Consider the following 119092-nt stretch of genomic DNA (forward strand, 5'->3'; position numbering starts at 1 on the left):
GGACGGAGAGGAAGGACGGACAAATTCGTTAAACGAAAAGGCGGAAAAGGAAAGGGAGGAGGCTTGGTTGTGTCTTTGTTGGGAGTTGCTCCTCAGACAGAAGATCGATGTGCAGCCAGTTTATTGTGAGAGTGCGTGTCTGTCCATCAAGGGATGTATTAAGCTGTGTTTATTTACAGAATGGCTAAGGAAACAGCCAGCAGCAGCTTCCCGGGGAAAACGGAGAGGGCCGATCCCCTCTCTTGTTCTATGGGAGGAAATGGGTCATGTGGGCGTGGGCCTGAGGTGGGGCCTCCCACAGGAAATATGACATTTTATATTGATATTACATGTACATTGAGGTATTTAACTTATCAAGAATGCCTGAGTGTATTAAAACCCCATGTCAGAGATTGAACAAGATTACAAGCAAGGAATGGCAGGACGTGGATGGTTGACACTTCATGTAACCCCAAAATGGTATTTAAACTAGATTAGAAAAATCTGTCAAGAATGGTTACATTTTACATATGTATTAGAGTATATTAATGTAGAATGTAAACAAGTATATATCTGGGAAGGAGGTATTGAGGGACTGCAAGGGTTGCATGACTGAAACCATGAAGCAACATGCTTCTTATTGGTAGTCTTGGTAGCTTGTACTGTTGGAGGGTGATCACAAAAATAAACTCACAACATTGTGCTTAAAAATATAAACTCTGCAGAAAGGCCTGTAAAAATGTGGTAAGCTTGTTCAGTTTTGCCAAAGCAGTAGCCTACCTTGATTGTGAGTGAAAACAAGCTAAATGAAGACTGCTGAACAGTCAGCCTCCTCATGAAAATTCAAGCTAAGATAACTTACAGTTAATTAGATTTGGGAAAAATCCAAGAACATCAATTTAAGTCACATTCTAATTTTGTCTTTGTGATGATAATATATTATCAAAGAGGCATCCCTCAATGACCTTTACCACTCTTCTGGAGAAATATCAGATTACAGGGGTGGAATCAGCTGAATATTTTCCATCACTGACAGAATTTTTTCCATTATGGAATATTTTAATGAATCTGTATTAGCTAAAACAAAGATCTAATTCCTTGTTTCCACATCAGTTTGCAAAGCTCCTGCAGGTGTGGGTGAAAATTAGAGGTGATTCGCAAAAAACACAAAGCAAATAGTTTTTTGTTTTTTTGTTGTTGTTTTTTTCGTTATTTTGTTTGTTTGTTTTTCATTTTCATTGGAGTGATTAATTTCGAAAAAATGCCCTCCATTAGCCGGCTGATGTGCTCTTGCCCACTTAACCCCCCCAATATGCTCCCCAGGTGCTTGATGCTGCCCACTGCTCCTGTGTGTGTTTCACTGCATGTAATTTGCTGGGTGTTGCATGTGTGTGTTCACCTAAGGATGGGTCAAATGCAGCAGACGAATTCAGTGTGTGTATGTAAAAATATATATACTGTCAATAAAGCTGATTCTTCTTCTTCTTCTTCTTCTTCTTCTTCTGTGAGTAACTTGATGGCAGGCCCAGTGTTCATTTCAGCAGCAGTTTTAGATTTAATGTAATTTTTTCCCTATATAATTTTTTTTTTGTCGAGTTTTTTGTCAAGCTCAAAATGTTTTAGCATGGTTTTGGTAGATGAAAAGTCAGTATATTTTAGTCAACCTTTATTCACATTTTCTCTCTCTCTCTCTCTCTCTCAGAGGCTCTGCAGGTCTGCATCTGAAAAGACCAGCAGTCTCTGCAGCATCAGCAGCTCCATGTTTGCACATTTTTTAAAAACATGATCAGACTGTTGTCTAAGTTGCACTTAAAAATACTGCAGATGCTAACTGCAAAGCACACCATGTTCAATACTTGCCATTAGACTTTTTATGGTAAGGGCCAATATGTGAAAATTCAGTAACTGAGTTGCTTTTCCACATATATAAATAAATAAACTCGCTGGCTATTAATGCTACTGCAGCATGATGTGATGCACATTTAGATACATTGGGCCACAGGTGTGAAAGGTCACCACGGTTTTTCCCTACATTTCATTCTCACTCACACAAGTTATGAATTAACTGTCAGCCCTGCGTCTTTCACTCGCAAACTCTAAAGTTAAGACATTAACCCAGCCAACGTTAGTCTAGAAGCCAGGCTCATTCATCCATTCCAACTGCAAACTAAAAACTTTCTTGTGAGAAAAATTAGCTTCCTGCTTATATGCTTGTTGACATAGCTGACTACCAAATAACATTGACTAAGGACGCAGTGCAACTTGTTATTCAATTTCATAAGCTTAGTTGACCTTAGGACTTACAGTTAGCTAATTTACCAATATATTATATATAATATTATATATTAATATATATTAATAGCAGTGCAATTAGGTTTATCTTAAGGTTGCTTGTATTCTTCTCACTTGATTTGTAATTTGCATCTCATTTCTGTAGATATAGAGTGTAGTGAAAGACAAAAAGTACCATTCGTTTTTTAAATGTCGATAGACCACCACTAATGTTTTGGTCCCATTCCGTCTCATCATTGAAAACAAAACATAAAGAGATTGGCTGTAGGTAAAAGAGACATTACTGTGACATCACTGTGCAATTTCCCGTGGACTGAATGTTTTTGCAGTTACACCAACTGAGTGATGCCAGTTGATTTCATCACATTAGTACCAATAGTCACATTCTGTAAACCTAATCCAATATGGACTCTGTTCAAGATGCCTCTGGAAATTAATCAGCATCACAAAGTTTTGTTTCACTTCTGCTTTCTATTGGTAAATGTTAACATGTTAACATGCTGAAATAAGGTGATAAATGTTTTGGGAACACAAAAGTCTCAAAAAAGTCTCACACACACACACACATGCATTAAAAGTGTTTTGTGATCTTTCATTAGATCTCTAATCATATATAATCATGTAAGTAAATAAAAAGGATGCGGTTTGGCAGGAATATGTGAGGAGTGAAGCACTGTGTCTGAGCCTGCACGATTGCATTAAAGATTGACAGAATGTTTCAGGTCAAAGAAAATATTACCAAGATAAACAGGTTCAGCTAGGAATTGTAGGAGGGCGTACCTCTTGCTCTCATTATAAGCACCGCAACCTCACAAGCTGTATCCTTTCTTGAAACAATGCGTTGCGTGTCTGTGTGTGTCCGAGGCGAGTGGTTCAGGGTGCCCTGTGGTGGCCCCTCTGCCTCCGTCCAGTCACTGGCATCTGAGGCCCTGCGGCGTTACCATCAGGCGAAGGAGCATGAGGATGGAGACAGGGACATGGAGTTCACCATCCGGAGGTGTTGGCATGGAGAGCTCCTCCAGCCTGACGACAAGGCAGACGAAGTTCTGGAGGACAATGACTTCGTGCGATTGGGTATGGGCCTCCAAGTCATGTATTTCCATATGCAGATCACTAAGAGCTAAAGCTTTTCTAGAGATTATCATTTGTCTTTGCAGTCTTTGCGGGAGAAAGTGACAGACATGATTCTTCTCCACTGGCAATGGAAATGTATCCTTCCTCTTATTTTTAAAGCAATTTAAAAAGACGACTTCAGTTTTTTATTTTATTTTTTTTTAAAAAAGGTAGCAGAAATGCTGCAGTATGTACAATACTGGTCAATAGTTACAGGAACCTGGAGCAGCTGATGACTGTTCTATACACCGTCACACTTAGACTGAACTAGTCTGCTTGAGAAATAACTTCCAGACTGTCCCTGTATTCTGTACTACACTAATAACCATAAACTACTGGTTGCTAGGACAACCACACTGAAGAGCTGAGTTGACTGATACACAAGAGTGTACAAATGTAAACAAATCTTGCTGGAGAGTGCAAAAATATCAGTAAAGATTGTAATCACCACTGAGTGTGATAAACCACCGAGCCTAATAAAATAACTATATTAGGTCTTTCACAGAACTAGGCTCTCGACAGTGTCTGCACATCTGGTAACATCCAACAAATAACAGCACATTAGTGTACAACATTTTATGATTTGTAATCATCCATTGCTCCCTTGTGGGTGCTCACAAGGTAGTCCAGAATGATTGGGGGCCTGTGGTGTTGTAGCCCCAAAATGTAACTTTTATGGGGTAAAAAAAAAAATTCAGGGTTTAATACAGAGTGACCCAACATTCCTAAATGAGCAAGTACTTGGTGACACTGGTGAGGAAAAAACTATATGCACTGCAGCATTTATTGTTGACATCTGAGTTAAATAACAATTTATTTGTTCACAAACAACAACAAAAAACTGCTCCATTTGAAAAACAACCAGCATTCTGAAATTTTGTTTCACTTCTGCTTTCTATTTGGAAATGTTAACTTGCTAACATGTGGAAACATGGTGATGAATGTACTTACTGTATTTACTCAATACTTATCCTTTTGTGCATGTAGAAGCAGCCTCAGGCCATGTTGGTAAGACACAGAAAGGCACACACACACACACACACACACACATACACAAAGTAAACACCTTTTGTAATATTACACTGAATATATAATTATATATAGTCATTTATACGTTTTAAGTTCTGGGTCTACTCTTAGTCTTAGGTCAGATATAAGGGTACTTTGAGCTCTTATAGATATGATAGCGTCTGACCATTGAGGTCTTTATAGGTCCGGACTTGACGACTGTAACGCCCTTTACTCAGGCATCAGTAAACATAACATTCACAGACTACAGTCAATCCAGAACGCCGCCGCCTTTAACTCATACCAGGAGAAGTGACCACATAACACCAGTACTAGCTGCCCTTCACTGGCTTCCTGTGAGCTTTAGTATTGATTTTAAGATTTCACTTTTGGTTTTTAAAGCTGTTAATTGTCTGGCTCCCTCTTACATACAGGATCTTTTAATTCCATATGAGCCTGAACACATCCTGAGATCCTCTGGCGAGGCCCTCCTGTCAGTCCCCAAATCCCAGCCAGTAACTAAGTACTTTGTAACTGTGAGTTCCGAAAGGTGCTGTATAAATAAAGTTAAGATTATTATTGTTAGATTATTAGATTAGCCAGATTTGTTGAGTTTGGTGGAATGTCACTTTCTTTCAATTCAATTCTTGTTTCTTTTTAGTTCAGTTTTGTTTCATATTTGAGAAACACGCCGTTCTTGTCTCAACGTGCTGTTCTCTATTGCGTTTTCTTTTCAAGGGAGGTAATTGAGTTGAATTCCTTCCTCAGTGAGCTTGCACAATTATGAATAAAACAATCAATTTGGACAGGACTGCAGTCGGCATGAGACTCTGCCTTAGCATTGGAGTTGTTCTGTTACAGCTACTAAACATTTCCTTAATCTGCTGCAAACAGGCAAAAGTCTTATCAAGAACCTGAGGAGGTGGGTGTGTTGCTGTTACGTTTCTAAATATTGTAGATTTAAAAAAAAAATAATAATTGACCACATATGTTCACCTGCCTCTTCATGTTGGTTTTTGCTACTAGTACATTGTCCTGGATGGCAACAGTCTGACCACAGCTGACCTGGTCAACTTGGGTCGAGGCTTGTTCAAAATAAAGGTGAGAAAGTTCACTCATGCTTCTGAAAGCGAGACACAAAGTGGAGACAAACTGACGTCTGCTGTTCCGTTTCTCCTCAGTTAACGCCTGAGGCAGAGGAGGGAGTAGTCAAGGGCAGAGAGCTGATTGATAGCTTTATCAGAGAAAACAGAGGTATGTTGTTGTTGCTGCTCTTCGGTCCAACAATCTTACATGACTCATTTCAGATGCTTGAACAGTGTGTGTTGTGTTTTCACCGCAGTTGTTTACGGAGTCAACACTGGCTTTGGAAAGTTTGCACGCACACTTATTAAAAAAGAACAACTTGTGTAAGTAAGCTGTACATTTACTACAGGTATCAACAGGGTGCCAGAATACACCTTCCAAACACCGTACGCTTCAGTTTGTCTTTGAGTGTGGGTGGACCCAGGAGCAGGGCCACAGGGGCCGCTGCCCCCATAGCAAGACCTGTTATTTTATGGAGGATCTTGCTATGTAAAGTAGCTACTGCACATTTGGAGCCATTGCTTTAGAGACCGTAGAGTCGCCAGTCCGTGAGATGTTTCTGCATTTCATAGTGATCATCTGGTGCTTGTGCTAAAGCCTGCATTATCCCCCCCCCCCTACAGGCAGCTGCAGGAAAATGTGGTTCGATCACATTGTGCTGGTAAGTTCTAACTAAACACAACACCTGTTTAACAGTCACTTAAAGGAAAACATCTCAAGACTTTCAGTAATTAACTTGAATCTGTACAGATACATGTGATAAATTTACAGTCGACTTTGATCCAGATTTATCACCAGGTAGTCAACAGCCATTGTGTGTGTGTGTGTGTGTGAAGGGGTGGGCAACCCACTGAGTGTGGAGAGGACACGCATGCTGCTGGTTCTGCGAATCAACGTCCTGGCAAAAGGCTACAGCGGCGTTTCCAAGGAAACCCTGCTTGCTATGATTGCAGCCTTCAATGGTACAGTAGTTTTCTCTTCCGTTCTATTGTACTGTACACTATTCTATTCATCTTTAAGCGGCACTTTACCTTAACCCTCCTCTGACACCATTTTTAAGCATATTGGCTTTTTAAACATATTAAAGCAGTCATTCTCAAACTTTTTCTACAGAATATTTTCGAGCTCCTTGTTGTATGACAGTTTTATGAGGTTTTTTTATTTGTTGTTGTTATCTTCAGAAGAAATCTACTGGCTTGTCTTTGCGCTCCAGATGTGTTGTCACCACTGTCAGAAGCTAGTATTTTCAGATGCACAGCACACTGTGGTCTCTCCTCAGGACCCAGCGTTGCACTGGTTGAAGCCGAGGGCAGTATAGACTTTGTCATATTTTCTTCTCTTTGCCCTGGAAGTTTTGCTTTGAGTCGATGAAGATTCATCCTCTGTTGTAAGTTTAGCTGGAAGCCCTCTCTCAAACTTGTCCACGTTATGCCAGCAGTACTCAAGCATTCCTCATTCATATGTCTTGCAGTGCCCTGCCTGCAACAGCTTCATGCCCCCCCTAGAGGGCGCACCCTCTCCCAGTTTAGGAACCAATGGATTAAAGAGAAGAGAACAAGCAGAGACTTTAATTCATATTTGAAAGTGGTCAAAGTAAGCTGAAACTCATTAGGAACTTGGTTTCCAGATCTAGTGAGTTTACTTTGAGATTAGAAATGTATTTTGGCCCAGAGTTGATAGTGGATCATAAACTGTTGAGCTTCAAGGCTAATTGGGATTGTGAAAATATTAGATAGATTTTTTTTTTTTTTTTTTTTGTGCAGCTTTGAAATGGAGAGTGAAGTTGTATTTATGAATAATTAGATAGTGCTCATATTCAATGAATATGACAAGAAATATACTTTAAAAAATGTTATGTTTATCTCAAATGTAAACACATATTTTATGTGATTACAGCTGTGCTATATAATTTATGTGCGGTATATAGTTTACATATGTTTATTACATGTGTGTGTGTGTGTGTGTGTTGCAGCATCCTGTTTGTCCTGGGTACCAGAGAAGGGTACAGTGGGGGCGAGTGGAGACTTGGCCCCCTTGGCCCATCTCACCCTGGGCCTGATGGGGGAGGGCAAAATGTGGTCACCACAGAGCGGCTGGGCTGATGCCAAGGCTGTGAGTTTCTTTATGTTTCCTTGACTTGACTATGACTTAGAAGTCATTTTTTGTACCATTATGTCATAAAATACACTTTATAAAATGTACATAGAGGCTCTATCAAGTAATTCATAGATCTGTGGCAATTCATTAAGACCCCTTCAATATTGAATCTGACTTACTCAGTGAAGAGTTTTAATAAGTGTCATTGACAAAGCCACAAGACCAGGTTTTAACAAAAGTTTCTCCCAATACAAGAATTAAGCAATTTAGAAACGAGTTATGTTAATGTTTTTGATTGACAGATTTTGCTCTGGATACTCTGCAGCTTTTTTCCAGCAGCTGCCAAACTGTCAAGTCATGGAGGAAGATACACACGATTTTTCTCAATTTGGCACCCCAGACATTGTATTAAAATTAAGGCATTAATTACTTATAGACCATATATAAGTAAGTGTTTAAGACTCTGTGATGGGTGTTATTTCCGCAGGTATTGGAGGGCCATGGACTCAAACCTCTCAAGCTGAAACCAAAGGAGGTACTAAGATTTATTCTTAAAGGAATCTGAGGAGATAGGAGATGTGTTTGCATACAAATAATCTCTATATTCTTTTCTGTCTAGTAGAAATGTCTGCTGTTACTCAGAGATGATAGTAAACAGTGCAGGTGCAAAAAACCCTAAAAGTACACAGAAATGATATGAACATTTATTCCTGTTGCCTCAATAATGGAAGTACAGTTAATTAATTTTTGAACTGAAGACACTTGGCTGTTTTTACCTAGTTTGGATTTAATTTTTTTTTCTTTTTCAGTTTTAGATAATCTGGCCAAACTGTAAACTGTAAAACGGTGGTTTTAACAAACAGTGATTCTCTGTAATGCAACCTTAAACATGGATGTACATTTAGATTTTATTTGATCAGTATGGATTATTCTGATGACTCTGGTTGCTGAACAGGGAATCGCTCTGATCAATGGGACTCAGATGATATCCTCTCTGGGTGCTGAGGCTGTGGAGAGAGCCCTGAGTGTGGCCAGACAAGCTGACATCATTGCAGCCTTGACTTTGGAAGCCCTGAAAGGCACCACAAAGGCCTTCCACAGTGGTACCTATAGAACATTTATTATTCCCTGAGTGTTGACTGGAAGACAGCACATTTGAAGAGTTTTCCCTTTCCTCAGATAGCTAATCATGCGGCATGTAGCACTGTTGGAAGCTGTTGGCAAGTTGAAGAATAACATACATGAACATGATGAGTGTCACAGCACAGCGGTACAACAGCTTATGTGCATGTAGCATAGAATATGTCCAGAAAGCATGACATTTCAAAAAACAAACTGTGCAAGTTTAGACAAATGTTTTAAAAGAATTTCATAATTTTACATTGCAGTATTTTTATATGAACCAAAGGTGAAATAACTGGTTGGAAGGAGTCTCTCCTTGACAAGCCACACAGGATTCTAATGTAATGTTTATATTACCTCAGCTTTATGGAATGTTTAGTGGCTTTCAGCTTTGTTTTTTTTTTGTTTTTTGTTTGTTTTGTTTTAGTCTCCAATTTTACTGATTGTGTTAAGTCTCACTCCCCAACCAATTGGCACACAGAAAGTCAATTAGCTGGTAAACACAGTGGATCGTTTGCCAGCCACAAACCAGAGTTTGATAGGACAGAGCAATGAAGAGTATCTAACTTGCATTAATCAGGTGGCCAGAAACATGATCAATTAATGATCGGATGTGTAAATAGTTTGCTATTATATTTTCCATATGGACTTTATAAGGCAGTAATATAAAAATACTGACCTCTGTCTTTTCCCTGATCCAAAACACATTGCAAATGTCATTAGTAGTGTCTATTCTATTTAAAGGGAAAATAAGTTAGCAAGATGGGTTCACAATGCAAGTAGGCTCTGCTTGGTATACCCTTGTGATGCACGGATCAGTGGATCTGACATCATCCAAATCTGCATGTACACCTTCATCCACAATCCACTTTCAACCCTTTTTTGCCTCATTTTATGCTCAGATGCACGTTTCAACTAGTAAAGGGAGGTGGACACACCGCAAATGCACTTTTGCTATGCACTTTAGACCATGTGCTATGTTTAAATATGACCCACAGGGGAAAAAAGTGCTTTAATGTGTGAGGGCTGTCCTACTAGTTGACATTCAGGAAACACAATTCATAACACTACATTCATAGGATGAGCCAGCTCATCAGTGTGACAATACTGTATGTCAGGATATTTTGTCTTTCTTTTACATTTGAATGACATCAGTGAGGGTCACTTATGTATTTTTCTATTTTTGTCAATTGCTACAGATAAGTACTCTATTGTCCTGGCAGAATTCACTACTCATAAGAGCATGACCACATATTAGACCATTTAAGTACAGTAATGAACATAATTGTGTTGTAGCTATCCATGCAGTGAGGCCTCACCGTGGTCAGATGGAGGTGGCTGAGAGGCTTCGCTCTCTGTTAGACTCTGATGTCTTCCCTTCTCAGATCTCTGGTAGGACCTGCGATCACTAGCACAAATACTGCTGTTTAGGAATTCAGTGCTGATAATACCCATACACACTGACACAAAGTGTGACAGACAGACAACTTTATTTGTATATCCTATTTTTACAAGCAGTTTTTCTCAAAGGGCTTTGGAACTCAGTGGCGGGCCGTCAGGGCCAGCAAGGCCTTCTCTGCTGGCCTAAACACCATCAGAAGCACTGACCTACATTTACAACCTAAATTCTAATATTTGTTCCATGGAATTTTATTAATTTATTTCCAACAGTTTCTTCTCTTCATTTCGTATCATTTCTCTCGGCCGCACCGCTTCCAGTACGTGTATGCGGATGTTCGATTTTTGTCCAATCAGATTTCAGGCTCTATGTGTTGCCATGTCGGTCTAATCTGCCCAGGCCCTTCCAAATCAGTAATACTGGCCCACGCAATTTAGACTATATTAGCCATTGACTGTCTCTTTAACCAATCAGATTTTAGAATCCTCGCTGTGACGCTGTGAAGCGTCATCATTCTTCCGTCCTCTGATTGGTCGGTCAGAGCAAAAGTCACAGCCAGGTGCGACTAGCAGTTCTGAACTGCTCCGGATGATGTACGGTACATGGCATTGTTGCGGTTGTAGCGTAGAGGTATGGAGTTGTCTTAACTGTGTTTGTTGTTGTATTAATAATGGTAATTATCCTCAACACGCGAAATTAATCTCTCGCTACCGCGACGCCTTGTCATATTGCGTTTTTGGATAGTATCGATGTTTTTTTATATAGTTGCGACGTGATAGTGGTTGTATTAAGAGGTGGACTTTAGGTGGACTAAGTCAGGTACGTCCCCACTGAAGGCCCAGGTACCAAATGCACGGCCCGCCACTGTTGGAGCTACTGTGTTATTTCGTTGGTGTATTTTCAATGACTTGTATAATGGTGCTATTTGGTAGTGTTGTGTCTCTGTTCTTCCCGTAGAGAGTCAGAAAACATTCGAGCGTGTTCAGGATGCCTACACCCTCCGCTGTATCCCACAGGTACACTTTGTGTATGTGAATAACAGCATACACTGTCGCAGTTTCACAGTGTTGTTTCATTTCAGCTCTTCAGAGACAATGTTTAATTGAAAAATGTGATGCTGTCCAAGTGGAATCAAAACTATTTATTCTAATCCCTGTAAAATTGTCGTTTTGAACTAACTTAGTATTTCCGCCACTAATAACAAACGTCATGGAGTGAAGAAGGCTTTTATTTGCTTGTGTCTCTGGATGTTGCAGGTTCATGGAGTGGTGAATGACACGATTGCTTTTGTCCAGAATGTGATTTGCACTGAGCTGAACAGTGCCACAGACAACCCAGTATCCTACAGAAACGGCTTCCAACAGCCAAAATCCTAAACATTTGATGGGTGAAGCTTTTGAAATGTGATGATATGCTGCTTTTCTTTATCATATCTGATTGTAAACTAAAGGTTGAGGGGTTTTGTGCTGTTGGTCTTACAAAAGAAGAAATGAATTACAACATCTTGTGATTTGGGAAATTATAGCAAGACCTCTCATTATTTTCTGACATTTTATAAACAAACTGGCATTTAAATTGGAAAATAATTTGCAGATTGAGTGAAAAAGAAAAATTGTTAATGCTATGTGGTTTTATATTCAGTTTCATTAAAACATTTATAGTGATCAGTTTTTCTTCAGCTATCATCTTTTGAGATATTTTGTTAGATTTGTCAGGATAAAACTATAATGATTTACGTTTATTAGTGAGCTTTAGAGTTTCTGACAGCCCTTTAGTCTTTCAGTCTTTATGCTAAGCTAAGCTAAGCATCTAGCAGCTCCAGTTGTCTTTTCAGGGGACAGATATAAGAGAACCATCAGTCTCATATTCTTAACTCTTGACAAGAGATCAAACAAATATTTCTCAAACTGTTGCATTATCTTGAGCTTTCATGATGTTTAAACCTCCATCTTTATTTAAATTCCTTACTATAAATTTCCAAAAGTGTAAAGGCAATTTGGACATTGGACAGCAAGTGGAAGAATCAAAAGTAGACAAACCAGAGGAGAATGAAACACTGCAAATAGCATGTAGACAATAGTTTACACTTGGATTGTCATATTTTTAGAGACAAAAATTTATACATCATCAGAATAATTTGAAGAGCTTTTTTAATCACACAAGAAAAATTATATATATATAATATATATAATTATATATAATTCCAATTTACTGTATTATAATATTATAAATATACTGTATTATATATGACTTGATTTATTTTGTAAACATAGCTGACAGTCAGAAGTTAGTAAGTAAAATGTTCTTCTCATCTTTAAAGCTACTTATTCCCTAAAAAACTAATTTAAAGGTACTAAAGACATGTAACTTAGGCCATATTCCCTCTAGAGAATGTGATTTTACCTCAAGGTGATAGAGTTTTGCAAAGTACAAAAACTGACAGGTGCTTTATGTATCCTTAACTGATCTCCAGCTGGTATTTGCAGAGAGTGGGGAGACAATTTCTGGTGGGAATTTCCATGGAGAGTATCCAGCAAAGGTAACGTCACACTGAACTCACTGAGACCTATGTCATTATTGTTAGTATTATTTTTGCACCTTTATCCTCTTTAAGTGTTTCCCCTATAATTGTACTGGCCAAAAGTGAAGCCAAGTGGGCCAAACTAATAACTCAAATTAAACGTCGGTTCAGTTTTTCCCAGAGATGGTAGGTGGTGGTGGTGGTGGTTTAGGTAGTTCTTATCACACTTATATATGTTCAAATGTTCATTTTTCTGATTTCACAACTGCCAGCTGAGTGCTGCTTCTGAATGGGTCACACACACGTAAAGTTTAAATAACATTAGTCAAATTAACAGCAACTCTTTACTGTCAGTGCAATAAAGCTCCCAAATACATGTAAAATATGAATATGATCTGCTGCCAGATCAAAGCAGTCCACCTAGCTAAATGGTCATAAACTATATCTTTGTTTCATGCCCTGCTGGCAATTTTGGCAGAACACCAAATGTAATCTCACCAAGCCACAGAGTGAAAAAGGATGATAATTCGGCATTAGGTGGCTACCACCCAGTTCCACTTTGGATTGTGTTGTCTTTAGTAAATGTTTTGGATTTAACGCTGGGTATGACTTTGCTGTTTCAGGTCTTGGACTACCTGGCCATAGGTGTGCATGAACTGGCCAGTATAAGTGAGAGGAGGATTGAGAGGCTGGTGAACCCGTCCCTCAGTGAACTGCCTGCCTTTCTCGTGAAGGAAGGAGGGTTGAACTCTGGCTTTATGATTGCACACTGCACTGCTGCTGCCTTAGGTGTGTCATCATAAAATGTAAAAAACTGATCCCATGTCAGCTGTATTGGTTGCGATTTTTCTGTGTTTGTTTGGGGGTTGCATTCTTGACAAAATGGCTCACGTCTTTTAGTGCACCACCCAAAAACAAAACAATTCCTAATTACAAACAAAAGTGGAAGTCAATAACAAGCCCCTCTGTGTAAATTAGGCACAGCATTGCTATGAGCCAAATGCTAATTTCAACATGTTCACACTGACAATATTGACATTTAATGAATTTAAAGTTTAACACGATTACTATTTTACTTAAATGTGTTAGCATGCTAACTTTTGCTAATTAGCACTTCACTAGCAATGACCACACCACAACAGTTTGTAATTTAAAAGTTTAATGGAAATTAGAAGGTTATTTAATGTCGAGGATAGCTGAGTGGATGCAGGTGGGAGGAGTGAAGGTGGAAGAAATGTGCCATTTGTTAGTCTGGTATGGGAGGATGTGCTGAAGGCTGGGTGGAGAGGGGTATGCACCAGATGATTCAGCAGAAAGGAATGAGGGAAGATAGGATGAGAGCATGTGGATAGGAATGAGCGGAGATCGAAAAGGAGTAGATATGAGGCAGGAAGATGAATGGATAAAGGGAGGGCAGGGTGGGTCCATAGATGGGTAATGAAACTGTACATGGACGTGATGTCCACAGAAGGGAATGGCAGCTGGTATGTGTCGTGGTATGCTTTGAAACAGTTCCAGCCAGATAAGCAGGCTGAGAGAGTGCTCAGGACGTTTGATGACGGCTCCGTATGATGTGTCGGTGAGGTTTCTATGCTGTAAAGCAGGTTGAATGTTGTGGCTGGAAACGGTGGGACTGGCACGAGATAAGGATTTGATTCAGGGGCCAAGCATCTGAACTTCTGGAATGAAAAATTGAACAATGAATTACAAATGCTGTTGTGGTAACCTGGAATGTGGGCTGGTGTTGAACCAAGATAAATGTGAGTGTGGACAAATCTTATGAGAGCAACATAATGAGACTAATCTTAGTTTAGGTACAACTGTCTTGTTATCAGAGTGGATTAGAAGGAACTCATGAATGTCTGAACAACATTTCATGCCAATCCATGCAACATGTTTCAAAATTCAGATCACTGAAGTCAGTAGGATTTGTCCTCTGGAGACCATGACTATATCATAACAATACGTCCAATACTCTTTCAGTGGTGGACCAAAATGTACTGGATGTCGGACTCAATATGATAACGGTTTACTGTAATAGATAAGCTTACACCATCCATGGGTATTAACAATAAAATGCTCCCTTCAATCTTTGAGCTCTGAATCATAAACTCGCTGTCCCATCTAACCATTTCTACAGTGTCAGAGAATAAGGTTCTGTGCCACCCATCCTCCGTTGACTCTCTGTCCACCAGTGCAGCAACAGAGGACCATGTGTCTATGGGCGGCTGGGCTGCCCGCAAAGCCCTGAGAGTGGTGGAGCATGTGGAACAAGGTGATGCACCACCTGCACTGAACAGATAAACAGTTCTTTGTTCTTCTGCTAGCCTAGCTAACCTGTGTCTCTGTAATGCAGTGCTGGCCATAGAGCTGCTGGCTGCCTGCCAGGCCTTGGAGTTCCTGCGCCCTCTTCAGACCACCACTCCTCTGGAGAAGGTCCATGAGTTGCTGCGCTCTGTGGTCAGGTGAGACACACCTCAGAAATTGGCAAGCTAAGTGCTGGGTGCTAATCAGATTTACATAAGGTGGCCAAGCAAATTACTTCCTGCAGTTTGACCTTTTCTTTTTCACATATAACTATATCATCACCTTCAGGACACGCCTGTCAAATATATTTCCGTACAGAAGCACCAAACAGACAGATGTTCAGAATGCAGTTATGTAGTTAGTGTATCTTGCTCATTCTTCCGCTGTTGATGGTAATTTTTACATTTTAAATTTTAAAAATATCAAAGACGTGTGACGAAGAAGTGGGGGACGCGAAAGCACCCGTTTAGGGGCTGACGGACAGAATGACACATTGTGCTCGTCACCCTCCTGTCTGTGTTGGTGTGGGCATGCTGCTAAAGGCTCAAAGGGGAAAGCAAGATATGAACCACGAAGCCCAGTTTGGGTAACAAACCTGAGTTTGAATGCTTATCAAACATTAAAACACTTTGAAATTAAATTTCTCAGAGACAGAATTTTGGAATCTTAAAAGCTATCATTCAGAAATGATTTTGTCTTGTGTCTCACCAATTTTGAAGTGGACAGTGGATTTGGTATAATGCTGCACGGCATTAACGTTCTACTGTGCTACTATGTGTGTGTGTTTCATTTCATTCGCCAGCAGCAGTGTGTGGTGCACGTCCACAGCCCGCTGAATACAGCAATTAGTTTAATTACATTTCTTTAATAGAAATAGGAAACTTCATAGTTCCCTCTTATGAGAAATAAAAGCATGAAGCCATATTTTGTACATCCAGAGTACTGTGATGATGTCCTCACTAATCCCCGTCTCTCCAGGCCTTGGGACAAAGACCGTGTCATGAGTCCTGACATCGAAGCCGCTCATTCACTCGTCAGGGAGCAAAAGGCAAGTCTAACACAGCAGGGGTGTTATAATGGCATATTATAATGACTTCATGGTTTGGGTTTTGTTTTCTGCTTTCAGGTCTGGAACACAGTGCAGCCTTACATGGAGGAATACAGGAAGAAGCTGCAGACATGAATGTCTACAGATGCCACAGGCTACTGTTTTTTCAAGGTTTATACCAATTATTGGTGATTAAGGAGACCAATAACCAATATATATTTGCGGTAAAAATCAAAATCTAAAATTTTGAAAAATCATTTGTGGAATATAACTAAGTATATTTACTCAAGTATGGTATTTAGGTTATTGTGTTTATACTCATTTACATTTTGAAGTTAAATCCTATACTCTGAGGGCTGTATAATCTATCTAAATCTAGATTTATGAGGCTGAAGTGACATTTTATTCCCTTTACTGCAAGCAAGGTAATATCTGCTGCCTTACCTTTGAAACACAACTCTGCTTGCTTAGATAGCCAAGAATCAATGAGCTGACACCAGCCAGGAACGCTATATCTTAATCTTATAAAAACGAAATCATGCATATTCTGATTGTTTTGTGGTGAATAAAAGGGGTGAAACGTCTCTTTTGAATTTTTATTCAAAGGATTTACATAACATTATAGCACATGGTAAACTGTGTGAACTTACAAAAGAGCTGCATGATCTGACATGACCGTATTAACGGGGCTTGTCTTGGTTCAAACAGAGAAGGTGTTCAAAAATAAGCATCCAATACAGCACTTCCCCCTATTCCCCCAGCCCCCAAAAGGAAGAAGAGGCATAAAAGCAAACACATTACAACACACATACACAAAAAGAAAAGAGTCACTAAATAACATAACACTAGCCTTAAAAATAAAGCCTCAATTTCCCAGCTGGTTTGGATGCACTCCAAAACATTTGGTACCTCACAACTAGAAACTACACTTTCTACTGATCAGGTAGTGATTTCTCTGTACATGAGGGTTTCTGCAGACGCCCCCCCCTCCCCCTCTGTCTGATAACCTTTACCCTGTGGTGAGGTCACAGGTCATCTGGCGAACGTGGGCCTGGTAAGGAGCCGCTGTGAGTTCAGGCTCAGGTTAAGGCCTCGTCAAGAAAACTGGATCTGTTGTACAGTTGGAATCTGCAACACACATACAGAGTTTAGTTGGAGACGATGAGCTTTATCATCTAACTAACTTATCACCCCGTCCAGTTCAGTATTGGATCTTTGGGCTTGTTTTCAACTAGCCACCTGCTGCTGCCTCAGAGTGTAGTTTACCTGTTGATATGAGGTGGTGTACACCATGACGTTCTGCTGCTGACCATCTGCTGTGATAATCCCAGCCGGCAGCGGATTTGCTAATGAAGGGAGAAAATGTATGTTTGTGAGATGTTAAAGGGCAGACTGAGAACACAGGGGGAAACAGACATACATGAGGACAAATATGCAAATGTTCACCCTAAATCTGAAGCATTTTGACTTACTGAAGCTATCATCTGTGAGATCCTCTCCCAGGCTTTCTCCCACTGCCACCCCTGGGATCCCTTTCTCCCCCTTCATGGCCTGGAAAAAAACACCACAGAAGAGGACATCACACAAGTGAGCAAAGCAACATCTGGAACTGAACAACAACGTGGTATAAACTGGAAATGAGTCATTATAAAAAAATTGCTACACTGACTGAAATATATATTAAAAACCAGCTTTGGTGTCATAATGTTTTCTTGTGGTTTTAACCTGAGTAATGCCACAACCTGAGTTAGGGAAATCAAGCTGCTTTTGAACTGATTAAATTGAAGGAATTTACACAGCTCCACACAATCTATGACTCAACACATCTGGCAACCCAGCTGCTTCGTGCTCTGTCTGTTGCCAGCTTTCCTGCCCAGTTTGGCTGCTTTAAATCACAAGAGGCAGAGACAAAATGCTAAGAGGGCAGACAGGCTAATTGGTCTAGTTAAGATTATTGTTTATTTGTTCAAATCTCTGTATTGAATTATGTAATCATACAGTTTTTAATATTTAGAAATTTGGACGAGAATCTAACAAAACTGGGCTACTTTTGAGCAATAATTAATACTAGAATACAGCAGGCAACATTACATCTAAACCCATCCAGATAAAAGAGTGTTTCTGTCAAACCTACAAACAGATAACCAAGCAGTAAACCATTATCCTACAAGTGCAATATTAAGGACTACTTTCTGGACTACCTCATACTTGCACACACTTGCACATGCATACTTAGGCTTCTATATGTTAAAACCGGTTTCTTATTTAAGGTTTAGCTTATTTAAATGTGTAGTTTTATATTCTTTTACGTTCTATTTTCTGTTTAGCTTATATTCTATTCGTACTTTATATATATATAGTCACTTAATGCTCCCGGGACCTGAGTCCTAATTTCGTACCACAAACGTGAATGTGAGCTGGTATGACAATAAAGTTCCTTGAATCCTAATACAATTACGACGGGCTAAAGATATAACATAAAAGGAGTGTAACTTATGTTGTCACTTGGACCTTAGCTCGAGTCTCACCTCTCGGAACTTCTGCAGGTAAAGCTTCAGTGGTTCCACGTACATGTCGAAGCCCAGCGTGGACATGGCGAACAAAATGTCCTCCCCGTTGATGGTCTTCCTCTTCTCCTGGTGGCAACGTTCGCTCGCCTCTGATGTGATGAAGCTGATGAACTCGCTCACACACTCCTGTACACACTCTTTGGCATCTTTTGCAATCTGTGGAGAACAGAAATAAAAAATTGCAGAAAGGTGTCTTGAGATAAATGGCTATAAGCAATAAACTGGTATTTGTGTTTATACTAAAATTGCAGGAGAACTGAGAATATGATAAAAAAGATTCCATTTTTTAAAAGTGATTATTTTAAGTGCAATGTAAAATATTCTAGTGGGCTACCACAGAAGACTGATTGGTATTTTCACAAAGTTAATGAAAATATTTATCCCCTATTTTTGAAATGACAAGTATTTCAGCACTTCTGTTTTTCTCAGTGAGGCAGACAGAGCACATGCGATTTTAACATTTTCAAAAAAAAGTAATAAATTTCTCTGTGGAAAAACAAACATATTAGAGAATCGTCTTCTGTTACTTGGAGACAGACAAAAATGTTTACCTTAGAGGTGTAAACAGTAAAAATTTTGTTAAAAAAACAAACTGTTGCTGATTCTAAATAATACCAAAAAAGGAACTCTTAAATATTGTTAATGAAACACGGTTTCTTGCTGCATCCCTTCACTCTCTCGCTCACCTTTCCAGTCTGAGGAACAGCATTCTTCATGATGCGAGCCACATTAGCAATAGGAAGATAGATGTCCTGCTCCCTGAAGTTCTCTTTGATGCCGCTGTCATCGTGGTCATTCAGACTCTCCTCTGCGTCGTCTGCAGAGAGCAAACACACAATGAGTAAAGCTCTTTGTGACCAGAGCTGCTCGTTTCCTGACTATCCGCGCTGCATTTCTGCTGCTGCTCACCATCTTGAGACTGAAGAACGTAGTGACCGGATGCCATGTACTCTCCAGTGATGCCCAGCTGGGAGGCGTCGGTGGTTGAGCTGTCTCCGTCCATCTGCAACACACACCATGTCTTATTTAAACATCTGAAGCTATAGAAAAATACCTGCAAAGTCAACTATAATTGACTCTGTGGAATCACACTTGATATGTGACTTGACGGTTATTTACAAGACTTCCTACACTCCACACACACACACAAACAGGAAACGTTCTCCTTTGGAATTCAACGATTTGCTGTTTTCCTAAACTCTAAATACTGACTGAGATCATTTTAAGCAGGGAAAACTAAACTACGTACCCAGAGAAACTTGTTTACGGAACTTGGATTGCTTGTGGGCGGATGTCAAGCTACTCCAGATAAAATGCCAAAAATATTTTATGAATAAAAATGCAAATTTTCCTTAATTCCACAGTTGATCTCATGCCTCAATGCCTGAATTCGATCCAGGACAAACATTTAGTTTATAGCCTGGATGTTAACTAATACTAATTGAAGACGAACTGTTTGACTGATGTCACTGGTCTGGGTATGTCTCTGTGTCCTGTCCAACTGATTATGTAACAGTTACATTAAAATCATTCACGCATATGGATTTAGTTCACTTATCTCTGCTTTGAGCAACGAGTTTACTGATGGAGGTTATAAAAGAATTGGGGAACTGTTGCTTTCTTTGTTATTCATAATAGTAAAAATCTATACACTTAGCCTATGTAGGCTCTGAGAAAAGATCATTGCCCATACAAAGGCTCGATAATCGATAAACAAACACCGGAAGGACTTTTTGACGATTATTTCAATTCAGTTCAATTCCATGACCGAACTGATTAACAATTCTGACATGTCAACATACACACCTATTACACAGCCATCACTTCCTAAGAACGTCCATTTTCAAATTCAAATAAATAAGCTATGTTTGGTTTTGTTTTGCTCTGTCTGTATGTTACCGTTAGGGTCTGGTATTGTGCCAAATACTGCCATTAACGTTTAAGTTTTAATCCATTTTAAAGATACCAAATAAAAGCCAGAGGCGCTGCCTCATGTACATTTTGAAAAATGGACAATGAGGGCTGCCAAAATATTCCCTCCTTTTATATCTCACGCTGTTTTATATGGTGAAGTGTGTTTGCGGGCTGGAGGGGTGGGGATACACCGCGCCGGAAAATTCAGAATTTAGCACGACACGGAGATTTGCGAGCTATTTGTGTTAGTTAGCTAGCAATGTAACCTAAAAGGTAAAATGTGCTATCTAGACCGTTGTAAACACGCGGGGGGGTCAGTTGACGTTAGCCACACGCTAGATACTTTGATCCATGTTTAGCTACCGTATGCTAACTAGCAGATGTAACCCGCGGGTATATGCGATATTCAGCTAACGTTAGCTACTGTTAACCAACGAATGAAGCTAACTGGCCAGTTCGCCGGTCTTTTTAAAACTAATGAGTTCAGTGTAACGAATAGAGGCAGTCCAGCGGGCTGTTACCTTCTGCAGTTAACCTATTCAGGTATATTGTGTCCCTTGAATATATTTTCATTGTAAATCCACTGCAACTCGCGCCTGCTGAGACTGCGCCGGCCTGTTCTTTGTCGTACAGAGGAGAACGAGACATGGCCATGGCCGAAATGTTAAATAGTTATTTTTAAAGTTTCGCCCGCTGGATACTTCCTGATGAGCAGCCCTCACTCACTCAGACAACAAATAAAAAATCAGACAGAGACGGACATTTCCATTCGAGCTAACGAGAAATCGGTTAGCAATCATTGGCCGGAGCCAGGCACAAACCTGCAATGAAGCCCTGGTTGGTTACCTTCCTGAGACGGCTGTTTGGTTGGACAGAAAATGGCTGCGAAAGGACCAGTCCCAGCGCGGAGCCGCGGCTGCATTACCGTCTGTGACCGGTAGAGGGCCGTGCTACGTTCAGGGACTGCTCGCGAGCTCCTAACTCACAAGTTTAAACAACGTAGCAGTAACTGAAATTGTAACCGTGACTTGTGTAGTCATTTAGGTGTAACGATTTCAAGTGTTTCAGAATGTGTATATTATCAATTTCAGTTCAGTTATCAAGGCTAAGCACAGAGCCGCATTCCGAGGCGATGCAATGAGAAAATGCACACCAGTCATGTACTTTTAAAAGCGTCGTTCGGTCGTAATCACAATGAATTACATAATTCCTATATCTATGGTGGTCCGGAAGGCATCTCGTCCAGTTTGCATGTTTCCCCACAAATGTTTCACCCTCCCTGTTATCTTTATCTTTCAACAAGAAAGCACAGGTTGTTTTTCCCACACGTTTCAGTGGAAACAGAAAAACCTGGAAGTGCTGCACCGAAGGATCAAATACCTTCAGAAAGTCCAGCAAGGCCCGTTCAGGTCGCTGGTGCGAGCTGTGTATCGAAAACTTCAGAGAAGCGCTTACATTTCAGCACTATCATTTGTGACAAAAATAAGATAGGCTGTTACCCTGAACAGCTTTTCCTCCCTACAGAAGTCACAGTCCACTGGCTAATTGTATGATTGCAACCCAATCTCTGAGATATATTGTTTATGTTTATTTGCTGAAGTTTAAGTGGTGTTATGGTGAGAGTGTTCCCGAAACGTGTCCGTTTCCACATTAAAAGCACTTGATACTCAATATTTTTCCACAAGATGTCGCCATGTTAACGCGAAAATAATAAAGAGTGTTCTCTAAGTATAATGTTTGTTGCTCATTTACGAAATATATAATTTTCTGACACCCTGGCCGTTATACATTATAATGAAACATTTATTATTTGTCTAATTCATTCAGTACCATTCATCAGTATGGTGGATATAATGTAGCTTTTCCCCATTTTTAATATGCATGTTAAGATTATAAAAGGTCATAAAGCTGTGATTTATGGTATTTGATTGGATTTCACACCATAACACTGTCCTTATGTTTATGTTTTTACAGTCTGGGGCTCAAATTATAAATGCTGTTTACAAAACACCCACATCCAGCCTGTTGTTAGCCAGAGCTCAGGGGCCAAAGTCCCTCTTCGCTGAGGGTGCTTGTGCCATTTTCGGAGTGCGTCTTTGCTTCCAGAACCAAAAGCAGAGGAGTAGGTCCTCAGTGTCTGCACTTGTAGCAGTAAAACATGGACCCACCAACTGGGCCATCACTGGGGCCTGCTGGTTATTGGAGGAGAAGAAGAAGAAGAAGAAGTAGAATCAACTTTATTGGCAGTATATATATTTTTACATACACATACTGAGTTTGACTTCTGCATTTGACCCATCCTTAGTTGAACACACATGCAGCACCCGGCAAATTACATGCAGCGAAACACACACAGGAGCAGCATGTTGATCAGTCAGGTTTTGAACAGGCACAAGTCAACAATACCAAACAGCATATGTAAACATATCTCAGAACAACAGCAATCTGCAAAAAGTAAACAATGAAAAAGTCACTGCTTGAACTCAAGCTAAACCAGTATGTGTATTCAGCACAGCTGAAATAATCAGACAATTAATTTATTTGGCTTGACAGAAAATGAACTATTTTCAAGAAAAAGAATCCCCAAATTTCTGCCCCAAATTTCTACTTTGCTTTGTATTATATGGAAGTTGATACAACTGCTGATTTTAGACTATTAGTCAGACAAAACAAGAAATCTTAAGATGTCATTTTGGGTTTTCTTTATTAATCAAGGATAATTGCCAAATCCATGCATAGTTGCAGCCCTATTATTCAGAAAACAATGAAGTAATCATCCACAGCAACAGGCATGCAAAGGTGGCACTTCCTTTTTGGTGCTGAAGGCACCGAACATAAATAGAATAAAACAAAATAAATTGAAACAAAATAAAATAAAATACATTTGAAAAACTCAGCAGTGTTGTATTTTTCTAGAAGTCATGACTCTGTTACTAAAGATAATCCGAAGACTTAGTTGTGAGCAGTTTCATACAGGAACTATTTTCTTTCTACTAAACCACAGCGGTTCAGCGCCCAGAAGGAAACATGCATCTTCTCGTGGACGAGAGGCTCGTGCTCGTGACAGGGCGGGATGTAAATATTAATTACATCCTGCTCTGTTGAGCTGCAATCTTAGCTAGTTTAGTTAGCTTAGCTAGCTAGCCTCTCATCCATGTCAGAATTCCTTTATTATTATTATATTATTATTATTAATAATTAATTATTATTATTATTATGTGAGCCGATGCACACTTCTTTCTGCAGTGTTAATGTATAGCATTACATAAAGAGCGTGTAGATAAATAGCACTGCTGGTAAGAAGAAAAATATATTGTTTTTTTAAGCTGTTTTCCTGAATGTTTTTACTGAAACAGCAGCGGTTTGAGAAGACAGGAAGTGGAAAGGTTGTTTCTGAAGAGAGTTGCACATAGGGGGCAGTAGTCATACACAAAGCATAAACTCATATAGTAGGTATATGAGTTATATATAAGTATATGAAACTTCCTGATTATTAGTTGCATAATCCAGTATTTCAAAGTCTGGCTATTTGATGTCAGACTTCTCCATTTATTTCTGTAGTTCTGTTTCCTTAGTTTGAAGTGTCTCTGCATGCATCGAGCTGTAAACCGTGCTTCACTCTCAGTGGTCAGAAGACCTTCCACCACCTCAGCCTCATAATTACCGCTAATCTGGTCAATGTGCGCACACACAGCTCAGATAATTACCATATTAATAGACTTTATGGTAATGGGATGGTCTGTGAGCAGCTCTGAAGCAGAGTGGAAATTAGATGAAGGGGTAGGAGCTTGGATTGTTGAGAAGGACATATGTTTAACCCGTTTCAATATTTAATTTCCCTCTTTTTCTTTTGCTGTCTGACTCTGACACTCTCATTTATTCTGCTTTTACACTTCTCTTGCTCCTTTAGGAGGCTGCAGGGTTGAGGAAAAAGGTGCTGATCCTTGACCTTGTAGCTCCCTCTCCAAGAGGCTCCAAGAGGGGTGAGTGTTTAAACTGAATCTGAAGTCTGAAGAGTCGTGGTGATTATGAATCTCTTCTCTTCTCTTCTCTTCTCTTCTCTTCTCTTCTCTTCTCTTCTCTTCTCTTCTCTTCCCCTGTAGACGTGTTAGGTATCTTACATTGTGCTCATACTGATGTGTGTTGTTGCTTGAAATATGATGATCATATATTTTTTAATTAGAATCGGTTTGTCTTAACTGTCATATTCTTCCTTTGTCTTCTTTTTTCTTTCCTTTCCCTCTTTTTTTCCTCTTTTGTCCGCTTTCTCTTCTTTTCTTTCCATTCCTTTCCATTTTTTTCACTTATTTTCCTTTCGATGTCTTTGTTGTCTTTTGTTTTCCTATCCTTTTCAGGACTGGGAGGCTCCCTTATCAACATGGACAGCATCAGGAAATTTCTACAACAGGCATCTCTATTGGGAAAAGCTGCTGAAGACTCTCCAAAATATGGCTGGAGGATGAAAGAACATGGTAATTTTAATTCTGATCATTCTGAAGCTTTAAATGAGATTATGACTTTTTTCCATGTTTGCTTTGCTTTGCTCCTTCATCAGAGTCTCATAGCTGGAGTGAACTGGTGGAGGCTGAGCAGAAGCAGATGAAGACTCGTAGTTTGGAGTTGATACAGTTGTTACAGTCCAGGTCTGGAAGTAGAAAATGTAGTGTGGTTATATTGATGTACTACATTACATTTACCTTTATTATTACTTTTCATTATTATTTCAGACATTTTATTGTTTATTAGATGGTACCCAGTGGAAAATTAGCAGGAACTGAGGAGTGAGTGGGCTAGCAGGGTGACATGTAATAAAACTCTATGGTGATTTTGTGACTATATGGTCAGTGCTTTAGGCCACGAGGACACCAGGATGTAGCCAAATGTAGCCCTACTGTTGAATCTTTGTTAACAGTGAAGCCCTAATTCAGTGTTTCTCCTAACTTGATTGCATACGTCTGACAGTGGATGGATATTTCTATGTAGCATCTATGTTGTTTCTGCCTTATGACTTAAAAACTCAGAAGTTCCCAATGCAGGAAATGTGACCATCTGTGGACCATGTGAATGCACGGACATTTAATGGCCTGATTGTGTGCAAAAATGTCTGTGGATTGTTGCAGTACATCAACTGGTGAATTCTTGTGCTTAATTGCTGAATAAAAACCTTTGTCTCGGTATTGGAGGCAGCAGCGAGTGGCCTTTAATACAACTGCATTCACTCCCGCACAGTCTTCAGCACTCAGTGTAGCGGTTGGCCCAAGCTGTAAAGGCAAAACTTATCTCACTGGTTGAGTTAAACTTCAGAGGGCAAAGTGCTCATAGAAATAGAAATGGCAGGAACTATCTCTCTCCTAATATCCCATGGTGTGTTTAAGCTGTGTTTATTTTTTTTGTTTTTGTTCAATAGGTGACAGACTTGAATGGGAGGAAGAGGCCTCTGACAGCAGAGACCCTGATCATTGCGACAGGAGACAGACCTCAGTATCTGGGAATACCGAGAGCTTAAACTCAGACATTAGATTCTGTTTCCACATGCACCTCAGTTAAAAGAACGGCCTGGACAGAAATAGACAAAACCTCTGAACATCAAGTCCACTCCCTATCTCACATCCCAGTGAGGATCTCCTCTCCCTGCCTCCCTCCATGGGCCGGACCCTCATTGTTGGAGGGTCTGCAGAGGGGTCGGAGTGTGCCAGTTTCCCGTTTGGCCTTGGGCTTGCCTGTCACCGTCATGTCACAACCTGACCTGCTTCTGGGCTTCGATCAGAAAATGGCACAGAAGACAGAGAACCACATGATCGTTAGCAGGGTGGAGTTTCTTTATCACTTATCAAGGTACTGAGTAAGATAAAGACAGAGATATGTATGTATGACTTACATTACAAAACCAAAAATGTCACTTTGTAATGTCATCTTGCTTGTGTCTGTGCCTGCAGTAAAGATGCCGTTTCAGGTATAAAAGCTGTTAAAGTGAAAAAGTTGTGTGACACAGTCAGCACAATACTTTTTCACTTCTTGCAGAAGACTGAACTGCCAAAATCAAAATTGAAAAAACAAATGACTCAGTAAACAAATGAGTATGCCACTAAATGCATTAAGTTGTAAAACATGACATAAATGTATAATTTTTTTTACTAGTTTCTGTATTTATTTAGCTTCCTATTAATTCCATTATTTATTTATTTTCTTTCTGTTGCTAGGCCCGAGCAGAAGCCAAAACAGCCCCAACCCCACAGAAGAAGATCTTTTAAGTTGCAGTCCAGAGCCCAGTGTTTCCAAAGATACCAAATATATTGAAGAAGAAGATACAAAGTACCCTAGACTGTCTAATTCGATTGAATGGTGTAGCCGTAAAATAGGACACTGGACTGGAAAATGTAACTCAGTTTAAGTGTCACATCAGTAAAAAGAATCATTATTTGAGCTCCCAAAGGGCAGTATCCTTCTGCGTTAGTCTCGCTTTATTATTATTATGAGTCTGTAGCATCAGTCCAAATTGCCATGAGCTGGAATAAACTAGAAACATTGCCAAGGTGGTGGTGCTAATAATGGAGGCTAAAGAAAAGTTTCAAAGGCCATGACACCCACATTGTATGTGTTACTGAGCTGAAATTTGACACATGTGTCCAACTCGGTGTGGTCTGCAAAAAGGCCTGAAAGATCTTTTGCTAAATTAACATAAAAAAACTAAAACTAAAAAGAAAAAAACTTTGAAATGGCTCTTTCAATGTCAGACTGGGCGTAAACAGCAATGTAAGATGAAAAACTTGGCCACCATCATAAATCATGGTACATACTGTATCTCCAAGACATGTTTGGGAAGAAACCTACCAAAGCATTTTTAACTTGACCTATAGGGGGTGACAAAAGTACTAATAATATTGCATATGATACACATGAGCTATGATGCACATGCTCTGTTGCTTCCTCTTAAACATACCCACGAGTCATCAAAATATGACAAAATGGGAACAAGTGCTGGAACTTTTGAGTGAGCAGTAATTGAAATGCTGCGGGTTTTGTGATGATGAAGCAAGTGTGTGATTGTTCTCACTCCTTATTTAAACAGAAAAAAAATGACTGAAGTGAATATCCTTCTTTTTGAAGTCTAAAACCTCTTCATTGTTGCTTTCGGCTTTGATTTTGAGCATGAAAGGGCTTGAATTTTTTGTGTTATGTAGCACAAGAAACTACAGCTATAATTTCGCTGTACCGTCTTTTGTTGTATAATGATAAGTAAGGTGAATCTTGAATCTTTATGCTGGCAAGTAGTTAAAGCCACTTTAAGGATAACACTCGCAATACTCTACAATTTTCTTACTGTGTAAAAATCCCATGAAAACTAACTGTAGTGGCTGTACCCAAAGCCTAATGTATCTCATTCCTCTGTGCTATAGAGCTCCACTGTTGACCAGAAACTATGAGAAGACATTAGTGAGCCACAGTGTTGCACTGGGTGGCAGGTTCTTTCATTACCATAAACACACACAGGCATTGTAGTTTATTTTGATGCACACTGTCCTACTTGAGCTCAAATGAGAATTAATCCTCCACTGAAAATAGTCCCCTGCAAGTACACTGTCTGCCTTTGAGTAATACTTGTTGCAGAGTAATCGACCAATGAATTATTGCTTTGGTTTCTGTGTGATTTGTTCACTTAGAAATAGTTATACTGATTGTTTTTACATGATGATTGAGGTCAGTTTCTAAGTTTCTATGTTCTAAGTTTATGTTATTATGTATTATTTATTATATGAGTCTATATTGTGTTTTGTTGTATTTTTTTTAAAGCAAGATGGTCTTTTTGAGTGAGTGAGTGAGCCAGCTGTTGCACAGGAGACAGTAAAGTTGATTTGAGCTGATTTGAATAACGTTTTTTTTTCATTCAAAGTGTGCTGCCTGTGGACTGAGGCACTCTAACATTCGGAGAAACCAGTGTGAAGGTACACTTAAACACACACACACACACACACTCATTCACAACAGTGGTGCAGTGGTTAGCACTGTCGCCTCATAGCAAGAGGGTTCCAGGTTTGAATCCCGGTCTGGGCCCTTCTATGTGGAGTTTGCATGTTCTCCCTGTGCCTGCGTGGGTTTTCTCCGGGTACTCCGGCTTCCTCCCACAATACCAAAAACATGCACATTAGGTTAATTGGCTACTCTAAATTGCCCCTAGGTGTGAGTGTGAGAGTGTGTGGTTGTTTGTCTTTGTGTGTTGGCCCTGCGATTGACTGGCGACCAGTCCAGGGTGAACCCCGCCTCTCGCCCGTAGTCAGCTGGGATAGGCTCCAGCTCCCCTGACGGATAAGCGATATAGAAAATGAATGGATGCCCATAAAAGCCAGGTACATGTACATAACACAAGCACATAGAACAGTAAAAACAGGCCTGGCAAGGAAACATTTCTCCAATGCGCTTGCTCGGTTGCACGCAGACAGAGGTGGGGATTGGCTTTTGACGTCTCCCCCTTTGATGGGACACTTTCAGTGCTGACAGAGTGGATCACAAACATCTGTTTTTGAACTAGGCTCAGAATGGGAAGACAAAAAGAAAAGGCACGAGATTAGATGCTTCATTCCATTTGTTTTACACACAGCATAACAACCAGGGAAAGTTAGATATTATCACACAGTATTTTATAGCATCATATCAATATATAATATAATATAATATAATATAATATTCAGTACAGCAAATGATTAGGTATCCCTAACTAATCATATCCAATTTGATGCACCTAATGAGGTAGCTGTGTAGCTATTGAGCATGTCCAAACAAACTATAAAATAAAGAGATATTTTTTCTTTTCCTTTTTTGATATTTAATCACAATGTCTCAAGTTATTCAATCATTCATACTTCATTAGTTCACCTCCCCCTTGATATATTTTTAGATCTTTCTGCAATTGACTTGGCACCCGACAATATAAATGCATTCCAGAATGAAACTCTGCCAAGCTGGAGATATGTGTTCCTATCAATATTCTCTACTCATTTAGACTTGGTATCTGTGTTATACCGCCTTCCCTCAGGCATTTTAGTTGTGCTTTCTTTCCTGTCTGCGGATAGTGATCATGATTGAAATACGCTGCAGACATAATAAAACTAGACTTTTAATATTAATTTATCTTTATGGTTTTAGATTTGATCTAGTGTGGACAACTTCAATCAGTCTGGAGACTCAGATTCAGAACTGCACTCAAGGAACTTGAACTCAGCTTGACCCCTGACCCTCATGACTCAAATTCATAAGCTTGACAGCTCAGTGCATATGACTGTCATGGTGACTTGGACTCACAAGTAGTGGACAGGGACTCCATTTAGAAGTGACCTTGATTGGACTTACAAACTGAAGAACTTCGATGGTGGAGACCAGACAAAGACTGTGACTGCACTCAATTCAGACATGACTTCGACTGTAACTAGTCTCAGGCATGTTGTTAGGGCCTTGGAACCAGGACTTGGGACTGCATTTAGTGATGTTTTTTTAACCTATAGTGAGTAATTGGGACACCACTCCAACACAGCAGTGGTGATTCTGACTTAAGAATTGAGAAATTGTGACTTGGACATGAATGTGATTTACATTCAGGGTTAAGAACTCATGAAGACATGACCACCGTGGTGATGAGGATATCACTTATGGACCGTAAGACCATATGATTTAGATGCACACAAAGAGGAATTTGTCCTCCATTGAAAGGTCATGACTGTAATGTGGGGAATAGACTTGTTCTGGACATTAGGGGCTTGGAATTTGGTTCAGTCTTGAGAACTCGGGACTTGGGACTGTATTCAGACATTATTTTTCTAAGTGACAAACTCATTGAGGAGCTGGACCTTAATTTGGATATTACACTCAATGATGACTCAGTGAGAACTTGCTAGATATGTGGCTAGTACTTACACATGAAGGATTAGGAATTCGTGACCTCAGTGACACAGAAGAGCGACTATATAATATGAACAAGAGCGGACTGACTTTGACTCGCATGCTGAAGAGCTTGGACACTGCTGGCCTCGGGTTCAGATAGGAACTTGGGGATTTGGATTCAGGCTCAGACTTGATTAAGCCAAACTCTTGCACCGTAACTAGGACTCAGACAATACCATGGTGGCTCACATTTGGGTTTATACTCGATAACATAGGAACTGGGATTCGAGATGGATGTGATCTTTGCAACACAAACCAAGAGATTTGGAATCCATTTAGACTTGGACTCACGTTTAAAATTGGGGATTTTATACTGAGTTTAGAAATGACTCACAGGTGATGGAAGCAGGCTTGAGTCTTTGAGCCTAACGTGACATCAATAACCTATCGCTCTACCTTAGGTTGACATACTACAACGCTGCTTTGTCTCAATAGGAGCATGTGGTTGGTCTCCATGTCATGGGACCCAACGCTGGAGAGATTCTCCAAGGCTTCATCGCAGCAATGAAATGTGGTCTTGCTAAACGACAGCTGCAGCCACAGTGGGCATCCACCCAGGGTCAGCCCAGGTCAGCATCCCTTTTTCCACACTACTTCAGAAGAATATGACTTTGATGGCTATTAAGGTAGAAAATGGCTCCCTGCTGCTTTTGACACCTATTGATATTTTCCCTGGCAATCATATTAATTCGCTCTCACCTACTTGATGTGCTCTCACACTCTGTGCTGAGAGGCCAGTTTGAGATATTACCATGTTCAGTCCTTGGAAAAGCTCTGCTGTCTGGGGTCAATGCCAGACCAGCAAATTTAAATGAGTTTCCTGCACTGAGTGCTGCCTGCCTGAATTATTCATCGACAATATTTAATAAACCTCGTCACTCACAGTCTATCTCTGTGGAAACTGACCCCATGGTACAAGAGTGGGTTAACACTTGAAACTTAATTATTAAGGCATTCAATGGAGTGTTAAATAGAGGTCAGTGGTCCTACCAATGTCAGCTGATAAAGGGTTTGGAGATATTGTGTAATGGCTAACCATAGATCCTTCCCTGACTGACTGATGAGGTAAACTGATTACTTTGAGGGAAAGAGGATTTGTAATTATGACCCTTTTATTAAAGGCATATTTTACATGTTAGGGCTCAGAGATCTGGTCTCAGATTTCAAACTTGTAGCTCCTTCTAAAAAAGTAACTTTTCTTCACATTCTCAACTTTTGTGGGTTAGTACAGTTGCAGGTGTTAACATACAATGACTCTCTCTGCTGCTTAGGTCCTCAGCTCATTGACCCAAACCCAGCGTATGCCTGAGGCCTTGATGATGAGGGGAAACTGCTGAGGTTAGCCACCTGCTGTCAGTCACAGTTGCCTATAACATCAGGAAACGACAGCAGGGAAGGGCATGCAATAACCTCAAAGAGTGATAGCAGCAGGATGGCCAATTGACCATCCAATGACGTCTTCACCTGAAGCCGGACAGACAGGCAGGCGAGGACTGACGCTCTGCTGCTGACACACTTCTTGTTTTGTGTGTGTTTGCGTCTGTGCTGCTTTTTTAGGTTTGTTGAATTTTTTATGAACTGTTTGCTTCAAGCATAAAACGAAACAAACAGTACCACCGATGCATTTTTATGGCTTTAAGTAAGATGAGATGCTCCTTAAAGTTCTGCCTTTGAAAGTCCCATAAGCTTAAATATGACTGAGTTTTTAAAAGCTGCAGGAGAGTGATAAGTCTCAGGGATTTGATACATTTACACGGCATGAAAGCTCAGGCTTATATTCTGTGTTTTTATTGCTATGGCACAAGCCTCAGGGGTTTTACAGCCTCAATTTCATGTAATGAACTCGACGGGGATTATGGAGTTACCCAAATTAATTGTGTTTATCGGCAAATGCTCTTGCTTTAATTGATGCATATGGTGTCTTTATTGAGACATTAGGCCAGAGCTCCTGATGCACTGCCTTGCTCGCATTTCCTCTTTTATATTCACTATCTGATTCAGCGTCGCAAAGCATAGCAACTGTCTTAAAACAACTGTTGAATATTCATGCTGATCATTAAGTGAAGTACAAATAAACGCAGGGTCCGACGTGCAGATATTTCTTAAAAGCATGCAGCTGACCCTCCATGTTCTTCTAGCTACCTCTGCTCTACATTCTGCATTTAATTCAGAAACTGTACATCCGTGAGCGTACGACATGGCTCCATGCAAGGGCATCATTTTCATTCTGCTGGGATCTTGCAGCTTGTCACAAGTGCAGAGGTTTCCGTCCGTTCCATGTTAATGCCTGTATTGCCGTGCATTGTGTTGTTGCTTGCTGAGCGCTGAAACAATCGGATGCAAATTTTCCGAGGTTATCCTCTAGACCACCTTCTGACTCTCTCCCTGATAGACCTGCTTGTGTAAGTAAGACAGATATCCTAATTAGAAAAAGTGCACTGGAGTGTCTCTTTTGGCGTGTGCCTGAAAATACCATTAGAGCATAATTTGATCAGAGCAAAGCAGCTTCGATGACTTTGTGCAGGGCTCGCAGCAAGGTTAAGATGCAGCACAGAGGTCTATCTATCACTGCCTGCCTCTCTTGGACAGTGTTCAGGGCCTTCACCTGACCCCTGTGCAGTGGGTGCTGTAACGCCACTAGATGGCACTGTAGCTGTATGTGGATAGAGAAGCAACACTCCGTGCGTTTTGTCACCACCACAGCAAAATAAAAATTAAATAAAAGTGACATAAAGACAAGACATGTGGCAAAACATATTGCAATAACATAATGTCTGCAACTACTGCTACTGCGTCTATAAGTGCTATTGTTTTTACTTTTACTTGTGCTGTGTGCTATAACCCTAAAAGGACTAATACCACAGATATGTCAACCGTTATAAATACCTTACTTACTCATTAACAAACCCGTAATCACGATACAATAAAGTAACACAGACTCACAAATTTTAAAAACTAGCAATACTTTTGCTAAAAACTTTGACTAAACTCGTTTTTCACTGTAAATTAATAATAAGATACTTGTGAATACTTCTGCCACTGTACTCAAGTCAAAAGAAGCCTACCTCCAAACTGTATTTAGGTGCAGCAGTGCTTGAGTAAATGAACCACTGCTCTGTGCAAAAGCATGATTGTAAAACTACAGGGAGTTTTCTCCGAATGGATGGAAATGGTTCGACAACAGGCTTTAATGTGATGCTCTTGGATAGAACTGCACATCTGGACGCGCTCATTCCGTCCGAGCGGGGGTGCCATCACTCCGTCTCTGCCCCCCCTCCCCTCCCCTCCAACAGCCCAGCAGTGGTACGCTCCGTGTTGGATGTGTTCAGCTCATTGACCGGCAGACAATCCTCATCAGTACCACCAGAGCCCCGGAGCTTCCCACAGACCGGCCCTTCATTCCCTCTCAAAGCGAGCGGCAGCCTCCAGCTTCTCCGTCCCGTCATGAAACAGACTCTGAGCGAACTGATGAGGATGAGCAGGATATGCCGGATGGTATTTGCCACCTGTTTGGGATCCTTTATTCTGGTCATCTTTTATTTCCAAAGTATGTTCCAACCAGGTAGGATCTCCCTCCCCTCTTCTCTCTCGGACGCGTGTGTGTGTGTTTAGCTGTGCGTGTTTGCGTGTTGATGTATGTCTTCTTGTATGGCAGCCTGTTGGCATGTTGACCCGACGATTTATTCAGGATGTAGCCTACAGTAACACAGAAGATAAATAACTGATACTTGTGCCATGTAAACGCACAAATCATCCAGCGGGAGCACGCTGTCTTGAATCAGTCTTTTGTGTGGCACAGTTTCAGTGCTCCGGATTGATTGTCTTGCTGCGCTTTTGTCCGGCTTTTGTTGAGAGATCCTTTCTTGGTGGAAGTGGAGGCTTTGTGCGCTGGTGTGCAACCAGTCGCTGTTCGCTCGCTTCCGCTCCGCTGACAAGTGGCATGGAGATGGTATGGGAGGGTTTTTTTTGTCTCCGGAAACGTGGCTTGGCAATAGGAATCGGTGCACGGGCGGCAGTGGGGTTTGGCAAAGTGTCTTAGTTTGAACCACTTATAAAATCTTATCATCTGGGTCGAGAGCAAAGGGGAAATCAATTTGTATACCATATTTAAAAATGAAATAAAACCTTTAGGGAGCATTTAGGCTCGATGTACTCTCTAATCTGTGCGCCCCAGAGACCGGTTAAATAATTAATCGCATACAGTAAAGATAATCTTCTCCATGCCAGCGGTGGTTCTGGGGGCAGATTTTATATCTTGCTTTCCTAGACCTGTCTTTTAATTCATCAACGCCCCTGGAGGTGATATTAGCGCGATGTACAACAGTGCCTCTGTGCGTCAAAATCAACGAACCCTGCGTTCAGACGCGTAAAGGGGGAGCGCACCCACACGTATCGCTGCTGACCTACAGTACAACAGCTTTACTGTGCGGTGCAAAAGAAAAATAATTGGGCATTTGCTTTCGATGAACAGAAACTGAATCATTTAATCCCACGATGCTGCTGATGATGGATTTCTGCGAGGTTCAGTCTCCTGTTATACTTCAGGTTGCACTCTCTAAAATTTAGTGCAGGATCAATGCTCCAGTATCCAGTGCCGGGGTAAGTGGACCCGCGACAGAGGGCATACACGACTGTGTATCAGTCTAACGATGTGAAAGCAGTGGGTTAGGGTTAGGGTTATGATGGGGCTGCCGGTGTGAAGGAGTGATAAAACATGAGCCAGCAAGCAGAAGCATACAGAACCATCACCCACAGCAGCATGAAAGCAAAGCAGACATGCTGTCACATCTCTGAGCAGGAGGAGGCATTTTCCTCTAGATCCACCAGCTCCACAGGTGTGAGTCACCGGTGTTGCTGCAGGCAGCAGCATATTTCTAATCTCCACAAGGAAAATCACCATGATGCGCCACTTCAGTGAACCTATAGTGAGTTAAACTGCCATGGTATGACTCTACTGTAATACTCTTTGTGTAAGAATATAGCTGAATTACTGAATCGGCGTGTGGAAAGGATTTGATCAGAGGCAGCTGCTAAACAGATCATTTACTTCTTCTGTGTCCTTGACATTAGTTTTAATCCCAACGCTGTATGTGATAAATCCACCCTTCCCCTCATAACCTAGTTTCTTTTCTCCTGGCCTTAATTTAAAAAAAAAAATCAACATGTAGCAAAGTATTGTTATTATTTCCCACACCAAGACATTAGTTAAATTTAGGGCTAGTTAATCAAGATGCCAAAGAGTGTTACAGTTAGAGGGTCAGTTCAAATTTGCTGTGGGTTTTATCTGCTGAGGCTCCTGAGATTTCCCATTGCAGCCCACTAAAATCAAGACAAATTGCATTTAATTTGTGGTGCTCACAACATTCAAAAAATTACATTTAAATCCAGTTTTCCTTTGAACTTCCCTCTAACAAAGGAACAGGCCCCTTGACTGCTGCACAGTGATGATTTATCCCAGGTAACATGAAAAAGATGTTGAATTTCCATTACTGTAATCACTGAAAATTGACTTCCATTGCAATGAGACGGATGTAGAACTCTCACCACGTGACTATACGCCCCAAGACGTAATTTGGATGAAACACCCATCTGAGAGGGGCCTGTAGTCAGGAATTAATTTAGATAAGAATGACATAATTGTATTCTGCAGCAGGAACATTGAACAGAGTGAGACCTCTCCTGTACTGTACATCATTAAATGAGCTTTCGGAGAGAGAATTGATTGTAAAAATTGAACCAAGACTCCATTAAATCCTGGTCAAAGACCCCTGGATGTCACTCTCACAGTTGTGCCAATCCCCGCAGGCATTGCATCATCTTCTGCCTGACACACACACACACACACGCACACACAAAGGTCACAAAGTGGATGTTCTATTTTGTTGTGATGATGACAGAGCGCTGCGTTCAGGACGCTCTGATTGAAGAGGAGATGTGTAAAGCAGTATGTTTGTGCAGGAGTGGCGGTAGGTGTTTTAATGCTGCAGTGTGTGTTTATGCATAATTACACAGGTGAGGCAGATTCTAGTGAGTGTTTGTGTCAGTATTGTTGACTTCCTCTACAACCCGTCTTCTTATCTCTGTCTAAATCTGTTTACCTTCTTTCTGAAATGACTTCATCTCTCTTTTGTACATCGTTATCTTGTTTTTATTTCCATTTTCACTCCAGTTTCTTCCCACTCTCTTCCTCTCTCTCTGTCTCTCTCTCACACACACACACACATGCCAGCACCATTGTAGTCCATCAGATAAAGTTTCAGGCAAGCGTCTCCCTGCTTCAGGCATGTTTAGCAGGCCTGGGAATCCCATCTGGCCTCCCAATGTAAACTCTCACCTCTCTTCCAGGACCCGTGGGGTCGTGACCTCTTGTAAAAGAGACAGAAGGGGGGTGGGGGGTGGGCAACTGTGGTATCACACACTGTGGTCTTAAATAAGACGAGAGAGACACAGAGAGAAAGGCTTAAAGACTTGGATTTGATGTGTTCATACTTCAAAAAGTCAGATTTAGGACCAGAGAAAAACGCCACATTTGGCTCGAGTGAGAGTGTGAAAATACATTTTTAAATTCTAAGACTCCACTTCTCATCTTTGCTGCTCCCACAAGCTCCTCCATCTGGCGTGGACTCCAGAGAACGAACAGACCTGAAGTAGACTGGCAGCAGCCTGCAGTGCTGTATTCAGCAGCAGTTTGAGAGCACGCCAAATTAGATTTAGTTTGGACTGTACTGCCAGTCTTAGCCAGGGCAGACAGAAAGCATGTAAGTACTGATAACATTATTTAAGCCAGTTCTCATGCACAGTGTCCAGTTAGGCTATTCGTGCCTGTGTGTTAAAAGAATATGCCAACTCTGTTAAACATTGCTGTTTGTCCACTTATTCCTAGTGGTATTTAGCCAAGAAGAAAATTTTCAGTTTCTATCTCTGTCTATGAGATTTGTCATCCAAATATAATGCAGCTAAATTGAATTTCTTCTATGCTGGTCACACTATTTAACAAATAAAAATGTTGACACATTAAATGATGTTTTCAAGTAATTAGCCAACACTGTTTGTGTTGGGATGGAGGTAGAAGTCCCATAGTCAGGAATTTAACAAGTCAGAACTCGCTGCATTGATTGGCATTACAAGAGGGAAGTGATTTGGGTGAACAGATGTGTTAATACAAAGCTAATTGGCCAAAGTCCTCAAAAGTTGCCCGTGACCTTGTGTGGGGTTTTCAAAGCAAATCCCACTCCACAATAGAATTTCAGTACAGTATACAATGCTGCAGACACACACGGACACACAAACGGTCTGGTGAGTGAAACATACTGGTAGGTCATTTGTACCAAATGGGGGTTGTCATGCCTGTTGTTACATTTGAGCCAAAAGGGCTGGCTGGCTTAGTTTAGCCTCTGCTCGCTGACAGCCGTGAGCAGGGACCTGTGCCCTTCCACCTTGGTCCTGTCTCTCTGAATTCATTTTGAGCCTCAGGTTACTTTGTGCCTGTGACAGATCTAGTGTGCCTCATCCGTCTGAGTCTCTGCTGCTCCTTTAAAGGCATTGTAGCTGCCGAGATCAGCGTGGCTAATAAGGCAGTTTGTTCTGTTGGCTGCTTGTTTGGCTTCTTTGAGAAGGGGCTCTGAGGTAATTTTGGATTCTGTGTGTGTGTGTGTGTGTGTGTGTGTGTGTGCTGAGATGGCAGCTGTGTTCAGTTTTTTTTTCAGACTGTTAGGTGTAACCTGCTTGTGCATCCAAGCCTCAAAGTCACCTATTCACGTGTGACTATGTGTGTGAAGGAGATATTTCCTCGCGAAAATGGTTAAACAAAGGTAACAAAGCTAGCTGCTTTGAAGCAAGGAATGGGAAAGTCTTGGGAAAGAATGAAATATTCCTGCCAGGAATTTCTACAGGAAAGTCAAAATTCCTCACCTTCATTGGTTTGTGGTTGTAGAGTCAGCTGTAAATGATACTGTGGAGCAGAGACTGCTGAGTCGCCGGGGTCACTGTCCTCAAACGTGTGAGCCCATAATCTGAGAGGAGTGGGCTCTTGTCCTTGAACCTTCCTGCCCCAATATTTCCTTGGACATTTTCATTTCAACAAAATACACCATTTATTAATTAAACTGTACAATCACAGTAATAATGAAATTGGTGAACATACTTGGTAGTGTGTAACTGCAGACTAAAGCCCTTTTCACAGTCATTTGACCTTAGAATGAATGCCAGTTGTACTTTTCCCTGTTGAAGACAAAAGTCAGGTGTTAGTAGCTTTCTGGCCAGTGTGAAAGGGATCCGAGGCTGCCGTGAATCTGTAAAAGATAAAAAGAACAATCCCAATCATGTTCCTAGAGAGCAAGGTCATAAACCCCTGCTGACAAATTGGTGGATTTCATTTAACTGAAATCTTTTTTGCCCAGCATTTGCATTTATAAATGAACTGAACTTATGAGTCCTAAATCTGTACATAAAAAAATGCAGTTATCTTCTGAAGAACAAGGTTAAAATGAGGGCCCAGCGATGGGAGGTAGATATTACTGATAATTTTTCTGGTGAATTGCATATTTCAGCTCTGTTAGAAGATCTTTTTTTTTTTTTACTTCCTAAGACCATCACATTGCAGCTCAGATGAGCTCCATTTGCTACTCAGTCAGCTGTGAAAGCAGTTTTGTATTCAGTTAAAGGTGCAAATTCCCATCTCAGAATTCACAGTCCAACTCTACCTGAAAGTTCAACAGAGGCTTACTTTACCTCGATGAGCAAATCTATTGCTGTTGTAAATCCTGGTGTGATGGAACCAGGAAAGTTTCAAATTAAAGTAAGTGTAGATGACCTCTGCTCACAGTTAATCTGTTTTCCTAATTTTCTATTAAAGATTTTTTGGCTCTGTAAAACTGTTTGCTGTTCCTCATGTTTGTTTTGTATTAAAGGGCTGTTCTCCTCAGTTAGAATTTTGGTGTTTGGGCCACTAAGAGAAGAATGACCCAGAGAGATGAAACGAGATAGCTATACCTTGTGTTTGTGTCTGCGATTGCAGTCAGGCTAATGGGTGTGTTTGTGCTCACCCGTCTTCCAGTCCCAGTCATTGTCCTGTGACCCAGCACACTCCTCTGGCTCTGTGTGTGTGTGTGTGTGTGTGTATTGTGAGAGTGTATCCCGGACGTCCTGTTTGTGTGATCTTAGTGCTACTGCCGTTTTCCTGCCCAGCTCTAAATCCCAGATCAAACATCCCAACACTGAGGGGGAGGGGTCGATCGCCTACTGTATCCCATAGCATCCCAGATTAGCTGCCACACATACAGTAACCCATTCTGTTTCCCAGGATATCACTGGAGGGAACAACAAGTAGCACCAACAGACATGACAGCTTTAATTTGACCAGATTTGTATAGGTTTTCACCTTGTCCAGTCAGTCTGCCCAGACAATCATCATTTTAATGCTAGCCAACAATATCAAAATCAAATTTACATTTCTGTGATAAGATAAAACATGTTAGTTGGGGAACTTCAGATGTGCTAGTTCCGATCTCTGCACAGAGCCGGACTTGCTGTCTCTCATTGCTTCCTACTAGCTAGACTGACCCTCTTGAGGTTCTGGCTCCATACTTAATGCACACGGGCAGGAAAGATTTGGATGTGGTGGAGTGATGAATAATGCCCTCCTCCCATTAGCCAACTGATGTGAAGGCACTTAACCCCCAATTTGCTCCCCGGGTGCTTGATAGTTGCAGCCCACTGCTCCTGTGTGTTTCACTGAACGTTACATGTGTGTGTGTTTCAATCAGTGATGGGTTAAATTCAGAGAAGTAATTTCCCAGCTTGGGATTAATAAAGTAAATAAAGTAAGAAAGAAGAAAGAAATGAATTATTTGAACTCCTTTGCACAGACTACTGCAGTCGGTCTAAAATCTCAAAAAGCAGGACAGACTCTGGCGTCAGATCATGCAGCATCTTCTTCTGTTTAAATGCCCTCCTGGATGTCTCTCCCTGAGTAATTCAGAGCAGACCGACTGTACCATTCTGCCGTCTGGACTTTGGGACAGGCAGCAGCCGGAGGCCGATGCTAAGGACTCCTCATTTACTACACTGAGTTGATGACCATCTGCACGAGCGTCTGGGCTTCATTAGAGAGGCGATGAAAGGGCTGCCACAAAGGAAGACACATGAACTCCCACATACGCATGCCATGCACGCGCACACACACACACACACACACACACACAGACACACTTTTTAGGGACCTGGATTAAGACTTAAAGAAGTGAAAGATTCTAGCCTGGACCAAATGATTTCCATATTTTTCTAGCCTCCCGAGGACACTTTTGTCCTTGTAAATATAAAAATAGAACACACACCCATGCTAACACACACACACACAGCTCAAGTCATTAACAGAAACACTGAGACATTACCATAGCTCTGAACAACAAAGAGTCTTATTCTGCAATAATAGAAGCAATAGACAGACACTGTCTGCCCTTCAGAGTGGAAAAGGGTCAGTGCGTGGTGTGTGTGTCTGTGTGTGTGTGGTGTGTAGATCTGCATCTATCCGCCTTCAGCTCTGCATCCCTGACAACTTCATCTGCGTGTCATCAGCAAGGCTTCCCTGCCTGAAGGGATTAACACACATGCGCAAAACACACACACACACACACACACACACTCAGAGTTGTGATTCAGTCTCTTTTGGGGACATTATATAGACTTACATTCATTTCCCGGAGGCTTAACCACCACATGACCATAACGATAAACATGACTTGCCTAATCCTAAGTCTTACCTTAACCTAACCCTAACCTCAACCTAACCTTAAAGCAACTCTTCACCCTAATATTTAATGATTTACATTGTGGGGACTTGCATTTTGTTCCCATAAATAAGGTGGGTCATCACAACGTGACTGCGTGAACAGATTTCTGTCCCCTCAACTGCTGGGATACATGCACACACACACACACACACACACACACACTCAACCAATCCCTCATTGCAGACACATACCGGTAGCGTTGCACATGGGAAAACCGTCATCACCCCGCCCTCTTTCCCCTCTGAAATACCTCTGTGCGTCTGGAGAACAGCAGCCAGCCGTGTCTGTGATCCTCCTGATCGGATGTCAAGCTATAGGAGTCTGTGACTGCAACCAAACTATATCAGATAGGGTTGTTAGACTGTATGCATGATTTGTATGTCCTGAAACACAAATGGGTGAACGGTACGTCATGTTCCAGCTCAGATGTCTGTGTTTAACAAATGGCAGTCTCCCAGATGTTTTGGGGGTTTCTCTCAATCCCCGAGGATCATTTACTTCATCCTCCCATGAATCAGAGACGGGGACTTTAATGATAGGAAATGTCTGCGTCAGCAGGTTTGTCTGCGCCTCAACATCTGCCTGCCACACATCGTAAAATGTGTCTCAGGTTGATCGGGTTGTTAAATACATGTTTTGACAGGTATCCATTTGCTTCGTGTTCAGTTGGTTTGCCAAAGGCAAAGAGGGGATCCTGCTATAAAATTCTAATCTGTTTCATATAATAACGAAATGGCTGTTTTACATATTTAGAGTATTATTTTTTTTTATTGTGACTGGGCTGATCCTAAAACTGTGTGTGTGTGTGTGTGTGTGTGTAGCAGGTTTAAAGCTTGTACAGCAGTAAACTGAAACATGGTTACCATCTGTCAGACTTCCATGTTCCACACTGACATCTGTCCTGTCTGTGGTTGACTTTGTGTGTGTGTGCGTGCACATGCAGAGGAAAAGGGTTTCTGTTATTGGGAGGAAAAGGGTCAGTACTTAATGGAGTCTCCAATCTAAAGTGGATGCAGGGAAGAGCCAGTATCTTCAAAAGGCAACTACACAAGTGTGAGTTTTAACCAGAAGTCAAACAATGAGACTGCAAACTTTTAAGACATACTATTCTATTTAATGGAGGGTAGCAGTGCTTGCTATTTGCTACTGAGGAAACGGTCTAACATTCCACAGATTGGTATTGATTTATTACATCCTGTGAGCAGAGCAGATTTCCTACCAGACAGCCTGGTTGATGAAATGTACAGATAACAGCACAAATGAAAATTACTAATTTTCAGCAGAATCAGTGTCACCAAGGGATTCACTCATGGAGACCACACAAACCAACAATGTTAATGAGAAATGAGTCTCAGTTAGGTCACATGACACACAAGAAGCCACTACATTGCCAAAATGATATATTTTGATATGTTTTTTTTTTGTTTTTTTTTGATGGGACAGAAATTAATCGTTTTGAAAGGTGTAACATAAATGTATTGTTGCACCTAAAAAGGAACAAAATTCCTCTTAATGTTTGAAGCAGTGTACCACAACACCAGTATAAAATAAAGAAAATTACTCACTAATGTGAACTCAGACATTCATTATTATGAAAATATAAGATCATGAAACCATATCATCATGTGTAATATCAGATAACAGATGTGCTAAATGATGTGCATAAGTTTTGGGTGAGGGTTTTCCGGTATGATATCATGTCGGAGGATCTTGATGTACCGAGCTGCACCCCTGTGTGTGTATGTGTGTGTGAGCGCACTGAGTACTGGCATGTTGATAAGTGTATTGTGGGAGTGGAATGGTTCCCTATGGTCATTATGCATGGCTGCTCCTGCTAGTCTGCCGGCCCTAAACAACAGTAGCAGCAGCAGACACAAATAGGAATGTAATCACACCACTTCCACCGATAAATATTGATTTGGTTGTTAGGTTTTAGCCCCGAGCAATAAGTTGAGAGAGCAAGTGTCGCGCGTTAGCCACATTTGGGCATTAATAACAGCAGAACAGGAGGGAGTAGGGGGCATTTTTAGGTGGTGACAGAGCGGTTCTCAGACCAGTCAGTGTTTACCTCTGGAGTGCAAGGAGCCAGGGGAGAATGTGTGTGTTTGGAGAAGTGCAGGATGTCCAACAGGGCATGCAGTAAACCCAAAATGTGACAGATTTGCCACCAGAGGATAAGGCAACAAGTGTGTGTGTGAGTTTGTGTGTGTGTGACTGTAATCCTTGTCTTTGTGAATGTCAATGCATCGATTTAGGAATTAAGGAAAATAAGTGGGTATAGTGAGGCATTCAGCTCTTTGAAAGTCAACCCAAAACAGTGTATAGTGTGGGTGTTAAAAGAAAAAGGGTGACAGTGTGTGTTGGTGTCCTCAGCTGCCAGATGTACTGTAGACTGTATGGCGTAAGAGAAGTGAATCATGGCTTTAATTAAGTGGAGGAGGGCTGAGCCGTGTCTCATTTAACGGCTGGGAGAGGAACATTTAAACTTGACTGCTCTACACCAGCTACTGGGACACTTTACTGAACAACTAGGAGGGATTTTCCACTCCTCCTCCTCCACCACCACCTCCTCTTCTTCCCTCAGTCTCCCCCTGGATTGTGATTCATTCTTTTCACAAAAGAAAAGGAATAATCCACCCAAGGATACTCTTTAAACACTGCTACGTGTCATCGACCTTCGGTTTTCTGACCATTTTAGGAGAGATTTCGTGATAAAGGGCTGCAATGAACTATTTCAGTGGACCAACTTTATTTCAATCCGCCACATCTTGTTCTACTTCAGTTAGAGATTTCCTGTATCTATGAGAATAAAATCAGTTAAATCCAAATTGATTTGAGACGTATTTTTTTCCTTTAAGGGGATTGTCACCAGTATTACATTGAAAGGTTATTTTACTGGTTTCAGGGGTATTTCTCAGCCTGTGAAATCAGCCAGTGTCTGAGATTATATGAACTGCATCAGACTGTATCATTCTTTTTTATCTTTTAAAAAAGCAAAACATCTTGTCACTGCTTGCAATTCTGTCTAATTACTGCTACTGTGGTTGTAGAAAATCTACTTCTTTGTCTTTGTGTCCTTCTCCATGGATTTCTTCCTGTACGATTGTTGAACACTGGTTGCAGCACTACATAAAAGCCCCTTTGATTCTGAGAGACTCACCAAAATCCAACTACGGCACTATCTTCATTTTTTCCCCATTTTGCTGGCCACTCACAGGAATAGTCTGCCAATCATTTGATCCCAACTCAATGCATTTAGGCATGTAGACATGGTTTGAGACAATCTGCTGAAGTTCAGTCCAAGCGTTGGAATGGGGAAGGACGTTGATGTAAGTGACTTTGAACATGGCATGGTTGTTGGTGCTGGTTAGGGTATTTCAGCAACTCCTGTAATTTTGAATGTGGTAGAACAGAAGATTTGCATCATTTTTGTGAAGAAGACAAATCTGCAGCTGGATAACGCATGAAGAATGTTTCCAGCACCATGTGAGCCTTGTCAACAAAGAACTAAGGCAGTCTTGAAGGCAAAAGGAGGTGTACCAATTTTTGGATTGGAAGCTATTTTATAGTTGCTTTTCCTTCTTTCATCAATGTCTAGGTGGTTTTAATTTTCCACCAGTTTCTGTTGCAGAGAGCGAAATTATGCGTCTTCAAACTGCTGACATGACAATTCAAATCTGTGGAGATTAAACCATTATGTGCAGTTGTACCTGATTAACTGTGCAACCAAACTATTTTCCTCATCAATCACAATTCCTCAGGGTTTTCCCACATCGCTTCTCCTTCTCTTCATACATCTTTCTTTCCCATTATCCGTCCATCTGGGCTCAGTGTCAGGGGAATTTTTCCTGCCAGGGTTATTTTGCCAGCGTGGCCGGTTTGGCCCAGGCAGCTGGTGGATGCTGCCACCGGTATTTCTGCAGACTTCACGGTGCAGTGCGGCATGGCAGCGCAGAGCGGGCTCAGCTGGCCACTCCGACAGAGACTCAAAGACTCCTCTCAAGTCCCTCCAAAGAGGTCAGAGCGGACATGTTGGCAGAGCAGAGCAAACAAAACCCTTTTCGTCACTGACTCAGCAAGAAATGGGCATACATATGCACAGACACACAACAGCCTCAACAAACTTTGAAGATGGAGCTGTAGAGTGGTCTGACAAAGCAGTCTTGCTGCATGTATGAGCCTGTTCTTTCATAAAGTCTTCTCCTTTAGAGAATAAAGGGCTGGGCCCATGCCCGTGGGATTGTGTGAAAGTGGGGCTAGAAATAAACTCACAGAGTGACAAAAATGGAAAAGATTCATCCTCTGACAATCATGAATCTACAATAGTCTCATTAGATTCTGATATATACATATATATGATATACACAAATCTGGACCTGAAAAGAGAGGTTGTAGTAGAAATTCCAGGGATTCAAAGCAGTAAGATTCATCCTCAGCTACCTCTTCAAAATCATCTCTCTGCGCCATTCACCGTATGCCCAATCTCAAGTTGCATCCAATATCACTACCAAGACCGTTTAATGCTTTAGACTAATGTAGTCTGAAAGGTCCTAAAATTTAATGAAGTATCAGTGAAATTGAAAATGAGACTTAAAGATAGGGGTTAAGGGTTAATGAATATGCTCTTGGATTGTAAAAGATGTCAAAGTTGTGTTTGGCATTCTTGGCCAATTATGGCTCTTTAATAGAATCAACTTTGTGAACTGACACAAATTTGCATGACTAACTTCTTCAAACCAGTAATGACAACGCTGACCTCTGACAGAGTCAATAATGGAAGAAGCTCTTATATGAATTTGGTCACACAACCTGTCATTATCAACCTTTGGCACCAAAGGGTCATGCAAGGAAGCACCAATAAATTTTGTGCAAGTAATTTTGGAAGTGACTGGATTTAATACTCAACACCAATGTGTTACAGACCAACCAGCAATGCCAGTGGGAGGGTAAGAGATGAGCCCAACTTCAACCAAATTGCTAGAACTTCCAGTATGTTTGATCCACAAATAACTGACTTTCTGGCACATTTTCCCACAAGCTTCCTCCCTTCCTCTCTCTCGCTCTCTCTCTCTCTCTCTCTCTCCACTCACACAGACACGCACACACACACACACACACACACACACACACACACACACACACACACACAATCCCACCTCCCCTCCAAACCGCTGTGAACATTGCGGTGTCTGGCTGGGTCATGCAAGGACACATTGTGTCTGAGTAAGGCAGAGGGGTGAAAGAGCAGGAAGAGAGGGATAAGGGGGCAAAAAAGAAGATTAGAAAGAGAAGAAGAGGAGAAAGGCACGGGAAATTATAACTGTCGTGGAGGGAATGGAGATCATGCAGGAACATTACGGATGCAGAGTCCATAAGACATAATGAGCAGATGGGGAGGAAATATTGATCCCAGAACTAATGGACAGTATTAATTCAAAGCAGACATTCTATTTTTATTGTTGGAACTAGTAAACCTTAAATAAAATTAACTAATCTACTTGTATTTTATTAGTTCTTGATAGAGATGATTGGAGCTTCTGTCTTGATAGTTTGTATTGTGACCACATTTTCCCTAAACCCTTCTGCTTCCTGTCATAAAGAGGATGTTGACATTTGTCCCTCCTCAGTCTGTTTTTGTTTTATGGCTTTTCTGAGTGCAGCTAAATGTGGTGGAAGTGATTACTTGCTGGCTTTCACTCCTTCCTCAGCTATGTGGAGAAACTTTAATGGCCAGAAAAGATCAAAGATTCAAAGATTCAAATAAAAGGTGTTACCTCAAAGTACAGAGATACTCCTTTTCCGTGACAGCTCTAAACTATACTTATAAGTACCTTCTTGTTGATTTGCAGCAAAATTGTAGCCATGGCGAGAGAAATCGTCTCAAATGCTCATTTTTTTCTACTTGATAGGTTAAAGTAGTCGTTCGACATTTTGGAAAATATACTTGTTTGGTTTCATGATGAAAATACTGATACCACACTCATTTCGGTGTGTTAAGTTAGAGCTAAGCTAAAGTCAGGAGGCCATTAGCTTAGCTTAGTATAGACTCCAGAAGCAGAAGGAAACTAACTAGCCGGGCTCTCTCCTAAGTTCAAATATATGTCTAATGTCGCTATCTATTTCTCCCAGAACGTCATTTCTTCACCTTTATTTTTTCAGCATTTGTTCTTTCTGTTTTGTTCTTTGCCGACTGTTTAGATTAGATTCATTTCCAGCATACAGAGACGAAAGTGGCATGTTCTTCTAATCTACCTCTTGCCAAGATAGGCAGAGGCTGCTGCTGGTCGTCACTGTTCTCGTGATAACCTTTTCTTTACCGTAATTATGCCTCAAAATGATTGTACTTATGTCTTGTTGACATGAAAGCCTGCAGTTCACATAGCACCTTTAAAAGACAAGTTATTTGTGAGTCTGCTTATGGGATTGGAGAGTCAGAGCCGGGCTCCAGCCAAACCGCATCCAGACAAGCAGAGCAGAACGTCATAATACCAGTGGGTTAATGACAGCTGTCTGCTCCTCTGATCTCTACTGTAGTCTGCTTCACTGCCCTTCTTTTTCCGTCTCCCTCCTTTGTGTCTGTGACATTTAAAAAATATCCCATTACTTTCCTTTTTTCAAATGAATATATCAACAAAGGTTTTTTGACCTGAGGCCTGTACTATGAGGGCTAACTCAGTTTTTTTCAGTGTTACACAGGTGGTTCGCTTACTGGGATACTTTGTCATGGTATCTTAAACTGCTGTGGATTGTGAGAAAATGATCTTAAATGCTTTATTTAATCGGTGATCAGCAACTACATTTTGACATTACAGATATAACATCAGAGACTGAAGCAATGAAGCCTTGTACTGAAAGTTAGCAGTTAGTAGTTTTGCTTACTTACTGCTTTGAATTGCTTTTACATAATTATTTTTTATGAGTTACCAAGTCCATTGGACACTGCCACGGTGCAGCTGAAAAAATAAGGCTAAATTGTCCTAGCCTAGACGCCTTAAGAATAAGAATTGGCAACACATTAATTTAATGGAATACACAAATGCAATTATAATCAGATGCAGTCGTGCCTTAATGACGGGGCACTGACATAAAGAGCAGACAGAGATCTGCACATAAAAAAGCTCCTGCTGAGAGGACACACGACTCCCTTCAGACTGCTTCTGGGATGTGCGTCTTTCTTATTGTCTTTGCAGTGATATTATAAGCCCTCGAATGTGTCACTTTTAGTCTGGATTGAGTGTTTCACTTCTTTGTATTTGACTAATGTTATACACCAATCAGCCGCAACATTAAAACGGCAATGTGTCATCTGGACAATGTACCCTATCACATTTTGAAAACAGCTCAGGAATGTTTCAAGGACCACAACAATAGCCTGCAGACTCCCCTGATTCCAACCCGATGGAGAATCTGCGGGATTCACCAGAATAAGCCGAATCCGCCCTCCGACCAGGTGAGGCCTGTCAGTGAAGAACCTGGAGGCTCAGCCTGACCTGTCAGGCGAAGTGACACAGGACCTCATGGGGTATTTTGTGGTCACCAGCACTGGATTGTTGGATCCTTTGGGTCCTGTGCATTGAGGTTGGGTGCTCACACCTGGAGGGTAGGGAGAGGCTGCTGCTGACGGAAAGAGCTGTGCCATGGGGTCAGGTGTATTTGGTCTACAATGTTATTTGGGTGGTGGGTGTCAAAGAACATCCACATGATTGCCAGAACCCAAGGTTTTCGTGCAGAACACTGCATTGTAAAGATATGATTAACTTCATTGTGAGTGGCTGACTGGTGTAGTTAGCTCTGGGTTTGTAAAATATGCGGTGACCAGTCCATGTTTGTGACTGGTCATGCAAATTGGTCACACTTCTCTCTCACGTTAACATGCTCATTGAAATCCTTGAATGATTTATTGAGTTGATAGCCAGCGTTGTAGTTAATGCTACTGCAATTGTCAGGGTGAATGAACTCGGATAACAAAAAGATATTCTAGGTTTGTTGAACTTGCTTAGTAGTAAAGGCCTCAGCATACTGGCTGTCTCAATAAAACTAACACTGCAGCTGCTATTTTTCACTGTTGTTGAGGCAGAACTATCCAAATTTGAAGGAATAAGCTCCCTAAAATCTATCCCTTGAATTATTCAGCCCCAGCAGTTACATTGAATTTGAACAACGAGTCAGAGTGAGAGATAAATCACTGCTGAATCACAAAAAAAAGGAATAAAATGGCCATAGAACTCCATAAAACAACCTGGATGAAGCTCAGCTGGAAGTGACATATTTAATGATTTATTGGTTGAGCTGTCATGGAGGTGCATGTGAGGCAGCAGTGGAAGGAACCAAACACAGGCAGACAGGAAGAATTCCTGAGCTTACAGACAAATACGAGTTCCAGATTTTATGGTTAAAGGTTTGAGTTGCAGGTTCAGGTTCAGGTGGCTGGAAAGCACAGCATGAAACAACACAAACAATCTGGCCACTGAGGGGAAAAGAGGCTGTAACTTGAGGGCTGATGAGAGAAAGTGGAAACAGGTGGGCAGGTGGGTGGGGCGAGTCAGGTGATGGAAAAGGCGGGAAATGGGGTTACTGTAGGGCAGGAGGGAGTGGCTGAATCTGAAATGACAGGGGACAAGCAGGTGGGAAAGTCTGAGGGCATCTGGTGGATGGACGGAGCATGGCGATGCAGGGGGCTGAGGAAGTGACAGTGCAGGGACTATATATATATATCAAATGTCACTGCAGTTAGTCTTTAATTTGATAGGTCGGTTTTGAGATTGAGATTTTGAAATTGGTGGTGCTGTAGAGGACACTCTACCGACTTAGCTACCAGTAGTCCCCAGAATGGAATATTCGGTGAATTATTTTCAGGTACTGAAAATTTTTCAGAAACCACCATTCAGTTGGATGCTAGGAGAGAAAGATTTCTTTATGTCGTCAACACAGTGAAGTATCAAGAAAATAAGAAAATACATACAGAAGGCAGGGTACAGATATAGCAGATACAGAGCTCACCATGCACTTATTGTGGGCCATAAGTGATGAGAGAAAGAAATTATTGTTTTGTGTGAGTCAAAACTTTTTTTTTAAATTATTATTATTTTTGGAAGTAAACCTTTAACTGTGATGTATTTTAGAATTTTCTCCTCCCATCTTCGCTGTGCTCTCCTTTGGCTTTTCCTGTCTGTTTGTCTCTTCTGTGCATTGATCCAGATCTTTTTTTCCCCTGCCCTTTATTCTCTTCCTCGCCTCTCCTGTAATCCCTCATTTTGTAGCCCAGGTGCTTTCACCAGGCTGCCCAGGACTATCTCAAAGTAATTTGTCACCCTCCATCTGAGAGGGCCCATCTGTCCTCGGCTTGGGTGCGTGTGGGAGAATCGTATATGTACCCAAAGGTTACCCGTCTGTGTGCTTCATGAATCACTAGTGATGGTGATTAGGAAATATTTATGAGGGCTGGCTGGGCTTCTGTTACCTGCTGATAGAGGTAGTGAAAAAATTAAAGGAGTGTCAGTGAGAAAGAGGAACAAAGAATTATGAGATGGCAGAGTAGGGGGGGGGGGACAAATGCACAAAGATTTTACACTTTCCTCCTACTGTCAGCCTGCTTTGCAGGCAGGATGGGGTTGCCATGGTGATGAGGGCTGCAACGAGAGCAGAGCAAAGCGTCCCAGTTGGCAGGGGTACGCCCAACGTAGTAGCATAGCAGAAGTGTGACTTCTGACGGTGAGTGTGTCTGGAAGAGCTTTGCCGGAGTCTGTTTTCATCTTACAATTTTGTTGTGGCTTTTTGAACACATCTAAAATGTCAGGAGATGAGACAGATGGATAAATTGTGGCTGAAGTTAAAAGAATCTCTATTTACCATCACTGCCAGGTGAAAACCCTCATCACGTCAAATTTCAGGCGAATGCTACAGCCTTGTTTATTGTATGACCACGATGCATTTTCGAGTTTATCCAGGGGTTATGAAAGGGTTTCATCAGGCGAAGCATGTGTAATTTTCTCAACCCATATAACAGCAAGATCCTTTAATTGGGGTATAAATAGAAAAATGACCAAATTTGGAGTCATAAGGTTTCCATGTGGCATTGGTGATATAATAATTACAACAAGAACTAATTAAAGAGGATACATCTATCTGTGCACTGCACTGTGTGTGTGTGTGTGTGTGTGTGTGCTGTAAATTCTTATTTACCTCAAGCACAAAGGACTTTGTTGAACAGATGCCATAGTACAGAGTTTTTTTGCTTATATTTTAGTGAGATGTCTCATTGTTTTCTGATCTGCTCCTGTTTTAATTTGCTTTTGCAATTGTTCTTTCTTGTTTTCCCCAGATAAATTCGGCACAAGTTCCACAGCATTATTTCCATCAGTACATCTTTGGCCATGCCAGAATCGATACTGTGTCACTTTTATGAAGAGAAAGATTGTTTTCTCTCATTGAAATTGGTTCTACTGTGCCATTTTTCCTTTTAGAATTAAGCGACTGTCAATAAAACTGAACGCTGTCTTCATAAGCATTTCACATTAAAAGGTTTCCATCTGCTTAAAAGGTCATGATACTTCTATTTTCAGATTTTAATGTGAAACTTTGGCAGGGATTGGTTTAAGACCAATGGGGCGTTGGGAGGGGGGATCAGAAAATAGAAGAAAACAGAATTGATTGAATGGGAAAATCTTGTATCTTTCAAATTGGGTTTATGACACACCAACTTTATATTCATCACCTCAGATGAGTAAGCATCTAATTTGGTATTTGCTTTTAACATGTGGGATTAATGACGGACCATTTCAAAAAAGATCAAAAAAGATTCAGAAGATGCAGAGATATTGTCTTTTTTTTTTTTTATTCCACAATCTTTTTTCACCTGCATTACCCACAATGCAACTCAACCACAAAGAGTTCAGTAGAAGTTTTAAGTTTTGTACGCTCTTAGCTGCTATTGTAGCGTGGAGCCTACAGAGGTCTTCTTTCTAACTCCACACCCCCGCATTTTCTTGTAGTCTTTGAGCCTCAACTGCCGCCAACTCAAGTGACACTGAGGACTTCAAATATATGAGTTGCACAAGGCTCTGAACAGATTTTTTTTCACACGTGTCAGTCCTCGATAACACCTCTAAACATGCGGTATTTTGATGTGTAAAATCACGCTCCCTCTTTATCTCTCAGCCCTGTCGTCTCTTCTCTTCTTTTGTCTGAATTGTGATGACTGTCTCTTTGCCATCCTAAATCAATTTCCCACACGTCCCTCCTATCAAGTCATAGCTGTGCTCAGCTGTAGATCTGACAGAAGGAGCAGAGGAACCTAAAATGCTACTGCACATCCCTGCTTTGTTTCTCTCAGGGTCCGACGGCTCACTAAATCATGCTCAGTTACTCACACTCACACACACTCACACACACATACACACTAACATATGGGCACAAAGGGCCATAATTTCCCCTGCTGTCTATTTTAAGAGAACTCGTCGTCCTCAAAAAACCAAAAAAAAACACACACTATAATTTAGGGGTGCATAACTGCAGAGTTGCAGGAGTAGGCAGCTGAGTGCAATGAGATGGAAAGCCAGACAGACGAACATACACACGACATGCATCCACATGACTCAATGCTTCTGTCCTTCATTTATTTATCACTCAGTCTAATGTTATGTTCCAGAAAATTAGAAAATTAGTTGCATTTCCCGTAAGTTGCTCCATAAAAAAAAAAAAAAAAACCATTGTCAAAATAGCTGTAACGACTCAGTGCTCACATGGAGACAAACGCATTATCACATGTCTCGGCTTACGTGCTCTGTCAGTGTGTGTGTGTCCTCTGCTGAAGAAAACTACCAGCAATAAACAAAGCTGGAGTCAGCGGTGTGTCCGTTAATCTGGCTTCCTGTTTCTGTGTGGGCCTTGCCGGAAAACGAAAAACTAAACAAAAGAACAGAAACATGACCCTCATTCACACGTCTTCCTCCTGTTTCGTGTCTGTCTCTGTGTGAAAGTGCGGAGTGTTGGAGGCAACACAGAAAGAGATGTGAGAATTTTAGAAGGCAGCTGCTGTGTAAAAGTGCTGATGAATCAGGGTGCACACAACCTTCGGAGAAGTGTGATGTGGAAAGACGCTGAAAACAGTCTGACCATTTCTCCACTTTCATGTCTGTATGTTAAATATGAAGCCGGAGCCTGCAGACGTTCGGCGTCCATTTGGGTGCTTTTGGGTTGTGTTATGTGGGGTAAAATGTGTGGTATGATGTTTATTGCATGTATGTTTCTCTCTCTCTCTCTTTCATCCTCTCTGTCCTGTCTACCCCTCCTTCACCCAGCCGACTATCAGCAGGATGGTTCTCCCTTGCAAGCCAGGTCCTGCTCAAGGTTTCTTCCTGTTAAAAGGGAGTTTTTCCTTGCCACTGTCTGCATGCTCGGGGGTTCAGACTCTGGGTTTCTGTAAAGCCTCTAGAGACAATTTTGATTGTATAAGGTGCTATATATAAATAAATTGAAATTGAATTGAAATTAAAATGGGCTCGGGCGGGTATTCACTCGTTTTGCAAGCCAGTGGCATGATTTTTATTCATTCTGTTGAAAGGAGATATGACCATTTACCAACATTGCTACCCCCCACACAGATCACCGTATAAACACACTTGAGCTGTAGGGTTTTTGTAAATCTGTCTGCTGTAAATTAGCATATTTGCCAGGAGTGTGAGACTAAGCAAGGATAGAGATGTTTTAGAGAAACATTCTTGGTTTGATTACATTAAATAGCTTATCAGTGCCAGCGACAGAAAGGATCAAATATGATACTGTTTGATTTGATGATCTTGTTATTTATCATTTTAAAGACTACTGACAGACACGTTGAAAGTGCTCCCGTGTGCAGCATTTCAAAACAAAATGAAAAAAGTGCAGTATGAAAACAAATAACGGAGAAGGAGATTCAGAAATGATTGGTTCATAGGTGAGTTTTTTTTTGGATCAGTTGACTTGGTTAATTTCCACATGAACCTTTATGGTTCTTGGTCAGATTAAGTGAAAAATCTTGAGTGTTCTTCAAGTTTTCCTAAATAATGATGATCAATTTTTCCAACCAAACAGTCATTTTCAGTGGACACAAAAGCTGACGCAGCAGTTAGCCGTACCAGATAATGTTTCTCACATCAGTGGAAATATTTTAGAATTTCAGGGGTTTTTATGTTTGTATATCAAGCTGTGCTGTAGTGCCTTACTTATTCACATTTAACACCATCTACAAGGACTGTTTTGGCCTAACCAGTCAGTGGTGGCTGATGTATTTGTCCCAGCACAGTCATTTTCAGCTGATGCAGAAGCTGTGATAGCAGTTGCTAGTAACAGTTAACGTTTTTTCACAAAAGCAATTTTTGAGCTTTTACTTCTGCAGGTCATGTTATAGATGAATGTTTTGGGACCATTTTTCAATTACCGTTTCTCATGTACGTGGCTTTACAGCTACAGGAAGGTGGCATCCCCATTTTTAATCTTTAACCTACAAGATTTGGTTTGTTGGTGGTTTGTCTGACTGGCTGGGATAGCAGTCGATGCACAACAGCAACCGTATGAATCACTGAACAAATCAGAGATGTGGGCAGTGATTCAGGGGTCTGGAACCAGGCTACCAGTTCAATAGGTGTTTACAACTCTTCACATAATCCCATTGATGCGTCATGGCCATAAATTCCAAAAACTCTTTAACTTTTACACTCTTGCAAACGGAAGATCACACCAACCATCTCATCACTGCTGAGAGGGTATTTGTGTGTGTGTGTGTGTGTGCAGAGAGAACTTCAGCTATAATGACAGGGGGGAATGGAGAAGAAAGCCAAAAAGGTAATAGGTTCATTTCATTTGGAGGTGTAATGAGGAATTGATTTCCCTAAATGTAAACGGAGATGAAAGCAAAGTGGCAGCATGCTGCTGAGGAAGGGCCAGTCTCAGAAGAAACTAATGAAGAAGAAAATGACAACATGTACTCATGTGTGCGAGGGGGAACACTGTGGGATACACAACCTATTAAAGGAATTACGCACCCGATGTGTCCGTATTGCTCACACACACACACACACACACATGCAGGCACACATTACTGAGTACATCAGCCAACTTTTTTTTTGACCTGTCAGGCAAACAATTTAGAGGTAATGAAGAAGACTGTGGAAATGAAGTGACTCTTCTTATCTTTATAATGCGGTGTGCTTGCTAATATATACACATACTTTTAAATGCACGGACACACACCAGCATAAATGCACACTCATACAACTCCTACTGGCCGTGCACGCTCATAGCGTGATCAATATCTCATACCCATACACAGACGTGCACTTGAACGCATCTCAAGACATACACACTCGCTCTGAACATATTCTCCACAGTTAGTAACCCCTCCAATACCAAAGCACTGGAGCACACACGCACACACACACACACACACAGAGCTGTGTAGGTCTCAACAGACAGCAACAGTGTCTCAGTTAAAATGTATGGACACACACACTTCCCCTCTGCTCCCTGCTGATTAAGGCTTCTATAATTACAGTCCTCCGAGTACCCAACTTGTTCGCACTTCAAAGTCGCCCGGCGTGATTGGAGGATGACGAGGAGGCACAGCGCTACACCAGAAGCGTCCTATCATTTTTCTCCAATCAATCTGTCATTGTCTCTTCTTTTGTTTTCTTATTTTTCCTGTGTCTAATATGTATTTATGGTCCAATCCTCTCTGATATAAACTCAGAAAGTTTATATTGTGATGAAGGAATTAAACACACACACACAGATTAGGTTTTTGTAGGTAGTTTGCCTTTCAGTGCCATCTATCCTTTCCTTCATACTGGACATCATCGTCTTTTAGAGCAGAAGAGCAGGTTTCTCTACATGATGCAAAGCAGCGAAAGAAAAAATGAACAGCTGGTTTCATCGCTTCGTGTCATGGTGTCCATCTGTTGCAAATCCTCATGCATAATATCCAGTTTATTTTCTTCCTGAATAGGAACTTTTTCCTCAAGTTCAACGTGAGACATTTTTTTTGTCTCTTTCTAAATGGTAACATTTATAAGAGAGTGAGTTTGTTTGTTTTGCATTTATCTTTGAAATAGGAAAAAAGCATAGACCCATTAAATATAACATACAGTAAACAATAACAATAAGGCTGTCTCTGATGATAGACACATTCATATCATCATGTCATTTCAAATGAATACTTACTCAACCCAGTTTTTTTACATTTAAGTCAAAATTTTAGATACCAACTATAACATGTGTAAGAAGGATGTTCAGACCTCTAGAATGTTTCAGTTTGATGTAATGATGCAGCTATGAAAACACAGCCACTTCCTGAGTAATTCTCTCAGTAAAAGAACAGGCAGCTTTGATGAGGTTACGAGGTCACATTGATATAAAATATGCATGTGATATTGTTGTAAAATGGCAATATTTATTTCCAAGTGTTTTTCCTTCTGTTCTGGCCTCGATGTGAACCTTTTGTGGATGTGACTCCAGCGTAAATGATGGAGGACAAAATGCATTAGTGCGCAAACATGCATTCTGAAGTTTAGCTGAAGCTAATTTAAGGGTTCAGCAGTCTTGAGTTAGACAAATCAGGTGGTGATCTTTGTTCTGGTAGTCAGCTGTTTTCACAGTGCAAGTGCAGCATCTTCCAACACACTGTGATGTCAGATCAGACATGTGCAAGTGCACATTCCTGGTAGTTAACACATAATCCATAATTCTTACATGCGTCGTCATTTTGTCTCAGCAACAAACCCTGCGTGTGACAGTTTTCACCGCAGCTCAGCGAGGAAGCATAAAGAAGGAATTTTTCTCTCAAACTCAAAGAGAACTTTGAAAGACACACACTTGAATACAGACTGCAGAAGCTTCACATTAACCCAACTTCACTATGCATTTATTCCACTAAATGACAACCGGGGAGTTTTGTCTTCCTTTTCTTATTGTGTGGTTATGCTATGAAGGTGTTATGTCACCAACAGTATGGAGAGGGAGAATGACTACCGTGACCAGTAACTCGATTAGAGTATATGCATGCATGTATTGTATAAAAATGGAGTTTAAAAAAATTCAAATCTGCCTTTTAAAGCCATTTAAGGGGAAGTGTGAAAACATAATGAAGACACAAGCCTCTGAAAGGAAACTCTGCAGAGTCACATGTCCTGGAAGGGTGACTGTGGTTCATTAAGACTACAAAAACTCATTATGTCTGTAAAACTATTTTAACTCCAAACTCGAAATGTCTAGTAAAGGGTCAGTTCATAAAACTTTTGTTTATTTATTTTTTTCTAAAAAAAAAACCCTTTTCACCAAAAACAAAAAATGTAATTTTCACCTTTAAATGACCCTTTAAAGGTGATGGACCTGAGTCTAATTGGTTTCACCCCCCGCAGCTTTTCTGTATATATATAAGTAGGAGTAACAGCCCCACAGACACATTGCACACACACACATACATCCATTTGTGTTTTTGTTCAGTGTGGCAACTGATGTGTGCTTAACTTCAGTGAGAAACATTCCATTCATTTGTGCTGCAGGCCAAATCAAACTATATTGTGGCCCACAGGCAGTGGGGCGGCCAGTATGGGCGGCCATTCGATCACCATCAATAGTTTGTGTAGACGTTTGGTAGCCAGTTGTCAAGTCCCTCCTCCTCTTCAAGTGAGCCTGGCTGCTGAGCCAGTGTTAGGGTAAAATCAATCCTATTTCTCTTCCTGTCAGCACCATAGCCACATGGACTTTTTTTCTGCACATGTTCCATTGATGGAACCGGGCTGAGACTAGCCGCTTCCTTCTCCATTTAATGCTTCAGCAGCATTAGTCGCACTTGCGACAAAGCACAAATAGAGCTGACGCAGGAAGTTAGCTCCCACTGCTTCTGCCGAGGCTGTAATGCAATCTAAACTGAAGGTAGGTTTCACTCCATTTTCTGCTCTGATGTTTTTTGGCGTGAGAGAATTACATTGGTAAGGAGGAAGCAAGTTTACGCTGTCAGACTGAAATGATTGGCTTGATTTATCTTACTTCTGTATAACAGGGGGACTCCTTTTGGCAAACCTCAAAGCACTGGAGTTTTCAAAACTTTCATCAAAAGATATATGCTGCTTGATAATCAAAATTGCGGATCTGGTTTAAAACACACCCATGGAACATCGGCTAGTGTGTAAAAGTAAAATGTACAAATTCATTTTAAAAAAAACGAACTATTTTTTCAGACTTGTTCATGCCTCCAAATATATTTTCCTTATTATGGTCCAGGTGATTAGAGTTGGTACCAAACAAAATTTGGACAATCAGATCCTCTGTCAGTCTTGGATGCTCACAAAGTGGATCAGTGAAAACCTCCTCCCATTCAGTTGGTTTACCCCAACACATCCTCCTCCTCCTCCTCCTCCTCCTCCTTGCCTACTTCACTGCCACTGAACTGTAGCTCCAGTATGCAGTAAAGAGAAAGCCCCTGTTCCAAGACTTGTGCAGTCAAGTCTGCTCAGATGCCAGATAGCATTTTTAAAAGGATGACATAGTTTGGCCATTCTCTCTTTCAAAAAGGTTTGACGAAACAGGTAACACAAGGTCCACATACCAGCTTTGTGACTCTCCACCACATCTTCCAGTCTTCCAGACAGAGTGTGTTCGGTTATGTAAGTGGACCTTATGAAACCAAAAGTTCTTTTCTGGCAGCTTGAATGAAGAATCTTAGACATCAGTGTCCACCTACGCTTTAAATACAATGATACAACACAACACAAACACAACACAGTAATATTGTTAAAGGGAACTAGATGAATGACATCTCTCAAGCAAATTCTCTACAAGTTCATCTCCATAGCTCATTGAGATTCATTGAAAATAATAACCAGATGACAGAGCAAGACAACATTTATCAAACTAAACCTAAACAACTAGCATGCTTTTGTAATTACAATGCAATTAGATGTGTGCTTTGTGCCACGGAGGCTCTGTTGCTGTAGCTTCGTGCTGAGGTTATAAAGCGGGACTGACCGCAGTGCTGCTGCTGTGATCTACTGAGCCTTTTCTGCCTCAGGGCAGAGCGCAGATAGATGGCATAGCTGGAGCCATCCACAGCGGTGCGTCTTAAATCACCTCAATTCACTGTGGAGGTTAGGATTGTAAAACATGCTCTGTTATGCTCTCATGCTCTGCTCTTTTCACCATCTTTATTATATTTGTTTCTTCTCCCTCGCCATGCAACAAGCCTCTGGGGTTTTATCTAAATCGATCTTCCTTCCTTGTGTCTCAGTATCTGTCTCACCCTCTGTTTTCTCTCTCTCTCCGGATTGCCAAGCCCTCAGCTCTCTCCGTCTCTATATTTAGTCCCTGAGGCCAGCTGTGGCTCTGGAGGGGGCTGATCTGGCTCAGAGCAGCCCTCGCTGGGACTCAGCTCTCCCACAAAACCCTTAATCGCACAGGCCGCACCCCAGAGAGGAGCTAGATGAATGAGATGCTGGCAAGGGGAGAGAAAGAGAGAGAGAGAGAGAGAGAGAAAGACTGTATGTTGGGTAAAATGGGTAGAACGTGGACAAGCCAAAAAGCAGATTTGAAAGAACAAGAGTGTGAAGGGGGAAAATAAAGAGTGGGATAGAAAAGCAGAAAATGAGCCCATAAAAGCAGCTCATTAGCTTTGAGCAGGAATCTCATTTTCAGCCTCTGAATGGAACAGAGAGGAGAGAAGAGAAAGACAGCCGGCAGTTTAATCATGAGAAAAACACAAATACTCATTTTATCTTTGTGAGGACTTTTAGAGGCTCCATCCATTTCAGGTGCTTTCTTTAATTGGACTTTTTGTCACAATTGAGTGTGAATGTTATGATGTAATGACATGTTATTAACAGTTATTACCATTATTACAGTGACACTTTTGGACAAGTTATTGATATTTTGTCTGCAGCCATGTGAGGCTGTACTTAGGCATAGCCGTACTTTGAGCTAGATTCTAGCTTTCTTCTCAGGTTTGGCGTCAGATACGATCACAGATTAAGGGCTTTTATTCAGAGCCACCGTTTTGCACCGACAGTCAACAATCACACAGTTAGATATTCATCAGAACCTTTTCTGCAGCTACAGTTGTCATCACCACCACTCCCTCCTTCCACAGTGCACTCCTACGTGTCTTCCCGATGCTGGATGGAGCAGATTTCTGCATAAAAGGAACAAAATCTTCTCACATGCACAAGGGCAAGCCCGTTTTCAGATGCTGACACACCCATATGCAAACCTTGTTTGCACATAAACTGTATTTGTTTAGTCCTAACAGTCATCTGTAAATGTTATTATATAAATGCTATCCAATTTTAAATGTCACTGAAATATTATCACTGAATCGCTCAGGCATCACTTGGTGAAAAGGCTAAGTTGAGGGATGTTCACTGTTATGGCTTTATACCAGTTTCAATGTGGAAAGTTGTATATGTGTTACTTTTTTGCCATGCACATCCATACATTTGGCCTCAGGCCTGTACCCTGTGGGCAGAGGGAAGGCTTTCCGGGAAGTATAGGAAACCCTTAAATGAGGCAGAAACAAATGGGGAAGGTTTAGGGAACATGGGGACCTCAAAACAAGCAAATTACCAGATTCATGACAGAAACAATGAACATCACTGAATGATGATGTACAGTGCATTCGCAGTACTACAGCGTAAAGTGTTGAGTTTTTCCTTTAACCCTCATCACTGCAAAATGAACCTACTCCATAGCCCGGAAATGCAAATGCAAAAGCTCAGTTAGCAGCGTGGATGTAACCTCGTGTCTACACAGGAAGCATAGGACTTTCAGCTGTCACCCATCTCATGAACATCTGACACAGTCAATACACTTCTATTTTAAGCAGTCCAGCTGTCTACACAGGCTGCTTAACAGCAAGACATCTCCTCAGTGGCCAGATTTTCATGGAAGTCAAAAATTAAAAGCCATTTTGATTAATTAATTAATAATCTTGTGGCTTGTGGCAACTCAGGAAAAAAACATTAGGCCCAGGAATGTCAGGACTCTATGAAGAGCAAAATTGCTAGTATGTTCTTCACTAAGTCAACCTGTTTCACAGTGTGAACCGTATAGCCTGCACAAAGCATCATGGAGAACTTTGGACTTGTAGTCTCATTCTGCTACTGTTCCATGAGGTGTGTGTTCTCAGGGCACCCTGCAAATCATGTCTTCTTTCTCACATATTGTGAATGTCATTCCACAAACTAGAACATTTCCAATACAAAATAAAACTTATTTTCACTAATGCTAACTTATTCCATAGTCAAGTCCAAACTGCAATCCTGTTCTTCTAAGAAGCGATAATCAGCGAACATGATGTCACATGTCACACGCTCTGTCTCTGAAGTCTAAAGCTCAAACTGCTTCTTACAAGGATGAAAGAACAAAGTGAGAACACGCACAAACACACACTGGCTGACTATGTTTACCTCCTTCATCAGACAGATGAAGTACTCCAACACAAACACAGAAATGAGGCATAAATAAAACATAAAGAGAAGTGTGACACTCTTGAAAGAGGCCTTCAGGTGACGTATGGAGAAAGGAGCGCTGCAGCATGAGAGAATAACAATATGTCAGCACCTGTCAGCCATCCTTTCACCTGAAAGGCTGACATTGGAGTGCCATTGACTTCTGACAGGGAGAAATACTGTCAGCTTCGCAGCCTTGTACCATTCTGACACACACACACACACACACACACAGACTTGCTTTGTCATAATGTCATCAGTTATTTTACACCCAGCTTTTTCCTGCTGACTCTGGCTTTCCACTCCCTCTCACTCTTTTTCTCTCTATCTTTCACTTTCTCCAGTTGAAAGTATTGCACTCGGTGACATGCATCAAGGTGTTATGTCAACAGCACGCCAAGCAGGCCTTTCGCTCAGAACGTTTGGCGAGCAGGAAGCACCGAAAGCACAGAGCTCACGCCACGTGTAGTGTCTGTTGGTGCTTCTGCGTATGTGTCCAGTAGTTTTTCAGATATGGATTTCTTTTGGTGTTGCTTTGAGTGCCACAAGTGAAGTGCCTTCTCGTTCCAGTATGATCAAGAGAAAGCACTCTTCTCTATGGTCAATATCTCCAAAACTCTGCTACTCACACCAACAGTCCATGTCCATGAGGAGGCTCCACCCATCATCCGAGTGCACAGTCCACAATCCGGTCAGCTATAGCTGCACAGCTAACTTAGCTAACGGTATACAGCTACAGGAAAATGGAATTTGCAAAATGGTTCTGTGATGTGACGTGCTGCACACATGATTTACAGTAAATAGCCTTAAAGATACAAAAAAAATGGTGACAACTAGGAAATTCATGTACACTTTTTGGATATTCCAAATTTTGCCAAGGATTAGACCAGTGGTCTACTTTAGGCCTTTCAAGGTTTGAAACTTTGGCCTTTAATTAAAATCCTCAGTCAATTCGGTTTCATCAGTCATACCTCCACGTTCCAGCATGATGCCTGAAGGGCAGACTGAAACTGATCCTGAACTGACTGCACCGTGTAGGGCACAAGGAGAAATTTACCTCTTGAAATATGACAGCTGGCGCGAATATAAGACTTGCCATTAAATATGACTGAAGTTAATGGCTTTTTCAAGTCATTACTCATAATGTGATGGTATATTAGATGGCCCCCACTGAGCATTTTACAGGCTATCATCACATCAGGTGCTTGATGGATTGCGCAGGTGGCAGCAGAGTTTAACATCAGACCAAACAAACGTATTTTGATTTCATGCAGTTAAACCTCCTATAAGAGCAGCTCTTAGACAAGTGGCACCATACTGAAAAAGGTTTGCAGATCAGATTCAGCGTCTTGCTCAGGGACCCTTGCTCCCGGCAGCTGCAGGGCATTTGAACCCAGGCACCCTTCTAATCACACCCTCCTGCTGCCCCAAATTCAATGGCGCTCATCCTAAAGTGCTGCTGCAGCGATGCTGGAGACCTCCCGCATGGCAGATGGCTTTGACTCGCTCAAGGTCCCAGAGCACAATGGGAGGTCTGGATGAGACGATGCACTTCTCCACAGGGTGCAGGTCATAAACACAGCAGCTCTACGGTTTGATGTGAGGGGCATGTAAGTGTGTTTGTTCAGCCAGGATGGATGAAATGTGGGGAAATAACCATGAACTCATAAAATGCAAATAAGCTGCTCGGAGCACAAAAAGTAACAGAAAAGCATTTTCACACAACTTAAAGGATTTGGAGACATGTGGTATGCTGTGAATGACTGCTGAGAATACAAAGGGAGCACTGCTAGTGTAGCAGTTCTCACTTTCCAGTTTCAGTATGGGAAGTTCGGTTGCTCCACAACATCAATATCTTGATAAAACTTTCACATGTGTTGATCATATAAGTTACATCAAAATTATTATCAATTAATGTGATGGTTATGGTAGATAAAAGCATGCATGCATAAACAAATCGCTCAATTTAACATATACCAAAGTTGCTGCAGATGTCGGCAGGGAAGTTCCATTTGTTATCCCGAGTATCTGATGTCATCCAGAAGTGAAACAGATTAAAGCTGCAATAACTGATGTCATATATTAAAAATAGATAAAATGACGAATGAATACATGTCCCTGCTGCTCAGGGACTTGCTAAAATGTAGCTTTACTGTCACACGTGGTTAACTGTTACTGCTTCATCAACCGCCTTCTGCCACAAGCATCAAATTTAGCAGCTAGCTGGTGGACACAGTGGAGCATTTAGCAGTCAAAGAGCATGAAGAGCATAAAATGTTCACTTTGTGTTTACAGCTTGCTCCTCTGCCCATAAGTGGCCAAAGAGATAAGTTATTGCAGCTTTAACTGTTAATAAATAAACTAGTTCGAACTGTTTGAACTATCACATAAAAATTCCGCTTCGAGAGAATATAACCCTTCCATAATGAGTGTGATATCTTTGTTTCAGAGGTTTGATTGGTTTGTGTCCGGTGTCATGTGGGTGACACTTTAATTTGAAACAGCTCTCAGTACCACTAATCTATGTATTTGCCTCAGAGGTTGCCCCAGTGGGAATTGAATTCTTATCACAGTTTGTTGGGGTCATGCTCCTGAGCCATTAAGCTATTGAGAATCATTTTGACTGTGTAAAGGCATAGTGTGTGTGTGTGCGCGGATATGTATTAATGTAGTTGTGGGGACAGAAATCTGTTCACACAGTCAGATTGTGAACAGATTGTAAGGACCCACATTACTTATGGGTGCAAAATGCAAGTCCCCACAATGTAAATCATTAAATATTAGGGTGAAGAGTTGCTTTAAGGTTGAGGTTGGGGTTATGTTAAGGAAAGAGTTAGGATTAGGCAAGTCATGTTTATTGTTATGGTCAGGTGATGGTTAAGCCTCCAGGAAAATAATGTAAGTTTATGTAATGTCCCCAAAAGTGATGGAAACAAGAGTGCGTGTGTGTGTGTGTGTGTGTCTGTCTGTATTACAAAGCGCTTATCTGTGATTATCGGCGGCCTGGTGAAGCTGTTGTGTAGAGACGGATTCAGTCTTGGCATTAACCAGCATGATTTTTTAATTATCCTGTAATTAGTGTGTCAGTGTGTCTAATGAGCTACGTTAAGACAGAATGGAGGGTCGAAGGTCACTGCTCAGCTACACTTGAGTACACACAGTAGAGAGAAAGAGGAATGTGTTGAAATGTAGTTATTCTTGTTTTTCAAACTGGCTAATTTTGTTGTGTTGTTGCCTCTGAGTGCTTTTGACAGCAGCTCTGGATTTTGAATATGCTTATTATACTCTGGCTTGTATTTGTCAAACCACAGCCATGAATACAGATGTTGTGGGCTTTAATATTAACATCAAAATCTGTCTGGCACATTACAGTTGTGCTGAATGAATCACATCAATCTTTCATTACTTAATTCATGCATGTTTGTTTTTATTAGTATGTCTGTCAGCAGGATGTTTGCTAAAGTGATGAATGAATTTCCATGCACACTGGGGAGCAGTTAGGCTGTTGGCCAAGGAACAATTGATTAAATGCTGGTGGGGATCCAGATGTAGTGTTTCTTCAAAAGAACAAACGACTGTCTCGAAGGCTGAAAACAGTTTTAACAATCTCGTAGCAATTTAAAAACCTACTGTAGTTGAACAATAAAAACCAGTTTTCACTCCAGATGAATCAAACTGTACTTCAGTCTCTCTCTCTCTCTCCATCTGTATGTATCAGTGAGTTTTCAGCTTCCTTTTTATATATCTTTATCTCCAACAGGCCCCATATGAACTCAGTGTGTGTGTGCCTGTTACCGCCATGCATTGCCTTTCTATAGCTTGTTCTTCTAGAGCAGCATTCGTCAACAGGTGGCTCGCGGCCCACATCTGGCCTGGCAAAGCTTCTCATTTGTCCTGCAGGATATCAGTGAATTCTGAAAATGTGTGCTCCTTTGTGGGGAGAGTGGTTATCGAAATCCATCATTATGACTATCATCATGACTGGCTTGTCATTGCTCTTCAGGTCACAGCTGTTCTGGTTTCCAGTGCCAATAAATTCTGTTCAGGAGCGAGCCAGCCGGCTCCACGCCATATTTGTATTTTCATGCATTTAAATCAACAGCCTAAAGCCCCCAGCAGTATCACACTTCACTAGCTTGGCGCTATCCTTCTCTGTGCTGCAGCGTCTGATTCAAACAGCAGGCTTCCGCACAACAAATCCAACGTCTTTGCGTCGGGTCCAGCATCACTTCAAGTACCTCTCTCCCACTGGAGAGGATGGCAATGTTGGGAAAGTTACAGATTTCTGCTGTAATGGAGGGTTTTAGTTTCCCAAAGTCGTTTAAATGCTTTTTCAGACGCTTTTCCACAAGAGGAAACTTGATTCATGTTATGCCAAGAAAATGGTCCAAATTAAAAACATTGAATACTGGCACAAAACATGATTCCAAAAGCCAAATTGCTGGGACCAGAGCGTGTGTGGATGCTGTCCATGTAGAGGCACGTGTGTTCCCGTGTGTGTCCCGTGTGTGTCTGTGTGCACTTGCTTTTGAAAGCCCCTGCTTTGCCTTGGATGTGTTACAGCGCTACAGATTTGAAGTAATCTCTCTTGAACATCCAGCAGCATTTTACATCAAAACACACACAGACGGAGTCCGAGCACACACTCTGAACCGGACTGAAATACACAGCATGAGAACTGAAATGGTAACAGGAGCTGTGTGTGTGTGCGCGTGTGTGTGTCTGTCACAGTGGGGTGCATATTGCTGCGGGGGAAGCACATTCAAATGTGGACAGGCGGCTACATTCCAGCACTGTTAAATATTACATGCAGGCAGTTAAAGAACTCGATAGAGAGAAAAAAACATGAATAAAGACCTGAAGTCCCATTAGTGGCCTGTAGAGACTGGAATGTTCATTACACTGAAAATGTCGGTCCTGAGGGTGGCGCTACAGGGAAGACCACATTATTAATATTAAAATTCTGCCTTAAATTAGATTTCATTTTCCTTTACTCGGTAGATTTTGATATTGGAAATTGTGGTTGGGGTTGTCACCAGAAATATTAAGATATCCCTAACAAGTTTAATAGCAATTTGGCCAGTAGTTTTAAGGTACTTTGTCACACACCAACATGCTGGTCATGAGTGCATCCCTTACACACCTTCCTTAATGTAAAGGTAAAAAAATAAAAGAATTCATCATTTTTGATTATTGGTGGAGTCCAGAAGTTACACCAGGCGTCAGGACACTCATTTTGGTTGTGTGTCATGTTTTTGAAGATTTTCGTGCAGAAATGGATGAAGTCAGGTTATTTTCCTCATATTCTGGACTGTATTTATAAAGCGCTCTTCTAGTCCTACTGACCACTCAGAGCCCTTTACAACACGAGCCAGCATTCTCCCATTCACACAAACATACGTACACTGATGGCAGGAGCGATAACCGTACACACTTCATAACCATGTAGACCGCGGGGGCCAGGCATTGAACCACTGGCCTTCCGATTGGTGGACCACCACTCAACCTCCTGAGTCACAGCTGCGTGACCTTTGTTCTCACGTTAACAACAATTAGCACTTGGTTAACGCTGTGTTTAGGTTCAGTCACTGAAACTACTTTGTTAAGTCGAGGAAAAGACATGTTTTGGGTTTGCTAGTTAAATGCATTACATAATTTATGGATGTACGTTAAAATAAGTCAATGATTCATTCTGGATTTAACACAGGACACCTTCACAGGGCTCCTGGCTCAGAGTCCATGCTCGTTTTACCCATCAAATACCACAAGCTTCTCCGTGTGTGGACTTTCTTGCTCTTTATGCTGCGTCGCCTGACATTGTTTTCTATGTGACACGGCAAAAGCTCAATGTGGACAATGTTAACGGACGATGTAGCTCATAAAGCTCCCACTGTTGTCTGAGTCAGTGAATCAGAATGAGTGACTCGAAATATTGATCACTGGCCCACATTGTTAAGCAAGGCCACCCATATAAAAACTGTTTGTCTCCACCACCTGTTTTGAGTGTCACTTACCACTTAACAAAGTACTGTGATAAACTACTAACAAGCAAAGTATATATTAGTGCAAGTGTATACCACCCACTGCTTTTGCACCTGAAACAATAACCAGCAAGAACAATAGCACTGACACAGAATGGGGCTTGTTTGCACAGCAAGATGCACTCAGGCTTCTTATCACTCGTCATAACAATAAATAGTGATGTATCATGGACCTCACGCAGTCAAGGCCTGGTATCCCTGTTAAGCCAACTGCTGATGGCACAAACACACACTCCCCCTCTCTCCAAGGATGTTGAGATAATGCGAAGAATTGTGTAGTATGCGTGTTTTAGGGGGTTACTGAAGGGTGACGGCTTCCAGAGAAAGGTCAGTTGTATTCTTTCTCAGAGGGTAATCTTCTGTTTTGTGTGTGTGTGTGTGTGTGTGTGGTCTCAGTCACTTAAGATGATTCTGTGTTGCGTGTAGACTGTTTCAGCCTGTAGGCATCTTTGTTCACGACAAATCTACGCTGCTTATCTGTCCCTTTGGATTCTGTCTTTTTTTATCCCAGCTGTGTGTACATATGTGTGTGTGTGTGTGTGTGTGTGTGTGTGTGTGGTGTATCCCAGCGGCGGTGACCTCTCATCCCATTCTGTTCTTTAATCTGACACAGTGAACTGATTCAGCAGCAGCAGCAGCGCGTGGAGCGTTTAGCAATAATGTCCGACTGCTGGAAGGAGCGTCTGTTTCTGGTGTGTTGTGAAAGCAGCGCAGCCATACTTACTCCAGTCAGCTGTGTGTAATGACAGGACTCCCTGCTGGGTGGTGGTCAGGAGCTGCACGGGCGCGGTCGTGTTTCATATTGCAACAGTTTCAATTTTCAACAATAAATAGTATTGGTGTACTGCAAACATGTCATATGAGCTGCATTCACTGGACGCTTTTACCCAAAGCCTCTCAGTAACAGAGAATGTATTTTTAGCGTGGGGGTGGGGGTGGGGGGTGGAAATAACAAAAGCAATGCAGAGGAGCTTCAAACAGATGAAGAGGATTGTAAAATATCACATAGGTATTGATGTTCATAAACTCATCATCCATCCACAGGGAAAAGGAGTCTGTGCAGCAGCAGTTTAGGACATCCATTCTTATAAATGATATACTGAGAAGCTGAGCATCTACAAGAGGATTTGACAGTGATCCAAAAATACTTCAAAATACGGTTTAAACCCAACAGGCTATGAAAAAGGCTTAAATTCTTTCTACTCTCACTGTCATTTTACAAAGCTTCATGCTCAAACTGGTCAGTGTCCAGGCTCATTTTCACTCCCACTGATTGTCTGTGCTTTGAGCCACGCAGAAAGTAGAGACTTCAGAATACGTTTCTGCGAACATATTAAAAAGTTTTTACACTTCGGTTCGGAGGCACAAAATGGTTGCCTCTGAGATTGTTCCAGAAAGTTGCAAAGCGAAGGGTTGCACCTCCGTGTGAGATCCAGCAAACACAAAGCCTTAATCACCAGGAAGTCGTTTTTCAGACATGGATTGACTAAACCAAGCTAAAGAACTGAAAAATAAAGGCAGAGCGTGACTCAACAATCCAGTCGAGATATCTCCCATGTACGACCACTGGGGCCCTGTTGTCATCGCAGGCACGCTGTTAAGTGATTGCATTAATTTCATGTTAATATATTCAAATGACTTGGGAGTATAGCTTTCAGCATATTTAATCTCTTTCTCTTCCCGTCATGTGTTTCTGCTCTGCACCTGCTTTACATCAGTTACACTGAGATATGCTGCATGTTTTCAGTCAGGGGGAGCCTTCCCTCCAGCTGAAGTTGTGATGCACAAGAATCCCACTGCAGCAGGCTTCTAATTTAAATGGAACTAGTGAGGGTGTTAACATAAGTTACAAATAGCACAGTGAAAAAATGTGCTCCTTAAATCATCAAGACTAATTGTTGACGATTTATAATAGCTGTGATTTTAGTTGTGGTTTGTAGTTTTTATCCTGTGCATGCAAGCACTCCCTCTCTCTTCTCTCCCCCTCTTTTCTCTCTCTCATTGTGGCTGATGGGAAAAATCCACCCTTAAACACACCAACACTGTTAGAAAAAAATCTATTTTGAGCCCATTTTGCTGTTTGTGGAGGCTTATAAATAAATGTTGTCATTGTGAGATGTTTCCAGAGGCTACTGAGGTATTCAAAAGCAGAAAATCTTTCAGAAGCATAAAACATTAACAGTGAATATGAAATTTCGGCAAGTCAGACAGTAGGGACAACAGTCTGTTAAGAGTAAAGGAAATTACCCAGAATGCAATGCAGCCACATTGGGAGAAAAGGCAAAAAAAAAAACCCAGAAAATAACATATAAGCCAACATGGAGCTGACATTAAGGCCTATGGGCATTTCCTCAAAAAATCTATAAGAACCAATATATGTGCACAATGCATAATGTGCACTTTGAATTACATATACAGCAAATTGAGTTGCCATTAAGAGTATGCAAATATATGTTGTTAGTACATTATGATTTAATGATTTTGCATGTACTTTGTAATAACAAGGGAGTGAAGTTATTTAATTGCACATTCGCTTAACTCATTTAACATTTCATTTAACCCATTAAACTGATCACCTTTACATTTTCAGAGCCAAAGAGATTGAAGAAACAGCTAGCTGGCTGGCTTTTAGTTTTTACATTAGGAAAAAAAATATGAGGTGTTAATTAGCGAGCTTGATAGGTGCTGGTGGTTGGTGTCGTTTGAGTGTGAACACAGCCCCCCCTCGCCTGCAGCAGCCGGTACATGGCTCCACCTGGGTCTCATCCTTCTTCTCCTGAGCTTTTTTGCCACTGGCAGAGCTGCAGTCACTCCTTATGTTCAGCTTGACTTGATGACTTCATCTTTTTAAGAGTCTCTTCACGTCCACTTTTCCTTCATCTTCCCTCTTCTTCATCTTTTGTTTGGTGGAGCTGCGGCATGTGACTCATCTTTCTTCATGTGGCACTTCTCTGTCTCCCTAAATAAATTGAGGACACTGTAATATTCAGCTCTGTTTCTAATGTCTAATATTAGAGTCCTGTGGTTTTAATCTTTTGGCCACTTTATTGTGGGTTGGTGATTTTTAAAATGATTGCAGTAACTGTTAATCTCTCCACACACAGTCTAGGCTAGAAGCTAGAATATAATGTGAAAGCATTAGCAGCTGTATTTCTCACATTCCCCCCAGGCTTTATGCCTCCAGCTCCACAGCAAACTTCAGGAAAAAGAGTTTTTGTAACTGCTGGTGGAACAAAAAGAAAAATCGCACCCAGGAGTCTTAGAACTGAATTTATTCATTAATTTTCACAGTGTGAAGAACAGCTTTCTGAGCCGACTGAAAGTGACCTTCCGTTGAATATATATCAGAGTTAGAATATCTACAGAGCTTCGCTTCACAATTAAATATCTATTATTTGAGCAATGGGAACTTTGCTTTGTTGAAATGATTGCAGGATAAAAGAGGATTCTAAAGATTATAACAATATCATTAACTCTTTAATTCAATACATTCGTTCAGTTTTTTTGTGTTAATATTACGCAGCTAAAATCAAACACACCTGACCAGAGATTTTGAGATTAATGAACTGTAGCAGGTTCTGCGATTGACTGGCGACCAGTCCAGGGTGTACCCCGCCTCTCGCCCGTAGTCAGCTGGGATAGGCTCCAGCTCCCCCGCGACCCTGACGGATAAGCGGTATAGAAAATGGATGGATGGATGGATGAACTGTAGCAAATGGTAAATGGACTTGCATTTACATAGTGCTGTTCCAGTATACAGACTCCTTTATAACACTGGCCATCCGCTCACACACATTCATGCTTTCTTTGTGGTTTTGGGTGAAATGTCCCAGCGTCAAATAGATTGGTTTCCATGACATTTGGTGACTTATAGTAACTTTGATTCCACATAACACTGACATCAGATCAACATTTAAATGTATCCAACACTTTGGTTTATGAACAAATACCTGCAAAACTAATGACATTCCCATCAGCCTCAATGTATTTAGTGCTAATTAGTAAATGTGAACACGCTGAACATAATAAACACCATGCAGTAGCTGCTGACCATGAGCATGTTATCAATGTCATTGTGAACGCATTAGTATGCTGACATTAGCATTTGGCTTGTTGTGTGTGAGTGCAGCCTCACAGAGCTGCTACCAAGGCTGCCGACTCTTGGTTTATTACATTGATGCTGTAATTTTAATAGAAATACTTTGTACCACTTAACAACAAACTACTTACACTTAAGACTTTCTAAGCTGTCATTAAACAGACTGTGCTGGTAAAAGGATCTTTCTTTGATAAAACAAACATCCTGAAAACCCAACAGTTATTTTTTATTTATCTGCCGACTTCTTACTCATCTGTAAAGGGTAAATAAGCAATTCCTCGACATTAACGTAGTCATTTGTGACTTTGTCATCGTTACTGCTCAATATCTCCTCTACCTTGAAGGAATGTCACTGCTAAAACCCCCTCATGAATTTCTCACGACCTACTGTCGACTTGGAACATTTTTCCAACTTTAAATGTTTTATGGATAAGACCCTGGAGTGCAGGCAGAGAGGACCATTGAAGACAAAGATAATTTTACTCTGTGGTTGTTTTGAGAATTAAGTGACTTTGTTGCAGCCGTGCATCATCTGATTCTTCTCCCAGCATACCTCCTGTGTCCGCCTGACTGCCTGCCAGCCTGTGATGTTTTTGCGTATGACAGCTCGGTTTGTCAGCTTGCCGTCAAGCCTCGGGGATCAGATACCTTCGTCTGATCCCAGCACGTTTTTCCTTCCTCACTTAGTTCATGTTTGCTTCCATTCACACTCTTTATTGCAGGGTGGAGTGTGGGGAGTTGGAGGGCGTAAGGCATGAAGTGTGCGTTGGAGTGTGTGGGACTCCCACAGGGCGTGTGAGAAGAGGTTCAGTGAGTTCACACTGATCTCTCCGCTCTGCCCGTCTGTATCTAGGCAGAAGTCTTTCCTCTCTCCATCCTCGTGACTCGCCCCCCTGCAGTGTCTGCGTGGTCTTGTGGTTTTTGCCGCGTCTGCTCCCATGGCCCGGTCGGCCCTTCTCATGTGACTGGGTCTCTTCCACGCTTGGCCACCTTCCGAGGGAATCGGCCCATGGTTGACTACATTTGACTGCTGGTCTACTTCCACTCAGTCAGACTGTACATATCTCTGTGTGAGAGTGTGTTTCAGCGTGTGTCCCGAGGGAGGGGCGGACTATAAACAGTCATCACTTGTTAACTTCCTGCCATCCATCAAAGCCTTGAGCTCCATTAAGTCCACACTGCCTTCATCTCCCTTTGCCTACTGAAACCATTATTGAGTTGCAAACTTATGATATGATAGAAGTTCTTCATAAAACTTTATTTTGTTTGCATGTTTTCTTTTCTTACTTGCTTATTCAATAAAACATTTGGAGAACACCCTTTATTTAAAGTCAGTTAATGTATCACAGAGTTGCCCCGCCAATAAAATGTTCCTGAACAATTTCCAATTTTAGGATTAAACAGAGAGACTTTTACTGTCAATTGAGGTACTAGAGTCTGGTTAGCTAGACACTCTAAATATCTGTCTGTCTGCCAGAAAATTTGAAGCCATCTAGTGGCCTTTAGTTAGTACATATTTCCATTATCTGTCCGATTCATCCCTTTCACATTTTCCAGGCAGACGTGCTTGTGGCTTGGCAGCCAACCACATGTGTTTTGGTCATAGTGGAGACACTGTGGTTTTTGCTATCAATTCTTCTTCTGTTTTGCAAAGGGGATGCTGAGTCAAGCTGTGAGAAGGCAGCTATGACTCAGGGGTCCTGGGACATTGAGAAAATTTCAAAGGTCAAATTGCCCAAATAATTAAACATATTTCTCATACTTAGCTCAAGTGGAATCCAGTTCTACAGTTTTATCAGTCTCTGAGATCTCTACCTTCATTCCAATACAGTGGAGGAGAATGGAATTTAGTTTGTGATGCTCACATTGGTGACAAATGGCATGAGAGTAATTTAACAGAGACCTCAAGTTTCTGTCGGTACTATTGTCTACTAGAAAAATAGTCCTTATGAAAACTGCTGACAGACTGTGGATTATGGATTGTGTAAAATATAATGCAATGCTGTACTGAAAAATGACAGCAAGAAAATATCAGACAGGTATCTCAAAGCTGGAAATATAACATCGTCACTATCCGCAGGCCAAGATGCTACTAGGAAAAAGACAGAATAGTAAAAGTTTGTTGGGACTGAGTGAGCTGACCCTTCAATCACACATCAAAATTGCTGGTGGAATACCACACGCTGCTGTAGGATGTTCGTTCCCTCTTTGTTCAGTTTAATTTATTTGCATAACTCTTTCTAAACAGTGTCCTCTGACATTCAGATATTCTAAATCCAGATAAGAGAAGATAACATTGTCACAGCAATACAATTGTTGCCACTTGTATTCTCATAAAAACTAATATAAATCCCTCATAGACTGGCCAGAACAGGAAATTATGCCTTTTGGAAAATTCCAAACTTTCACTGACACCAAATACAAACTGGTGCTGAGAATAAATTACAGCCAAGCAGAAAAGACATAAAGACATGGTTGGATGAGTTTGGTGTGGAAGAACTTGACTGGCCCACACAGAGTCCTGACCTCAACCCCATCCAAAACCTTTGGGATGAACTGGAACAGAGATTGTGAGCCAGGCCTTTTCATCCATCATCAGTGCCTGACCTCACAAATGCTCTACTGCATGAATGGGCAAAAAATTTCCAACCGAACACTCCAAAATCTTGTGGAGTCTTCCCAGAGGAGTGGAAGCTGTTTTAGCTGCAAAGCTGTCTGTGTGTTTACAATGTGACGTCATTAATATCCCTGTTAGTGTAATGGTCAGGTGCCCCAATACTGTCTATATAGTGTGCTCACTATCATCCCCAAAAACTGAAGCCATGCTTGTTTGGAATCCCCTACTGCATCCATGATCTTACAGCATAATAATGTAATTAAATACAGAATGATTACTGCATTTTCTCTTGTCAGGCATTAATTGTTGAGCTAATTAACAAAAGAAGCCTTGAAGCTGCAAATGTATTATTTATTTCTCAGAAACAACATTTGTCCCAAAGACTCTAACATAATAATCACTGTGTTCATTAAACATGTTTTTCAGGATCCATAATTTATCTCACCAGCCGTGTAAAGTCATCCCACACATTCCTCCAGAGGCTGCATTGCATTCTGGTCTGCTGAGCCTCGAGCCAGTAGAGAAATGACAAGGATCCTGATCTTATGAATTCAAAAATAAGATATATGATGAAACACAAAACAGCAGACTGGGCTCAGTGAGCATTATCTATGTATATATACTTGGGTAGCCTACATCGAGTGCATGTTACTGCAGTGTATCTGCACAGGAATAATACATCAGTAATGGAATCCCTCATATTAAATGAATGAAAGCCCATGGCTGGGCGATGCAGAGGCTGACTGTGTGAAACTTTCACTGCCTGCTTAGAGAATGGGATGTGAGTTTTCCTTCTTTTTTCCTCCTGACCTGCTGTGTTGGCTGCTGTGCTTTCTGCTCCAGTGTGCTCAGTGATGGCTCTGATGTGTTGAAAGAGGCCCGAAAAGCCAGCTTCACTGCTCTTGGGTTATGATGTAGACGTTTCAGAAACCGTCAGGTGCTATCTTTGTCTTCTGTCTTCTGCCACTCCTTATCTACTATCACATAGTTGGGACTTAGAATCACTTCATTTGCCAGCTACACTGAATATGCTGGAATTTGTTGTGCAGGAACACACTGACAGTTAACATGGTGAAATGTGAAAATCATGCTGGGGTACACGGCACAGGAGTAGGCAATTCTGCACGTTCAGCAGCACGCTGTCACTGTGTGCAAAACAGGTAATTCTTCCACAATCTTCAGCCTGTACTGCAAAACCGATAGTAGGCATAGCAATCCTAACTTTAGATTTAAAATCTATGTGCATTTAAGGGAAGTCACTTCACTACACTTGATGATAGAGAATTCAAGATGATTTCAGGAATTCAAGTGTGCATGCAATGGAAGGTTTCCCAGGATATTAAGAAGTGTATTTGAGACACAGGGACAAAACAAGATGCACAGAGAGGCTCCACCTTCTGCTGGGCAAACTCTGGCTCCAAATGATGTCACTAGCGCAAGATGGCAGTGCTCTTATACAGGATATTTTGGCTTTACTTTTGTACCGTGGGAGAAAGTTAATATATGTCAATGAATAAGACACATTTTCCAAGTTACTTACTCCCCAATACAGTAAATGTAGGAATAAATGTAAAAAACAGCATTCAAGTGATTGAGTGTATGTGAAAAAAAGAGGAATAGCCAATCAGGCACAAGCATTTAAATTTATATCTGCCCAATTATTTATATTTATGAGTACATTTACTTTGTATGTACTCATTTATATATGAATATCCAGAACACATTAAATCAGAATAAAATTTATTTCATATATCTAGTATAATTTACCAGGAAAATGAACACCAGCCAGTCAGAAGGGCTTTTAACAGTGTCATTACTTAAGTCTGTTTTTCTAATTGACAGATTTTGTCTTTGCTCTTTTTCTCTTCTTCATTCTGTCTTTGGTGATACGATGGCCTGCACTAGATATTATATGTACATTTAAAAACAAAAAAACAAACAAACAAACAAAAAAAGCAATATTTTGTTATCAGTGAAACAGTTTCCAAACGCTCTCAATGTAAAGTTTATTATCTTGTCAAACTGTGTGTCTGTCTGTACTGTTTGGAACCGTCAGTCAATGCTTGAGGGATTATAATGATACAGAGTGGCGATAAAGCTCAGTCAGGTAAAGATGCCGTTAAGAGTAATATCTGATCTCCTGCCTCTGACTGACTCTGTCTGAGCCTGAGGTGAGGACTGTCAGTGCGGTAATTGCTTGTGTATTATCGTCATGTTGGTAAACATCATTAAGATGATTAGACCGAGCACTCTAACCAGGAAGAGACACACACAGCCAATCATCACTGAAGACTTGATTGGTTGTATACACAGATGCACCCACACACAAAATCACTTCTCCAAGTTCTAATTGAGCTTTGTTTAATGAAGTTGTGCCAACTCTGCTAATCACCTGTGAGATGATAACGATTGGTGTTTTATAGTGGCATTATGCCACACACACGCAGACATAAAGACATGGTGTACTGTGTGTGGGTGTATAAACCCAATCAACCCTGTGTGTGTGTGTGTGTGTGTTGGCTAATGTGTGCACAGCCCAGCATAAAGTGGATCTGCATCATCTCCTACTGTGAAGGTAAGATTAGTGACAAATAATTCCTCCTCCAGCGGCCCATAATCCTTTGCTGAGAGATGGAGGCAGATGTCGTGCATGATTGCAGGCCTGTACTGAGCATGTGCGAGAGTGGGCCTGCTGTTTATGTGATGCCTTGTGTGCAATCAAAGGCTGAGAAAATATAGTGCAGCATAATATTTAAGGCTGGACTATGAAGTTGAATCATCAACGGACAAAAACACACATTATGAGGTTTAACAAATGGTTATTTGCTGCACTGTGGGGTGTTTTATTTACTCTGTTCAACTTTTGTTTGTATAAATACTTATAATATACGTCAAATAAGATGAGGCTGAATTTATCTTAGCTGCTAAAAGTGACACTTTGACATTATGGCAAGTGAAATATAAAACCAAAAATTTGTTTTCTACTTTTTCAAACTTAAATGTCAGTCATTAATTTATTATTATTATCATTATTATTATTATTATTATTTTATTACCACTGCACAAAGTTGCTATGACCAATGTGTTAGCTAAGAGTTGCATATCCATCCAATACAAAACAACATTTGTATTCTTTGGGAATTGTGCTTGTGTTTGAAGGTTATTTACTTTGGCTCAAGTGTTCATTTTCAGAATAAAGGTCAGGTGGAGGAAGGCAGGTTCTGTAGTCAACACACAGGGTGGTCACAACCTTCTTTAAAAATAAAAGAAAGGAAACAGACACAGAGGCTGATAATAAGGAGAGATGGGTGATGTGCAGTATAGCTCTCTGATGTTTTTCACTGCCCATCATTTTCAGTGTCAGCTTCCAGTCTTGTTACTTGGCAGAGGCAGCTTTGGGTGGTGTTCTCATTGTGGTGTCACTGTTTTGTCCTTTCAAAGCCAACAAAGACATTTTGTCGGATGCTTTAAGTGGATTGTGAAATCTGTCTGCCTCTGACCTTCTCGGGCACAATGCAGCTTAATTCAAAGGAGCCGTGTTTTGGGAGTCAGGATGACAGCGTCAAGTTTTAGTAGGACTTTAAGTGTTTCCTTTCAGTGAATGACAGAGAGGTCTGATTGTTGCATTGAACTGGAGGCTTCCCGGTTTCCCTCCGCCCACTTTTAAAAGGACTAGTAAAGCTGAAATCGAAGCGTTTCGGAGCGTTTTCAGCGGCAGGTGATGGTGACAGGGAGGAGGAGGAGAGGAGGAGGGCTGTCAGCATGACAGTATCCCTGCTCAGTCTGATGAAAGTAGAGAATGAAAACTGAATAGTGTGTGTGCTGTGCTTCTGTGGTGTGTGTGTGTGTGTGTGTGTGGATGTTTGCAGAGCACACAGAGCGTCTCTTACCTTCAGGGTACATACTGACTGGGCTGCTGGTTTTTAGGCTGGCAGGGGCCCCTGTTTGCAGCATTATAGCCAGGGAAGGAGGAATGAGGCAGAGGGAGAGGACGCTAAATGGAGTTCTTTAAAGTTATGTCTCAATAACTCAGAGGGCAGTCAAGTGCTTCTAGCTAATTTAGCCCATGTAGAAAAGCCTAATTGAAATGTGAAGTGCGAACAGCAGCAGAGTCTACTAACAGCACCTAGCTTTGTGTGTTTTCAGGTGTTATAGTGTCTTCATGTCTTGATTTGTCCTTAATCAGTTGGACAATTCAAAATGTTAATGTGTAGTCTACTGACAATAACAAAATAACTACAAGGTATCTGGAAGTAAGATACTGTAGAGGTATTGTTCAAAATAATGTCTCATAATGCATAAACGCGTCACAGTTAGAAGAGGCCACACTTCAATGCTCTACTGACCCTTCGGTGCTGGCTCCACAAAATATGCAGGGTACAGTTCTGCACAGCACTTTCAGTTCACTGATCCATACTCATCTTGCCTGTTTGGCTGATGCATTTTTGGCCTTGTTGTATCCCATTGATTATAAAAACGAAAAGCATAAAGTATAAGAAAGTGAATTTTCTATAAACATTACAGATTCAGCAGTTTCAAGACTTGGTGCCTTGTGTGCTAGTTATTTGTCCAAACTTGAAAGTTTACTTTTTACTCTTAAATATTTTTTTTTTCTCTCATTATTTTTGCTGTGCCCAGGACATTTCTGGCCAGCAACAGTTCTGAAGAAAGATTGTTTATTGTTGAGGCTCCTTCTTGGCTTGCAATGAGACTCACCAAAACAACCATCCATCTGCATATTTCAATAAATTGTTTACAAACAGCAACCAAATTCTGTATTTATATGCATTTAAAGTAACATTATGTAAAATTGGTACACCCCTCAGGTCCTGAGCTCACCACCACTGTTGTAAATAGTAATCCCAGGTTTCTGAAACATTGTTATCTTGTGTAATTCAGGTGCTGATTACAAACAAGACTCTGCATCATCATAACATGTTATCCTAAAAACCAACCTATGTCTTGAAGTAAACATGATTTTGGGGGTTTTTTGGGTTTTTTTTTTTTTTTCCTGTCATGACAGTCAGAAGCTTGATTGCACTCAGAATAGAAGCATGCCAAGCTGACATAACCTGAACCAGAAACAATAATCTGCTAGTATCCGGATATAACATGCTAACCTCTGTCAAAATGGACTGACTTGGCTCCAACTTTGCTAACAGAGCCAAGTCAGAGCAAACAACACAAGGCATAGAAAGCCAGTTAATACTATTAATGGTCACTGTCTCTTTTTCTCTTCTTAGCCAGAACATCCTCTTTTTGCCTCCGTCATGATTTGTGGAGAGGCTGCAGACGAGCCCTGTTCTGTTGCCTGCTTGTCCGTCTCTGGTTCTGGTGCTCGTTCCGGCCCCGTTGCCTGCCAGCATTCTCTGCTGTGTCCCTCTCAGCCCTGGACATCAAAAGCTTCTGTGATAGTGGTGCAAACACCAACACTCCCTGCTCCAGGCAGTCACCTAGCTGCACAGCTAACAGACAGACTGACACTGACAAGTGATAAGAACTAATGCAGAATAAGGCAGTTAGTGACATATAGACACCATTCACCCTAAAACAAGTCAGTGTACCATCATGAAGGTAAAATAGTTATATAGTGTTGATTTAACTTTTCTCCCTTTGCCCAAATTTGGGATTTTGTGGTAGAGTTGTCTGGAAGTGAGAGGCCTGTTGAATTCCAACACAGCACGTTTCTCTTCTGAAGACACATTATTGAATGTGCTCTTCTGTTCGTAACATGCACATGTTCAAAAGAACGAGTCTGGGGTCAACCTTCAAAGCTGAGTCTGCAACACTGGGCTCATATGTACTGCAATGCTTAAGCCTATTAGCACATCATCAGGAGTGTGTTTGTGTGTGTACTTTGTCATCGTATACAGTCAATACCTGTCAGCACTGAGGAAATGAAAAGGCTCTGCTTTCCCATAACCTTTCCTGATTCCAGACCTGAGGAATCCAGCCAGTCGGCCCAAGAGAGAGGAAGGTGAAGGGTAGCGGTTTCCATGGTTACAGCTCAGTTCCCACCAACCACTGAACCAGGTGTTGGCGAGGTGCTATAGATGACTGTTGACTGGGTGGGTGTATCCTGGTGTACACTGGCTGTGTGTGTGTGTGTGTGTGTGTGTATGGGATGAACAGTCAGTCGAAAGCAGCAGACCAACTAGAGACAGGATTACTGACAGATTAAGTAGTTTAGCCTGTGTTTGATGTGTGTGTTTGTTCACATACCTGGAGGCATCAGAGCAGACCAGAGCACAGTGATAAGGCCTGTGTGGAAGGATTTAAATTACTCTTATGTCAGTGTAGGTTTGTGTGTATGTGTGTGTGAGTGCGTGTGTGTGTGTGGAGGGGAGTTGTGCTTGATGTGAGGATAAAGGGATTTAAAGCGAGACGAGTTTCTCTCTTTTGTCATCAACATAAACCAACACAAAAAAATGATTTTATTTTGATGTCGTTGGAGAACACCAAGAAGACTGAACAAAACGCTCGCTTCTAGTTGAAATGGTCAAATAGGCAGAGTTTCCCAGACACACAGTTTAAAACTTGTGTTTTTAATGTTTTTGAAATGAACTGAATGAACAAGGACCAAAAGGCATTTGAAAGGCTGAGATTCATAAACTGACAGTCTAACAATGAATTCAAATTGCAGGCTAAATTGTGTGCTTCTGGCGCTCCTTAACAATAAAAGCTTTTCAGTCGCTAGGAATCTTTGTAGACTGAAGCAAGGAGGCATTGCTAAACCTTCTTCATATCTTCTGTTGCTTCAATAAACAAATAAATTTGTAATTTCCCAGTTATGGGACTTATAAAGGATTATCTTATCCATCCATCCATTTTCTATACCGCTTATCCATCAGGGTTGCGGGGGAGCTGGAGCCTATCCCAGCTGACTGAATCATTAAACTTGTAATGAAATAATACAGTTCTTCAACACATAGAAATGTAAAGGTGGAATTTTGGCCTGGAATATATGTGTCTATGGTTTTAGATAGAAGCTGATGATTTGATGGAGATGACTTCTGATAAAGCTGAGGCTTGGGGGCTTTGCTTCCATGGTTTTATCAATTGCATGAGAAAAGAAATTGACATGTTCTTGCACACATTTTACAAATGAGGGGCCATTGCAGTAATGGCAGCCACAACCTGGTCCAGTCCATAGCAAACTGTCTTTTTTCACTGCACTGAGCCTAACTTGACCATTCTCAATAGAAGGACCAGATGACTGGAAGTACTGAACCTGCTGTCCTGCTGGTGACCACATTCAGCACAGACAAGCCTTCTACCTGATTTATTTTGGCATCCGTCATCATTAGCAACAGGCTTACTGGTGCTAGCACATAAATATCACCACAGCTCTGTGACCCATCAGTGCCACGCGGCACAATCACACACACACTGGGACTGAATCCTCATTACCTTGAGCTCCACCTCAAGCCTGTGCCCACAGCAATCAGTAATCACCACTGCTCTGCTGATTCAGCCTGCTGGGAATGGAAGTGTGTGTGCGCGGGCGTTGTGTTTGTGCTTCTATGCGAGTGAGTCTAAAAAGCAAATATTCCATGATTGCATTATTTCACTGAAAGCTCTCGTCCTCTGAGAAAGCAGTAATTGCCTGTTTACATCGTCCGCAGTAGGACGGAGTGTTGAACTGCATTATTAAGTAGCAGCTTTAGCAACAAGGTTATCAATCACGCTCTGTGTGTGTGTGTGTGTGCATGATTAATCATGCATGTGGGGGAGTGTATATGTGTGAGTGTTTTGAGAGCGTAAAGGCATCCCTCACCTCTCTCAATCCGCCCCTCTGTGTTTGAAGGTCATGGCTGTCTGTTGGGGCTCGTTACACTAACAAGCACTCAGCTCGCTCCCCAGGGCTCCGTCAACGGATCTGGTCTGGGCCAATAGAGGGATTACAGTTCACATACAGGGATACTGGGTAAATCTGTGGTCAGCGTCAACCTCAGCACACTCTATTCTTCAATTTTTAACCAGGATTTAAAAAAAATCAACATCCTGCTGAGAAATGTGAATCCTCTTTCTTTTGCTTTGATGTGTCTCTGACATGAGAGATGAGAGTTAGAGCACACAAACCCTTACTGATGTTTGACGGGGCCGCAGGGTGTAAAAGATGAGAATACTGACAGTCACAGACAACATCTTCATTATGCTGATACTCAGCGGGTTCTGGCTGGATAGCAGAGATGGATTTACATGTTTGTAGTCAACAGATTTGTGAATTTACAGTTGAGTGCATGAGCAGGTGTGTAGATGAGTAAATGTGGGTTTTGACATTATCAGCTTTACACAGCAGATGTGCAAATTTGCATCCTGCACTACTCACAGTTCTCATTGTAAACAGAGGCAAACATATATACAGAAATATGTCCAGTAGTGTAAATGTATCATCAGCTATTGATTAGGAGGCCCCATGGTACACATCTTATACAAAGATGCTCTGACTGAAAGAAAATAAAACACTTTTGCATCTTTAATGCTTGTTTTTAGGTTCATTCAGTGACTATATCAGATTAAAATTTCTAGTTTCTTCTATTTAACATAATTTCCCTTAAGCCCTAAAACCATCATGTGTTAAACGTCTCCAGTTTGACATAAACAGACAAGTCGTTTGTGAGTTATATTCTGTAAAGTTGATAACAATACTTTGGAGGAGGAAAAATCTTACAGCCAATTAATCAATCAATATCACCCCACATAAAGAAAAGGGGTGAATAATGTCAGAAAGGGAATAACAGTTAAATTAAACATCTAAGTGTTACAATGAATATCTAAATAAGTTTACACATTGAGGAAGTATGTAGTGGAGGCTGCACAGCCATCGGCTACTAAGTTTAGCTGATGCCAGTCGTTTATAAAACATCATACCAGCCTTGACTAATCTGGTTTGGCCTCTAAAAGTAGATGCTCATTTAAAAAATAAAATAAACCCAATAAATACATTCCATTATATCCAGAAATATTGCTGAAAGAAATATTCAACAAAAGATGGCCTTCTCTAACGGAAGCAAATGGATGATGTTAGAATTTCCGCTTTCAATAATTAGTAGAATTATATAGACTTGGCAAATTATTACAAAATTATGGGCACGTAAAATAAAGCATTACTGTTTTATTACCCATCATGAAGGTCTAAATGTAGGTTCAAAGCTCTCGCCGTGCTGCCAGAAATATATTTCTGATTCGTGGTGGAACACTGAAATTAATCTTAAAAAATATTTATCTGCACATTGTTCACTCCCACAGATAACCCAAATTCCCATAGTAATTGGTTCTGAAGTGCTCAAAAGAGTAAGGTTTAATTTAAATACATCACTGAATCCTCATGTATGCTGTTTGCCTTGGTAAATGTTCGGTGATGGAGACGTACTGTATAGAAATGTATCCAGCGTTTATGTGCATCATTTGATATTCTCATCTTCAGCTTTCCTGATGGGAGTAACACATGTTCATCCATGAACATGAGGCAGATGACGTGTGGAATAAACTGCCATTAAATCTGTGGCGTTCTAGTTAGAGCTTCATTTTCTTTCTGGGCGATCCTGTGCAGTCGTTCAGCACTTTTCCATCCAGAGTAATTGGAGAGAGTGGCGTGGGCGGAGTGTTGCGCTGGCTGCTCGCACTGTGCTGCTGCCAGCAGCTACTGCTCTATATCGAGTTGTGTAAAGAGCTAAGATCCAGCCAAACAAACGCTGAACTGTGGCTTCGCCCTTGGCATATAGTCACTGCTCTCATTATTTATCCCTGTAGCTTTCCGTCTCTTTCTCACAGCAGTTGGCCGTTTACAGCGATGGCTCCCGAAGTGGTGTCCTTGAGCAGAGGTCCAGGGGGACCACAGCAAAAGAAAGAGTGGGGAGATTTCACTCTTGCATCAGTAACAGGACTACAACCTGATCATCAGCTTTTACTATCCGCCATTAGCAAAGATGACAGAAACCTTTTTACGGTCTCTGGCGACAAACTCTTTTCAAACAGAAATTGCAGATGTGTAGTGTAGCTATATGAGGGCTTTTTTTATTTTCAGCTCAACACCTCATTTCCACGTAGCTCAGTGCACATGTCACTCAAGTCACTTAGAAATCTAGGGGCATGAAAGGGCACAGAAAAAAGCCGAAAGAAAACCAATGTCCAACACAGTGGGACTTCTGCAGCCTTAATTGGTCTGGTGTGTTAGTCACAGATGAACATTTTAATGGTTTTACTGAAAAAGTTTAATGAGATATGTTTGTGGTTTTGCTGCTGATAATGTTTACCAAACTCCAAAATGGCACCTCGTTCATGATGAAAATTGTGCACACGGATCCTTCACCGAAAGGTTTCAACAGATCTCTCTGAACTTGTTCTTCCTTGTTCCTTGTTTCAGTCAGGTTAGTTGGTTTGAAAGATCCTCAGTTCTTAGTGATGTCTTCTCTTTTTTCAGTCATGCGGAGGAATCACTTCGTGGTGGATGGCTGCTGTAGGAAAGGCTCCCGCAATGCCCTGCAGGAGCTTTACAACCCCACACAGGTAGGAGGCTAGCTGTTTTCTCTGTATGTATTTCTCTGTATGTCCCTCTTGACCCTCATTTGTTCACTTGTACACTCCTCCTCACTCAGCTGTCCGAGGTCAAACCCAACAAGGCCCTCTGAGGTACTGATCCCAGCTGGCTTTAGTGTAACTCTATTTGTGTATTCCTTGCTGCGTGAAGGTCTGTTTTCAGATTCTTAAGGTTCTTACCATCCCTACCCCTAAATTTCAGATTGTTGCTCACTTTCTACTAACCGTGACGTGGCTGTCAATGCCTGAATGTCAACATGGAAGTCAGCAACCCTCTACATTGATTGAGCCATGAAAACTCCAGGGGACAGCACTCACATAATAGCCGTCCATCTTCTGTCTGTTAGTTTTGCAGGCCCGAGGCGACAAAACCATCTTCAGTCAATTTGGGAATGAGGACAGACAAGGGGCAAAAAAGGACAAGGATGAAGTTTTTTTACTTGAGTCTAACGACTTACCTCTCTCAAGGGCAGAGAGGCAGTAACAAACTGCTAAAATAGTGTTTATCAGCAGGTAGTATTCTGCACTTTACTACTCTGTCAGAGCCTGTTCCAGCCAGTGAAGCCTACATTCATTTAGTATTCCGCCAATTTAGATATAAAGAGTTTCACAAGATGGTGTCTATCAGAGAACATGACACCAGCAATAACTACATGACTGTCAACATAAAATTAAAGCATATTATGGTTTGCAGTTTTAATGGTTTTTCTGCTTTATTGGGCAGTTTACAGCTAGGAGAGGCAGAGGGAGGATGTCAGAATGGGATGGAGACGGTGACAGAAGTCTCATCCTGTTGAGCAAGCAGGACACCCAGTATTATGGGTTACTATTAAAGCTGGGGGGAACATGGGGGATAGGTTTCGGATGTTGTGGCTGACTGATGTAGATTCATCGTATTTAACCAAAATACTTAGGGTACAAGGTCATCCTAAAGAATTGTTTTGGTGGTTTCACATAGCTAAGCCAGTTATCTACAAATCTTGTTTATTTTCTTTTCATTCATGCTGACCACTTTCCAAAGCATATGATATGTTTTAGAATGATTTCCTACCTTGCAGGCAGTCATTAGTCTTAAGGGGGGGAAAAAAAGCTTTTTGGCAGCCAAATGAGCTTCCATGTGGTAGCCAAAAAGCATTGCATTAAAAGCTGCAATGTACACTGGAAATCAAATTTGGAAGACAAAGAGCGAGTGTTGTTAAAAAGGATAATGCTTACTGAGTCATTGCTTACCTCAAAGTCTTTATGTGTAAAATTTCTATGCCTTGCTTTAAAGTTTTTTTGGATGGCATGAGTTTTTCTTTTCTAGATTTTTTTTTCCAGATGAATTCCTAATGACAGTTGTTGCAGTGTATGTGCAGTTTTAGCTTATTCATTCACAAGTTTGGTAGTTGTTTAACTGGGAAGTGAGTCTCTAAGGTCTTTACAATGGCCAGTTTACATGGCGAGTTTTATCATTTGCCTTCAATTACCCCTCCAAATAAGTGTCACTACCTCAGGCTATGTTTACCCACTTCAACCACGTGTTAGTGTTAGACCTATCTTTAAAGGTGTTACTGTATCTTAGCACTTACTTCGGTGAATACAATGCTGTTACAAGCAACAGAGCTAAGAAAAGCACAAACTCCAAGCTTTTAAGCTTTCAAGCTAAGAAAATAAAACCCAGCTTGCAATAAACTGTAATGTGAAAGGATGCTTTTGGCAGAAACCTCTAAGTGTCCTTGAACGCATCAATGAACGGAGTTTTCAAAACAGTCCCTGCTTGCAATGATAATGCAATTCTGACAAAAAGCAAGGCAACTTAATGCTCACTGTGATGGATTACCAATCTCAAGCAAGTGATCTGAAACCAATGGCTGCCTTAAAGGTAGGAAATCAACTGCACAACCTAAAAAGGCTTGGCAAGAATGAAAAGTATAAATGATGTGTAATTTATGGGCTACATCATCCAAAACCACGTTTCCCCTAAATGGACATTTTTGGAACATTGTGGAGGGAAGCATAAGTATACATTTTGCAAAAGCTGGAAAACAGTGCTTTCTTCATGGATGTGTGCCGTGTCTGGCCTATCAGTAGGGTGCTGCAGTAGCTGAGGGGGGAGAGCGAGAGGACACCGCTGGAGGTGATGCTATTCCGCTGACTGATTGGATAGTTTCTGCTCCTCTTCTGTTCTCCCATCACTGTCCTTCTCACTATCTATCACACTTCCTCCCAGCCTCTTTGTGCTGCAACTAACCCCGACCTGTCTCCTCACAGCTCCATCTGCCCTATACTCCTTCTGCTGTGCCTCTTCTGCCCTTTGCTGTCTTGAGCTAACCTCCCCGACATCCTCTCATCTCTTTTTCTCTATCGGCCATTTATCATCGTGCACCTTTTAAATGTGAGCTTTAAATACGGTGAGCTTTAAGTGGTTTTCTGGACAGCTAAGAATAGACAAGGTGCACGTGTACTCACTGTAGCTTGATTTTCAGGATTTTTCCACACGTTCTCACTCATGTGAAGTCCCATTGATACATTTCTGTGTGCACAGGGGGGGTGTTACTTCAGCTAAAGTAAACTTTAGCAGGGTGCTTGGGGTCAGTGGTCAAGACAGAGCTCTTGCTGTATGTGTGTGTGCGTGTGTGTGTGTGTGTGAGAGAGAGAGGAAGAGAGAGAGAGAGACTATGTGTTTCTGTAGCTGTGTCCTTGTCAGAAGCTGTTTGATTTGGACATTTGGATATTTTTGCCATATTTTAGTGAGGACATTTCTTCAGTGGCTGACTTAAGGTTTCTGACTGGGGTTAAGGACATACCCAGAGTATTTGAGAGAGAGGTCTGTTTGTTGGCACACCATAATGAGCATCCTATTTTTGGTACCATTGTATCTATATGGAGACCAAAACCAGAATTGCTTTTGATTTAGGGTCAGCTTTGTCTAAAAAATGTTAGTATGTCAAGAACTTGTCTAGGTGAAACTGGGACTCAAAGTCACGACTCGAATCGGTAGAGCAGAAAACAAGGTTTATTCCAGGCAGAGGTCGGTACACTGTGAAGCAGTCAAACCAGGCAAAGGTATCCAAATCGTGAGTCGCAAAGGCAAAACTAGCAGGGATCAAACACTATGAAGCTGCAACTATGACTGTGAATAAACGCTGGTATGTGAAGCTATGAACAATGACAAACTGGCAACGAGGTAAGACACAAGAGGGTATATATGCAGGACTAATGGGGAGTGATTAGAGACAGGTGAGGGAGAAACAATCAGGGATCAGGTGCACACAGAAGGGGGAGGAGCAGAACAGACAGAAACCAGGCAGAGAACATGACAGTATTTATTACTGCTTGAGCATAAATACAGTTTTTGTTGAACCAGTACATACAATAGACAAATAAAGTTTGGTATTAGCATAAATAACAACAGCCAGAGTAAATTATTTCAGTGTATTCATCTACAAACTTAAGTGAAGTTGTATTTTCTAAAGGAACAACTTCAATTACATTTATGACCGGACAGCTTGTATCTGGATGGCTTGCCAAGTGCACATGCACTCACAACAGAACGCTATCAGACCGGAGGGGAACTGGTTTTCTGTTCCATAAACATGCGTTGGTGAGCATTCTGGAGTATCATGCTCGCTTGATATGGTTTTTGCCATTTTTGAAAAAGAGTCGATCAGAGATAGGAACACCTTTTCTGAATAAATTCTGATGCAGCGAGCATTTAGCTGAGAGATGAAGAAACTGTGTTTGCTGTCAGTATCTCTTACATCTCAGTCCCAATAAGAATCCAAAACTCAGATTAATTTCCACATCTCCTTGTAGATGGCAAAGACAAGTGGTTTTGTTTTCTCTTCTTCTTCTTTAAGGTTTACTAGCAGATGGAAAACAACTGGTTTTGTTTGTGACCTCTACTTTTTCCACCGTGTTTATTACAGTCATCTTTGAATGAAACCACACTCTGTCTACTCTGTTTATTCCCTAAGAAACTAGTTGATGGAAATGCAGCGAATTCCCATTTTTCAAAAGTTCACTTCAGATTCTCCTGACTGCTAGATGGAAACAAAGCCAAGGACTCTGAGCCAGGTGTAAAGATAATTCATACGGTTTGGCCACATTCATAGGATGAGAAGCTAGCCATTAAGTGGAAAGGTCACCTAATTCTGCAAGGCCTTTCTTGGCAAAGAAAAACTAAGCAGAACTCAGTCTTCCTAATTTGCATGTGGAGATTTATTTATAGGAAGGCAAACATCTGTTTTTGCTCCTTCACTGCTCTCCTGTCTCTCCACTTCCCCCCTAAGTTTTTTTCTTCATGTTAATAATGTTTTACATGTTATGTGATTTCCCTACAAATACAAACCTCACACTGAATAAGACTTCAATTCAAAGCTTAATTTCACACTTGCGGAGGGGCCTGGAGGCACAGTAGGTCATGGTGCAACAAAGTGTCTTTGAGGCCTCCAAAAGCTCACAGAGAGTTTTTTAAAATAATTATTTATTTATTTTTGTGCTGGTTTACCTGTGGTTACAGATCTCTGTGTCCTTGGGGCTTACTCTGGTTTCATTAATCAGAGTAAGAATCAGAATGAGCTGATTTGCTCCAGAGGGAATCATTTGATGTGGCCACACACATGGTCAGATATCATCTAAATACTAGTTTCCTTGCACAGTAATAATTGTCCCTCCTCATGGAAATGTTTCTTTCTTCCTACCAGTAATCACAGGCTGGCTCAGAGGCATGTAGACACCATTATTACCAAGCCGGAGCCTGGCTCGCACTTGAATGCTGATTCAGAGATCAGAAGTGAGGCTGGTGAAAAGGATGTGCACAGTCCTGCACTGGGTTTGGATCTGGGACGAATGACTCAAAGCATGAGCACTAACAGAGTGTTACTGTAATGGAAGTATGTGTTCATAGTCTGTGTGTGTGTGGGTGTCTGTTGTCTATGTGTGTTTTATAGGAGAGCTGAGGAAAATCCACCAAAGCAAAAGCTGTTGATTGTCTTAAATGTTTTGGTAACGGCTAGATTGAAATCATGCAGTTTAAATGAGGTTTTAAAATTAATTCAACTACCTGGAAATCATAAAAGATTCATAAGTGTCATATCAGCCTTCACTGGTGCCATGAAACTAGCTGCCAAGTGATGGAATATTGTTTGAGTCTACTTCAGTGGGTTTTCCATCAGTGTATTACTAAAACAAGATCTTTTTATCCCTAACCAAGTGGTTTTTGAATCTAAAGCTAGCCTTACCTCATCCTGCCCTGTGCTGTCACAACATAGAATGTAAAACTGAAACATAAAATATCAGCAACTGTCAAAATGTCATCATATCTGTATCTGCAGAAGTGTCCAGCTCCAACATGTGTTCTGGTGATCTGGATGCTACTACAGGCATTTACCTCCCAACTCTGAACATCCGCAGTACCAGGACAAGAGGGTGACTTGATCTGCTGAGGTTGATTGCACTGAGATCACCTGTTCAGCTGTCAGTTTTAAAGGTTTTTGAAAGCATTGCCTGTGTTGTCCAGCTGAAACAGGGCTCCAGGTCAGGAAACCATGTTTATTTTGGCAATGGTAAATAACATATTTTGTTGTTTATGTTTGAGGACTCACCATCTCATCCTGTGGCTAAGAAAGGCAAACCATACATCCCTCTCCTCATCTCCTCCAAACCAACTCCTCATCTCCTCCCATTCATACATGCCTAGGATACCAAGGAGGCTGACAACAGGCACCCTGGTCACATGCAGCTCTGAGCTACTTCAGATCGTACCTGTGTCCAAAACACATTCGGGCCATTTGTACCTATGGTCTCTTTTATTTTAGTCATTACCCAGGAGTCTGTTCCCCCAGCAAATGCAACTTCACTGAAAGTTCTGCAAAGGAAATTTGAGGGAGATGGTCAAGTCGCCAGTCCTGGCCGGATGACCAGCAGTTATCATTGGAAATGGATAAAATACACAAGCTGTGAATGCTCGTCATGTTGTGATGAGAGGTGATTTTGGGGTTTCAAAGTGAATGTGAAGGGAGGAAAGTTTCTGTGCTGCAAGATAATACCTCTGTGGCTTGTTTTGCCAGCTGCAGATATCCCTCTAACCCTACAATCCCTTCACTTTAGTTAAGCGTATGTGTGTGTGTGTTCTCACGCTTCCCTCCTCACCCTCCCCGGAATTGGCACCCCGGGCCAGATTATGCAGGAACAGAGCGGCAGACACTGGCACGGACTTGAAAGAAACGTCGCACCTTTCACCCACAGCAAAGAGGCGAAAGCAGCTGTCTGAGTGTTGCTTTGCTGTAAAACCATCAGACACCAGCACAGCTATACACTGCGGGTACGGGTTTAAGATGCGTGTGTGTGTGTGTGTGTGTGTGTGTGGGAAGCTCGATAAGTCATTCTGGGTTTAAAGACAAAGGGATTTAGAGGAGGAGGCTTTACTCTTTTTGTGTCGGTCCATCTCTGGAGGCAGCATATGAACAGGGCTGAGAAAGAATGTGAAAGGAAAGAGACAAAGGGATTTAGAGGAGATGAATGCTCTCTGAGAAGATAAACTGCGTGGAGAAGAGAGCACAGAAGGCCACAGACAACATGAATAAATACGATTTTCACTTTCCATGCAATCAAAGGGAAATTGTTTCATCAGCTTGGCATTACAGAATTGTTTCCTTGAGATCCTTGAGATCATCATGTTATTACTTTGTGGGACAATACACTATATTTAAAAAAATCAAATTCAGCTGATGCCGTCTTTGTTGAGAGAGAACATCAGGTGTGTAGTTTTCATCACCACTTCACACTGACAGATAACATAGACATGTACATACAGTCTAAAGTCTACCTGTTCTTCTGCTGGTACAGTTCACTTGTTAGATTCACAACTGAGAAAATGCCTCTGGCATGGGAAAAAGAAGAGAAAATGAAGAAAGTGACTAAGCACCAGCATCCCTGAGAGTAATTACAAAATACAATTAAGCTGAAAATGCAAATGAAAAAATAAAGAGCCATGACCATAAAATGAAGGCAAAAAGGATTTGATTAAACATCAAATTGTAATTGTGTTTGGAACATAATCTTCTGACATTTAATTGTGTGTTCTTTTACTGAATTTATTTATTCATTTATCTCTTGATTTTTGGGCCTCATTACTTTGGGGTGGAGTTCCAAAGTAACACATTAATCAAATAATTGCCTTAAAATATCAAGATGGCATAAGGACCTGTCCTATTATATAATATGTAAAAGAACTCTATTAAAGGAACAGTTCACCCAAAAAATGAAAATTCAGTCATTATATACTCACCCCCAAGTCAATAGAAAGTTGAATGTTGTTTTATCAGTCCACAAAATATTTCTGGAGCATCACAGCAAAACAGTGTTATGACTGTTTTTAATATCCCTTACATATATTTCTTAAATTAATTCATGACTTCAAGTGCTGCAGGGCTTCCTCTGCAGCCTGCCAAACACTTGATTATTTCGGGTAGCAGGTCTAAAAGTGGCTGTATACTTCATCATCAGTTGATTAATCAATACTCATCAGGTGATTCACTTTGTAATAAAACATGAATGAAAATGCATTGGATTATTATTAAAATAAATAAAGCCTTATCCTCAGATCATCATCCTGCGATTTCAATACAAAATGATAGGCTTTGTGACCCTTATGTTGTGCAGACTGATACAACCCACTGTGCCCTGATGAAAGATGTCATGCAGCACATACATTTGGAAAAGATCTATCTCAATCAGATCTGGCAACCCTTTATAGATTCCTTCAATAACAATGCACCAACACCTGCAACAGACTAGCTTAGGCTATTTGACATCCAGTTAAACTTTTACCCACCTTTATAAATTGTTCATTTCTTCTTCATTTTATCTAATAGCAAACTAAACTGCAATACGTACCCACCTGTAAAATAATAAAATTATGTTTTATTTCTACTGTCAGGTATATGTCTGGTCTATTGTCAGGCTTTTTATTTATTCATTTATATTTCTTATGGGGGTGGGGGTTTATTGGCACTTGATACCGTTTCCTATTTTCAGCTGTACGTGACCCGAAAAGATTAACAATAAATAAAGACAAAAACTTACCACATGGGGACTACAAAGAACTGTGATAGGTTGAGTGCACCATCCCCATTTAAATAAATGAGGGAATGGGATACATAAAGTTATAATTACAGCGACGCCGTCCACTTGTAAGATTAAGTTATGTTTCGTGTTTAGCAACAGAAAAATAACCCATCAACAACCTACCTCTGGGTTTACTGACATTACAGTACATGACTTTTGGGTAATGAAGCCTTCAAAGTACAAACAAATTCTTTCTTGCTGCCATTTGAGGCAACGAATCTGTCGGCTTTGCAGATTCAAGTTAAAAAGTACGGCTGCAGCGTGATAAGAAATCCTCCATTTCACCTCTTTTCCCTTCACCTCCTTTTACATCTTTCTGTCCTCTGATTTTTGCTCCCTGGGGGGTAAAACACACCATGCAGAGAGAAAAAGGGTAAAGTGCTCATGAAAGCAGAGAGAAACTTTGATGGCTCTGAGGGAAAGTCGGAGCAGTTTGTCATTATCTTGTCTGTGGTGCTATAATTATACCCCCACTTTTCTCTTTGAGCTCTACTGACACACTCAGACACTCATTGCTCTCTACACAAGTAGTACTGCATGCACACACGCATACAAATGCACAAATTATGTAGTCTTCAGATGTACAGCAGAACAACTACACACACTTCAAACATCACATATCACTACCTGTACTGTAGCTGCATCAGTGATAACATTAGTGATACTTCTTCTGTCCTGCTTTTCCTGAGCGTAATGCGTCTGCATGAAAGGGAACGCAGTATTAATGTGCGCCACAGGTTTTGTGGTGCAGTCACAGGCAGGCTGACTCTACTCTGGCTTGTTTCTGGGCTCGGGTTACCAGTTTAATGTTACCGTGGGACAGGGAGAGTCAGGCTTACTCAGGTGTCAGATAACCAGGACATTTCCCCTGAAGTGAACACAGAGTGACAGACTGCCCCCATTTTATTCTGTGTTTATGTGATTTATGTGTTTACAGCATCAACAGCTCGAGGGTTCGTGTTCAAAGCTTTCATTGCAAATTCTTTCTATCAAAGTTGCATTATAGCAAGCTATATACAGCTGTGAGATGGATGCCTTTCAAACTACTTTTAATGGCAGGTGGAGCATTCAAGAACACAGCAGAATCAGAGAGTTGGTATTTGGGTGCTGAAACTCAGAGGCTACTTTGTTAGAAAAACTAATCCAAGTGGTCATGGGCACGATCATTTAAAAGTTTTCAAACCGGTCCCTGCTCATAATTTCATCACTGCGCAAAGGCAACGTGAACAAAATGTGACGACATTTATGCAAATGGCATTATAAAGTGTACCTAAATTAACTCAAATAGTCAACAGGCTAAATTAAGCTAAACTACTGTACCAATATGGTCCTTAAGAGTCCAATAGAAAGATGTCGAATCAACCCTGTCACCAGAAAAGAATTAATTATATTTAATTATAAATTATTATTTATTATTATAAATTATGTCAAATAAACTATGCTATGGCCGGTAAGATTGTGCATGCTAAATGTTATGGAGCCTTGGTTAGGCTCAGGGCTGAATGGAATTTTACTGGGCTGTGTTTTGTATCAGCTCCTGAGTCACTGCTCTGAGCTGTAACAGTGAGTAGTGTTCAACCACCACAAGGACACCAGGCCCAATACCCATACCCACCTGCACACAAAAGAGGCAGAAACAGTGACAATATATTGACCTTAGTGCTCGTTTGAGTATTCTGTTTCTATTTCTGCCTCCTGCAAGTCCTCCAACTTAATGGAAATGCACTACTTAATCCCTGGAGTTCCTCTTTAAACTGATTCCTCTACCAGTATAGTCCTTTCAAGGAAAGACTGAAGCAGTTGATTACCAATTAGAAAAAAAAAAATTCCAGTATTCACCTTTAGGTGACGTGAAGCCTCAGCTTTGACAGATAGCCAGCCCCAGAGCTGGTATACACACTCCATCATATGTTTGGCAGACAGCATCAACTCATCTATATCTGATGTTTGACGAAAGGGAAATACAGAGGCTGGGAACATCACCCATTCCGGACACGGTCTTGCATTTCATTGTACACCCCTGTGTGGTAGAACGATAAATAAATTAGCCTTGTACCTTGTGTGGTGTGTACATCCGTGTGTGTTTGCGTGTTTGTTTGACCTTGTTGGCCCCCGGCAGGGAAGCTTGGTGCTTTTAGCCTCTGGCATATACACACTGCGCCCATTTACTGCTTCCCTGCAGTGCCCTTACATAACAGACATCAGCACAAAAATCATGAATCAGTCGATTCAAGTTTGTTTTTTTGTTGTTGTTTTTTTTTTTGCTGCATTTCGAAAGGTTTCGGAGGTGTCTAGAGGTTATAGAAGGTGGCTTGTTACCAGTCTGATGCACCAGCTATGTATAAATTGAAATGTAAATGAATTTGAATGTAGAAAATGCAGGTAACACTTCACAAGTCAATTATAATGTAGAGTAAAGTCTGACTTATTATCTACTTCTTCCTTGAGCAGGAAGTCGCTAACGAAAAACTCTAATGCATTGCTGAAGAGGGATCAGAGAGATAATCTGCATTAAAATGGCAAATTTTTATCACCATACAAAACATACATTTTTAACTTCTACATTTTTGTTAAGCAGGATACGACCAAAGAAAATCCACATTGTTAAAAGTGGTATTTTGTTCATTGCAATAGCTAATAGTTTGAATATTAATTTTTATAATGCATTCATTTAAAATTGGAATGGTTCCTTTTACCCTTGATTTCCTGTATCAGAAATGTGTACCCGTTAAAGGAAAATTCTGATGTATTTCCCATTAATGTTGCTATTAAGACTCTCTGTATCATGCTAACGTTTCAAATGAGGACACGTGCAGAGCAGCTCCTATCTGAAGGAAGGAAATGCTTTTCTTTACAGATGGAAAGAAACATCATATGGTCCTGCCAGGTGGCAGTTTGTATTTCTCTTTCATTTTAGTAATAACATTGCAATAACTCCAAACATCTAATACTTACTCCATTATTTGCTACAGTTTCCTTTATATGCCACCCGACCCTTCCTCCTTAGCAGATGTCTGCAGTTGTACTGAGTATTTTTCCCAGTATGAATGCGTGGAGCTGCATGAATATGAAGCAGGGAATACCAGAAAAAGAGCATGTGTTCTCTGCCATTTCCCCAAAATAAATAAAAGTAAAGAAACATTTCCTCAGGTCTTTTCCGTGTCGCAGTGTGTGCAGGTGGTTAGGGGCTGGCGTGTAATAACGAGGGCCCGGTCTGCCTCATCCAGTCCGACTTCTCATAAATGACATTATGGAAAGTTAATTTGACGCCGGCCCCAGTGGAACAGATGAATCCACCTAATAAACTGTCAGCATTGTCAAGGTTTTATAGAAGGGCCTTGCCTTGTTGTCTTTCATGGAGACTCAGGTGAAGCATTACGCACTTGAAAATCAGGCGTGCATGTGTGTGTGTGTGTGTGTTTGGTACAGTTGTGGTACACTGGCAGCTTTATACCCGCTCTATGAATACCAGTCTGTAAGCAGAGAGGGTCAGAGCGACAGACTGTCTTCAGTGCTCAGTGTGTGTGTGTGTGTGTGTGTGCAGGAGAGAGAGAGGTGCTTTGATGAATGCTACTGATCTTTGTTTAGATGACTTCACAGCTAGCAAGAAGAGAGAGAAGATGATGCACAAACAGAAGAGGAGGAGTGGTGCAGGTGGATCAGATTTTAGGAGACAAAATGGAAGAGTTGTTTAGCGGAGACTAAAAGCATACCTCCAACATCACCAGAGGAGCAGCGCCTGCCTCATTCAGCTCGGATGTCAGGAACATGACCAATTCTCTGAGAAGTGATTTTTTTTTTTCCTGGACTTTTAAATCTTTTATCGGCACAAAAGTGTAAAATACTCAAGAAGCTGCACTAGAAAATAAACAGGGCTTCACAATCAGCTGAGGAGATATCTAAATGGCAGAACTAACCTCTGCAGTATTTAAATTGCAGTATAGGAAGCAGGGTTTTGTTTTTTTTATCATTTCTTAAAGGAAAACATGTTTTCAGGCACCTTCCCTAAACAAAGTGATCTGATGCATTGCAGAATCCCTGGGCCACAGATCACAATGCATTAGCATCTCATTTTCTCACCAACAGCATCTTAAACACATTTCTTGAGCTCTGAGGAATAAATTATCATCAGAAAGCTGTTTCCATATGTATGGTAATTCAAAGTGTAACATTCTGGGGGTATGCCTCAATATGATTTTTATTCACTATCTTGGAGTCCTAATTCTTAGTCTGTGAATATTTTCAATAGATTCCATGTTGTAACTTCACCATGGCCTGATTAAACTGTTAGAAGGAGTTGCTGCTGGGCCCCTGCTGACCCCTTTGCACCTCTTTGCAGTGTGTATGTACTCTGTACCTTATATGCACCCTGTACAGTTTCTATCTTTTTTTCTTTCTTTCTTTCACCAAAATATACTGCATGTATCACGGAAGCATAACAAATGCATTGGAAGAATTTCATAAAACCTTTGCATCTACAGGTTTTACTAGTTTAGCAAGCCTTTATGCTAGAGTTTCTCTTTCAGAATCATCTAATGTCTCCAGTAGCAAGCTTTTTCCCCATTAAGCAATGATGTGACGCAACTCAACGCTATTTGTTTTATTTATGTAGTTTTATATTGTTTCTCTTAATGGAAAACCAAGACTAAGGGGGCTTTCAGATTGAAAACAGCAGGGGGCTGCGTGGGAGGGGGCGTGTTGTTTCAGCCAACACTGTGAAGTGATATTTAATACAGGAAGTCCAGCTGCACTAACAGATTATTGCATCTAAAGGCTTATCAGACGCCAAAACACTACACAGACAGGATTTGACAATTTTTCACGGCAACAACCATTTAATCTTTCATTGTGACTATTGCCATGAAACAGCAAGGAATACAATGCTGACGTCACAAAGTAATCCACCAGAAATGTGGGCTCGCATGTGCGTGATTGTTCAATAGCAGCACCTTGCTAGGGAACGTTGTGTTGCAGCAGAAGTTGAGTCAGCTTCAACTTTTCTGCTGGATGATCCTGTGTTATGTTGCCAGTGTCCTGTGTGTTGTGTTGACAACCCGCTGCACTGTGGGACTGGCATCGTTCAAAGGACTGAGAGTGCTGCATGTCTTACACAGAGCTAAAGATCATCAGATTGGAACACCTGACCATCAGATCCGACCATGTGGGTGTTAGTCCACACTGAGCAGAGTGGGCTGAACTCATGGTGTGCAATGGACCTGCAGTGTCTTCCTGTTAATCACAAATATTGTAAGAATAATAAATACAAAACAAGTACAGAGGAAGTACAGACTATACAATACAGCACCACCATTTTCTCAGAGAGACAGAAAGTAACAAGTAATTGCATGGTAGAAGCATTACAGTAACTAATAATGAAGCCATCAATAATGAACCTACTTTACCCGACGTTATTTCAAGGTTGCAAAAAATTAAATGACCAAAAGTTATTTAGTTTTTTTTAAAAGGTTTTTATACCCTTGGGCCTTTTTTTCTTTTGCAAACATCAGCAGATTAGGAGGAAGCTATTCATTACCACCTGCGTCTACAAGGATTCTCAGATCATTTCTCCAACATTTAACAACTTTTGGTGAGAATAATATAGCCATTGTGAGGAAATGAAGACTCGAAATATGGAAACACCATCTCCATGTTCCCCTGTCATCGGTTTTCCGCACATTTTAATAGCAAATGTGCAGCAATAAGAAAAGAGCATCTTTGTGACTGTATAATACGCTCATCTAGAACTCTACAGATGAGAAAACAGAGATTTTTCTATTTGCATACACAGCGCTGATAATGATTTCTATGCTGACATTAGGTTTGAAAGTAAGTAAGAAGGATTTTCTGTACATTCCCTCTTCTTTGCATCTTCCCACAGTATTGATGGAACAGTGTGCCCAAGCCAAGGGATGCAGGCCCAAACAGGAAGGGCAAAATCTCATACACACTCCACATCTCAATTAAATTAATATAAAATAAGTGTGTGCGGTAACATAATTCATCGGGTAGCACAGCTGCACAGGAAAACTGCTGAGATGAAGGTTTTAGGCTCTTCTGGAACACTGACCAATCAGACGAGATCAAGCTAAATTGACCACATCATCAAAGCTGTTAACTACTTTTATAGCTGTGATTTTATGACTTTTTGCTAGCTCTTATCAGATGCTGACCCACAAGCTCATGTCCACGGGGGATTAAAGAGGTAATGTGCAAGCAAATTGCAAGTAATGGTATCTACTCTCCCGTGGGAATGGCTTGACATGGCCAGAGGTCAGTGATCTCCATCACGGCTTCCTGTCAGATTGTATCGACATATCGCCTCTCTCATCTCCTCCTCCCGCTTTCCTCCTCTCATGCTAACCCTTTCATGGAAACTGCACAAGAGAGTTGACTGAGCTGCTTAAACAGGAGATAACATGGCAGAAAGTAATCCTGTGGAGAGAAGAGAGATAAAGAGAGGAACACTGAGGCAGAGCAGCAGATGACAAGATTCCCTCCCTTGTCTCTTCTTCCCATGTTAATTACAGCGTTTGTCCTCCTCTGGGATGGAGGGCTACACGCTCACTGCAACATTCGTGTGAATCGCAGTTTGATGTCTCTGAGCGGATATGAAAAGGAAAGCTTTTCTTCAACAAAGAGCTGCTATTTGCTACGTGCTTACGCCTTAGTGGGCTGTGATCATGAATCAGGAGAGGAGTGGAGAGCAACCAAGGAGAGAAGATATTGGGTGGATGGGTGAAAGATGAGGCCTTCTTCTCGACCAGGAAGCTTCAAAATTCCATTTTGCCTTGTCAAATCTACAAAAAAAAGTGATGAAGTAAAAGCTTCTCAGAACTTAATTTTTCTATTATTATACTGTGCACACAAGTTATTACCTTGTGGGAACAATATCCATATATTGAACACACAGTGTCTAGAATAGTGGAGTAAAAGCAAGCCAGCGGTAGATACAGTTAGATATAATCGGCAATATGAGTCATGAAGTGCTGCGAATATTCTCTCAACTCCGATATTATAGCCAAGGATCCTTTCTCCAGTGATACCCAAGGTTACTATGAATACAGAGCAAAATGTGACTTCTTAAAAAATTAAAGGAAATCATTTTTAAATAGAGAACATAGAGCATCATGGAGCTCAAACAACACACTATGAAATATGACTTTTATAGACATCATTCAGAAATATTAAGGTGTTTGACCATTTCCTGCATCATTGAAAAGGCGTAACAGATTGGTTTCCTCTCAGGCTCATGTAGCGTGCTGCATTTACGGCCACTTGAATACATAGAGTGACTTCAAACAGAAATACGAACTCTTTAGTCAAGCTGTCTTGGTGCATAGCTGTCGGTCGTGGTCCCTGAGTTATTTCAACACTTCATGTCAGCAGCTCTCCTTCCCTCTCAGCTCTGGCCCATGTGGCACTGAAAGACCACACTTGTTACCGTTGGGATGGAGCGGTAAAGATGCGGGCCACGTTACAATCAATTTAAATTCCGCAAGGGAAACTGGGGCCCTGCCCTGCAGGGGAATTCAGAACCGGAGGAAAAATAATCAAGAGGCAAAAGAAAACACACCCTTCAGATGCAACAACCCTCAGGTTACTCGCCGCCTCAAACTCTTTTAAGTCCTCCCCCGGCCTCCTCCTTTCCCTCCTACCATGGTCCACTTCTTCACAAGCATCATGATGAGAATGAAATACGCCTCAGATGAATGATTGCTGACTTGATATGTGCATATTGAACACTCAATATCTGTAATATCCTCCAATATCATTATTTTCCTCCATACTCAAACTAATCTCTATCATAGTCTGTCTGTGGAACGACTTAGATAGGGGAAAAGATAGAGTCAATAAAGAGATGAATATGATGATAATAAAGGCTGAGATTAATAACTCTCTGTCTCACTATCTGTCTGCCTGTCTTCCCACCTATCTCACTTCATCTCTCTATCTCTGTCTCTCGCCTGTTTTCAGTTTCATTCATTTTAGAGTTCTTTATTGGCACAGCAAGCCTGTCCTCAGCTGCCAAGGAAATATTTTAGTAACAAATATGGTAAAAAGTGTAAAGACAACAAAAGATTAGAGAGATGGGGAGTAGTTTTGTCACAAATCTCCGAACAGTAAAAGTCATGACAGCCATGCTAGACAAAGATATAGATATAGAAATAAAGAAATATATTTTTCATATATGAAGGTGTAAGATATGTTGTAATGCATTTGCAATGTACGGTGAAACATATGAAATAATTTATTTTCTGTATACTACAATTATTTCTGCTGCTCATGTAAAAGGTATTACTGATTCTCTAAAGCAATGGGTCAAGTGAAACTTGAATTTCTATTCACACACAAAGCAGTATCCCTTTTTCAGATTTATTTCTCAACTATCCTACAAAAGCGTCCAAAAAGGGTTTAAGACAATTACAGCAATTTCCTTCATTATATTACACTACACTATCACGAGTCAGTTGTTGAATTACATGTCACCACATACATCACAGACAAGTGTTAATTTGATAAAACAAATTCTATAATGCCATAAATACTACAATAATAATACTATACAATAGCCATGATATTCCTTACAGACATTCTGTAAACTTTTAAATGGAATCCTGTTCAAGGTGATCCTGTCTGTTACCATATGGAGTCATATTTAGTCAGAGTCAAGATTTTTTTAACAGTTGAAATATGAGAAAATTCCCTGAATGACAGGTTTTGTTTTACCATGTCTAAAATCATCTAAAACCTGGGTTCCAAAGACAGCCTGGGCTAAAGTAAGACTTTATGGCACACTAGCAATCCTACGTTGGACACTCTTGTCTTAAAAATGACCACAGAATTTAGTACAAAAAAAAAGATTTTATTTTATTTTATTTATAGAGATTTTATTTTATATATATATATATATACATGAAATAGAAAAGGAAAACTGAAACTTTTTATATAAAAAATGTTACATAAAATACAATAAAATACAAAACACATTTTCAATACCCGTTTCTGAAAGGAAAATTAAATGACCAAAAAATATACTGGCCCAGCAACAGAATTATCATTTTTTCAGTCAAAAAAGCAAGAAATCACCAATGTTCTTCAGTGTCGACCAAATAATGAATGAAAGTCAAATGTTTAAAATCATAGTTGACTCTCTTCAAATCCCGATAATTACCTCCCACAATCCTTTGCTTGACTTTCACAGCAGTGTCTATTTCTGTCAATCTTTCCCTGACACAGCCGGAGTTGTCTGGGGCAGCCATCCTCCACCAGGCCAGGAGGGATCAGGTAGTGGATGCTTGTCGAATCTACAGCGCATCCAGCCGTAAGCGCAGAGTCCTGACGCCCGGAGACCTCAAACATCTTGTTGTGGACGAGGACCATGAACTCATCTACTGCTATGTCCCCAAGGTGGCCTGTACCAACTGGAAACGTGTCATGATGGTGCTCACTGGACGGGGCAAGTACAGGTGAGTCCCTGGCAGACTGGCTTAAAGAGTATTGTGTGCCATTTATTCGCATTTTAAATGTATTAGTCTGTGACAACTAGAAAGAAAAATGCACAGGACATGTGTTGTAATATCTAGTACAAGTATGTCGCATTTGTTACACTGGAATTTTCTTATTGTACAAAGTCATAAATGATAAATAGTATGCACTTATATGCAGTTTTCTTGTCTTAATGAACACTCCAAACAACTCCTGCATTCACCCATTCACACACATTCATATGCTGGTGGCAGAGGCTACTCTTGTAAGGTGTCACCTACTCATCAGGAGCTATAACCATTCATACAAACACTCACACTGATGGAAGAGTCATTGAGGGCAATTTGAGGTTCTGCATCTTACCCAAGGACTCTGACATGCACCAAGAACTGGAGGTTGAACCATCGATCTTCAGATTATTGGATGACCCACTCTACCTCCTGACATAAATGCATGTTGTTTATTTTGCTGTTGCTGCTCACTGTCCTTGTGTCTCTCTTCTATAGTGACCCAATGGAAATCCCTTCCAATGAAGCCCACATTCCCTCCAACCTGAAAATGCTGAACCAGTACAGTATTCCTGAGATCAATCACCGCCTCAAGAACTACCTCAAGTTCCTCTTTGTTCGTGAACCCTTTGAGAGGCTGGTCTCTGCATACCGTAACAAGTTCACCCTCAAGTACAACTCGTCCTTTCACAAGCGCTTTGGTACCCGTATCATCCGACGCTACCGGAAGAATGCCACCCAAGATGCCCTGCTCAATGGCGCTGATGTCAAATTCAAAGAATTTACTGAGTACCTGGTGGACCCAGCCACACAGCGTGAAGGTCCACTAAACGAGCACTGGCAAACGGTCTATCAGCTTTGCCACCCATGTCACATCCACTACGACCTTGTTGGCAAGTATGAGACGCTGGAAGACGACGCCAACTATGTGCTGCGACTGGTGGGTGTTGGCGACTCGTTGCGCTTCCCAAGCTATGCCAAGTCCACTCGTACCACAGATGCCATGACAGCCCAGTTCTTCAGCAATATCAGCACTGAGCAACAGGCCCAACTCTATCAGCTTTACAAGTTTGATTTCCTCATGTTCAACTACTCCACACCCAGTTACCTCCGGCTGGATTAATTTAGGACAGAGCTGGGACTCTGAGAATGTTGTCTGCCTTGTTTAGGGAGAGGCAACAAAATAAGTGATGGGCGGAATTTTTTGGAAGCAATCATGATTTTAAAAAATGAACACAGGCACTGAAAGAAAGAAAGGTAATGTGGGTTTGTCTGGGCATAAGGGGGAGGATGTCCAGGCAACTATGGGTGTTACAGAGACCTCTGATTGGATGAGAATTTGGGCTAAATGAACCAAACGCATGCAAAGACTAAAATGTGTGGGTGAAGCAGGTCTTCAAGGTGTTTTAAAAAGGTGAACTTACTGTCAGAGGACAGAGTTGAAGAAGGATGCTCTGATGATGTTCCCTACATGTTTAAAAAAAACTGCTGACAAATTAGGCTGCTTCAGATTCTACAAATCAAACAGCAGCCTTGCACGCGCCCTGACCCCAATGCATCATGGGAGCTAAGCTTATCTCCCCCTCCCCCCGATCAATAGAGAATCTCCGCCAAATTGTAAAACACTATTCACGTCTTTCTGCGCTGTCAGTGCGGTGTGTTAGCGCCCATCACCCTTTCCCTCATTAGATTTATACATTTCAGAGGGAAACTGGCTCATCACAGCCTCAAGGATGCCCTGTAATAGATGGCTACTGACTTCACTCTCAAGACCTCTACAACTGTAAATGTGGCAACCTTCAGCAAAAACAATTTTAATGAAACAAGTTGTCACTGGTCATCTGTCACCATGATGTTGGCAAAAGAAGGTTCCTGTGAATAGAGACTCCTGTTGCAGCAGTGTGGAAGTGCTTAATGAATCATTGCCTGTAACACCAAGCATCCTTAATACTTTGAGCTACAGGACATGGTGAGAAAGGTACAGGATGCTCTCATGCGAGTGCTGTGCGAGTGCACCACACTGTCTGTGTGGTGGCAAAAGGGTTGAAGGCATTGGATCTCATAACCATGCCCTGCCCTGTCCCACTATGCCCCACCCAGGGGCTAAGTGGACACACCCAGGGTCACACCCACAAAGCTCCTACTATGGTGACCAAACGTATTTCAGTAAATTAAGATTAAAATTAAGATTGTTTGTCTTCTTGCTTATGTTTGATTTTATTATCTATGAAGCATTGCTGCGAGCAGCAATAACAAAAGAATATTTAATTTGCTTTGTTGATTAAAGATAGAAAGATTTCATTTTTTCCAGGGCTGATGAACATTTTAGGAAGTTTTTAAAATTGTTGTCAGGAGTTTTGTTTTGTCATGTTCTCTTTCACAACTTCCGATTCATTATTAATACATCAAAGCATTTTGAATTCTAAAGGTCGTACGGTACATTTCAGCCCATGGCCTTGTCCTTCTGTGTCTGAGATCATCAGAGATTCGTGGGTTAGTTTCCATCTCCTGTTGTCAAACATTTGGCTCCAAAATCCCTGAAAGCTCCAGAAATCCAAACTCAGTGTTCAGTGCACATCATTGCAGCGCTACCCAACCACCCCCAACCAGAACATGAGAACTTGCTGCTGCTCTCAGTGTGCATATCAACAATCTACTGCCCGCATCACAGAAACAGAGACCGTATCTCATACTGTAATGTGATTAATGTTAGCGATGTTAAGCAATGTCAAGGTTAATAACTGCATTCTCCATCACGCTGTGAATTGGATTACAGGCTGTTGTGGAAGCATTATACAGGAGGGGGGGAGAGAGAGAGAGTCATTTTGTTTTTTTACACCCCTTTGTAAATTCCAAACCTCTTGAGCTTCAGAGTGAAAGAGACTTTTTTTTTTGCAATTCTTTGTTACCCCGTTGTGCAATAATTAATAACTGAAGTTTCTCCTTTAAAGTGGCATCAAAATTGATAATCTATAGGTAAACTGTACATAACATGACAATACGTTCTACAATTCCAGATCCAAGTAACCGTAAAGCTCTAGTGGTCACCACACAGCATTAAAGTGAAGCTGGTGAGCGAAATGGCAAATAGTGTGTGATGATCAAATCTTAGATCATGAACAGATATTTCGTTGGGGGGACAGGCTGGTGAATGTTTGAGCTGCAAACTTCTTTTAGCTTTTGAAGTATTAATGCTGTGTTTGTGTGTGGCTCTGTGTGTAGGTTATAATGAGAGAACAGCCTTATTTTTTACCTTCTTTTTTTTTTTTTTTACCCACACACAGACATGTGGCTCTTATAAAAGAGTAAAAGCTACTGGCCTGGCTTAGAGCCCCGGTCGTCGTCCCCCAGCAGAAACAATAGCTGTATTCTCAGCACGGCCACCTCCTGGGGGAGACGCACAAAAATACACACACTCAACTTGCACATTAGTGTTCCTGCTGATGTTGATGCCACGCAGCATCTTACTCAGCAGTTGTAGAGCAGAGGCACGGGTGGGCAACACCTCTTCACTTTAACACACTGACTGAGCCTCAGCTTAAACTGCTCATTTAACCCCCAGAATGGAAGACGAGCGATACACAAAGGACCTCTTAGCCTGCAAACAAGCCATTACAGAGGCCTCTCTTCTCCTCGCTCTATTTGCTTCTCTCCCACCTCACTGTAAAAGTGGCCTCCTGCAGAAAAAAACAACCAAAAAAACCCAACAAAAAACAAAAAAGAAAAACAAAAGTCAGTGTCAATGATCCAGGAAAAGGGTGGCCTGCCTAAGCTAACACAGCTGCTAAAAAAATCCCCACGGGTAACCTAGTGTACGATTTTCTGCCTCGGACAAAAATAAACAACCACATTGTGAGCGTTTATCCCTATTCTTAACTCTTCCATCTGCGTAAATCTGTTCACTGCCGGGTGTTCACTCCTACTACTGCAGGAGTGTTTATATTCAAGCAAAACCAACAGATATATTTATGTTGTTTTTGAACGATGTCTATTGGTAGACTGAATAACACATTTGCTGTTTTTGCTAAGATTTTCATCCAAGGAGCGGATGATGAGATTTGTGCGTATATCTTTATTTTGTTATTTATGTGCAAATTAATACATTTTTTTTAAAATATATAATGTCGTATCATCAATCAGTTAAAGGGATAGTTCGACAATTTGGGAAATATGCTTATAACACTTGGTTACACAATTGGTTAGAAGATTAACACCGCTCTCATATCTTTTAAATATGGAGCTGGTTAGCCTAGCTTAGCATGAAGACTCAAAACAGTGGGAAGTAGCCAGCCTAGCTCTGACCAAAGGTAAAAAAAAAAAAAAAAAAAAAAACAAGGCTAAGAGTCAACAACCATGCTAGCTCTATGAGGTTGTGCTTATCCACAGCAGAGCTTTAAGTTAAATGCTAGCATCAGGATGCTAAATTGCTCACAATGGCAATGCTAAACTGCTCATACGTAGCAGGTAAAATGTTTATCCACATGCTAACATTTGTTAATACAGTTTTATAATAATACAATTTCTATATTAAATCTCATGATATTCAATCAATATATATGTTTATATGTCAGTCTGGACTAAAGTCATTCAACTGACCACATCACTAGTGTGGCTGAAAACCTGTCTACTAGCACATCTAACGTTCACTAATTCCCATTATATTTTGTTATTGTGAGCTGTTTCCCTTGTATCCAGTCTTTATGTTAAAGTCAGAAAGGTATATTCCCAAACTGTCCAACTGCTCCTTTTTAAAGGGCAGAAGATGTGGAGAATAAACAAAAACATATCTGTAGTTTTGGGCTTTTTATTTTTGGTTCCTTATTGGACACCAAAAACGTAATATTTCAGAATATTTCAGCATCTCGCATACAGCAGTCAGCACAGAGGGACAAAGCCGGGAACCTTTAGTCAACTTTTGCTCATCTCTTATGTACAGTCCCGACGCAGGATGTTTTTGCACATTGTGGACATGATGTCATTCATACTGCTGTTGTTCTCGAGCTGTCATGTGTGGATGTTGGATCGATTAATTACTCTGATTTCCTCACATACACACACACACACACACACACACACACACACACACACACACACACACACACACACACACACACACATTATATCTGTGTGGCGCTCTTGTTGCTCTGTGCCTTTCATTCACATCAACACAGAGACACTGAAAAGATTCGGAGCTCCTTCTCTCTGTGGTCACCTGGGCCTTCCTCTATGACATGAACACATCCACACTCGATGAGACTATTCACGTCATCCCACAGCTCCACACACTCTGCTGATGTAAATTATCATAAAGTAGTTGGGACCATGAGTGAAAAGATTGTCTGCTTACCAGCTGTTATACTGGACTGGACTTCATTAAAATGAACATCAAGCTGTTTTTGGCGATTCAACAACAGAGAGACGAGACGAGCATCAACACACACACCGCACCATGGGAGCATCCAAGCTCAGTTTCAAATTGAGGAAAACAAAATACAACATATATAGTAATGCCAGTAAGGATGTGTTTTTTTTTTTTTACTTGAAAAGAATTTAATTCACACAGTGTTACCTGTACTAAGAGCATTATCACACAGGGAAACACCTGCAGAGGCCCATGTGACTGCATCGAGACACACAGAGAAGAGGAAAGCTCCTGGGGCTCTCAGCTCACATTCACACCAGTGTGGATACATTTGAAACTCAGATAAAAACACTTTCATCTTTTACTCAAAATGGAGCTTCTCAAAAAATGCTTTTTGTGATATTATCACATGATTTTTTTTTCTTTTTTTTGCTCTGTAAACAGCAAAAAAACATTTTGGTAGAAGTCATTTAAAGAAGCTTGCTTAAAATATTTCATTTTATACAACTTGGGCTTATTTCCCAAATTTGGTCATCATTTATTTCAATTACATGGACGCTTTACCCACCAAAGCACCTGCTAGGATCTGGGAACAAAATTACAATGCTGCAATTTCACTAATAATCCGTTATTATAGACAAAGATCTGTGTGTGCACAACTATAGCAAACACTGTGGATCAAAGTGGAACCTGAAAGTTGATCTGTAACAGTTTGGTTCCCAAACTCAGCACTTTGTAGACGGGGTTAAGAATAGGGATGTCATCTTTCTAAAAAGCTAGCTAGCTACCTGGAACTTCCATGGAAAATACTGACAGAAAAGCATACGTGACAGTGACACACCTGCATGGATTGACTACCAGATATGATTGATCCTCTGAGTGCTCGTGTTTGTTGCCCCATTAGATTCTGTTGTAGCCATGTTATTGACTTCCTGGGTGTTAGCAGTTACTGTGGAAGGGTACAATGTTAATCATAACCAATTAAACAATGGACAAAAGCACAAAAATATGATCCAAAATGTAACAGAGTGAAACAATCCTCTTACTTTATAGAATTTGGAAAGGTTCATTGTTGTTTACAGAGCAAATGTGAAGAGGAAAACATTTAAGTAATTCTCCTTGATGAATTAGCGTGGGTGGAAGGTTTATCACATTTCAGCAGCACTTCAGTCAAATTTGTCCAAATTAGTGTGGCTAGTGTTCCTCTGTGGGCCGGCCAGGTTTCATGTGTCTCTGTGTTGCCCTGACATCTTGTCCTCCTTCAGTGAGCGGAGGTCACACACTCTCTGATCTCTTGAGTGTTTCCAGCAGCTTCATGTCCTGCCAGATGGTGTGAATGTCGTGCTGGAATCTGTACAGTAATGTGTGTGTGTGTGTGTGTGTGTGTGACTTTTGGAGGAATGAGTCCCAGATCAGCCGTGTCTGTTTGTGAATTCATACCATGTCGTCAGCATTGTGCGTATCGGAGTGCCTCATACAGTAACTAGGAGTGAAGTGGCTGAATAATGGCTACATGAGTGTGTGTAGGTGGTTTTGGTGCGTGTGTGTGTGTGTGCATGTGAGTGTGTATATGTATGGACACTCTGTGCTGTACCCACTCTGCCTTAGAGGGAACGTCTCCGAGGAAGGCGAGACTCTCATTCAAACAGGCGTCATTTATTTATTTATTTATTCTCAGACAACTACCCCCATACTAATTCCTTGCTATCACCATGGCAACACACTTAAACTCTCTGTATTTCTTGTTTTCTCCTGGGACAGCCTCTCACTGTTCTGCTTTACTCTGTTCACTTTCAGACACACTCTGTGAAATCATGAATAATTGAGTGTGTACTGTACACTGAGTGTGGGAGAGTGGTGTCGATCCTACAGCAGCACGACCTGCGGTTCATCTGTCTGATGTTTTCAAAATAAAATAACACTGAAACTCCCAGTGCCTCCCTCTGCTTATTTCACCGTGTCATGATCAATGATACAAAAAAAAAAAAAATCCATGCAAGCACATCAACACACCATACAGAAGAAGAGTAAAGCCATGGATTCATCTCACTTTATGGAATTGTAAAGAGACAATGAATTCTTGCATTTTTGCATCTATGAAAGGCAACAAGATGCATTTTGGACTTGTTAGCAGTAAGAAGAAGCAGAAAGTTTTCACGCTCTTTTGGATATATAATAAGTGTACAATGTCTGCTAAACATAGTATTTATATAGCAAATAGGCATATATTTTGATGTAAGCATTAATGTTTTTGGTAGTGTCCAAAATTCAACATTAGTAAACAGTTTTATTTTAAAGCTGCAGTGATTTAATTTATTGATGTCCTCAAAACACCAAAATAATGACCTGAGCCAAAAGAGGCTAAAGATCAATAGAGCTATAGACTCCTCAGGTGATCATTTTTTTGGGTTCATCACTATGTGAAACCCCTTTGACAATACAACCCGTCATTTGATCCATTATTAATGGAAAAGTATTGACTAATCCAGTTTAAAAGTCACCTGAAATATCATTTTTTGAAACTCACTGTTTCATGGAGATGATGAGACAAATAACCCGGTGAACGCGGCTGGGCCTGAACACAGCCTCTAAAACCGGGGCAGGCCAGTCAGCGGGCCTGTGGTTCCTAAAGGAGCTAAGGATCCCTCACTGACACCACAGACCACAGACCCCCATTTTATAAGATTCTGACCGTGAGTCCTTCATTTGATAAGAACTTTGCTTTCAGACGTTTTATTACAGAAAGTGTGTGAAACTCAAAACAGTCAGACATTCTGTCATTATGTTCCATATGGATGCAATTATAGATAAGTAAATTATTTCCCTTTTTGCTGGGGACTTCCTCAAATCATTCAAGGACCCCTTGGGGTCCCTACACTGCACTTTGAAAATCATTGAGTTAGATGGCAGGGGATACAGCAAGGAGAAGATTTACAGCAGCTCCAGAGAGGACTATGACTCCAGGGATGAGAAAACATGGCAGGCCAGGACAGGAGAGAGGTGAAGCAGCAGAGAAGTGTGTAGAGGATGAATACTTTCTATCCTGTCTCAGTAAATTGAGCATTTATCTTGACCAAGGACAAAACAAAAACAGTTCATGAGTTTTATTTCTTTTATGTCTCATTTGAATGAAGCATGTTTTACAATGTGTTAACAAAGCATTTAAGCTTGTCTTAGTTCGATAAAAGAGAGAAACTGAATTCAGAATTATTATTATTATTATTATTCAGATGTATTTGTCTGTTACAGCATGTTTCAGAATATTTCCTTTTGTGAGTTTGTTGCGTTTACTTATTAGACTAAAAACTGAGAGGGTTTGTGAAACTTGGCAAGCTGGTCCTTAGATCTCCCAGCTGAAACTGCAGCAGGGGCTATCAGGCTACCACCTCTAGAGGTACGAAGTGGTATTACAACAAAGGTAACTTCAGTAGATATCTCTGCAACAAAACACATGTCTTGGATGAGACATGTGAGATATAACATTGTCACTGTTGTTTCTTCATGTTCTGTTGATAATGTTAGTTGTTAGTTTTATGTTAGTTTTAAAATGTTAGTTTTAAAATGTACATTTTGGCCATATGGGCTCGACACCACTAGTTATCGGTTAAGCAATTTGTCCTGACTTGAGTGAACAGGCCATGACATTTGTGGACTAGATTTAGCTAATTTATCAGAATTATTTTTACATGTAATACTGCAATATACTTATTATGTATTTTTAACTTAATACACATAATGTCATTGAATTAATTAATATAACAATAGCTTTTTGCAACAATCAATGATCAATCAGATACCTTGACTGGCACACTCTTTACATAATGTTTATCTTTCAGTATCTATCCAATAGGCCATTGTTGGGGAGATTTAGCATGATTTGTAGCCTCCAGTAATCATGTTCCTGCATTTGATGCACCTGCTAGTTGTAACTGAGGTGTCGTTAAAGCTGCACCAGCTGTGTTTGCATGTCAGCCTACACCTCTGTCCATCTCTGAGCCTGCACAGCTACCATCTCTCTCATTACGCCAACACTGCGCTCTGCTGCATTCAGTGGTTCCTTTAAAGTCTCCGGCTTTAAAGAAAAGGCCCCGGCTCCCAAAACTACCACATGAAAAAAATAAGAACATAAGAAGGGCAGAGTAAGATTGCTTTCATCCGTGAGTGCCACACATTGGGGTGTTGATTGTAAAACGTACAACCCACAGACAGACCTTCTCCGACCTCCACACACAAACTTTGTGCCATAGAGGCTGCAGGCCAGATTTAATACTTCAAATAGTCTTTCCTCATTTACACTGCCAGATGACTTATTCCACATAATATTGTGGATTTTATCGACTTTTTCATATTCCAGCCCTTAGTCCAGTTGTGTACTCTATATCTCTTGGCTAGTGACTACAACTCTCAGAAGTAATTTGTTCACAAGAGATTTTGAGCTGATAAAGTGGAAGCCTGTCAGAACAATAGCTTATGAATGTATAAAGGAACACCGGGCACTCCAGCTTTCTCCCACAGTCCATGCAGGTTAGGTTAATTTAGGACTTTTAATCACCCTTAGGTGTGAGGGTTAGGGTTACTTCCTAACCTGTGTGCATGAATGGCTGTTTGTCTGCACCTTCATACATGCATGTGCTTTCCATATCTAAGCAAAACTTGACTGACACAGTATTCTCTAATGGATCGGCAGCATGGCTACACGCTTTGGTGGGCTGCACTTTTCATGCAAAACAACTGACTTTGTCCTGGCACGTCTCTACACCTTTCAAATTAGTTATTTTCTAAGGTAATATGACCCTAACTTCTCATTGCTTCTAGTCTTTATGTTAAGCCAAGCTAAGCTAAGCTCAGCTCTGACCCTCACCTACCCAAAACATCAAACAACTTGGACTCCTGCATGAATGATCAACTAGAGACAATGAACATATGAAGACAGAACACAACCTGACAAAGAGTGACGGGAAGACGAGGACTAAATAGACAACATAACGAGGCACAGGTGAAACACATTAGGAGGCAGAAAGCAATCAGGATAAACTAAAGCAAAGAAACAGACACATAGAGGAAGTGACGCTTTCAAAATAAAACAGGACATGACAAAAACCTTGAACATAACACATGGAAACAAATACACATGACAAGACAAACATGAAACATGACACATGGACTCAAAAACCAAAAGATAAAACATAAGCAAAACTAACACGGCGTGACAGTAAGAGAGAGTGGAAGACATGCAGCAAAAGATAGCAGGCTGCATTCAAATCTTGGTTGCTGCTATTTCAACTTTCTCTACCTGGGGTGAGCGCGCTAATCGACTCCATCATGTCACCCCATGTTTTTAAGCCAAAAATGTGAGCAGCTCCTGTGTTACTTCCCAGTCTTGGTCCAGACTAAGATTCAGATTTTAAGACAGCCATTTCTCATGGTCTTGGTTTTGGTTGTGGTGATTCATTAATCACATGGTTTGCTGGTTCAGTTCTTGGGTCTTTCAGTCCATCCCTGACACTGACAAATGCAGTTCATTTTCATTTATTGTGATGTTTTAGCTTTCAGCCTGAAACAGAACCTGTGGTGACAACTTTTTTTCATCTCCACATAATAACACTGATGCTGTTATATTAAAAACACTGCATGTGTCCTGCTGTAAACAAGACACAATAAAATTGCAGGGAGTGTTGCTGTTGTTGTTGTTTTGATGGGCAACCGCGTCCAACCACCCATCTAACCCCCACCCTCGCAGCAACCCCACATTTAGACACATCCACCAGACTGACCTTGTGGTCCAGTGTCTGAAATACACATCGCCTTTTACTACCCTCCTCGACTACACACCCTGTCATTAAAGGGAGGCCAGCAGAAACTGCTGAGTACATGTGCATGTGCTTCGGTGGAGGTCGAAAAGCAGAAAAGCTGCTTCATCCAATCAAAAAAAGGAGAAAGAATGGGAGGCAAGGCCCCCTAAACAAACTGTGTGCCACTCGTCTCTTCAGAAATGCATTTGCAATGTTTTACAAAAGTCCTGATTGTGATCTGATCTGCTCAATCCACTTAATCTTCCATTACATTTTATAATTAGGAGCTCTTACAAAAACATCAAATGGGTGCATCACTACTGTAACTGAATCTGGAAAGTTTGGAGCAAACTTAAAAAAAAAAAATCACTTTCAAACAGTCCAGTTTTTTCAGCTTTGTGCTTTTAAGTGATGCGGGGCAAAGTCCACAGTCCTTGTTCTGTTCATAAATGTATTTATGTGTAAGTCTATATGAAGTTAATATGAGGCTTCAGCTGTCTGAACAAATCAAGTGAGCATCTTCAAAAGAAACAGGCGTTTTAGTAAAAAATTCCCTCTTTGTGTTTCCCCAGACAGTTTTTCCTTGTCGAGCTGCAGTGAAGGGACAGTAATAAAAAGAGAATTTTGAACTAATAAAAGAGTGTAACTTTGAAAGATTCACTTGGCTGCTGAAGCTTCACATTAAACTGGGCATTTATGCATTAAAGGACTGACTTGTGTCTCCTATCACTTACACTGAAAGCACGGGGATGGACAGTATGAACAAGTGAAATGATTACATCAAGCAGGAACTGTTTCAAATTTCATAAGAGGATGTGAGTATTGTGTTAAACAATGCGTTAGATATAAGTGCCCAATTAAACTAAAGAAATTCAGCATGCCTTTTCAGACATTACCACTAGTCCTCCAAACGACTTAGTTTGTTAGATAGATAGCAAAAATTCAGGAGTTTCTCCTAATTCCAATTAGGAGCTACTTTTGGCCTTAAGATGTTACAGCCTCTGGTTTCCTTTAAAAGCATTAGAGGACTGAGAGAACTCTTGGATTTGAATCAAGCCTCCAAGAAACCAAGTCTAAATTCAGATTAATGCTCTCTGTAAGTTGAGTGCCATAGATTAGTTGGTGTACTTTAGTGCAAATGAACACCACCTCCAGGCAAGAACTTTTTCAAATTAAACATCCATTAGTATAACACCTTGTTTTTCTTTGAATTGTAATATTCGTTAAACGTGCATGAATTTATTTATAAGTACAACATCATAATTTCACCTCATAAAGTCTTTATTTCTAACATATTGGCATACACTAGCTTAATTAAAGCTAAGGTTGGTAAGTTATTTTCAAGAAAGAAAGAAAAAAAAGAAAATATCTGCTATATATGCCCATCCAATCATTTCATCTGAAGATTCTGGATTTGAGTCATTTCATTATTCTGCTTCCCTACAATTTAGCTGCTCCATGTTGCTTCGTCACACCCATGTATGTCTCATTCAGATTCCTTTTGTGCCTGAAAGAGAAACAGACAGACATGCCAAAACATCCCAATTTAATGCACTGGGAAAGAGATAACTGATTGAAACTCATCAGAACAATGAGCCCTTGAACGTGCATTAGCATTTTAAGAACTACTTAAAATGACAAAAAACTGTTTTGGCGAACACTTTAATGATGTGTACTTAAGAGTTTTTACTTTTCTCATCGGCTAACATTGAGGGGGAGGGGTTTATGACCTGTACTCCAGCCAGCCACAGCGGGCGAGCAAGATGTTTTTGGCTTCACTTTTGGGGATCTCTCAAGTCGTCCACCTTTATATACAGCAAACAGTATGAAAGCTATGAGTAATATCCAGTTCCATTGTTTACATCCATTACAGTATTGTTAGGTGTTTTCTTACATGTGAATGAGACATGAGGTAGGCTAGCTGTGACACCGATAGGCTTCACGTCTGTCAAATATCCAACTTAAAACTAACTTCACTGTGTTGCAAGAGCAGCGACAACAGACTCGTTCAACAGCAAACCCAGTAGCACAGAGCACATGCCCACAGCTGGGGCATTTAACAGAGTTGCTTATTTTTTATGTATTAGAGTGGTTTCTCCAATATTACCAACTCCAACTTTAACATGAGAGAAGGGAAACATAATCATTTGGAAGCTGAAAATGATCTTACAAGGTTGCTCTGTATTTGTCTACACTATCTCCTGATGAAAAATGTCTTAAGTTGCATTACAGTCACTGTTCATATTACAGTGTTGATAGGTAAACTTAATATGGTAAGCTCTAATGTTGATAATGTCTCACTACGTATCTTACATAAGTTAATAATATAAAACGTGAGGTTTGAGAATAATTCCTCTGGACTGTGTAGGGGAATTTGAAGACTACTGTGAAACCTGAGTTGACACACTGCAGTAAATAAATGTGATAAGATGGTTTTCATGCCTAGTTATCACAGATACCATCAGATTTACTAACGTTTCTGATTCAAGTTTACCATGACTGGGATAAGCAGCCTTGTCACCACAATGTTACAGGTCCAGGTTCACACCAGTAACTTCACATTCTTAACACCACTTCTATAACCTCCAGGCGACTGCTCCAAAAAGAAAAAGCAAGTGAGTGATGCTTATCCTTGCCCTTGAGCAAAGCACTTTCTCCCAAGCTGCTGCACACTGGCAACAATAAAGCCCTGTCAATGTGCACGTGTTAGGGAGGGTTTTTGCTGGAAAACATTATGCATGTTTAGTCAATGTTTTGTCCATAAAGATGATGTGTTGGCAGGATATTTAAACTGAATGGATTACCTGATGTGATGATAAATCACCTGCTGATTTATGCAAATGATGACATTTAGAGTTGAGGGCTAAATGAACAGAATAGAGGGGGACCGCACGTCACAGGAAGTTCGCATCCTGAGGTTTAATGTTGTAGTAAAAACTTCATCTGTCATCAGGAGGGAGACATTATAGTGAAAGGTGGCCTGGTGAATGTCTGGGCTTTTGACCAGAGGAAACTGTAAAGCTATTCATTCTTCTGAAGTGTCCATGGGCAAGACACTGAATCCCCGCCAAACAGAGGCCACTGCAGCTAAATGCTAAACCTATGGTACTGCCTTAGGACTCAGTCACATTAGCATTTCTAACAGCAAAATACCATAACAAAAATCAAGTAATTTAGAGTTCATCTTGGATGAACTATTTTGGAGAGTCCAAAATGAAAGAAGCTATACTATTAGCTAGCTAGTACAATCCAGTTTCATTATGGTTTTCATTATGGTTTCATTGTGGTTACTGTTCCACAAAAGAGGAATAGTGGCTGCAGGAGTGGATTTAATACACAAATATATACATACATAAACTGTGGTTTCTCTTCTTCTGTATGGATAGTATTGGAAAGTGAAAGTACTTACTAAGTCAATGGGTTTTCAGAACCACTATACCACTATCTAACATACAGATGTTCCTGAAACCACTGGATGCTAGCTCCTACAAAACTCACTCACTGTGATAACATCAGTGTATGAGATGCCAGTGTTTGTGTCTTTATAGTGGTTGTGGATTTGAGTACATGTAGGCCAGCAGTGGTCCTTGCCTGCCATGCTCACTCTAATCGTGCCAACACGCTGATGTTTATCATGTGTGACGTTTACCGTGTTAGCGGCTAACAAAGTGCAGCTGAGGCTGATTGGAATGTCAGTTTTGTTGAACCAAATATTTGACAAATTTAAATTTTGACTCAATGATAACATATATTAAAAGTTAAGTCATGTCACTCTGAGGGAGAAACACTTTAGGAAAAGTTAAAAAGAAATATATAAAAAACACAATGGTTGACAACTCTAACGCTGTGACCTCTGACCTCTCAAAAGGGGGAAACAATAAAACAATTCTTTTACTGGGTTTAGCAAGTTACCTTTACTTTCCATTCAGGACAAGCAACATATTGAAATAATACAGTTATTGATGTGGGTGGTTTTGTTGGGCTAGATCTGCTTTTATGGGTTTCTGCTGCCCATGAATTAAGCATCTGTCAGAATCCCCTCAGCAACAGATCTGCAATTACACGCCGTTTGCCAGACGGGATACGAGGGTGGGCAGCTACACATTCAGCATGAATAATTACTCTATAAGCTATAATATGCAATGTTTCACCTTCAGGCTGCATTGTATATGCCACTCATCCTGATGAGCTGTCTGCACTGAGACAGCTTCCATCTTGAGGCTGAGCTAAAGACGCCATAGGCACTGGATAAACAGATGGGGAGAGCACCCAACTGACACCCAAAAGTTGATATGTAGATGGAGGCACATGGATCCACATTTGACTTCATCTCTTTTATAAGGACATTTTTCTGTTGCTACCTCCCTGAAAGGCAACTTTCAGACCAAATGTTCGCAACAGAAACACACAACTCTATGCTGATCACACAAAATACAGCATATTCTATTCACTTAGTGTTTTAAAGAAAAGTGAGCGAGTTGGACTAGGGATGTTAGATCTGTGAGCGAAAAATTATGAACAAAGGAAGGAAGGAAGGAAGTGAGCCGCTTCGCAGCAGCAGATTTTTGTTCAGCATTTAACCCAGTAGTCTGTCTCAGAGCAGAACAGCCACTGCTGGGCTAATTCTGACCAAAAGACATTTGTGACGGAGTTATTTATTTATATATGTGAAGCACAATGAACTCACCTGGACAAATTTTAGCCTGAGCACAGGGCATTAGAAAGAAGTGATTGTACCAGACCTCATGAGCTTGCTTCTCATCTCTGCTGCACACTAAAAGCACCGGGCTTCATCAGCTGTCACTAACATACAGCACACCCCAGACTCAGACCAAACTGTTGCCTGTTGAGTTGCATTGTGAGTACTGTGGGAAAAAAGCAAGATGATATTTCAGAATCTGTTGAATCGCTTTGGACCCTTTTCTAAAAAAGCTGTATATTGCCTGACACTTTTATTGAGTTGTTATTAATGTTGAGTGATTCAGTGCTTATTACAAATGATTAAAAAGAAATTCCAGCCACATGATGCAACTATGGTATTTTTAGCAGTAACCCTGCATACACTACTGGACCATGGTGGTCTGTTTTTTTTTTTTCTTAAAAAATAGATGCAGTTCTTAATTTAAAGCTGAATTAATTGAGTTGTTGTTCACATTAACAGTAATATAATCTGGCACCTGATGTTTCTCTGGTCATCATTTGCAACGCCTTTCATATAGCATGCAGTAATTTGATTAACTGTTAACATAAAATATTGAGCTTTTACATGCATGATTTAAAGATTCACTTTTCTGCTTTCTACTCCAACCACCATATTATATATGCTGCCATCGCATTAAAATTCTACACGGAGCGACTTAAAATTTGATCATTTTTTGTAGTA

The 119092-nt window shown here is 40.9% G+C and overlaps 3 protein-coding genes and 1 pseudogene across 5 annotated transcripts; 3 read left to right on the forward strand and 1 right to left on the reverse strand.

Moving 5' to 3' along the window:
• The first annotated feature begins 3071 nt into the window (after positions 1 to 3071).
• Positions 3072 to 16556, forward strand: LOC124053628 (histidine ammonia-lyase-like). 2 transcript variants are annotated; one of them, XM_046378959.1, is made up of 20 exons: positions 3072 to 3345; positions 3429 to 3480; positions 5287 to 5314; positions 5419 to 5493; positions 5574 to 5646; positions 5735 to 5801; positions 6102 to 6139; positions 6315 to 6440; positions 7451 to 7590; positions 8063 to 8110; positions 8531 to 8678; positions 9994 to 10089; positions 11054 to 11112; positions 11353 to 11433; positions 12570 to 12635; positions 13241 to 13406; positions 14758 to 14892; positions 14974 to 15082; positions 15903 to 15972; positions 16051 to 16556. In XM_046378959.1, the coding sequence occupies exons 1-20, from the start codon at positions 3108 to 3110 to the stop codon at positions 16105 to 16107; spliced, it is 1872 nt and encodes a 623-aa protein (XP_046234915.1). In that variant the 5' UTR covers positions 3072 to 3107; the 3' UTR covers positions 16108 to 16556. The 2 variants fall into 2 exon arrangements, with proteins under 2 accessions (XP_046234915.1, XP_046234916.1); XM_046378960.1 differs by lacking the exons at positions 3072 to 3345; positions 3429 to 3480; positions 5735 to 5801 and adding an exon at positions 3557 to 4928.
• On the reverse strand, positions 16555 to 21425 carry nfyba (nuclear transcription factor Y, beta a). Of its 2 annotated transcripts, none has more exons than XM_046378961.1 (7): positions 21278 to 21425; positions 19452 to 19545; positions 19229 to 19359; positions 18501 to 18698; positions 17445 to 17523; positions 17239 to 17318; positions 16555 to 17100 (listed from the first exon to the last, which is right to left on the reverse strand). In XM_046378961.1, the coding sequence occupies exons 2-7, from the start codon at positions 19543 to 19545 to the stop codon at positions 17068 to 17070; spliced, it is 615 nt and encodes a 204-aa protein (XP_046234917.1). In that variant the 5' UTR covers positions 21278 to 21425; the 3' UTR covers positions 16555 to 17067. The 2 variants fall into 2 exon arrangements, with proteins under 2 accessions (XP_046234917.1, XP_046234918.1); XM_046378962.1 differs by lacking the exon at positions 21278 to 21425 and adding an exon at positions 20978 to 21251.
• A 2760-nt stretch (positions 21426 to 24185) lies between these two features.
• Positions 24186 to 31726, forward strand: LOC124054094 (annotated as a pseudogene).
• Positions 31727 to 33736: 2010 nt separating this feature from the next.
• On the forward strand, positions 33737 to 109847 carry chst11 (carbohydrate (chondroitin 4) sulfotransferase 11). Its single transcript, XM_046379265.1, has 4 exons — positions 33737 to 33951; positions 84834 to 84919; positions 102299 to 102528; positions 103054 to 109847. Exons 1-4 carry the CDS (start codon positions 33834 to 33836, stop codon positions 103676 to 103678), a joined length of 1059 nt encoding a protein of 352 aa, XP_046235221.1. The 5' UTR covers positions 33737 to 33833; the 3' UTR covers positions 103679 to 109847.
• The last annotated feature ends 9245 nt before the right edge of the window (positions 109848 to 119092 follow it).

The sequence above is a fragment of the Scatophagus argus genome, chromosome 22 (genome assembly GCF_020382885.2).
Source record: "Scatophagus argus isolate fScaArg1 chromosome 22, fScaArg1.pri, whole genome shotgun sequence".
NCBI classification, from domain to species: domain Eukaryota; kingdom Metazoa; phylum Chordata; class Actinopteri; family Scatophagidae; genus Scatophagus; species Scatophagus argus.

What these genes read in the sequence shown, in the direction of transcription:
- LOC124053628 (XM_046378959.1), top strand. Translation starts at nt 3,108, where the DNA reads ATGCGTTGCGTGTCTGTGTGTGTCCGAGGCGAGTGGTTCAGGGTGCCC. An exon ending in TATGATTGCAGCCTTCAATG is followed by an intron (nt 6,441 to 7,450) that starts GTACAGTAGTTT and finishes TGTGTGTTGCAG; the next exon opens with CATCCTGTTTGTCCTGGGTA. An exon ending in CTTCCCTTCTCAGATCTCTG is followed by an intron (nt 10,090 to 11,053) that starts GTAGGACCTGCG and finishes TTCTTCCCGTAG; the next exon opens with AGAGTCAGAAAACATTCGAG.
- nfyba (XM_046378961.1), bottom strand. Translation starts at nt 19,545, where the DNA reads ATGGACGGAGACAGCTCAACCACCGACGCCTCCCAGCTGGGCATCACT. An exon ending in ACCTGCAGAAGTTCCGAGAG is followed by an intron (nt 17,524 to 18,500) that starts GTGAGACTCGAG and finishes GTTTTTTTCCAG; the next exon opens with GCCATGAAGGGGGAGAAAGG. An exon ending in TCTCACAGATGATAGCTTCA is followed by an intron (nt 17,319 to 17,444) that starts GTAAGTCAAAAT and finishes TCCCTTCATTAG; the next exon opens with CAAATCCGCTGCCGGCTGGG.
- chst11 (XM_046379265.1), top strand. Translation starts at nt 33,834, where the DNA reads ATGAAACAGACTCTGAGCGAACTGATGAGGATGAGCAGGATATGCCGG. An exon ending in AGCTTTACAACCCCACACAG is followed by an intron (nt 84,920 to 102,298) that starts GTAGGAGGCTAG and finishes TCCCTGACACAG; the next exon opens with CCGGAGTTGTCTGGGGCAGC. An exon ending in ACTGGACGGGGCAAGTACAG is followed by an intron (nt 102,529 to 103,053) that starts GTGAGTCCCTGG and finishes TCTCTTCTATAG; the next exon opens with TGACCCAATGGAAATCCCTT.